Genomic DNA, 140,117 nt, shown 5'->3' with positions numbered 1-140,117 from the left:
GGGTTAGGGTTAGGGTTAGGGTCAGGGTTAGGGTTAGGGTAAGGGTTAGGGTTAGGGTTAGGGTTAGGACTTAGGGTAAGGGTTAGGGTTAGGGTCAGGGTTAGGGTCAATTGTCGGGGTCAATTGTCGGGGGGTCAATTGTCGCCCACCCGAGCTTAGCCAGCAAGGCTATGGATCATGCGATACTGATACAGACGAAGAAGGATCATACATCCCGGAAGGATCTCGCCTCAGTGCTCTAGTACCGATTGAAAGCTGACGCTCATGTGGTCTGTGTATTAGACTGCCATCTGAGATAGAGAACTACTACTGTCGAGAAAGCACGTGTCTCATGGTTTCGATTTTTCTATTAAATATGGGCATTAATGTGCATTAATGGGCATTAATGGGCATTAATGGGCATTAATGGCAGTGGCAGTCTGAGCAAAATTTTAAAATACTGCCATTAATGCCTGTTGGTTCCCCCCCCCCCCACCCTACATCATGGCAAAACCAATCAGAGCACCCCAACATCATGTCACAATCAATCAGAGCACCCCAACATCATGGCACAACCAATCAGAGCACCCAACATCATGGCAAAACCAATCAGAGCACCCCAACATCATGTCACAATCAATCAGAGCACCCCAACATCATGGCACAACCAATCAGAGCACCCCAACATCATGTCACAACCAATCAGAGCACCCCAACATCATGTCACAACCAATCAGAGCACCCCAACATCATGTCACAACCAATCAGAGCACCCCAACATCATGTTACAACCAATCAGAGCACCCAACTTCATGTCACAACCAATCAGAGCACCCCAACATCATGTCACAACCAATCAGAGCACCCCAACATCATGATTCATGTCACAACCAATCAGAGCACCCCAACATCATGTCACAACCAATCAGAGCACCCCAACATCATGTCACAACCAATCAGAGCACCCAACATCATGTCACAACCAATCAGAGCACCCCAACATCATGTCACAACCAATCAGAGCACCCCAACATCATGGCACAACCAATCAGAGCACCCCAACATCATGTCACAACCAATCAGAGCACCCCAACATCATGGCACAACCAATCAGAGCACCCCAACATCATGTCACAACCAATCAGAGCACCCCAACATCATGGCACAACCAATCAGAGCACCCCAACATCATGTCACAACCAATCAGAGCACCCAAACATCATGGCACAACCAATCAGAGCATCCCAACATCATGGCACAACCAATCAACTCATCATTACTAATTATAAAGTGATTATTATCATCCAAACGTAAACATATTTTCAATAATTCGCATATTTTAAACAGCCTTCCAGAGGTAACAGTTTGCAGCTCAGGATACATGATACATATTATATATAAAGGCCGGGTTACACTACTGCAGTAGTACATGATATAATGCTGATTGATAGACGAGCTAAAGTGCGGTTAAAATAAAAAGAGTGCTCCTTGTGTTAAACAACAGCTCACCATAACATTAGACTATTAGACATTAGTGCTCTCTTACATAGTTTAAATGTTTTCAGAGTTTGAATTAGCTGTTGGAATGTTCGAGAACTTGTTGTAAATTGTAGAGTGTCGTTTCAAACTGCAGAATTTTAAAGTTTGAAATCACAATAACGTACTCGACCAGGCGAGACACAGCGAGGCAGAGTTGCATGCAATTACAGGTTGATGCAGATTGTGGTTGAAATTTCTTGGAAGAATTACATAGTCTCCGCTGCTGTTCATGAATGTTCTTATAACCTCAAATGATTATAACAAATGATTATGACACAGAATATGATTCACGTGCCGTAACATTTTTTAAGAATTGATATTTTTAAGTTATATGAGTGCATTCTAAAGTATCCAAGGGTTGCTGTGCAACAATAAGTTATAAAACAGTAAATACAACAGTTGCCATAGGAGGGTAATAAGTTAATCTCATCACCTACCCTAAATTCATCGTTATCGTATTACGATCTGGCACCATTTCAAATTGAGCATTTTAATATTGCAGAGCAAGTATTTAACATTATGGAGCGGCTGACCGTAACGAGGCATTAGACTTTGTACTAAAAGCAATCAGACACCCATTTTTAGTAATGCTCAGAAGAATACGGGTATATGCCTCCCATAATGTACATGTCAATATAAGTTCAAATCATATTCTATCAAAACTGGTAAAACAAATGTCCATGTTGGTCAATTGAAAATCTGAAATCAGTAAATGAAACCCAATAAATTAAACTTTAAACGTCATATTAATGAATAAAACCCGAGAGAGTAAATCAGGTCCGGAATTCAAGCTACCTTCGAAGGTTTAACAGTTAAAAACCTATTACAATTTCAAACTACGCCCCACCCTTTCCCTTCTTTCTTGATCTATTACTATTCTTCTTTTTACTTTTACTCATACTTTTGGCGTCCAGCTTACCCAGCTCAATATCTTTCAACTGTCTCTTCTTCTTCGCTTCTTCTATCTTCCTTTTTAGAGGTAACGGCATAGTCTTCTCCTTCTCCGCCCATCCTCCTAACTCAACTATTTTACTGTACCGGTACTTCTTCTTCTCCTTTGTATTCTGCGCTGTGAATTTCTCAAATTCGAACTTTAACCGTTTTATGCTGGGCTCCTTTTCTGGCTCTGACTTTTTGGAGATTTTACGTTTGTTGGGGTTGGCAGGAAAACTGCGTCCAAATACAGGCTCTTCAAAGACAATAACGGGAACTTCTTCCATGCTGGAATTGTAAATTTGTTAATTATTAACCTCTACAACAGAATTTGCTTTATTTGATTATATTAATTATTAAAAGTCATAATTTGACATTTTAAGAGAATTTAGAAATCAAATTTGTGGAATTTACAATTCTGAAGCTTTAATGAGCAAATATTAAAATCCTTTAAACCTGCAACTGTATCCTAAAGCATGATTTAGAACATTTACTGTAGTTCCAGACTAATTAAGTAATTAGTTAATTAATTAGGTAGTATTTAGACAGATATATGACAGTCTAATATGTGAATCTAATTTCTAGAATTATGTGCGCTATACCAATGACAATGGAGTCTAACTTATCCTTTCATATTATGATATATCCCTCAGATATACCACTATAATACATGCGGAATTGTCTTCGCTAATTAACAAATAACTTATAACAAAGCAAAGTATGCATCTCTTCATATTATGATATTTCTCTGATATGAGCGTCTAAATAGAAGAATTTCCTGAGCTAAACCAGTTGCAATAAAGTCCAACACATCTTTTCATAGCTGAAGACTCTAATTGGTAGGATTCACAGCGCTAAACCAGTGAGAATACCCTTTCATAGCCTGTAACTAATTAAGCGTTTAAGTACTTATGTTCTAAAGTGCCTAAAGTAAACATGACCACAATGTGAGATCTAGACAGTTACACAACAATACAGTTACACTAATTTATACTGACCTGTACTATGAAGATGTGCCCACAATAATACAGAGTATGGTTTTATTTCGCGAAACACACGGAAGTTTTGGAACACTAAGCTTAATATAATGTATATAATATAACACTCTTAATATTGCCTTTATCATCTCACAACACCTGAATAGAACTTTTTGCACTCATAACACTCACAGCACTCATAGCACTTACAGTACTCTTTGCACTCTTAACACTCTTAACATCTTAGCATTCACGTTTACAGCACTTTCAGCAGTCTCCGCATCCACTGCCCACTGTGCACACTGCACACCCCTCTCTGCTACTAGAGTAGCATCCACTGCTCGTTGTAGCGTGTGCAGATGCTGTTTTAACCGACTTTACGTAACATGCTAAGCTCGATCACACTCTATTATCTATCCATCGTGTCACAAAAGGGCCGGCAAGGATCAAAAGAAATAGATTACGTATATTGGAGGTATTAAACAGTTTGCACGCCCTAGGCTGGTGCATTGGAGCCAGACACTTTGCAGGACCAAGTGTGCAGGGTGTGCAGATTACACCCACTATGCAGAGTGTGCACTACTACTACTACTACTACTACTACTACTACTACTACTACTACTACTACTACTGCAGATGACACACACAGCGTGTGCAGATTACACACACTGCTAAAACTTTTAGTGCAATCTTAAATTTTGTTTGATTACCCGATACTTGAAAGCAGGGACCAATATTGTGGTATGAAATGTCCGACCATTTGAATGTAAGTAAGATATTTCATAGATAAGCTGCTTATTTGCTTCTTGCACAGCTGGCAGAATAACAGATAGTTTTGCTAGACTGGAGGGGTGAAATATGCGACATATTACTATATTAATAATTACATATATTATATATTAATAACATACAATATTATGTAGAATGTTAAAACGTCTCGTAAGAAGTTGATACTTTATTAGCATGATAAAGTGATAATATAATTGATTATACATGGTGGGCCAAAAGTCACTGTGCAAACGTTTGGTCTTGTACCTCCGCCGTGTTTTATATTTGAGAGCTGTTGCTTTGCAGACAGCATACTGTACCTTCTTGTTCGAGGATTCTGTCGCCAAAATTTGAAAATTCGAATATTTTAGACCACGCCCATTCAATATTAAAACACCTATAATATTGTTCTTTCTGAACACGCTGGACGCCAAATTTTTTCAGAGACGGTAGATTATTAAATGTTGCCTCTGATCTGAAAAAAATGAGGCAAAACAGATTAGAAATGACGAAGTTATCAAGCATTTTGTGTATCTCGTTTCAACAAAATTGACTGGGTGATTATGTGACACCGTGACACGACACCTTAATTTGGCAACCTTAACGATTCCCGTAATGTTTAACGGGGTCACCTAATCACGTGATTAGGTAAGCCAATCACCTGATCACACGTAATGAATAAACTCATTATGCTTCGTATCTCAGTCATCTGTGATCTGAGAAGCTACAACTCTAATTTTTCAGGACAAACGTAATTCGGATGGCCAAACACAATTCAATAAAATTTAGCTCGATCCGAATATCCAATAAATGCAAAAATGAACCTTCATTTGAAAAAAAATGAACACGAATATTTTTCGATTTGGCAAATTCCTCGAACCAGTGGTGGTAGTAAGTCATACCGCGACCGGAAAAAATTATTTCAATTGGGCACTCAGTGACTGAGTTATTAAGGCCAACGTTTGCACAGTGACTTTTGGCCCACCCTGTACAGTATAATATATATATTATTATATTGCACTGTGCTGTGTTCTAACAATTCGATAGTAAAATAACTTCTTAAAGAGTTAATTAGTCCTGCATGAAGGAAAACTATCTAAAATATTAAAAAGATGTAAAAGTATAAGATGTCAAAGTATAATTGATAATAAAGTTTGCTGATGACTATTGAACTTGCTTGTTTTCAGCGTGTTTTCTATCAGTAAGTTTAGTATTTTTAATAAGTTCAGTATTTTCCCACACTACACGACACTAAACTCTCATTCATAAGCAAAGCTTGCTGAACCTATGTTCAGACCGTATTCACTGCTCAATTCTCACCACAGATCTGCCGATAATCTGACCTACACACGACATTCGCACAGTCTAGAGGTGACCACTTACGTACGAGTGATATGGAGTTGTGGTTTGCGATGAAACACATACGATATAATAATTTTAATGATAATAATTTTTTAATTATAGTAGTGTGGTCTCTACAGTTTATAATAGAATCTTGTGTGTTATAAGTTGTTATGGAAATTAGTTAGAAATTATTTAGAACTTGTACTGAAACTTGCGTTCCCATTTCATAACACGTTATCAGTGAAATGCCAAATTGTATTATAAGATCACAGTTCAAATCAGAATTTGCAATGAATCGACTTGTTTTAACACTCTGTTACTAAAGTAACTTGTTAAGAAAAACTTTGTACATTTCTATATTTATATATACACATTTCATTTCGAACTTAATATTTACATACAATTTCTCATTTAAATATTTACACATCTTTGTACATAAAAGTGATTCGTTTCTCAAAAGAGCTTAGTTATCCATTATTAATACGTTATTAATAATCTATAAATCAAAGTATCAATGAATTTAACACCCGGCGAGCAATGTGCTAGGCTTAAGTAAAGTAAGTAAAGGTTACTTAAGTAAAGTAACCTTACGGCTTTGATACTGAACTCCAGCCTGGAATAAATTAATTTAATCAATTTAAGCAAAATTACCCGAATCATCTTTCAAGTGGCGGTAATGATAATACTAATCTCCTAAATTCCTAGTATACCCCTTGTTTGTAAAATTCATGCAATGAACTGTTGATTCAGAGTTCAATTTAAAAATTTTTCAGAATAACTTATTAATCATATTAGAGAAGAATTATTACATTCAATAAATAAAAAGTGAATAGTATGCAATCTTCTGACTTAAAATTTCTAATAATGCGATGGTGTGATATATAATTAAACTTAAATCTTTGAATAGATCGTAACATATATGATTATATATTATGACAAACTTGTTTGTTATAATACTTGTATACCGTGAAGAACTCAATATTAATTCCGTGAATTTCTTTCAGAACCGATCGAAATACTTTAACACGATTTAATCTCAAATTGGATAACATGGTCGACTCTCTGATTTTCATCAAAATAAAATCGCTTGAACGACAATAAATCTATAATTAACGTTAAACCTAAAATGTAAAAACTAAAGATACCCAACAAACCCTAACTCGAAGTCTGTTCCCCGACGATCTTCAACGACGATCCAGTCTGCTGAATATCTACAACACTTTGAGACATCGTTGACACCTGGCTTAACGAAACTCGAAAGTGTTTCTTGGGCCTCTGGTTTTGGATGGTTAGGTCGGTTTTCTTGGTGACAAGGTTAGGTTTACAGCTGTTCGGAGATCCTGCTTTCAGTAAGTTCAGGATAATACCTGTCTGACTCTTCGTCTCGCAGTGCGGACAGCTCGACATTTTAGAGAGGGACTTGATTTTAGCTACCTTCTTTTTTGACATGGCCATTTTAGTCCGACGTTTTGGTTTCACATCTAACACCGCAACTGAGCCAACATTACCATGCGAATACCTGTTTTGAAGAGCAAGCATATCCAAATGTTTAGGCTTGGCCTGCCTACTGATGATCTGTTGCAACCTGTAAGGGTTTATTTGGTGAGGTATCAACTCGGAGACGACACGACTAGGAGGACCCTTCTTCCTTTTAACGGTCCACTTGTCTTCGTTCTGTAGGGTAGACGAGATGGGACTGATGGACAGGGAGGATAGATGTGGCGAGGATCTCTCCTGTGTGGCGACAATTGTTGGAATGCTAGGCAGAGCTGTGGTGGAGTTAGACGCCTCAACCTGCTTGGTCGGTGAAACGGGCAGGGAGGATGGGACAGATGTTGATGTTTTGAGTTCAGTGGAGGGTGCCTTGCTGAGAGCAAGAGCAGTGGTGTAGAACTCAGTGTCGTATTTCTTAGAGTGTTTGCAAACCAGTGTGTTGTAGTTCATGTTACACTGGGTTTCATCAGCTACCGTGATTCCCACTATCTTGCTGCTTTTCAGCTCTTGTTTCTGAACGTGTGGTTTCCGAGGTGATACAATCACTTCAGGTTGGGGTTTACGCGGAGATTTCACTTTCTTGGCAAGCCGGTCGATGTCAGCTTCAGCTTGTAGTTTCTTTCTTATAGGGGTAGGTTTGGGAACATACTTTCCTTCCAGAGCAAGCTGAACGCCGATGTATGGTGGAACGGTAACCAGAGGTTGTTTGTAGATAATTTCCCATTTTCCTGTTGAAGCTGAGCGGTTTTCTCGCTTGTCAATGATAACTTTGCAACAATCATCAAGAACCTCAGAGCACAGCCGTTCAGTGACTTTAGTAGTGCCTCCCATAGCAGGACTACAGTTTATTTCTATTAGCCACGGGTTATACTCTTCATCTAGCATAAAATCAGCACCATACAGCTCAAAAGAGTTTTTCCTGTCCTCAATTATGTCTTGTATCGTCATCATCACCATTTGTATAGATTTCTTCATCCCTGGATATATAGTATCGTCCCATTTGTGGAGGAGACCTTGTCTATCAAGATACTTTTTGAATGCACTACTTGTCCACATGTTTCCTTGGGCGAAAGAAGTTTCGTTTTTTGTCTGAGAAGATAAGAACTTCTTTTGGATAGAATTATTACAAAGATGTATGCAAGGATCAAAATCGTCAAGAGTGAAAGCACGTGAACCAAAACGGAGATAGCTGTCCTGGTAAAAGTATAAGGTTAGAGGATTCCAATCGGTGACCATAAACCATTGTCTTATATCGAACTTAATACTATGCACGAGAAGAGGTCTCTCAATGTACTTTTGGATCACCCATTTTTCCTCTTTTGAACTGTCTGCAAGTTTGAAAATATCATCTAAGTTGTTTTGGGGCACTACCCCCCTCCCTCTCGATTTAGCTCCTGGTTTCATTATCCAAGTGTTGGTATGCCCATCAATACTGTTTTGAGTTAAGTTCATCACTTCAAACACTTCTATCATTCCTGTAACCAGAGCATGAGTGGATTTATCAAAAGATCCAAATATAAAATCTTTTGATGTCAACGAATACGAGAATCCAAGAAGCTGCTTTCTTTTAAAATGACTCATCTCGTCTTTTGGATCAGGTGGGAAATCTAAAAACTCGTTTTGAACTTTTCTTATAACAAATTTCAGGTGATTTGTAGCTAAAGTGATAGCGGAAAGTGGCACCAAGTTCACAGCATCTACAACAGGGATATCGTCTTTGTCAGATTCAGCCTGACTTGATGATAGTTCTTCCTTTTTAAGGTTCTCCTCATACTGTTTGCAATACGTTTTTAGAATGGATAGTGAGGCACAGATTTCAAAATCTTCAATAAAATCGCCTCTGTCTTCTTCGCTGTAGAGTTGATAACACCTGGAGGAATTTACGATTGTTATTTGATACTGTAGAAAGTGGTTGCTGAGATTCTTTAATCTTGAAAACTTACCTTACATACATTTACTTAAAGAAAAAGTTTCAAAATCATAATATTATCTAATATATAACAGATGCATAACAATCAACATGTACTTATTTTTTTAGAATAAGACTTTAAATTAGTCGACACGAGAATTGCACAAATCCAATCAGTTTTGATATCTATTTGCAACTAATATCAGAATGAAAAGTATGCAATTATATAGTGGAATCATTTAAAATTTGTCATGGTCCTACCCATAATGAAATTAGTTTGTGGAAAACATACCTGGGGAAAAATTCATTGGGATCACTGGCATCAAACCAAGGTAAACTCCTTAGATGTTGACAAAGTCCAATCTTTGTTGTAAAAGAAGACGCTTTGCAGTAATGGTTAACTATTTGCTCTCGGTTAAGGTATTTAAAGTCTATATCATCTCTTTTTATGGTCCATATGAAAGTTGGAGAAATATCTTTCAAAAGTCTTGACACAATACGGTGGAATTCTGGGTCATTTCTTGGGTCACTATCTTCACAATCTGAGCTTGAGTCTTCACTTTCAGAGGAGTTTGGAACTTCAGAAATCTTCTTTTTAACTGAGGCTCTTTTCTTCTTTTTGGCGGGCCTAGGCCGTATCGCTTGTGGAGAACCAAGTATTGGTTGACAACTATGGTCACTAAATTTTTCAACCCATCCCCTTTTTACCAGAGCTCTGCGCAAATAAGGATATGGCCCTAATATAGTGAAAATTCTTTTCAAACGAATAGCATCTAAAGCCGTTTCCTTAGCACATCTGATCTTAAATAAATAGTCAGCATTGTTATACGGCAATGACCTTGGAAGATTGAGCATTTTACGTGGAAGTGGTTTAGGTAACTCCTCTTGCGCAGGGGATAATTCTTTTGGCTTTTCTGTTCTTTTGTCTTCTTGCTCTGGTTCATCTTCTTCATCACTAGATATCTCTCCTTTGCATGATGATAAAACTTCTTGAATGAAATTTTCAGCTTCTTGAGCAACATGAACAGATGCTGTCTCGAATGATGGTTCACGGGATGAAAGATTCATGCTTTCATCGGATGAATGAACAGTGTTGGAAGAATAATCTCCTTGCTCATAGGAAAGCTGAACATTAGATCCTTTGTATTCATTATCTTGATCGTGATCGTCATGCTTGCGTATCCTTGAAATTATTTTTTGACTCTTACTATTCATTGTTGGATGAAAAGTAAATGCTGCATTAGCTTCAGCAACAAGGGCCCTTTCTCGAGATTTCCGTATTTCTGGAGCACGGCTTCTCCACTTGTGAGCTGCTTTTTCTGCTAATTTCAAGCTTGCTTCGTTTAGTTTGGGTGAAAAAGTGAGTTCAGAGTTGTAGACAGAGTCCATACCATCCTCGATTGTAGGAGATGACCTGAAATTTTAAATATTTAAAAACAAATGGCACTTTGGACTCACTATTCATTAATATCTATATTATTGTCAGGGGCCTTTTATATATTATATTTTAGTATAATACATTTTACCTTATAATTAACCATCACTCCCATCTTGGAAGTACTATGTATTTGTGTATGTAATTGTGATCGTATCAGCGCCTTTCATTCTACTCAACGCGTTTCATTTTACTCTTAAGGGGGCCGGGGGGGGTCTTCATCAAAATTCTCTCGAAATTGACTTTGTAGTTGTTTCTGATGGAGGGGAGTGATATCTATCAGCTGTTTTTGGTCCCATGGAAAAATATTGTTCCTAGCCGAAAATATTGCCGGTCAAAGGTCAGCGCTTATGTGTAATTGTATTGCGCGAGCAATTTTCAATCGCGCGCCCTGAAAATCGAGTCTAAAAATCTATCTTCTCCTACATTTTTTGAGCAATCGCCCTGAAACTTTCAGGATATGTTCTAAGGACCATTTAGAAGAGATTGTCGGGCCAGAATTTTGAGATAGGCCTTTGAAAATTTTTTATTCGATTTTGAAAATCTTGGACCTGAAAAAATCGTCAAAATACGAGGTCCAAGATTTTCAAAATCGAATAAAAAATTTTCTAAGGCCTATCTCAAAATTCTGGCCCGACAATCTCTTCTAAATGGTCCTTAGAACATATCCTGAAAGTTTCAGGGTGATTGCTCAAAAAATGTAGGAGGAGATAGATTTTTAGACTCGATTTTCAGGGCGCGCGATTGAAAATCGCTCGCGCAATACAATTACACATAAGCGCTGACCTTTGACCGGCAATATTTTCGGCTAGGAACAATATTTTTCCATGGGACCAAAAACAGCTGATAGATATCACTCCCCTCCATCAGAAACAACTTCAAAGTCAATTTCGAGAGAATTTTGATGAAGACCCCCCCCGGCCCCCTTAACAAGCTTGACATTATATCTGTTGAGTTTTGGTAAAAGCACTATGTTTAGTTAACATTACTTAGAGCACAGTGTAGAAATACATTCTAAAATCTAGCTGCTATAAGTATAGCATGCTTACCTAGGAATAGAAGATTGTGAACAGTGACTGTTTGATGCGTTGTTCTGTATTAAAAGTAGGAGTATGAGATTCCTAAACTCGTTTTAAACCACCCAAGTTCCACATCTAAGAGTCCTATCACTGCAGTCTTCACATGAACATTTAGTGCCTGTTAAGTAAGTGATATGGGATTAACCAGATTTTATACATCAATCTACAATTTTATTCCTACGCAACAACCTGTTCTTTTAATTTATGACATGATGATATTAAGGAAAACAAAATTTTTGAAAAAGAATGACAGAACATATCAAACTCAACAATCAAACATTTAAAATAGGCAAATAAATTAGAACTAAGGAAAACAAAATTTTTGTACATAAACAAGGAAGGAAATGATAAAATATGGAATATTAAAACCTGTTATGACAGAAAGAAAGTTAAGCATAACGAAGTACGAAATAGCTCAAAAGGATACCAGCTATCAGAAGGGACCTCAAATCCTAAGCTCTGATGAAAAATAGGCACATATTATAATAGACATGCTTTTCCAATCAACTTTAAGATCAACATTAAGGTAAATAGGAAGAAGCCGGTTAAGCGTATGTGCTATAACTATAAAAACGTGAACTGGGAGAGGCTAAACCATGAACTCCGGCACACAGACTGGAATGTATTGCTTAATGGCACAGAACCTGAAATTGGGTGGAAAAAATTTAAAGAAAAACTTTTTAATATCACTGACAAATTCATCAAGAAATGCTCAGTTAAGACAGATGGACAAGATCCATGGTTTGACTCAGAGTGCTATGATGCATGGCGCAAGAAAATAAGACTGCATAAAGATAGACATAAAAGCGATAGAGCCCAAATAGCATTCTCCCTTGCCAGGAAAAACTTCAAAAATGTGGTTGCTCAAAAAATGCGAGAAACATTAAATGAATCAGATGATAGCGCTCTTGTAACAAAAAAATTCTGGTCATATGTAAAATCAAAAACAGCTAGTCAAAGAATTCCTGAGTTTGTAAGCTACAAAGGCATTGTCCGCAACTGCCCAGAGGACCAGGCCAACTTATTTAATGGCTTTTTCTTCGAGCAGTTCTCTGAAGCATCATTATACGACATAGATATTGATTATTCAAACGATTGGCGCTTTGATATTGCATTTGACCACCAAAGGGTTCGCAAAATCCTTTCCAATATTAACCCTAACAAAGCTTATGGGCCTGATGGTATTCATGGGAAACTTTTGAAAAACTGTGCTGTTGGGCTTGCATACCCATTATCACTATTATTTCATTCATGTTACAACATTGGGACATTACCTAGGGAGTGGAAACTGGGACACGTTGTACCCATATATAAAAAAGGTGATAAACACGAGGTTTCAAATTATAGGCCAATATCCCTTACATGCTTAATCACCAAAGTTCTTGAACGCATAATTAAAGATGAGTTACTTGCACTTACTAACGGCATGATCAACGATAAACAACACGGTTTTCGAGCTGAAAGATCATGTGCAACTAATCTTGTAGGTCTATGTGACAGCCTAGCTCTCTCACTGAATGAAAATATGAGAACAGATGTAGTCTACTTTGATTTTGCCAAAGCTTTCGACTCAGTTAACCATGATCTTATATTATTTAAGCTAAAGAGCAAATTTGGTATTGATGGGAGGCTACTGAAATTCATCACTGATTATCTAAGAGACAGGCAACAACAGGTCTTGATAAGTGGTAAGTTTTCTTCCATGAGAAACGCCCAATCTGGTGTACCACAAGGGTCAATTTTGGGACCTTTGTTGTTCATTATGTTCATTGATGATATATCAGTGGGGATTTCACCTGGCACACAACTGTCACTGTATGCCGATGATACTAAAATTTGGCGTGAGATTGTTTCGGAGTCTGATATCCTGCGACTGCAGAAGGACATTGATTATCTCCATGACTGGTCACTTTCTAATAAAATGAGATTTCATCCCGACAAATGTAAGGTCCTCACCGTCGCAGGAAGGATATCCGAAACAGTTTCCCTCCTTAGTGTCCTACCACTCTTTAACTTTGTATACTCCATGGGAAGAATCGCACTTGACTATGTCGATCATGAAAAGGATTTGGGTGTTTTTGTGACCAAGAATCTCGACTGGCAAGACCAGTGCTCTAAAGTCCTCTCAAAGGCCAACCAAAAATTAGGCATGGCAAGGAGAAATTGCTATTTTGTTCAAGATGTAAATCGTCGTAATGAAATCGAAAGCACGTTGTTTACAGGAACGTTGCAACTCAATGTTTCTCACCACCATGCCATCTTTCAAATCAATAGTTGTCTTAATTTTGTAGCTGATGAACCTAAACTTAAACACGCACAATATTACGACTATAGCACCTCAAATGTAGACGCCTTTCTCACATCAATTGATAATGAACTACATACCAATCCTCCTGAAAACTTCAGTAGTTTCTGCACTACTTTTCAGAAGCACCTAGACGAGGCATTCAAACTTGACAAACCGAAATTATCTAAACGTAACGCTTTGAACAACCCATGGATTACTAGTGGTATTGTTACCTCAATTCGAACGAAAGACTCGCTCTATGATTTGTGGAAAAAGTCTCAGAAGAAAAAATGTTTATTGCTAACTAATAATAATAATATTAAACGCGAGGAGTGTAATTGCCTCACTTGTATGAATATAGCAAAAAGATACCTTGAATATAAGGATTACAGGAAGCATCTCAAGGTACTTATTGACCGTGTCAAGAAGAATCATTATGCAGGTAAATTAACTGACTGCTCTGGTGATAGTAAGAAAACGTGGGAAATCATAAACACTATTCGTGGAAAATCCAGGCGTGAAATAAAGCCATGTTTTATCCTTAACGATCAAAAAATAATAAATCGTAGGATGATTGCTAATGAATTCAATAAATATTTTCAGTCGATTGCATCCAAACTAAATGAAAATTATTCTGAAGATTATATAACCCTGGATGCAATTCCCTCATTCTCAAACTTCTTACCTAAAACCTGTGAGTCAAGTATATATCTAAGTGATTGTACACAGTATGAAATTATAGATATTATTAATGAGTTCACAAATGGTAAATCTAGTGACATTCCAATTCACGTTATAAAAAAGTCTGCTAGAATAATATCTCCCTTTTTAGCCAAGCACTTTAACCATTGCATGCAACAGGGGATATTCCCAGATGAACTTAAATTAGGAAAGATAAGTCCCATCTATAAAAAAGATAATCAGGAACTATTTGAAAACTATAGGCCAATATCAACCTTACCAGTATTTGGAAAAATTTTAGAGAAACTTATTTATAAACGTATGAACAGCTTCCTAATTGCTAAAAGAATCATTTATGAGAACCAATTTGGATTTAGAAAGGGTCACTCAACAAGCCACGCACTGAACTTATCTGTTAGCCATATCGAATCACACTTAAAAGACAGGAAACACGTTCTTGGCATTTTCATTGATTTAAGTAAGGCTTTCGACACGATATCTCACGAGAAGCTTTTATTCAAATTAAATAATTACGGAATTAGGGGCAACGCACTGAATTTGATAAAAAGTTACCTGTCAAACCGGAGCCAATATGTTCACGTCTTAAATGAAAACTCCGATAAACTTCCTGTTGAGTGGGGAGTTCCCCAAGGCTCTGTTCTTGGTCCCTTACTATTCCTCCTGTATATAAATGACCTATGCAACGTATCTAATAAAGGCAAGTTTATCTTATTTGCTGACGACACTAACCTATTCGTTTCTGCAGACTCGAAAAAAGACGTTTATAATGTAGCTAACGATATTCTTTCGTCTATTTCTAGATACATGAAATGTAATCTACTACATATTAACGCTAAGAAGAGCTGTTATATGTATTTCTCCCCAAACAAACGTGTAAATGAATCGTCTACATGCAGTACACCCGATGATTTAAATCTCTCCATAGACGGCTCCATAATAATACGTGTTAAAACAACTAAGTTTCTAGGTGTGCTGATTGATGATAAACTGAACTGGAAACCTCACATCGAATCACTAAATAAGAAACTAAGAAGTGCTTGTGGACGTATTTACCGCATAAAAAACTGTCTACCTATAAAACTGCACAAGCAGATATACCACACACTATTTGAATCACACCTTACGTTCGCCATCTCAGTATGGGGTGGTGTCTCTAACCAAGTTATCAACCCTGTATTCTTAACACAGAAGAGATGTATTAGAATAATTTTTGGAGATGCAAACTCATACCAAAACAAATTCAAAACATGTGCTCGTTCTAGACCTATTCAATGTAAAATACTGGGTAAATATGAGTCTAATGTTAATAACTCTGTTAATCCACGTATTAAACCATGTGCAAAGTGTGTCCGCTCTAAATCGGTAGTTCATAATAAACTTGTTAGACCCTTATGTTGTCAAAAACTAGGAGCTGAATTCTATTCCAAGGAATCAACCAAACCATTATTTAACAGTCATAAACTCCTTACTGTTCATAATCTTTACAAACTTCGTACTATAACTGAACTTTTTAAAATAGTGAAATATAGGGTACCCATATCTCTCTACTCTTTACTTAACATGTCTGAACTGAGGGATGACCGTCTAATACCACCAAAGCCAAGCCATAACTTTATTTATAAATCTTCTTGGCTTTGGAATCAATTCAAGGACTCCAATCCACAGAATAAACCTGACTTTGTGAACACATCCTGTAACTCAATCAAATCAAGGCTAAACCGATCTCTTCTAGATGCCCAAAGCAGGTTCGATAATGAGTGGCATAATGACAACTTTAACAGTTTTGGACCATGCTAGATTATTGATAAAAACGTGGAATTTATGTAAACAAATACTTAATTACTTAAATATTGCCGTTTCCGTACGGCGCTATACGTAATATATGTTAAAAGCGCGCCGCAGCTACTCCCTACCTCAACATTTGCGCGGGTTTCTTAAGCGCGCACGTACGTTTATTCTTGGCCGTTAATCAGACCCATGACATAACGCTATAGGTGGCAGTGACTGTAATTTTCTTCAACAATTACTGAATTATCCATCCATAAAGTGATTTACAAAATGACACCTAAACCTCGTGTTTCGGTGTTCACTTAAACGGTACTTGGCGGCTGAACTGTGGTGTCTGACGTTTGCAGCTAGATCGGACTCTGCATGATATTGTATTAGCAAATTTGTATAGTGTATAATTGTTTAGTGTTTATAATACTCTGCAACCTGGTAGCACGGCTGACACAAAAACAAAACGTTGGCCTGGCTTGTGCATAACCAAGTAAATAACACGCACTCCGATAAAAGCCGTCTGGAGAAACTCCGCAAAATGTTCATTGTAGTCAACGGGCACAAAGAAGCACTACTAGCAATTGTGTCCTTTACCCTCCTACATAATTTGAACATTTTTGTGGCTAACTCATTGAACAACATCTGAATTAAAATGTGTCTAGTATTAAAAGATTCAGTAAGTAATTTTTTCATGTACGCTGTACACTGTAGTTAGTAAATCAAATCAAACTTTTTCGATCAGCCGCGCGCTGAACCAGTGTTGCACTAGGTAAAAATTGTGTATATTTTGTTCATTTTTGAGTGTAAATTAATTTATTAATTTATCACAAATTATTTTATTATAATATAACCACTTATGTGAAATGGTTATTTTGACTTTAAATATTTGAACTAAATATGAATTGATTGTGGGTATAAAATAAAATTTGTTTTACTAAATTTGTTTTACTGTATCTCACTTTAATGAGAAGTCAATTTGAGCATTGCTCAGTTATATGGAGACCGGTCACAAAATCCCAGATAAGCAAGCTGGAGGGCCTCCAAAAGCGTGCTATTAAGTGGATTCTTCGCGAGGAGTATATGAGTTATCCACCATCCACATACATTCAAAAATGCAGACAGCTTAAGATTATGCCCATAGAAGACCGCTTCGACTTTCTTGACCTTATTTTCTTCTTTAAAATTGTGAAGCAACATATTCCTGTCACTTTACCCTCATATTTGCAACCATATCAAGGCCACTCAAGGTTAAGAAATAGCCACATGGACCCCTTATGTTTTGTAAGCTCGATCTTACCACGAGCAAGCTCTAACGCTTTTGCTAAGAACTTTTACTTTAGGACCCATTCCAAATGGAATCATATTCCTCTAGATATACGTGAGATAGAGACTATTTCTGAGTTCAAAAGCAAATTGACCTCCTACATGTGGGATAAAATTATGCCGGAGGACTTTGATTATGATCTAGATTTTGTTAACCTTGAGTATTTGTACCAGTAACTACACCGTTGTTATATGAAAGGTAGTAATGAATCGTATCAAGTCATACAGTATCAAGTCATACGCTTATATACAGCAAAGCCCTGGGAAATACATAGTTAATGATATAAAGCAACTTAACAATCTTACCCCTTTCAAACAATGAACAAAAGCTTAGGATAAAAATCGAGGTGATAGTAATAATTTAAATAGTCAATATAAAACTTCATTTATAAAGTAAAGGTGAGATGAAACTCTGGGGGTTCATATAAAACAACGAATGAGATCTAACAATAGACCCATAAAAAACACCGGGGGTAAAATCTATCAAATACACGATAAATTAATTATCGAAATCTTAAAACTCCAGTATCCAAAACTTCAAGTATTAAATTTGTCGGTGCCCCAGCTTTGGTGAATACGTTTGCAACTTGCAGTTTATTAGATATCCAATGAACATCAATATTATATCTAATTTAACAGTTTCTTTTAAACATTCTATTTCATGCCTAAGTCTCTTATCCTCATTCAGTTTATTACTAACAATGGAATCACACAAAGTTTGACTATCAACATAACATTCAATTTTAATATCCTCAATGTTGAGTAGCTGTGATGTCATTCTGCGAAGGAAGATGCAGGAGTCAATTGCTTCAAGGAGTGCATAGGTTTCTGCAAACAAGGTGCTTCTTACAATTCGCTTTAACTTCTTTGAGCACCATATCAAAGGAGTGGCAAACTGGCTATCATCCGACTTAATGAACACTACATATCCACCCTGTGAAGCTCCATTGTAGAGGTTTTTGTGTGAGGCATCACTAAAGAGGATAAACTTCAGATTTTTCAGATTCCCAAGTGAGTGATGTTTGATACAGACATGCTTTCTCTTTAGCCTTTCTATGACCTGATTACAGTCATGAAAGTCCTTCACAGTGGCATCTTTGATACCTGTGCTGGTGACACAAACCTGAAATGACACATCAGGCCTAGAGTGGTTGGATACCCAAAGGATCTGGCCCAGCTTAGACTTAAGAGTATTCTTCTCATCACTGGAGAGGTCTCTGGTTTTAAGGGCACCACCTGGTATATCAATGGGACAAAGCTTTTCAATATACTTCTTCTGATCCATCTCAATATATTCCCTCGAGACAGAGATGTGAAGCAGTTTACCTAAAGCTAACAATATGTTCAATGAAACTAATAAATCAATGAAACTAATAAATCAATGTTTTAGCTCATTTTACAAAGTCAAATATTTAAAACAATTAAAATTGTATAGTGCTCAATTTGTAAATGACTAGTTGATCTTTGCTATTGGAAGTTTGTCAAGGACTGGCAGCTAGCGGGGGCAAGGAATGCACGGGCTTAGGGGCTTTTGTGCACACCAGAACACTAGCTCGGTAGATTTTTGGAAACTAGAAGGACTGAAAACTAAAATTGTTTTTGTTCATAAGGAGCTTAAATCCCTGTTGTCTGTATTTCTCATTTCTCATTTTAGTGCATGTCATCACATCATGGATTTCACTTTATTATATGATTTGATTGCTTTTGATATTTTTGTATGTTTCTATTTGAAATTCTATTTAAAATTTAAGATTTTCGTGGGCCCATACTTGTGCAGGAGGTGCATTTTGCTCTCAACATCTGTGTTCTGGTGACCCTCAGGTCCTTTGATTACATACATTTTGTCCTAGAAAATCTGATTTTATCGGAGTCTTATACTTTTGAGAAAATTTAATGTTGTTCATTCATTGTGTAAATTTGTATGTAATTGATCGATTTGAAAGATTTCAATAAAAAATGGTGCAGAATTAAGCCCAGGATCCTAATCTTTGACTTGGAAAATCTCTCTCTACAGCCTAGATAAGCCTAGATAAGAGGCTACAATCTGTAACACAAGGATCAAGAACTTGATATGAAGTAGTGACCGCTGCCTTTCGGAGGCAAATCGTTATGATTAAAATCTTAAAATAGCTGGCTGGAATCTAAGAGGGCATATCAATATAAAAGGTCTTTTGGAAAATATTTAGCTGAAATAAAATAAGTTCGACACTCCAGTGGCATTACATAACAAGGGGCCCTGCAGACTCGGCTATGTTATATATATAGATATTAAGACATTTCAGTAGAAATACTGCGAGCATGAAAATACACTTTACACTGGAATTTCTTGATTCACGATGTCAATCATTCAAAGCTCGGCAAGGTCCAGTTGTGCATCTCGCCGATCTCGTGGTTGCGAGAAGAATTATTTGATGCGCGGCGCGGCCCAGTAGTGCATCGCGGTACATGAATGGAACTTCAACATTACTCTAATAAAGCAAAGATTTTGATAACCACAATCAAAACATATTAAGTTTGAATATTTAAAGTCAATATGACCATTTCACAAAGGTGGTTGTATATAGGAAAACAAATTTTAGGAAAACAAATTTAAATTTTGGTATTTATTAATAACAATCAAAACATATCATATCATAAAAATAAAGCCACGCGTTGGTTGACTGCCTCAGTAAGGTGAATAATTTAAGCTTGAAGTTACCCTGCGCATTTAAGTAAAACAAAATTTAAGTAAAACAAAATTTAAATTTTATTGCCATTACAATGAATAATGATATCATAATAAATATAAATAGACATCCGATAATAAACTTGTTACATCCAGTACAACCCAAGATGTCAGCCGACGCGACTTACAAAAATAAAGAAAGCTAGCATGTTATGTTCATTGTTCATAGTTTTTCTAACGAGCATGCTTAGCACTTAGGCTGTACAGAACCTTATGCGGCAATCGCATATTCATGAGGACCTGTGAGCGCCAATATTAATTTAAAGTTTCTAAAAATCATACATCACTACGAGTTACTCATGCTTTTGGATTATAAGAGTAAGGATTGTCAGGTATTTCATTCATTCATACTTAATCGGTTTAAAGCTGTATATTTAGAACTCACTATTGTTTAAACTACAAAAGCAGAACGTAGATAATGGACAATAAACCAACAACAATACCAAAGACCCGAGTGCCGCATTGACTTTTCCGGAGTCATAATAATAAAACAAAATATTAAATTAATTTATACTCAAAAATTTACAAATTAAGAAAACACAATTTTTGGTCAGCAACACTAGCTACGCATAAAAGTGAAAAGTTTGGTTTAAATTCAAAACTACAGCGCAGCATATATTAAAAGCTAAATCATTTAATAGCTTATTACATAGTTAATTTAATTGACAATGTCAATTCATCGCAGCTCGGTGCGGCACTGTAGCGCATTTTGCCGATCTGTTGTTGCGAGAAGCATGATTTAGTGCTAGTGCGCGGCGCGGCACAGTAACGCATCGCGCTACAAATTTAATTATTGTAGCTATAATTAATAGTTAACGGGCGAAACTTGTATGTTGTAAAATATTTTCAAATATTAGACCGTCGACGAGTCCAAGTGTCCAACTCGGCGCGCGTTTTGGTAGGTTTGGTAGCGCAATGCATTACATGCATTGAAGAATCAAGAAAACAACAATTTCAAGAAAACAACAATTTTATTTAGTATCAGTTAAAGCAGACAAAAACATATTTTATAAATATAACTAGTGCAAACTTTAGACCATATATATTAGGGGACTTGGAGTAGCAAGAGAGTGACCAGAAAGTATATGTATACTTTTACCAAAAATACGTCGAAATGAATCCAGGGTGATACAGGATCTGAGAGTGCAGACCATAAAGTTTACGCACCCACCCTTGCCTCCTGAATTCTTGGTTGGAAAGACAATTATGCAAAATTGGTCGTTTATACTCCAAGTCCCTTTGTTAATAGAAGTAGTATTATTTATGTCTGGTGTTAGCTTCATTCAATAATAACAATATCAATATAATCAATATTAATATCAATATCAGACTAAACTATCAAATAAATAAATTATCAAATATCAATTATTAATTCACTCTGATTAAAAAGTTATAAATATCTAATATTTAAGAATTACAACTACAAGTTGTTAAAAACGCCCAAAATAGATCTGAGATATTTTCAGTCTGTAGTACAATAATGATAGCAATAGTTTAAATTATGTTATGTGCCGCTGCAATTAGATTAAATTACTGTAACTTAAAATTGTTTGGAGTCCAAGTCTCTTTTAAGTCAGCAGCCTGTGATTGTATTAATAGTGCTTTCGTTCTCAATTTTATCAAGTTAATGGAAGTTTCTAGACAATTGCTTGAAGTTAAAATTTTTTTATGAACAGTGTTCCAAAGCTTGGCTGCATTAAACAAAAAGGTATTTGATTTATTTAGAAGAATAACTGTTAGACTCGTTGCACGGTTTGAAATGTTGATAGCCTCATAAAGGGAGTATGGGCAGTGGTACTTGATAATCTTAGAGAATTCTAAAATACAGTGATATTTGTACAAGTTTTGAGCCGTAAGAATTTTTAACCTATTAAAAATGGGTTTCGTATGCTCCTTTTCAAAATGTTTATGGCCTAGTATTTGCATGCCATATGGTCTAGTTCTTGCACATGTTGATTGTTTATCTAGATATGCGTCGAGATCACCAAAAAGGATTCTTATACAGTGCTTCTGTGTGATAAAAAGACTATCATTTGACCGTTCTTTGAGGACAACTCCCCAAACACTTATACCATAACTTAGATGTGATTCAAATAGAGCATTATATATTTTTAAATATAGTTCAGCAGGTATCGAGTGCCGAATTCTACAGATTGCACCAGTCATGGACCTCAGTTTTTTACGGATGTAGTGCATGTGGGCAGACCAGTTTAGCTTACTATCTATAACAACACCTAAAAATTTGGTATCCTTGACTTTAGTGATAACCTTACCATTGATGAATATTGATCTAGATTCATCTAGCAGGGTAGCAAATGGTCTAGTCCGTGCACAAGTGTCATCATATTCAGAGGCAGGTTTAAAATGGATGTAGCAGCATTTTGACATGTTGATATGAAGTAGATTACATTTCATATAAATCGAGACATGTTTAAGCACTAAGTTGGCTTTTTTGTATGTTGTTTCTCTAGACGGTCCTGATATGAAGATATTAGTGTCATCAGCATAAAGTACAAATTTCACTTCACTGTCTGAAAAACAGTTTACTATATCGTTCATATACAGTAGGAAGAGTAATGGCCCTAGAATTGACCCTTGAGGAACCCCGAATTCCACATCCATTGTTTCTGATGGTACATCGTTATACATCACATACTGCTTTCTGTTAGTCAAGTAGCTTTTTAGTAAAGTTAGTGCTGTGCCCCTAATACCATAGGAATTTAGCTTGCTTAGAAGAATATTGTGATCAAGGGTGTCAAAGGCTTTGCTCAAGTCAATGAATATGCCTAGGACATGTTTATTGCTAGCCAGGGACTTTGTAACAGAGTCTATAGATTTGTGTAGAGCATGGGCGGTAGAATGGCCTTTTCTAAATCCAAACTGCGAGTCTGTTAGTACACCTTTAGATGTGAAGAAATTATAGAGCCGTTTGTAAATGACCTTCTCGAAAATTTTTCCAAATAAAGGTAATATTGACACAGGCCGATAATTTTCAATACATTCCTTATTGTCTTTCTTGTAAATAGGAATAACTTTACCAGTTTTAAAAATACTTGGGAATGTTCCACTTTGTATACATATGTTGTAAAGCCTAGCCAAGGTACCAGCGATGAGCTTTGCCGATTTTTTTACAACGATTATAGGAATGTCACTTGCCTTGCCATTTTGAAAATCTCTGATGACCTCGATAATCTCATCTTCATTAGTTTCTTCTAGGTATATGGAGTCAGACACTGAATTAGACATGAATTGAGCAAATGATTCTACTGGTTCCAGAGAAATACTATTGTTCGACAATACATTTCTATTGAGATTGCTTGCAAGAGATGTAAAGTATTCACAAAATTTGTTAGCAATTATTCGTCTGCAAGTAATTCTCTGGCCATCTATGACAAAATCGTCCTTACATCTAGACATATTCTTACCACGGAGTTCATTGATAACTTCCCAGGTCTTTTTTGAGTTCATGCTGTACTTCTCGAATTTTCTAGTATAGCACATAGCTTTTGCCATATTTATTGAGTTTTTGAGAAACTTGTCGAATTCCTTGTAGCAGATGTGCTTGTTTTGATCCCCGTCAGGTAGTTTTAATGTACAAGTCTTCTTCCATTCGAAATACAACCTAGCTTTCTTGTCTATGGAATTAATTAGCCCCTGGGTAATCCAAGGGTTAGTTATGCTGTTGCGTTTAGTGGTTCTAGGAGTAAGAAGTTTGCAAGACAAATCTATCTTTTCTTGAAATAACTGCATGAAAGAGTCAAATGTGTCACAGCTGTGCTGGAACCTATCTATATCGTTTTCTATTTCAAGACAGAGCTTCTCTAGGTTAGCATTACTATAGTCGTAGTGTATGGTAATTTTGTCTGGTGAATCAGGTTTAGGCACAGAGTTAGGGGGAAGCTCAACAAGAGTGAATACAGGGTGATGGTGGGAGATATTATCAGATATCACACCAGAAATAAGGGATTGGTCTACTACATTGGTGTGGATATTGTCAATACAAGTCCTGGAACAGCCAGGCATTTGGTGTGTTGGTACTGATATGGTTGGTGTGAAGCCGTTGTTGAATATTATTTCTTGGAATTTGTCCTCTGATGGAGATGGGTCTTTCAAAATGTTGACATTGAAATCACCAAGAATGTATACTTTTTTGCCATTCAATTTTGAGAGAATACGTTCATATGCTTCGTTGAACAGTTCAAGTGATGCGTTCGGGGGACGGTAGATAACCCCTACAACAGTTGGGTCTTGCAAGCTAGTGATAGATACAAATAGTGATTCTATGTGTTCATTACAGAGAGATAAGCCAGTAATCTTGTTAAAGTTAAGGGAATCGTGCAGGTAAAGACACACTCCTGGCCCTTTACTCTTGAACTGGTTTTTCTTTTGACAAAAGTAACGTGATTGGTAACAGGAGGAGTATCCGTTAAGCTGATACAGGGCTCCATTTTCGGGATTGGTGTTTGTTTCTGCAAGGCCGATAACAGAGAATTTGTGGTCGATACAAGACAGCTCAACTGCAAAGTTGTCAAAGTTGGATGCATTTCCATCAATGTTAAGAAATAATTTGGACAAATATTTAACTGAATTTTTAGGTAGGATGGTGGCATTCAACTCTTTTATGGAGAATGTTTTGCAATTTTCAAGAACCTTTGAGCTATTGTAGATAGATTCTATATAATTGACTGGCTCATCATCAATGAGGCCATTGTTTGCAAAGTGGGGAGCTTGGTAGAAAGGGTTGTACCGAACAATATCATTGGCATCAGTGCATATTTTGCAGTATGTTCCATCTCGAAATTTGACTATGTTATCATCAGTTTTGCATTTCTTGTGCATTATTTTGTCACACATCTGACAAATTATGAATGGATGTCCAGCACGCACAGGTCTATTGCAGCAGCAGCAAATTTCGCATATTAGTTTGACTATCATGACTGAAGTACAGATCTACGGGGACGTGGGGAAAATCTATTTTGGGCCTTGGCAACAGCACTGGACAACCTCCCATCAACGGGGCTACCTAGGATCTTATGGGCAATTGCCCGGGAGAGTTTAAAGATACCGTTTGATCCAAGGTGGATTGGGTCATCCGGCTTCTTGTATCTACAGAACTGCTTGTTCAGTAGACCCTCTTCATCGACAAAACTATCAAAATCTAAAGTTCCTATCCTAGTGTTAGTATTACAGTAACCAAATAATAAACTATTAAATTCCATGGCTCTGTCATTCAGCCAGGAGGACCTAGTTGGTAGGATGGGTGAGACTATAACTTTAGAATATGGACACAAATCACAAATATTCTTGAGCTTCTTCGTCAGCTCATCAGCCCAATGTTTAACATCACCCCCTCCCCTTTTAATATTATTTACACCACAGTGTACTACAACGTTCTTGTATCCTACACAAATAGCAGGGTCTAACTGATCTATTGTGAAACATTCAACTCTTTTTCCAGGCAGTTTGTGACCAAATGTCCCTTTCCCTGCACCAAACCGGAGGAACCGGGTGTTTGAGTCACCAATAATCAATGTTGCATTGGTGCTGTTGCTAACATAACGGAACGTTATACTGAATCTTATGTCCCTCTTCTCAGTGCTCTTATCTATTCTGTGGTCCCAGAGGAACTGGGACTGCTTGCTCATGATATAAAGACTGCGTCCCTCTATCGTCTCAATGACTTCCCCATTTGTTGAGCCTTTCATTGAGAACTTAACCGAGCACTGGCTTCCTAAGGATACTGTGAAAATAGAACTGTCATGCACAAGCGAGTTCTCGTTGTCCGAGTGTTTGGGGAGAAAGCTGCTCTCATCATTGTACCGGTTGATCAAGCATTGATTAATAACTGTACCAGGGCAATGCTTCTTTATTCTTGAGGCAAGTTCAACAAGAACATCGGGGAGGTCTTCTGATTTGGGCTTAGCAGCTTTTGCCCCAGGGTAATCATATGGTTCTCCAAAGCTTATAACTCCATGCCCATTTTCTGAGTTACAGTCAAAAGCATCTTTCTGTTGATCAAGGAAATTTAAGAGCTCAGAGTTCAAGGTGGTATCAATGAATTCTGGTACATAAGACATAATGTGCTTGGACTTAGGTTCGTCTGCACTTGAAGGCTTCTGTGCATCCAGTAGGAGTTGTTCATGGTCTGATTCGCAGGCTGCTGGTGACCCTATGTTAAAAGGAGGTAAGGTCAGGTCAGGAGTGGACACGTTGGAAGACCTACTGTTTTTGAAACAGTTAATATCAAGTTTAAGTTCAGCAAGCTTGGAGTTGATGGAGTCAAGAGTCCTAAGATGGCTATCGTTGTCTTTCAAGCTTTTGATGGATATTTGGATGGCTTCTAAAGACTTGTGTATAGAGCTTCCGTCAGAGATAGTATGACCCATTGGAATGCTGGAGGGAGCTGACAAGTATGACGGGGACTTAACGTCGTGGTCACATTTCTTGCCACTAACGACAGCACAAACATTTTCAGCAAGGCCAAGCAAGGATAGGAGACCCTCTGCCAGGGTGACTTTATTAAGAGAGGAACAACCCTTAACCATAGATGGCGTTATGATTCCAAAGTTGTTCACTTCAACTTTCAAAAGGTTAGAAATGTTAAGCTTGATGATATCTATCTCTGAGCGCAGGCTCTGCGAATGAGTTAACAAAAAGTTGTCGAAGGGGGTAGACCCATTTGAAAAGAAACTAATAAGGCTGCTACAGTTTTTATTTTCCTCTGATTCCTCTGATTCATGAAGTATTTTGTCGACGTCGTTCAGTACTTCATCAATATCGGCAATGATATTTATAGTGGGTGTAGTCTGGTCCTGAACCGTAGCGGGAGTAGTCTGGTCCGGAACAGGTTGTGGACTCTCACACTTTTCTGGGTGAGTGTCGTTGGATGTATCAATCATGGCGTAGAAGCGTTGAGGGTACCAGACAGACCAGGGGGCACCTTCACGTCCAACCAGCACACTCCCTGAAAAGAAAGAAGAGCAGATAGCAGTTTCGAATGTTCTGTATTGGAAGAAAAAATCCAGTTTACAACAATGAAAGTGTAAACGGGATTAGTCAAAATGATTCAAAAGATTGAAAAATTGAACAGACTGACGGACTACGACACATGGGACAAAAGAGTGAGTGAGTATGAAAAATATGAGGTGGTTGGACTGGCAAGCCCTATCATTGAATCAGAATACATTACATATATAATCCATAGGCCACATAATATGTCAGCCTGTTCTTGGAGCACAGCCCCAAAAGTTATCAGAAGTGATGTTCAAGTTTAAAGTTTAAAATTCTTTCAACACTATCTACACATTAATCAGGGTTGTCCAATTGTCCAATTGTGGATTGTGGTGTGAATGGAGTTATACATTGCCAAACAGAAACATTATTCACTACAACTACTTAACTTCTTAACAGGTTAAGAGTGCCAGTCTTCTGTTTCAGCACCCCCTGGACCATCATAGTACCCCCGATGCAGTTGACTTTAGCAAGCCATGGACATATTGGACATCCTCAAATTATTTGTTATATAGTAGTGTTGAAAGTATTAAAACTCAGAGCCTCTCCCAGTTAAACTAGGCGTACCTCAAGGATCCGTTTTGGGCCCCTTGCTTTTTCTTATCTATATAAATGACATCTATAGATGTAGTACATTAGGAAAATTTGTACTATTTGCAGATGACACAAACATCTTTGTAGCTGCTGAAACTAAGGAACAAGCATACAAAATAGCGAATGAAATTCTCGACTCTGTGTGCCAATATATGCGCCATAACCTACTGCACATTAATGTTAAAAAATCTTGTTACATGTACTTCTCGCCTACTAAACGTAAGACCATTGATAATACTGAAAATGACTTGAATCTAGAAATTGATGGGATCCCGATCAAACAGGTTACTGAAACGAAATTTCTAGGTGTAATTATTGATGACAAACTGAGTTGGACACCTCATATCGAGAAACTAACTAAGAAATTAAACAGCATATGTGGCCGTATTTATCGAATAAAAAACTCCCTCCCCAGCCAGCTGTACAAACAGATATACCACACTCTTTTTGAATCTCATCTAGGATACGGTATAACTGTATGGGGTGGTGTATCAATTAATAAGCTTTCACCACTATTCCTTGCACAGAAGAAATGCGTCCGAATCTTATTTGGGGACTCGGAAGCATTTAGCGACAAGTTTAAACTTGTTCTCGTAGCAGGCCAATCCAGTGCAGTATAAACAAGAAAGGTCAAATATCCAATGAATCAACTATACCTCACATTAAACCGTGTTCTATATGTATCAGCTTGAGGAAGACTGGTGATAAACAAGCAAGGCCACATCGCTGCCAAATACTTGGGGCAGAATTCCACTCTAGAGAATCAACAAAACCTATTTTCCAATCTAAGGAACTAATGACAGTACATAACATATATAGATACAGATGCATTACTGAAACAATGAAGATAGTGAAGAGTCATCAGCCCATATCCATGTATTCTCTCTTTAAGAAGTCTGAGCTCAGAGATGACAGATTTGTGACACCACACTCATCTCACAATTTCGCATATAAAGGGGCAAATTTATGGAATAGGTTTCTTGAGCAGTCAAATGCACGTGGTAAAATAGGTTCACTAGGTTCAATTAAATCCCGATTGAAGCTTTCTATCATGAAGGCTCAACACCAACCTGACAATATTAACTGGCAGGACTTAAACTTCAACACTTTCCTATGAAAAGACCCCCATTTATATTTATATATTTTAGATTTTACACCTGTCACTGACATCATATATGCACCACAAAAGAAAAAAGATTCATTCAATCATTACATTATACACTCACTCCACCACACATGCACACAAAACATTAAAGCAGGTTACACGCGGGTGTAACGTTCACTTTATCCGAAGGGAAAAATAATACTTTACGTAACGCGCGACTTACGTCTTGGTAGCTAAATTATTCAAGTGCTATTTGTCAGAGCGACACAAATGCGCGAGCGCTTGCGCGGCTCACCTATCCAACACTCTTGTTTACATCGTATCAGGCAATGGTTCAGTTTAATTATGGTAAGGGCACAGCCTGTCAAAAACCCTTTTCGCATGATCCGTCGACACCGCCTGAAGGTGAATGCATAATAACGGATCATGAACGTACGGAATCAAACGTTAATAAGCTTGCAGCTTCCGATGAAAATGTATTCAACTTTGTGTCATGCTTGAATTGGTTTTGGACCTCTTCAATGCTTTTAATTTATTTATTATTGTTATTTGGTATTATGAGCTGATATGTATATATACATACGGTATCTAAAATTAAGCGTATAGCGAGCATATTTAACAATTTTTAAGCAATAATGTATTGCGAGCAGCTGTAACTTAAATATCGCATAAAAATCATATAATTATAACACAAAACTAAAATTTTATTGGAATCTAGGTTAAACTAAGATAAAATTAATATCAGCCCCTTCGCCACTCTCAGCAGTCAACCAGGGCTCATAAAAGCTTAACAGCGCCTGGGTCCGTTTACCAACTGTGCTAATGTGAGTGGTGGTGTGGTAAAACCCATTTTAACAGCGTGAATATTTATCAAATATAAGCGCGCTAGCTGCTAGCATACTTGTATCATTTAATTTTTAATCAAATTTATTCGGATATATATTTATTGATTATGTATTGAATTGGTGATAAATAATAAAATTGTCTTTTCTCAAAAATTGTCTTTTCTCATATGTAATATTATCACCAAACTAATTTTTTTAAATTCAATTTTTTTAGTTTATTATACTAAGAAAGCGTTTTTATTGGTTGCACGGCCACTTCTGAATTTAGAATCACCGTTTATTTTTTCTGTGAAGTAACCTGTGTTTTAAATGATTGTGGATCGGGTATGTTTGGAATGAGCAAATTTAGTCTTCATCTTCAATCTTGATCTTGTTTTAAGCAACAAATGTTACGCGGCGTTCTTTTTTAAGCTTCCCGAACAGGAGAAAAGCGAGCTAGCAATATAGGTACGTACTAGCGAGCAATAATAAACTAGCAATCTAGGTAACAACAAATATAGGAAGAGTGTAACCAAGATTAAGATTTATTATTTATTTTTACTGGAGGAAACTCCCTTATGAAGTCAAACATCCAAAAAATTTACAGTTTAGAGTTTGAAAATTAAGCTGGAGAAGTTTAAGAAAAATTGTAATTTTAGTTATTTCTGGGAAGTATGAATCGAGAGGTTATTCTTATTAAAGCAAGCTTCTAAATTCGGGATAGCCTGTGGCAGGCAAGCCCGATTCTAATGCTTCTACAGACCTACACAAGTGCAAGTAAGTAGGTAAATATTTCATGCTAGGCATGTGGCACCCATTACGGTAACCATCCATTGAGGTTATTCTTAAAAATGAAGAAAGTGATTGCATTGAAAATAGAAAGGATCATCGATTATCTTTCCTTTCATCATTATGTGTTAAAGAAGTATTTATTTTAATTTAAAAAATAGTATTATATAACATTTCTAAATTATCCCTACACATTTGTAAATAATTAGAATTGTGTAACTTAAATTATTTCAGAATTACAACTATTGTGTACTCAATAAAGTAATTATCACCTTTATATCCTTGTATCCTTGTATCCTTGTATCCTTGTATCCTTGTATCCTTGTATCCTTGCATCCTTGCATCCTTGTATCCTTGTATCCTTGTATCCTTGTATCCTTGTATCCTTGTATCCTTGTATCCTTGTATCCTATAGTAATGTTTATATTTTTTAGAGAAGTGTGATGATGTAATGTCATACATCTTACTTAACTTAATTTTTATCACTAATCACTAGATATAATGTCAGTGCAGGTTGCAAGAATGTCTGGGATGAAAGAACTTGTCAAGGCAATAAATTTTGCATGTGTAAAGCACACTGATCAAAGGCGCAAAGATGCTGCTAAAACTCCATACATTAACCACCCTGTTGGTGTGATGCACATTCTGTGTGAGGAAGCAGGGATTACTGATATTCCCACACTCATGGCAGCCGTTCTACATGACACAGTTGAAGATACTGACACATCAACACAAGAAATACTGGAAGCATTTGGAGAGGAAGTAGCTGGTATAGTGAAGGAGGTGACTGATGACAAGAATCTACCTAAAGCAGAGCGGAAGAGGTTACAAGTAGTCAATGCTCCCCATAAGAGTGAGAAAGCTAAGCTGGTCAAGCTCGCTGATAAATTGTACAACCTGAGAGACCTCAGCAAGGAAACACCTCAAGGGTGGACTGAGGAACGAGTTAAGGATTATCGACTCTGGGCAAGCAAAGTTTGTACAGGTCTGGTGGGGACTAATTCAATGTTGGAGGGTAATTTACAGGCAGAATTGGCTTCCCATGGAGTCAAATTTCCATGTGCTGAAAAGTAGAGCAGTTTGAGCACAATTTGAGGTGTTTTTTCTTCTCATTACCATTTTCATTTCGTCACATGCATTGGTAAAGCTATTCACTGACATTTTATTTGATGTTATGCTATTTTACATGTCGTCACCGTCATTTTAAAAGGACATAAGTCATGTTACGTCCTTTTTGAGTTAGCACCAAAAATGAGTTCCCCTCACCTAGGGGCATGTATTGGTACAGGTTTTTAAGCAAAACACTGATGTTTAATGATTTATAAAAATAAAATAAAATTTTTAAAAGGAGGTAACAAATGTTGCTTCTGTTTCAAAATTTGCTTCTGTAAATGTCATCATACTAAAAGGGCGTAATAAATCTTGCTACTTTTTCAAAGTTTTCTTCTGTAAATGTCATCATACTGAAAGGACGTAATAAATCTTGCTACCTTTTCAAAATTTTCGTCTGTAAATTTCATCATACTAAAAGGACGTAATAAATCTTGCTACATTTTCAAAATTTGGTTATGCGAAATTTTATCAAATGTAACAAATGTTGCTACCTTTTCAGCCACTAAGTTGTCACAAAATATCTGAAAATTGTACGAAATTAGAAAATTCAGACGAATTTTTTGGAAAGATTCGATTTACATTGAGTCAATAAAATGTGTAGTACAACAGTGCCCAAGTTATTGTTTGGTTGATTATCGGTTTGTGTAATGTGTATGCCACTGATGAAAAGACATGGGCAATAGCCCCGACCCATGATATTATTATGTAATATTGATCCTTAAGTTATAATTATTAAGAGTGTAGTAGCAGTAGTTCTGACATTTCAATAAAATTAAAAGCATCTATCCTAATAATAACAGAATGTGTGTTTGTGTGTTTGTGTGCGGGAAATTTCCAAGCAGCTAAATCAAGAAAACGGTAAGAGTTACGGGACTGGTTTTTTCGGTAAAGTGCAGAGATAACTCTGACGAAGCTAAATGGTAAAGGTTTTTTAAATCGGCCGGTGGTTAGTGGTTTAACTGATGGTTTTGTACCACAAAAGTGACATAAAATGAGCAGAGATCCCCCTTGCTCTCTCTCTCCCATTACTGCATAGTACTGCCATAGCGTTGGCAACATAATTAGTTTTAGCCCCCAGTAAGAGGCAGTATGTTTGAACTGTAGAGAGAGAGAGAGAGAGAGAGAGAGAGAGAGAGAGAGAGAGAGAGAGAGAGAGAGAGAGAGAGAGAGAGAGAGAGAGAGAGAGAGAGGGGGGGGTCATGTTTTTTGTCCGTTTTTGTCCGTTTGGCAGCTATATTTTCAAAACGGACAAAAAATAAAACGGACAAAACGGACAAAAAATAACAAAAATTGAAATAACATTTAGATACTTCCTCCTCCTCCTCCTCCTCCTCCTCCTCCTCCTCCTCCTCCTCCTCCTCCTCCTCCTCCTCCTCCTCCTCCTCCTCCTCCTCCTCCTCCTCCTCCTCCTCCTCCTCCTCCTCCTCCTCCTCCTCCTCCTCCTCCTCCTCCTCCTCCTCCTCCTCCTCCTCCTCCTCCTCCTCCTCCTCCTCCTCCTCCTCCTCCTCCTCCTCCTCCTCCTCCTCCTCCTCCTCCTCCTCCTCCTCCTCCTCCTCCTCCTCCTCCTCCTCCTCCTCCTCCTCCTCCTCCTCCTCCTCCTCATCCTCCTCCTCCTCCTCCTCCTCCTCCTCCTCCTCCTCCTCCTCCTCCTCCTCCTCCTCCTCCTCCTCCTCCTCCTCCTCCTCCTCCTCCTCCTCCTCTTCCACCTCCTCAGTCATCCTCCTCAGTCCTCCTCCTCCTCCTGAGTCCTCCTCCTGGGTCCTCCTCCTGAGTCCTCCTCCTCCTCCTCTTCATCCTCCTCCTCTTCATCCTCCTCCTCTTCCTCCTCAGTCCTCAGTCCTTCTCCTCAGTCCTCCTCCTCAGTCCTCCCCCAGTCCCCCTCCTCCTCCTTCTATTCAGTCCTCCTCCTCATCCTCCTCAGTTCTCCTCAGTCCTCCTCCTTCTCAGTCCTCCTGAGTCCTCCTCCTGAGTCCTCCTCCTGAGTCCTCCTCCTGAGTCCTCCTCCTCCTCCCCCCCTCCCTCTCAGTCATCCTCCTCAGCCATCCTCCTCAGACATCCTCCTCAGTCCTCCTCAGTCCTCCTCCTCTGCAGTCCTCATCATCCTCCTCAGTCCTCCTCCTCCTGGGTCCTCCTCCTCCTCTTCATCCTCCTCCTCTTCCTCCTCAGTCCTTCTCCTCAGTCCTCCTCCTCATCCTTCTCCTCAGTCCTCCTCCTCCTCAGTCCTCCCCCAGTCCCCCTCCTCCTCCTATTCAGTCCTCCTCCTCCTCCTCCTCAGTTCTCCTCCTTCTCATTCCTCCTTCTGAGTCCTCCTCATTCCTCCTTCTGAGTCCTCCTCATTCCTCCTTCTGAGTCCTCCTCCTCCTCTTTCTCCTGAGTCCTCCTCCTGGGTCCTCTTTCTCCTCCTCCTCCTCAGTCCTCCTCCTACTCCCTCTCAGTCATCCTCCTCAGTCATCTTCCTCAGCCATCCTCCTCAGCCATCCTCCTCAGCGATCCTCCTCAGCGATCCTCCTCAGTACTCCTCAGTCCTCCTCCTTCTCAGTCCTCCTCAGTCCTCCTCCTCAGTCATCCTTCTCCTCCTCCTCCTCCTCCTCCTCCTCAGTCTTCCTCAGTCATCCTCCTCCTCCTCCTGTGTCCTCCTCCTGGGTCCTCCTCCTGGGACCTCCTCCTCTTGGGTCCACCTCCTCTTCATCCCCCTCCTCTTCCTCCTCAGTCCTCAGTCCTCCTCCTCAGCTCAGTCCTCCTTCTCAGTCCTCCTCCTCATCCTTTTCCTCAGTCCTCCTCCTCCTCAGTCCTGCCCAGTCCCCCTCCTCCTCCTCCTCCTCCTCCTCCTCCTCCTCCTCCTCCTCCTCCTCCTCCTCCTCCTCAGTCCTCCTCCTCCTCAGTCCTCCTCCTTCTCAGTCCTCCTCCTCCTCCTCAGTCCTCAGTCATCCTCCTCAATCCTCCTCCTCCTCCTCCTCCTGGGTCCTCCTCCTGGGTCCTCCTCCTCCTGGGTCTTCCTGATCCTCCTCAGTCCTCTTCCTCTTCCCCTCCTCAGTCCTTCTTTTACTCCTCCTCGTCCTCAACAGTCCTCCTTCTCCCCAGTCCTCCTCCTCCTCCTCCTGGGGCCTTTTCCTGGGTCCTCCTCCTGGGTCCTCATCCTCCTGCTTCTCCTCCTCAGTCCTTCTCCTCCTCAGTCCTTCTCCTCCTCAGTCCTTCTCCTCTTCCTCCTCCTCCTCAGTCTTCCCCATATTCCTCAGTCCTCCCCCAGTCACCCTCCTCCTCAGTCCTCCCCCCAGTCACCCTCCTCCTCATCCTCATCCTCCTCATCAGTCCTCCTTCGCCTTCTCAGTCCTCCTCTTCAGTCCTCCTCCTCCTCCTTTTCCTGGTTCCTCCTCCTCAGTCCGCATTCTCCTCCTCGGTCCTTCTCAGTCCTTTCCCCAGTCATCCTCCTCCTCATCCTCCTCATCAGTCCTCCTTCTCCTTAGTCCTCCTCCTCAGTCCTCCTCCTGGGTTCTCCTCCTGGATCCTCCTTCTCCTCCTCAGTCCTCCTCCTCTTCCTCCTCTTCGTGGGTCCTCCTGATCCTCCTCAGTCTTCTTCCTCCTTCTACTCCTCAGTCCTCCTCCTCCTCAATCCTCCTCTTCCTCCTAAGTCCTCCCCTCCTCAGTCCTCCTAAGTCCTCCCCTTCTCAGTCCTCCTCCTCATCAGTCCTCTTCACCAGTCCTCCTCCTCAGTCCTCCTTATCCTCATCCTCCTCCTCCTCCTCCTCCTCCTCCTCCTCCTCAGTCCTCCTCCTCCTCAGTCCTCCTCCTTCTCAGTCCTCCTCCTCCTCCTCAGTCCTCAGTCATCCTCCTCAATCCTCCTCCTCCTCCTCCTCCTGGGTCCTCCTCCTGGGTCCTCCTCCTCCTGGGTCTTCCTGATCCTCCTCAGTCCTCTTCCTCTTCCCCTCCTCAGTCCTTCTTTTACTCCTCCTCGTCCTCAACAGTCCTCCTTCTCCCCAGTCCTCCTCCTCCTCCTCCTGGGGCCTTTTCCTGGGTCCTCCTCCTGGGTCCTCATCCTCCTGCTTCTCCTCCTCAGTCCTTCTCCTCCTCAGTCCTTCTCCTCCTCAGTCCTTCTCCTCTTCCTCCTCCTCCTCAGTCTTCCTCATATTCCTCAGTCATCCCCCAGTCACCCTCCTCCTCAGTCCTCCCCCCAGTCACCCTCCTCCTCATCCTCATCCTCCTCATCAGTCCTCCTTCGCCTTCTCAGTCCTCCTCTTCAGTCCTCCTCCTCCTCCTTTTCCTGGTTCCTCCTCCTCAGTCCGCATTCTCCTCCTCGGTCCTTCTCAGTCCTTTCCCCAGTCATCCTCCTCCTCATCCTCCTCATCAGTCCTCCTTCTCCTTAGTCCTCCTCCTCAGTCCTCCTCCTGGGTTCTCCTCCTGGATCCTCCTTCTCCTCCTCAGTCCTCCTCCTCTTCCTCCTCTTCGTGGGTCCTCCTGATCCTCCTCAGTCTTCTTCCTCCTTCTACTCCTCAGTCCTCCTCCTCCTCAATCCTCCTCTTCCTCCTAAGTCCTCCCCTCCTCAGTCCTCCTAAGTCCTCCCCTTCTCAGTCCTCCTCCTCATCAGTCCTCTTCACCAGTCCTCCTCCTCAGTCCTCCTTATCCTCATCCTCCTCCTCCTCCTCCTCCTCCTCCTCCTCCTCAGTCCTCCTCCTCCTCAGTCCTCCTCCTTCTCAGTCCTCCTCCTCCTCAGTCATCCTCCTCAGTCCTCCTCCTCCTCCTCCTCCTGGGTCCTCCTCCTGGGTCCTCCTCCTCCTGGGTCTTCCTGATCCTCCTCAGTCCTCTTCCTCTTCCCCTCCTCAGTCCTTATTTTACTCCTCCTCGTCCTCAACAGTCCTCCTCCTCCCCAGTCCTCCTCCTCCTCCTCCTGGGGCCTTTTCCTGGGTCCTCCTCCTGGGTCCTCATCCTCCTGCTTCTCCTCCTCAGTCCTTCTCCTCCTCAGTCCTTCTCCTCCTCAGTCCTTCTCCTCTTCCTCCTCCTCCTCAGTCTTCCTCATATTCCTCAGTCATCCCCCAGTCACCCTCCTCCTCAGTCCTCCCCCCAGTCACCCTCCTCCTCATCCTCATCCTCCTCATCAGTCCTCCTTCGCCTTCTCAGTCCTCCTCTTCAGTCCTCCTCCTCCTCCTTTTCCTGGTTCCTCCTCCTCAGTCCGCATTCTCCTCCTCGGTCCTTCTCAGTCCTTTCCCCAGTCACCCTCCTCCTCATCCTCCTCATCAGTCCTCCTTCTCCTTAGTCCTCCTCCTCAGTCCTCCTCCTGGGTTCTCCTCCTGGATCCTCCTTCTCCTCCTCTTCCTCCTCTTCCTGGGTCCTCCTGATCCTCCTCAGTCTTCTTCCTCCTTCTACTCCTCAGTCCTCCTCCTCCTCAATCCTCCTCTTCCTCCTAAGTCCTCCCCTCCTCAGTCCTCCTAAGTCCTCCCCTTCTCAGTCCTCCTCCTCATCAGTCCTCTTCACCAGTCCTCCTCCTCAGTCCTCCTTATCCTCATCCTTCATCTCCTTTCTTCTCCTCATCCTCCTCATACACCTCCTTCTCCTCATCAGTCCTCCTCCTCACTCCTCAGTCCTTCTCCTCCTCGTCCTTAGTCCTCTTTATCAGTCCTCATCAGTCCTCATCGGTCCTCCTCCTCCCCAGTCCTCCTCATGGGGCCTTTTCCTGGGTCCTCCTCCTGGGTCCTCCTCCTCTTGGGTCCTCCTCCTCTTGAATCCTTCTTCTTCTCCTCCTCCTATTCATTCCTCCTCCTCAGTTCTCCTTCTCAGTCTCACTCCTCCTCAGCCCCCTCCTCTCCCTCCTCAGTCCCCCTCCTCAGTCCCCCCTCCTCCTTTTCCTCTCTTTCATCTCTCAATAATTTGTTCAATTTATAATTATTGTTGGTGTTATTGTTAACGGTACCGCGACAATTGACCCCCCGACAATTGACCCCCCGACAATTGACCCCCCGACAATTGACCGCCCGACAATTGACCCCCCGACAATTGACCCCCCGACAATTGACCCCTATGTAATTACACTGGGGTCAATTGTCGCGAAATCTAGGGTTTAGTACGGCAATTGACCCCCCGACAATTGACCCCCCATGTAATTACACTGGGGTCAATTGATCGGGTTAGGGTCAGGATCCTGGGTCAGGGTTAGGGTTAGGGTCCTGGGTCAGGGTAAGGGTTAGGGTTAGGGTTAGGGTTAAGGTTAGGGTTAGGGTTAGGGTTAGGGTTAGGGTTAGGGTTAGGGTCAGGGTTAGGGTCAGGGTCAGGGTCAGGGTCAGGGTCAGGGTCAGGGTCAGGGTCAGGGTCAGGGTCAGGGTCAGGGTCAGGGTCAGGGTCAGGGTCAGGGTCAGGGTCAGGGTCAGGGTCAGGGTCAGGGTCAATTGTATTAAATCATATTGTCGGGGGGGTCAATTGTCGGGGGGTCAATTGTCGGGGTGTCAATTGTCGGGGGGTCAATTGTCGGGGGGTCAATTGTCGCCCACCCGTTTGCTAACCGTCTAGTTTTATTTATTCCTTAGGTTATTCTCGGTAGTTGATTTGTTGTGTGCCTGATCTTGTCGGAGGCAGGTTGGTGCGTTTGTCTTACATATTCTCTGTTTCCCCTAATTACTATTATATACGTGAGTGGTACTCTAACTTTAATGCGGTCAGTTTCCAACAGGTACGGAAAGATTTACAGGCCCTCAAGGGGTGCTTGAATTTGCCCACTCTCCTAGCAAGTGTCAGAAATTTGTTTGTTTAATAAGTTTCGCTGTTTGCTTCGCTTGGAATTATCTTCGCTACTTGATAAGTTTTTGCAGGCTTATTATGCCTTATTATTTTCCGTTGTCAGGAAAAGGCTCCAGGAGGATGACCTAGGAGGAGAAGGACTGATGAGGACTGATGAGGAGGACTGAGGAGGAGGAGGACTGAGGAGTAGGAGTAGGAGGAGGACTGAAGAGGGGATGAGGAAGAGGACTGAGGAGGATCAGGATGACCCAGGATGACCTAGGAGGAGGAGAAAGACCCAGAAGGAGGACCCAGGAGGAGAAGGACTGATGAGGACTGATGAGGAGGACTGATGGGGAGGAGGAGGAGGAGGACTGAGGAGGGGAGGAGGAAGAGGACTGAGGAGGATCAGGATGACCCAGGAGGACCCAGGAGGAGGAGGAGGACCCAGAAGGAGGACCCAGGAGGAGGACCCAGGAGAAGGAGGAGGAGGACTGAGGAGGATGGCTGAGGAGGGGGAGGAGGAGGAGGAGGAGGAGGAAGACTGAGAAGGAGGAGGACTGAGGAGAACTGAATAGGAGGAGGAGGAAGGGGACTGAGGGAGGACTGAGGAGGAGGACTAAGGAGAAGGATGAGGAGGAGGATTGAGGAGGAGGACTGAGGACTGAGGAGGACTGAGGAGGATGACTAAGAGGGAGGAGAAGGAGGAGGAGGATGACTGAGGAGAAGGAGGAGGAGAAGGACTGACCCAGGAGGAGGACCCAGGAGGAGGAGGACCCAGGAGGAGGAGGACCCAGGAAGAGGACACAGGAGGAGGAGGAGGAGGACTGGGGAGGATGACTGAGGAGGAGGAGGAGGAGGAGGAGGAGGAGGAGGAGGAGGAGGAGGAGGAGGAGGAGGAGGAGGAGGAGGAGGAGGAGGAGGACTGAGAAGGAGGAGGACTGAGGAGAACTGAATAGGAGGAGGAGGAAGGGGACTGGGGGAGGACTGAGGAGGAGGACTAAGGAGAAGGATGAGGACTGAGAAGGAGGACTGAGGACTGAGGAGGACTGAGGAGGATGGCTGAGGAGGATGACTAAGAGGGAGGAGGAGGAGGAGGAGGACGATGACTGAGGAGGAGAAGGAGAAGGACTGAGGAGGAGAAGGAGAAGGACCTAGGAGGAGGACCCAGGAGGAGGACTGAGGGGGAGAAAGAGGACTGAGGAGGAGGACTGAGGACGACTTAGAAGGAGGAGGACTAAGGAGAACTGGGGAGGAGGAGGACTGAATAGGAGGAGGAGGGGGACTGGGGGAGGACTGAGGAGGACTGAGGAGGACTGAGGAGGACTGAGGAGGAGGAGAACTAAGGAGAAGGATGAGGAAGAGGACTGAGGAGGAGGACTGAGGACTGAGGAGGAAGAGGAGGAAGAGGAAGAGGAGGAGGATGAAGAGGAGGAGGACTGAGGAGGGGAGGAGGGGAGGCGGACTGAGGAGGAGGGGGAGGAGACTGAGGAGGACTGAGGAGGAGGACTGAGGAGGACTGAGGAGGATGGCTGAGGAGGATGACTGAGGAGGAGGAGGAGGAGGAGGAGAAAAAAGAGGACTGAGGAGAAGGAGGAGGAGAAGGACTGAGGAAGAGAAGGAGGAAGAGGAGGAGGAGGACCCAGGAGGAGGAGGACCAGGGAGGAGGACCCAGGAGGAGGAGGACCAGGGAGGAGGACCCAGGAGGAGGACTCAGGAGGAGGAGGAGGACACGTTTTTGTCCGCTCTATTTTTGTGTCTACAGTCTGAGTTAACATAATATTATTATGTTAACTCTTCTATTTGTCTCCATCCCTCCACTATTGTTTGTTAACTCAATCTTCATCAGGATGACATAATGTCGTAGCAGTGCCGTAGTTGGTGTCGGTGACTAGCTCAGTGAGTCGGTAACAGACAGGAGTCCAGTTGAGAGACGTTTGTGTACCAGTTGTCAGTTGAGACGTTCGTTGTTAACGTACCAAGGAGAGGTTTTCCTGGATCAGCTTAATCAAGATCTATCCAGTTGAGTGAAGTTATTATTGGTTACAGTGCTTCATCTAAGAAGAACAAGTTATTCATCACAAGAACAACTTATCACCAGAAGAAACAAGTTATCTCCAGCAGAAGAACCAGCTATTGAACATCAGAAGAACCCATCTGACAAAGATAATTCTGTGTTTTGTGGATCTGTGTTGGTATTATAGTATTATTGCTGATCAATTATCTCTACATTTATTTTATTAATACTAGTCTTGTAGTTTCATTTGTGTCAAGAAGTGAATTCAACAGTAAAGACTCGTACTTTTAAAACCAAAGGTCTATAATTACACATGTATATAATATCTCCTCTAGCCTTACCACTTAATGTTATTTCATAAGAACACAAGTTGGGAACTGTCGAGTGTCTGCCTGGTAGGTATTTGGTTAACACAGTGCCAACTTAGTACCCATACAGGCCGTTATTAAGCTAGCAAACTGGCATAATATCATCTGACCAGGATCAGAATAGTATTAACTGAATAGTGTGGTTAATCTACAGTAATTGGTTGCTCCACCATGAAGTTATTATACAAATATTTTCCAATAATTATATTTAAATCCAGTCCGACGAGTTTAAAAGGTCGTAATACAATATTTTTATTGTACATATTGTAATATTGAAAATATTACAAGGCCATAACAAAACATATAATCATATTATTTGGGTTTAAAAATTATCAAAAAAAGGGTGTAAATCATGTTACAGCATTTTCATTTTAATAATCAATTATATGCATGAAAGTTTGAAAAAGTTGTAACACGATATACAGCCCTGTCACTTGTCATTTTTTTGATATCTGACAATTGAAAAAGTTGTGAATCATGATACAACCTTTTCATCATCTGTTAAATCATATGTATCCACATTTGAAAAAGTTGTAATAAAACATACTACCTTTTAGCTTGACATTTTTGAAACTTTTATAATTGAAAAGGGTATAAATCATGATACAACCTTTTCATCATATGTTAAATCATACTACGGACATTTGAAAAAGTTGTAACAGAAGATACAACCTTTTAGCTTGACACTTTTTAAAATTTTATAATTGAAAAGGTTGTATCTAAATGCATATATGCATTTATAGGCACAATATGGCAGATATGATGATAAATCTTGGAAGTACTTTCATTTGCTGCAAAATGAAGCTGTAGAAGCTTATTTCAATTCAATATAACTATAACTATTTGAGAAAAACGGTTTTTACTGATTTACTCAAAACTATGTTTTTTGACTTACGTCCTTTTAAAATGACGGTGACGATGTTACTCTATTCTATAAATCAGATATCACATTGTATTTATGGACATTTTATAGTGTATTATATTAACAGTATTAAGCGTTTATTTGTATTTATAATACATATTATTATTATTCCTATGTACATGCTATCGCCTATAATATCTTGATTCATAACCTATAACTCTGATCTCAGTCATAATCTTATTTCAAAATCTCCTTACATTATCTCAAAATGAAAATTGTCTAACCAACTATTACTGTGCACTAGGCAAGGACCCATTACAATAACTTACCATGAAGCTCGGTGAAATCTTCCCTAATGAGTCTGTCAGCACCACTCAGGGTAAGCTTTTTAAGTTTATCTGATAAAATTCTCAGTTTCAGATGAAAATTATTTATCGAATTGTTTCTTTATTTAGTTAGCTTTTGACAATATTAAACCGAATTATGATGACTTAATGAAATAAATAATAAAATGTAAAATCACACTTCCTCATGTCAGGTGATCTGAAAATCCACGATTATTTTGGTGATGGATGGGGAATATTCTTCACTCACCCAGCTGATTACACCCCTGTGTGCACCACTGAGCTCAGCATGGTCCAGAAGATGGTTCCAGAGTTTACTAAGAGAAGTTAGTTTGTTAACTATGGTAACTGTTACTATGGTAACCACACTGTGTAGTAGTGTAGAAACTATAGTAGTATAGTTGTAGGGATTATCTGCAGTAGGGTCACTTCTTTTTAACTTGGTATTTTTAACTTATTTATTTACACATTATTGTGTCTAATGCATTGTTGCCAAACTTGCAGCAGAAAATTGTCCTTTTTCCCAAAACAACTGAAAGGAGTGAGCGTGAACACATTAATTAGATGTTCATGTACATTGTCCCATATATCTACAGAGTAGTGTAGTAGTGTAGTATGTCCCATATTATATTATCTACATTCCCCAGAGGTAAAGATGATTGCGTTATCCTGCAACTCAGTGTCGGACCACGGAGGCTGGTGTGAGGATATCAAGGCTCACGGTAATCTTGAGGAGGTTTCCTTCCCTATCATTGAGGACCCTAGCAGAGACCTTGCTGTTAAATTCGGTACGTTGATATTACTTGAAGATATTACTTAAATTATATTACTTGAAGATATTGATGGAATTACCTTCCGGATTCTGTTGTAGTGTAATTACGTGATATCGGGAGTATGTGATTTGTACTTTACTACTTTATGTGGGCACCATTACTTACAAACAGCACTATAAAAGCACTAGCCCACTCCTAACCAAGTAACCATAGTAACCAAGCCTAAATAGCTTGAAAAATCTTGTGTAGCGATAAACCATCTAAACCATACTGTGCCTTATAAATAAGAGAGAGTAGACGAAGTAAAGAAGATTATATAATACATGTAACACATACGAAAATGAATCACTTTCACATGCAAAATACAGATGTTCGTAGATATTTGGACGTATTGCTGTGCTGCCAGAGTTTGGTTATGTAACATCATAGCAATGAGTAATGAGATTTTATAAACTGATCAAATATTAAAACTGTGACCAGTGTGACTCATACGCAGTGTCAGGGGTGTGGGAATACGCAGTGTAGATTTATAACCTGGTGATTACAAACGTCTAGACAGTGAGTTACACACTGTATAGTGTAACTGTGTTAAATACATATACCTGCTAGTGAGGCTATGTAATGTTAAATACATGTATACACTATACCGTACCTGCTAGTAAGGTTGTGTAATATCCGGATCGGAACATTATTTATTAGTAAGACGATAGAATGAACTATAGTGGATAAATAACATACTCCGTAATCTAGTTGGAATTGGTCATTGCAAATGTCATTTGTTCATTTTTCTGGAATGTCGTAATTATAATAACATTACCTCGAATTGAGCGGGTTTGAAAACTCTTATGTTTTCTTTGAAAAAGAACATAGGCTCGTCGTGCTTCTCAGTTTTCAAACTTAGCTAAAAGGAACTGACAACCATATCTTCAATTAAAGAACTGTTTCTCGTGTCTTATCTTCTGTGGAATGTTCTGGAATGAAGTACTGCAAAAATGCGGGGGGGGGGGGGGGGCTGGGGGGATCATTCCAGAGGATTTTTTTCACTGGGGCCGGGGGGATCATTCCAGAGGATTTATTTCACTGGGACCGGGGGGATCATTCCAGAGGATTTATTTCACTAGGGCCGGGGGGATCATTCCAGAGGATTTATTTCACTGGGGCCGGGGGGATCATTCCAGAGGATTTATTTCACTGGGGCCGGGGGGATCATTCCAGAGGATTTATTTCACTGACCGTTGTTAGATGACCAATTAATACATGTATTGTCGTATATACAAAACCTGTAAAACAAAATGCTTTATTACATAATAGAATAACTTTAAATCCATATTAAACCAATTCCAAATAAATACCTAATAAATAACCATTATAAATACCGATTGGACGGTAGTCTGCTGCCACTGGACCGCAACTCCCCGCTCCAATCGGTTAACCCTGTGTGCTTGCCATTGCTAGAAAGGGTAAACCCGGTTAAATGTTTTCTGTCACAAAAAGGAAATAAAGATCAGAACTAACAACTCTTCTCTCTAGCTGCTAGCTCTTATTGTTTAAAAATAACAACTCTTCTCTCTAGCTGCTAGCTCTTATTGTTTATTAACTAACAACTCTTCTCTCTAGCTGCTAGCTCTTATTGTTTATTAACTAACAACTCTTCTCTCTAGCTGCTAGCTCTTATTGTTTAAAAACTAACAACTCTTCTCTCTAGCTGCTAGCTCTTATTGTTTAAAAATAACAACTCTTCTCTCTAGCTGCTAGCTCTTATTGTTTAAAAATAACAACTCTTCTCTCTAGCTGCTAGCTCTTATTGTTTAAGAACTAACAACTCTTCTCTCTAGCTGCTAGCTCTTATTGTTTAAAAACTAACAACTCTTCTCTCTAGCTGCTAGCTCTTATTGTTTATTAACTAACAACTCTTCTCTCTAGCTGCTAGCTCTTATTGTTTAAGAACTAACAACTCTTCTCTCTAGCTGTAGCTCTTATTGTTTAAGAACTAACAACTCTTCTCTCTAGCTGCTAGCTCTTATTGTTTAAGAACTAACAACTCTTCTCTCTAGCTGCTAGCTCTTATTGTTTAAGAACTAACAACTCTTCTCTCTAGCTGCTAGCTCTTATTGTTTAAAAACTAACAACTCTTCTCTCTAGCTGCTAGCTCTTATTGTTTATTAACTAACAACTCTTCTCTCTAGCTGCTAGCTCTTATTGTTTAAGAACTAACAACTCTTCTCTCTAGCTGTAGCTCTTATTGTTTATTAACTAACAACTCTTCTCTCTAGCTGCTAGCTCTTATTGTTTAAGAACTAACAACTCTTCTCTCTAGCTGTAGCTCTTATTGTTTAAGAACTAACAACTCTTCTCTCTAGCTGCTAGCTCTTATTGTTTAAAAACTAACAACTCTTCTCTCTAGCTGCTAGCTCTTATTGTTTATTAACTAACAACTCTTCTCTCTAGCTGCTAGCTCTTATTGTTTAAAACTCTTCTCTCTAGCTGCTAGCTCTTATTGTTTAAGAACTAACAACTCTTCTCTCTAGCTGCTAGCTCTTATTGTTTAAGAACTAACAACTCTTCTCTCTAGCTGCTAGCTCTTATTGTTTAAAAACTAACAACTCTTCTCTCTAGCTGCTAGCTCTTATTGTTTAAAAACTAACAACTCTTCTCTCTAGCTGCTAGCTCTTATTGTTTAAGAACTAACAACTCTTCTCTCTAGCTGCTAGCTCTTATTGTTTAAGAACTAACAACTCTTCTCTCTAGCTGCTAGCTCTTATTGTTTAAGAACTAACAACTCTTCTCTCTAGCTGCTAGCTCTTATTGTTTAAAAACTAACAACTCTTCTCTCTAGCTGCTAGATCTTATTGTTTAAGAACTAACAACTCTTCTCTCTAGCTGCTAGCTCTTATTGTTTAAAAACTAACAACTCTTCTCTCTAGCTGCTAGCTCTTATTGTTTAAGAACTAACAACTCTTCTCTCTAGCTGCTAGCTCTTATTGTTTAAAAACTAACAACTCTTCTCTCTAGCTGCTAGCTCTTATTGTTTAAAAATAACAACTCTTCTCTCTAGCTGCTAGCTCTTATTGTTTAAAAATAACAACTCTTCTCTCTAGCTGCTAGCTCTTATTGTTTAAAAACTAACAACTCTTCTCTCTAGCTGCTAGCTCTTATTGTTTAAGAACTAACAACTCTTCTCTCTAGCTGCTAGCTCTTATTGTTTAAAAACTAACAACTCTTCTCTCTAGCTGCTAGCTCTTATTGTTTAAAAACTAACAACTCTTCTCTCTAGCTGCTAGCTCTTATTGTTTAAGAACTAACAACTCTTCTCTCTAGCTGCTAGCTCTTATTGTTTAAGAACTAACAACTCTTCTCTCTAGCTGCTAGCTCTTATTGTTTAAGAACTAACAACTCTTCTCTCTAGCTGCTAGCTCTTATTGTTTAAAAACTAACAACTCTTCTCTCTAGCTGCTAGATCTTATTGTTTAAGAACTAACAACTCTTCTCTCTAGCTGCTAGCTCTTATTGTTTAAAAACTAACAACTCTTCTCTCTAGCTGCTAGCTCTTATTGTTTAAGAACTAACAACTCTTCTCTCTAGCTGCTAGCTCTTATTGTTTAAAAACTAACAACTCTTCTCTCTAGCTGCTAGCTCTTATTGTTTATAACTAACAACTCTTCTCTCTAGCTGCTAGCTCTTATTGTTTAAAAATAACAACTCTTCTCTCTAGCTGCTAGCTCTTATTGTTTAAGAACTAACAACTCTTCTCTCTAGCTGCTAGCTCTTATTGTTTAAAAACTAACAACTCTTCTCTCTAGCTGCTAGCTCTTATTGTTTAAGAACTAACAACTCTTCTCTCTAGCTGCTAGCTCTTATTGTTTAAAAACTAACAACTCTTCTCTCTAGCTGCTAGCTCTTATTGTTTAAAAACTAACAACTCTTCTCTCTAGCTGCTAGCTCTTATTGTTTAAGAACTAACAACTCTTCTCTCTAGCTGCTAGCTCTTATTGTTTAAGAACTAACAACTCTTCTCTCTAGCTGCTAGCTCTTATTGTTTAAGAACTAACAACTCTTCTCTCTAGCTGCTAGCTCTTATTGTTTAAGAACTAACAACTCTTCTCTCTAGCTGCTAGCTCTTATTGTTTAAGAACTAACAACTCTTCTCTCTAGCTGCTAGCTCTTATTGTTTAAGAACTAACAACTCTTCTCTCTAGCTGCTAGCTCTTATTGTTTAAGAACTAACAACTCTTCTCTCTAGCTGCTAGCTCTTATTGTTTATTAACTAACAACTCTTCTCTCTAGCTGCTAGCTCTTATTGTTTATTAACTAACAACTCTTCTCTCTAGCTGCTAGCTCTTATTGTTTAAGAACTAACAACTCTTCTCTCTAGCTGCTAGCTCTTATTGTTTAAGAACTAACAACTCTTCTCTCTAGCTGCTAGCTCTTATTGTTTAAAAACTCTTCTCTCTAGCTGCTAGCTCTTATTGTTTAAGAACTAACAACTCTTCTCTCTAGCTGCTAGCTCTTATTGTTTAAAAAACTAACAACTCTTCTCTCTAGCTGCTAGCTCTTATTGTTTAAGAACTAACAACTCTTCTCTCTAGCTGCTAGCTCTTATTGTTTAAGAACTAACAACTCTTCTCTCTAGCTGCTAGCTCTTATTGTTTAAAACTCTTCTCTCTAGCTGCTAGCTCTTATTGTTTAAGAACTAACAACTCTTCTCTCTAGCTGCTAGCTCTTATTGTTTAAGAACTAACAACTCTTCTCTCTAGCTGCTAGATCTTATTGTTTATTAACTAACAACTCTTCTCTCTAGCTGCTAGCTCTTATTGTTTAAGAACTAACAACTCTTCTCTCTAGCTGCTAGCTCTTATTGTTTATTAACTAACAACTCTTCTCTCTAGCTGCTAGCTCTTATTGTTTATTAACTAACAACTCTTCTCTCTAGCTGCTAGCTCTTATTGTTTAAGAACTAACAACTCTTCTCTCCAGCTGCTAGCTCTTATTGTTTAAGAACTAACAACTCTTCTCTCTAGCTGCTAGCTCTTATTGTTTAAAAACTAACAACTCTTCTCTCTAGCTGCTAGCTCTTATTGTTTAAAAATAACAACTCTTCTCTCTAGCTGCTAGCTCTTATTGTTTAAGAACTAACAACTCTTCTCTCTAGCTGCTAGCTCTTATTGTTTAAAAATAACAACTCTTCTCTCTAGCTGCTAGCTCTTATTGTTTAAGAACTAACAACTCTTCTCTCTAGCTGCTAGCTCTTATTGTTTAAAAATAACAACTCTTCTCTCTAGCTGCTAGCTCTTATTGTTTAAGAACTAACAACTCTTCTCTCTAGCTGCTAGCTCTTATTGTTTAAGAACTAACAACTCTTCTCTCTAGCTGTAGCTCTTATTGTTTAAAAATAACAACTCTTCTCTCTAGCTGCTAGCTCTTATTGTTTAAGAACTAACAACTCTTCTCTCTAGCTGCTAGCTCTTATTGTTTAAAAATAACAACTCTTCTCTCTAGCTGCTAGCTCTTATTGTTTAAAAATAACAACTCTTCTCTCTAGCTGCTAGCTCTTATTGTTTAAGAACTAACAACTCTTCTCTCTAGCTGCTAGCTCTTATTGTTTAAAAATAACAACTCTTCTCTCTAGCTGCTAGCTCTTATTGTTTAAGAACTAACAACTCTTCTCTCTAGCTGCTAGCTCTTATTGTTTAAGAACTAACAACTCTTCTCTCTAGCTGCTAGCTCTTATTGTTTATTAACTAACAACTCTTCTCTCCAGCTGCTAGCTCTTATTGTTTAAGAACTAACAACTCTTCTCTCTAGCTGTAGCTCTTATTGTTTAAAAATAACAACTCTTCTCTCTAGCTGCTAGCTCTTATTGTTTATTAACTAACAACTCTTCTCTCTAGCTGCTAGCTCTTATTGTTTAAGAACTAACAACTCTTCTCTCTAGCTGTAGCTCTTATTGTTTAAAAATAACAACTCTTCTCTCTAGCTGCTAGCTCTTATTGTTTAAGAACTAACAACTCTTCTCTCTAGCTGCTAGCTCTTATTGTTTAAAAATAACAACTCTTCTCTCTAGCTGCTAGCTCTTATTGTTTAAGAACTAACAACTCTTCTCTCTAGCTGTAGCTCTTATTGTTTAAAAATAACAACTCTTCTCTCTAGCTGCTAGCTCTTATTGTTTAAGAACTAACAACTCTTCTCTCTAGCTGCTAGCTCTTATTGTTTAAGAACTAACAACTCTTCTCTCTAGCTGCTAGCTCTTATTGTTTATTAACTAACAACTCTTCTCTCCAGCTGCTAGCTCTTATTGTTTAAGAACTAACAACTCTTCTCTCTAGCTGTAGCTCTTATTGTTTAAAAATAACAACTCTTCTCTCTAGCTGCTAGCTCTTATTGTTTATTAACTAACAACTCTTCTCTCTAGCTGCTAGCTCTTATTGTTTAAGAACTAACAACTCTTCTCTCTAGCTGTAGCTCTTATTGTTTAAAAATAACAACTCTTCTCTCTAGCTGCTAGCTCTTATTGTTTAAGAACTAACAACTCTTCTCTCTAGCTGCTAGCTCTTATTGTTTAAGAACTAACAACTCTTCTCTCTAGCTGCTAGCTCTTATTGTTTATTAACTAACAACTCTTCTCTCTAGCTGCTAGCTCTTATTGTTTAAGAACTAACAACTCTTCTCTCCAGCTGCTAGCTCTTATTGTTTATTAACTAACAACTCTTCTCTCTAGCTGCTAGCTCTTATTGTTTAAGAACTAACAACTCTTCTCTCTAGCTGCTAGCTCTTATTGTTTAAAAATAACAACTCTTCTCTCTAGCTGCTAGCTCTTATTGTTTAAGAACTAACAACTCTTCTCTCTAGCTGCTAGCTCTTATTGTTTATTAACTAACAACTCTTCTCTCTAGCTGCTAGCTCTTATTGTTTAAAAACTAACAACTCTTCTCTCTAGCTGCTAGCTCTTATTGTTTAAAAACTAACAACTCTTCTCTCTGCTAGCTCTTATTGTTTAAAAACTAACAACTCTTCTCTCTAGCTGCTAGCTCTTATTGTTTAAAAATAACAACTCTTCTCTCTAGCTGCTAGCTCTTATTGTTTAAAAACTAACAACTCTTCTCTCTAGCTGCTAGCTCTTATTGTCAGAACTAACAACTCTTCTCTCTAGCTGCTAGCTCTTATTGTTTATTAACTAACAACTCTTCTCTCTAGCTGCTAGCTCTTATTGTTTATTAACTAACAACTCTTCTCTCTAGCTGCTAGCTCTTATTGTTTAAGAACTAACAACTCTTCTCTCTAGCTGCTAGCTCTTATTGTTTATTAACTAACAACTCTTCTCTCTAGCTGCTAGCTCTTATTGTTTAAAAACTAACAACTCTTCTCTCTAGCTGCTAGCTCTTATTGTTTAAAAACTAACAACTCTTCTCTCTAGCTGCTAGCTCTTATTGTTTAAAAACTAACAACTCTTCTCTCTAGCTGCTAGCTCTTATTGTTTAAGAACTAACAACTCTTCTCTCTAGCTGCTAGCTCTTATTGTTTATTAACTAACAACTCTTCTCTCTAGCTGCTAGCTCTTATTGTTTAAAAATAACAACTCTTCTCTCTAGCTGCTAGCTCTTATTGTTTATTAACTAACAACTCTTCTCTCTAGCTGCTAGCTCTTATTGTTTATTAACTAACAACTCTTCTCTCTAGCTGCTAGCTCTTATTGTTTATTAACTAACAACTCTTCTCTCTAGCTGCTAGCTCTTATTGTTTATTAACTAACAACTCTTCTCTCTAGCTGCTAGCTCTTATTGTTTAAAAATAACAACTCTTCTCTCTAGCTGCTAGCTCTTATTGTTTATTAACTAACAACTCTTCTCTCTAGCTGCTAGCTCTTATTGTTTATTAACTAACAACTCTTCTCTCTAGCTGCTAGCTCTTATTGTTTAAGAACTAACAACTCTTCTCTCTAGCTGCTAGCTCTTATTGTTTAAAAACTAACAACTCTTCTCTCTAGCTGCTAGCTCTTATTGTTTAAGAACTAACAACTCTTCTCTCTAGCTGCTAGCTCTTATTGTTTAAGAACTAACAACTCTTCTCTCTAGCTGCTAGATCTTATTGTTTATTAACTAACAACTCTTCTCTCCAGCTGCTAGCTCTTATTGTTTATTAACTAACAACTCTTCTCTCTAGCTGCTAGCTCTTATTGTTTATTAACTAACAACTCTTCTCTCTAGCTGCTAGCTCTTATTGTTTATTAACTAACAACTCTTCTCTCTAGCTGCTAGCTCTTATTGTTTAAAAACTAACAACTCTTCTCTCTAGCTGCTAGCTCTTATTGTTTAAGAACTAACAACTCTTCTCTCTAGCTGCTAGCTCTTATTGTTTAAGAACTAACAACTCTTCTCTCTAGCTGCTAGCTCTTATTGTTTATTAACTAACAACTCTTCTCTCCAGCTGCTAGCTCTTATTGTTTATTAACTAACAACTCTTCTCTCTAGCTGTAGCTCTTATTGTTTAAAAACTAACAACTCTTCTCTCCAGCTGCTAGCTCTTATTGTTTATTAACTAACAACTCTTCTCTCTAGCTGCTAGCTCTTATTGTTTATTAACTAACAACTCTTCTCTCTAGCTGCTAGCTCTTATTGTTTATTAACTAACAACTCTTCTCTCTAGCTGCTAGCTCTTATTGTTTAAAAACTAACAACTCTTCTCTCTAGCTGCTAGCTCTTATTGTTTAAGAACTAACAACTCTTCTCTCTAGCTGCTAGCTCTTATTGTTTAAGAACTAACAACTCTTCTCTCTAGCTGCTAGCTCTTATTGTTTATTAACTAACAACTCTTCTCTCCAGCTGCTAGCTCTTATTGTTTATTAACTAACAACTCTTCTCTCTAGCTGCTAGCTCTTATTGTTTATTAACTAACAACTCTTCTCTCTAGCTGCTAGCTCTTATTGTTTATTAACTAACAACTCTTCTCTCTAGCTGCTAGCTCTTATTGTTTAAAAATAACAACTCTTCTCTCTAGCTGCTAGCTCTTATTGTTTAAAAAAAGATCATTCCAAATAAAGAAATGTCGAATGAGAATTATCGGTTCTTCGAAAAAAACTTGGTTTCTCTCACAATCTTTGTTTTCTCACAATCTTTGTTTTCTAAATGAAAAGCTCAATGCGCTTGTAGTGGCGCTCTGTTGTAGTGGCGCTCTTGCTCCTCTCTGTTGTCAAACTCAAAGTGCACCTCCAATAGTGTGACGATACAGTGACGTTGGTTCATTGTGCTCTTATTTTGCCAGAAAATCAACTATAACTTGTGCCGAACCGCTCCTTAAAATGAGCGAGTAAGCTAAAGCTCACGTCTTGGCGTATACTCGAGATCAAACAACAACAACACAACAACAAGCTCGATATTTATATTTAGCTCGATCTTGCCTTAAAGTCTCGTAATTCGTATGAAACAGTTGTCTGAAAAGAGAGAGAGAGAGAGAGAGAGAGAGAGAGAGAGAGAGAGAGAGAGAGAGAGAGAGAGAGAGAGAGAGAGAGAGAGAGAGAGAGAGAAACAGTTGTCTGAAAGAACTGTCTTCTATAGCTGAAGGAGGTGTTACTTTGCACCTCTCCTGTTACTTTGAAACCACCGTTTCTTTGTCATAAAGTAAAGTGTAGTAGTGTAGCTCTCCTACCTTGAAACCGTCTCTTTGTCATAAAGTAAAGTATAGTAGTGTAGTAGTGTAGTAGTGTAGTAGTGTAGTAGTGCTCCATTGGTGAAGCACTTTACTTTACTTTTCCATTGTTGAAATTATTTTCTTGAGCTAGACGTTTGCTTTTATGATAGTTTATTGAACTTTTCAATCAGACTTAAATTCAGCTTATATTAAATTCAGCTCTAGTTGGAATTGCATACTTCTGTTATCTTATCATTCTTATCGCAGACATTATTAGTTACCATAGTTACCATCATTAGTTACCATAGTTACCATCATTAGTTACCATAGTTACCATCATTAGTTACCATAGTTACAATCATTAGTTACCATAGTTACCATCATTAGTTACCATTGTTACCATCATTAGTTACCATAGTTACCATCATTAGTTACCATAGTTACCATCATTAGTTACCATAGTTACCATCATTAGTTACCATAGTTACCATCATTAGTTACCATAGTTACCATCATTAGTTACCATAGTTACCATCATTAGTTGTGATTTTAATTTAGATGCTCACTGCACTTATTTAAGTCTAGAATAAGACTGTTTTATTCTAAATTTTCACAGTAATTCCATAAAAATTCAAAACTTCCAGTAAATTACAAACTTAATCGCTTTAATTCTAAACAATTACACACATTTGCAGCAAAGTCCATCTAGAGAGAATATGCTGGTAATTATAGTAATTTTGATGATTTCTGCCGTTAATGGAAAGTCAAATGTTACCCATTCCTTTGACACGGAGTTTGCGGAGCTCACAAACCCCAGGTCAATAGGGGCCACAAACCATACATTCAACACTTTCTCCCTCCCCACCAAATACTCTGAGATATGCTATGATGTTGCTAAATGTGGGGCCCGGTCTTGTACTTTTGACCCGGAACAAGGAATTGCCAATTTTTCTGTAAAGAGCGCAGCTGCTTGCAAGATGTACTGTTGGTTCCACAAAAGCTGCCTTTCATTTGCTTTCCACCCTCAAGCATTAAATTGCAGCCTTCACTCCGGCTTCCCGACTTTGGATTCTCCATCCGGGGAAATTCGCTCCCCTCCCTATTCCATAGGGGATACCACTTGTTTAAAGAATTACGAGCAAAGTCCCTCTGTGCCGTGTAGAACAGTTGAACATGTCATAAAAACAAGTCACAACACAGAGGGGGTGTTGATCAAGGACGTGGGGAGCGGACTGTGTCTTGGATTCGGGACTAAGATAGACTTAAAATGGAAGGACTGCACACTTTCTATCCTGTGGAAATTTGAGAAACAATCCAATAAAACTGGAAGATATACATCTGTCAAAGTTCTCCAAGCCGATTCTCTGAACCACTGCGTTACCTCGAAGGTTCACGACTCCTCGCAAATAATTATGTCTGTAGTTCCCTGTGAAGACGACAATGAAGATCAGATCTTCCAAATTACCAGTGGAACACTTCACGACCTTTCGTACATGAAAGATCCTGTTGGAAATGACAACACTTGCTTTTTCTCAATAACAAAAGCCGGAATATCCATCTACCTTGAATTATCAACAGTAAATCTGGCTCTTTTGAGAGTTTTGAAGCCAGATGAGCATCTTGCTTTATGTAGGAAAACCATGTTCAAGGCAGCTCATGGAGAAGTGGTAAGTGACATGTGTTACCATGGTAACACAGTGGTAGGTGACATGTGTTACCATGGTAACGATGTGTTGCTAGGTGACGCACCCTTCTACTTACCTGGTGAACAGGTACCTGTCACATGCAAGCCGGGGTATGGCTTCAAAAGGTCGAAGAGCCAATCCATTGTGAATGTCACCTGCCGAAATGAGAAGAGTCGAGCTGAAAAGTGCGTAAAGAGAACGGTAGCTGTGTCCGAGGGAGAAGTGCCTCTGTTCACTATGTCAGTCTGTGCTAATATTGGACAAGTTATCCTCATCATATTCTTAATTGCTTGTGTTTTGGTGTTGTTGTCAAAGCTGCGTGCATTGAAGGCTGGCCGAGGTTTTGCTAAGGAAGACAAAACTGTTCCTGAGTTGCAAATGTAGAACTGTTAGGTCCGGATCCTAATATTGCTTTTGTTAGGTCCGGATCCTAATATTGCTTTTGTTAGGTCCGGATCCTAATATTGCTTTTGTTAGGTCCGGATCCTAATATTGCTTTTGTTAGGTCCGGACCCTAATATTGCTTTTGTTAGGTCCGGATCCTAATATTGCTTTTGTTAGGTCCGGATCCTAATATTGCTTTTGTTAGGTCCGGATCCTAATATTGCTTTTGTTAGGTCCGGACCCTAATATTGCTTTTGTTAGGTCCGGATCCTAATATTGCTTTTGTTAGGTCCGGATCCTAATATTGCTTTTGTTAGGTCCGGACCCTAATATTGCTTTTGTTAGGTCCGGACCCTAATATTGCTTTTGTTAGGTCCGGACCCTAATATTGCTTTTGTTAGGTCCGGATCCTAATATTGCTTTTGTTAGGTCCGGACCCTAATATTGCTTCTGTTAGGTCCCGACCCTAATATTGCTTTTGTTAGGTCCGGACCCTAATATTGCTTTTGTTAGGTCCGGACCCTAATATTGCTTTTGTTAGGTCCGGACCCTAATATTGCTTTTGTTAGGTCCGGACCCTAATATTGCTTTTGTTAGGTCCGGACCCTAATATTGCTTTTGTTAGGTCCGGACCCTAATATTGCTTTTGTAAGGTCCGGACCCTAATATTGCTTCTGTTAGGTCCCGACCCTAATATTGCTTTTGTTAGGTCCGGACCCTAATATTGCTTTTGTTAGGTCCGGACCCTAATATTGCTTTTGTTAGGTCCGGACCCTAATATTGCTTTTGTTAGGTCCGGACCCTAATATTGCTTTTGTTAGGTCCGGACCCTAATATTGCTTTTGTAAGGTCCGGACCCTAATATTGCTTTTGTTAGGTCCGGACCCTAATATTGCTTTTGTTAGGTCCCGACCCTAATATTGCTTTTGTTAGGTCCGGATCCTAATATTGCTTTTGTTAGGTCCGGACCCTAATATTGCTTCTGTTAGGTCCCGACCCTAATATTGCTTTTGTTAGGTCCGGACCCTAATATTGCTTTTGTTAGGTCCGGACCCTAATATTGCTTTTGTTAGGTCCGGACCCTAATATTGCTTTTGTTAGGTCCAGGCCCTAATATTGCTTTTGTTAGGTCCGGACCCTAATATTGCTTTTGTTAGGTCCGGACCCTAATATTGCTTTTGTTAGGTCCGGACCCTAATATTGCTTTTGTTAGGTCCGGACCCTAAGAGCCTAAGAGCCATCGGTGCTAATTGTTGTAGAGTAGCTCTTAATTAAATACTCAATTATAGCGAATTGTAGGGAGCAAAGCAATGTTCAACGTTTGAAGAGGGTTGCCCGTAGAAAGTACCGTTTTACGGGCAGCAACATTTCTCTTGCAGAGTAATTATTCCTTATTATTCCTGCTGATGTTTATTGAACTACTCACAACTGACCAGTGTTATGCTGGGATGTTATGTTATGTTATGCTGGGATGTTATGCTGGAGATATGTATCAAGTTTTACACATTAACTACAGGTCTACAGGTGTAATATACAGGTGTAATATATATTATTCGATGTAATGTATAATTGGAAATATTAAATTACTGATCATGTTATCAGTAACCTGACGAAAATAGCTTCTGTTCATTGTTCTATAAAACTTCTATAAAACTACTATAAAACTGTTTCTCGTGTCTCTTGAACGAAGTATGGTTTAAAAAAGAGGTGTAGTGCAATGTGCACATGTAGTGCAATGTGCACAGTGCAGTATAGATGTAGTGCAATGTGCACAGTATAGATCATTCCAGCCATTTTATTTCACTGACCGTTACGTTTGTGCTAGCATGGCACCGCCCTATTAAAAAGTGAAACGAGTAGTTTTTAAGTAGTTCTCGGAAATGGTCGCCCATCTTAGCGGTAACATCATAATAGTCACGTGACATCATTATATAAAGGGTGGCAAGTCATTGCAGTCTGTTTCACTGCTCACATATAATATTGCTGCAGAACTACTCATTTTACTTTTTAGTAGGAAGGTTCCATGCTGACACAGACATTCAGTGAAATAGCTTCTTCCGTTCTTCATCATTAGCTTATATTATTTACTTTGAAAGTTTCCAGTACAAACGAGGGATAATGATATAATATATTTAACTTATTTAACGCAAATATCCGGTGTGGTTACTTCTAAATGTACTCATTAACCTGGATAATGATAATAGCAGACATAATGTACTGCTTATTTTAGTATTTATTATATATATTATTACATTTTATTACTTACTTCTACTTTAGTTAAGACAGAGAGATGTAAAGAAAATGGAACTGCAATAATCATATTATGTTGTTAACACCTTTCATGAGAATTGTTAAATAAATATTAAATTTTAATTGCTGTAACTTAACCTTGTAATATGACATTCAGTTCTATTTGGTGCTATGTGGTGAAATATCATATTCAACACATTGACCTAATGTAACATACTTGTTGTTACCATGGTAACACTTGTGATATATTAAAAATATTAGATTGTTATAGTCAGCAGAAATATTAGACTCCAGAAAATAATAAACTATTCTAGAAGTTTAGTTATCTTAGTAGTATAGAAGAACAATCTGACCATTCGTCATCTAAACTCTGTGAGAGCTAAACTTTGCAATGTAGTATAAACTGAGATTTAAGATATTTTACACTTGTTGGCACTTCAAACTCACCACTGGAGTTTGGGAATTCTAGAACTTTCTGTAAATAATATGGTGACCCAGTTATATAAGATATTTAGTCGTAGTTTGGTGTTATGAAATACCTCTGAAGATTATTAATTGATTAAACCTTGTCTGTTCTCTGTTAATATATAAATACTTTATTATCTTCTTGTGTCTCATTTTCCGTTTAAAATTCTGGAAAGGAGTAGTACGGTTCTAGAATAATGTCTACCTCACACCGAGGGGAGGGGGGGGAGGGGAGGGGGGGGTCATACACTTAGTATCATTATTCATTACGGTTTTAGAATAATGTCTACCTCACACCGAGGGGGGGGGGGGGGAGGGGAGGGGGGTGGGGATACACTTAGTATCATTATTCATTAGCTACATGTCACCCCCTCCTACATAGATCATTCCAGTGTTTTATCTATTTCCATTTTCCAAGGAACGATAATCCATGACGTTCGTCCCAGCACGGCACACCCCTGCTGAAGATGAGTAGTTCTGCAGCAATATATCACGTCACGTGACTAATGCATTATCACGTGATGTGTTTATCAGGCTGTTATTGGTTGTCTGGGTTACCTGCACGTGCTCTTGGACAAGGAACTACATTTTCTGCACATCATGAAAGATAACATTCCAATGTACTCATACACTGGCTGTTTAAATTATAGTTTATTTTAACGGTATCACGAAATTGTACTTCCTCTTTTTATGATGCATTCTTTAGAACATTCCAAGAAGAAATCATGAACTTTGTTCGATCACTGCAGTAATAGCAAACATCGTTAAATAACCGCGATTTTTTCCCGATATATGACTCAAAGTGCCGAGTCAAGGACATGGGTTAGCGAACGAGGTTTTTTTGTATATGGTAGCCTGCGACCGTGCGTGCGTGCGTGCGTGCGTGCCTGCGAGCGAGCGAGCGTACGTCTTGGGCATCTTGGGTTATTGGAGTATTCAAAGACAGGACAACACCTGTTATGCTCCAGCTCTACAAATCCCTGATAAGGTCCAGAGTGGAGTACTGCTGCCCGCTTTGGAATCCAAACAAGATCTATGATATCCAGTCTATCGAGAGCATACAACGCCAGTTCACTAGACGGATTCTAGGGCTCAGAGACACCGATTATTGGAATAGACTGAAGGAACTGAAACTTACATCACTGCAAAGACGCCGAGAACGCTACACCACATCTGTGGAAAGTTCTCCAGGGTATATGTCCAACTGACCTAGATGTACAGTTCAGAGAGAATGCCAGACTGGGAGTTAAAGTTATACTCCCTTCTCTCACCAAACAAGCATCAGCTGCTGCACGCTCCACCTATGACCACTCATTCGCAGTAAGAGCTGGAAGACTCTGGAATGTTCTCCCCAAAATTGTCAATACTCAAAAGACTTAGGCAAGCTTCAAGACATCTCTTGGAAACTTCCTAGACACCCTTCCAGACAAGCCCCCTACTCCTGGATACAGTGCAGAAAACTCTAACTCGATAATAGACTGGTGCAGTCAAGGAGGTGGTCCGCAGATGATTTGATTTGATTTGAAACTTTTACAAAATAGCAAGTATACAAATGTACAGCAATTCGAACAAACATATAAAATGGGCCGAAATGTATAAATGCTAAAAAGCGTGGGTCAGTGAAACAAGTACAGAGGACAACTTTCAAAACAGGAGTTTTTTGGCCGCCCAAAGTCTCAATAACATCACCTCCACCTAGTGATAAAATTATGAAATATGAAAAGTGTGAAACAATCAAATAATAATGTATTTATATAATATAATTGTCTCTCAAATACAGATAACGTCCGTAAACTCTTAAAATATTCCTACAAGTACATATTATACTGATCGGTGTCCGAGAAACATGAATTACGTCATCATGGTGCCTTCTTAACCCGGCTACAGACCTTCCCGTTACGGATGTAGTGGTCGAGATGAGTCTGTTCAGCCCTCTTCTTCTTCAGGTCAGTTACCACGTTCTTCCTTGCTGCACGCTCTTCACTGGATCTATCAGGACAGATCCATACATCTTTGTGTGCATCAGCCATCCTCAGTCTCCCTGTTTTCATCAGAATCTGATGAACTGCTGTTGAGCTAGGGACGGTGATCTTGACTGGTCGGATAGCCGTGATACCTGGCCTCTTCCAGCCGACTCTAGTCGCTTCGAAATGAGGTTTCTCCCCGATCTCCTCCAATACTGCGGTTACCAGAGCTGGAAGCTGTTCTCCATCCTCTTCTTTCAGTCCAAACACTATCAGATTCTTGCTCCTGTCCTCCTCTGCAGCCACACTCTTTATTACATTCTTCAGAATTTTACTGTTGCAGACCGCGCCATTTGTGCTGTTCTTTTGTACAGCGGCACTGTAGCTCTTAATCCCTGTCTCCACCGTTGTTTGTACTGTCTCTTCAACTGACGTCTTAAACAACTGTAGTTGTTCGTCCTTCTGCACTAGCAACTGGTCCTGCAACCTGACCATCTTTTCCTTGTCTGCTATTGCTTCCGTCTTGAGGCACTCAACGATTTCCATCATAGCGCTCATCTGACTACTCTGCCGTCGAACGAGGTCTGCTGCTTCCATAACCCATTCTGCCATATACCTTTTATAGATAGACGGAGACATGAGTATTTCTTTGTCCATATCTCCACGAATTTCGAAGTTTTCTACTTTCAGTTCTCTTGCCATCGAGGTGAACCATCTATCAGCACATCCCTCTACATCTTCCTTTTCTTCATAGTTGAAATCCTTGAGTTTCTTCTGAGATCGGGTCAAATGTAAATCATCCTCCGTGGTGTACATTGTATAGTAATGTACAAGTATACACACGCAAAGGCTTACTACGCGGTAGCAGCAAACTGAATTTATCGCAAAGTTACAAAAGATAACAGAGCTCGATAATTGCAACGTAAGCTACACACACTACACACACTACACACACTATACAGATTGCGTGATGGCCGTGAAGATGCCTACTTCTAAACCTATCAATAGGTTCAATAGGTAGGTACGTGCCCTATTAGTTATAACTTTGCGGAGTTTGTCACTCCGGAAAGTTATTTTGCGCAATATTCTGAAATCTGAATTAAATTGGTATTGGCGCGCGACGCTGAACCGATCAAGTAAATCGTTAATTTCACCATGTACGTATTATCCATTATCCAACTAGCTAGGCACTAATTGATAGCATGTTATTTCGAGTTAGTGGGTGGCGCTCGGCCTATCACTCCGCCATATCTGCATGCTTATAAAGTATAAACAGTAAAGCCTGGGGTCCCCAGGTTGTATGGAATATGATAAATACGCCATCATGATCACGGATCGGGAAATTGAGCGGCCATCCACAAAAGAAAAGCGGCCGCATTTCTTGTTGCTGGAAGGCGCGCAGTACTTTTAGGTACACACTCATGGTAATGCGCGCAAATATGACCACGAAGCGAAAGTACTGAGTTCTTACTTTTGGATTCCATCCAGAGCGGTGACGGGTATACGACTGCTAACCTTGTCACTAACAGGTTCTAATCACATTACTGTGGCTTTCTGTATTGTACCCTTTCCTCACCTTCCCCGAACATAACTCAAAAGTTCCTACTTTTGCCTGCTCTCGGCCAATCATATAGCTCCAAAATAACACGTGGTAGATTAATTCTCCGTTATGTGAGTTGTGGGCCTTCAGCTGGCTACCATATAATCGAATTCCTGCTGTGAGTGATAATCTGCTCAACCCTCACGTATCCCTTCCAAATAGAATATTCTGTTAGAATATTCTACACCTCTCGTCATTCTGTGAAATATTCTAACATTATTACTATAACAGATTTGTGCAGCTTATGCGGTTAGGCAGAGTTGAGAGTTGGTGTTATTATGTTGTAAAGAAATACTCACAATAAACCCATTACCCCCCCCCCTCTCCCTCCTTTTACCACCCCATTACACCCCCTCCCCCTCCTTTTACCACCCCCATTACCCCCTCCCCCTCCTTTTACCACCCCCATTACCCCCTCCTTTTACCACCCCCATAACACCCCTCCCTCCCTTTACAACCCCCATTACCCCCTCCTTTTACCACCCCCATTACATCCCTCCTTTTACCACCCCCATTACCCCCTCCTTTTACCACCCCCATTACCCCCTCCTTTTACACCCCATTACACCCCCCCTCCTTTTACCACCCCCATTACACCCCTCATTTACCACCCCCATTACCCCTCCTTTTACCACCCCCATTACCCCCTCCTTTTACCCCCCCCCCCCATTAAACCTCCCTCCCTCCTTTTACCACCCCATTACCCCCTCCTTTTACCACCCCCATTACCCCCTCCTTTTACCACCCCCATTACCCCCTCCTTTTACCACCCCCATTACCCCCTCCTTTTACCACCCCCATTACCCCCTCCTTTTACCACCCCCATTACCCCCTCCTTTTACCACCCCCATTACCCCCTCCTTTTACCACCCCCATTACCCCCTCCTTTTACCACCCCCATTACCCCCTCCTTTTACCACCCCCATTACCCCCTCCTTTTACCACCCCCATTACCCCCTCCTTTTACCACCCCTATTACCCCCTCCTTTTACCACCCCTATTACCCCCTCCTTTTACCACCCCCATTTCCCCCTCCTTTTACCACCCCCATTACCCCAGGTATGTTGGACCCGGACGAGAAAGACGCAGCCGGTCTCCCACTCACTGCTAGAGCTGTGTTTATTGTAGGACCCGACAAGAAACTGAAGCTATCCATCTTATACCCGGCTACTACCGGCAGGAACTTTGATGAGCTCCTGAGAGTTATTGATAGTCTGCAGCTTACTGCTTACAAGAAGGTATGATCACGTGGTATTAACAAGTCACGTGGTATTAACAAGTCACGTGGTATTAACAAGTCACGTGGTATTAACAAGTCGCGTGGTATTAACAAGTCGCGTGGTAAGAGAACATGATAACTTGATTTAAGAATAGCTGTATTTTGATTCTGAAAGTGTAACCTGAAAATTCCAATCGTATTATTGCAAACACATCTAAGCCACTAGTTTAGTTCAGTGGTTTTAGTATAATTTAGATTGTGTTATTTCATGTAATACACTATACAACCGATGATGATATTGGTATCTAAAGTTACTTTATTTCTTAAAATCTATAATTCTTGCTAACGGACCCCTCCCCCCAGGTAGCGACCCCTGCTAATTGGCAGGCAGGAGGGGACTGTATGGTCCTACCCTCGGTTAAAGGGGAGGAAGCTACCAAACTCTTCCCTAAAATGAGAGTTGAGGACGTACCTTCTGGCAAGCAGTACATGAGATTCACCCCCCAGCCTGAGTAACTCCGCAAGCAGTACATGAGATTCACCCCCAGCCCGAATAACTCCGCTGACGTTTTGTAATGACTGCTTTGTACTGTCTCTTAATGTTAATTGTTTACTATCTTATATTGTTTTAAATGTATTGGTAGTTGGTTTTAAAATTTATTGGTTATAAATATGATTTTTCCTTACTTAACTGTTTGGTTATACGGTTAAGAGTTTTTGGCTATGTTTTATTATTGAATGAGCTATCATTTATAGTCATATATTGAGCATACTTTTTGACAATATCCATTTCATTATTGCGTTTAAAATATTTTGTCTGAAACCGATAGATGTTTCAGTTGCTCTAACTCATAACTAGGGGTCGTCCACACTTCACAGTACTGGTACATAAAGTATGTTATTACTGATAGGGGTTTTAAAATGAAAACGCGCGCGTAATTTTATTTTTAAAACAATATTTATACGTCAAACTGATTACGGAGCTACTAGGGGGGTGGGGGGACTGCAGCTAACACTAACAGCCTGACTCCTGAGGATCCCAGGCACAAGCTTTAACAGTCATTACTCGTTAGTATGTAAAATGTAATTGGCGCATTAATACAACATGTTAGATACAGGATCGAAATAATATAATGTATAATTTTTGGTTTGCTATAATCATGATCAGTCGATCTTCGAGATATTTCTAAAAGGACCACATACGTCAGACAGTTGAAATCAACTTGAATAATTTGAAATAGGATTAAAATGCACCCCTGGCGAAAAACTGTCTCGATCACGTGATATGACCGTATAAATAAGTTGGTCTAAAAATAAAGTTGGTCTAATTTCTAATTAAGGGTTCGTTGGGGTTTCGAAAATTCGTCCAGGGCCATATTAACCCAATCCTTAACAAAAGCATATGCTCTAACCCTAACGAGAAATTAGACTAACTTCATTATACGGCCATATCACGTGATCGGAACAGTTTTTCGCCAATATCTCGTCAGGCGTCCGAAAATACATCGATTGAAGTTGGTTCCAACTGTCGGGGGGCCCTTTTAGAACTTGTATCACGTCGCAACACCCATTGTCGTTTCACTATAATAGTGTAGAGGTTTACGATACAGGGGGAGCCGCGGCGGGTCATACAAGTATAACAACGTATGACAATTTAGAACAATCTCGAAAATCGATTGTAAAGTGATTTAGCACACTCTACGCGAAACATATATATACTCGGCGCGCGTCTTGGTAAATTTGAAATTATAAACGTACAAGTGTGCCTGGTGCCAGATAATTTAAAGGTAAAATTATAATTTAATTAAATTGCAGGTGATGAGTTTGACGGATGTTACTCGTCTAAATTTCTTCGAAGTAGCGCGTGCCGCTTTCTTCTCGATGGCAAGTGCTACGAAGTAGCGCCCGCCGGGCCAGATCATGATTATTAACAATGGTCAAGTGCTGAGTGTCAATTTGTCATTGTATCACGTGGTGACCCCCACGGTCGCTTCACTATAGCTTCACTGTAGCGTCTTCGACGCTACAGGGGGAGCCGCGCACGAGTGCGTTGTATCACGCTGCGACCAGCGACCCCCACGTTTCACGACCGTGGGGGTCGCAACGTGATACAACGCACTCGTGCGCGGCGGGTCATACAACGTATGACAACGATCAGTGCGCGGCTCCGGCCCCCTGTATCGTAGAAATTCATATAGCCATGTGTCTACGCGTACTGCTTGACCAGTGACGCGCGCTACTGCAAGCGAGAGGGCTCTGGTTATAGAGCAATCGTAAAAACTCTACAGTGAACTCTATAGTGAAACGACGATGGGGGTCACGACGTGATACAAGTGTCAATTAAAAACTTCATTGCCGTGTTATTTTTAAGCCAATGCAATCTGGCTCTGTGCGCCAATTAATATTTGATAATTCATTCGATAGAGAAACAAATTTTAAATTTTATCCTTTATTTTACAAATTACAATCATAAGGGGTCGTTCACATATTACGTAATCAATATTTTAGCAATTTTTACCCCCCCTTCCGTAATCAACCGTAATCAAGACCCAACCTTGTAGCGCGATGCACTACTGGGTCGCGCCGCGCATCAAGTTATTCTTCTCGCAACCCACAACCACATTCGGTAGATCGGCGAAATGCACCACTGTGCCTCACCGAGCTGCGAAGGATTGACATCGTGAATCAAGACCCAACCCCTCTCCTGACAGCAATATTACGTAATGATGGCCTTGACTTTTATTCCTAGAAAATACTTTTCCCTACGTTTCATGCTAGGCTATCATGATGCGCTCCTACTAAATCGCTCGCCCAAATTTTAAGAAAATTCTTGTGAAAAGGCCCTTTAGGCATGAAAGTGATTTAGATCGGTGTATTTTTGGACGCTGATTCCGAATCACCCCCCATGACGTAGGGTTAAAATGCGTCCCTGGAGAGTTATGGGCAAAAAACCGTTTTGGTCACGTGACAGGCTAGTAAAACGTGAATTCGATTATTTAGGGCTCGGGTTAGGGTTAGGGTTGTGGTTAAGATTATGGATAGCTTCGGGGTTATGGTTAGGGTTAGGGTTGGGATTAGGGTTTATGTAAAACCGTTTTGTACGGCTGCAAAACCAAAAAAACCAAAGTCACGTGAAATTTTTGGGCGAGCGATTTAGTAAGAGCCATCACGATGAGCCAAAATCATTGATACATGTTTCGTATCCCAATATCAGAGAAAAGTGGCATGCAACGCATGTCAACTTGTCATACGTTGTATGATCCGCCGCGCACGAAGTGCGCGGCTCCCCCTGTAGCGTCGAAGACGCTATAGTGAAGCGACCGTGGGGGTCACCACGTGATACAAATGTCAACGAAATCATTGTTATTGGTTATGATATACGGCCAAGCACCTTCTAAACTATTTTCTATTATAGCCGGATATTCGATCAATTTCTAAATTTTATCACTATCAGAGTGAAATTGAGTGCAATTTTACTTATATTAAAATATTGTCCAATTTTTATTATTCTAGAGAGTTTAAAAAATGTTTAATTACGTGATCAACGACCAAAACCCTTGACGGATGTTACTCGTCTAAATTTCTACGAAGTAGCGCGCGCCGCTTTCTTCTCGAAATGGCCCGATGGCACGAGCTACGAAGAAGCGCGCGCCGGGCCAGATCATTAACAATAGTCAAACAATGGTCAACCTTGACGGATGTTACTCGTCTAAATTTCTTCGAAGTAGCGCGCGCCGCTTTCTTCTCGAAATGGAGGGGGTTTACAAATGCTTACGGTCGATTACAGGGGGGTTTCGGTTGACCATTGACCATTGTTAATGATCTGGCCCGCGGCGCGCGCTACTTCGAAGAAATTTAGACGAGTAACATCCGTCAATAAACGCTTAAGTTTGCATACATTTTGTAGCGTGATGCGTTACTGTGCCGCGCCGCGCACTCAATTATGCTTCTCGCAACCACATCCTCGCTAGATCAGCGAACGCGAAATGCGCTACTCACTAACTGCGCTACTTACTAACTGGGCCTCGCCGAGCTGCGATGAATTGACATCGTCAATTAACATAAAAGTCTATTCAACCAAGAATTAACAGGATGCAAGGTGGGTGCGTAAACTTTACGGGTGTGTAAACTTTACGGTCTGCACTTTCCGATCCTGTATCACCCTGGCCCTGGATTCTTTTCGACATATTTTTGTTAAAGGTATATATGTACCTTCTAGTCACTTTCTTGCTATTCCAAGTCCCCTAAGATATTTGGTCTAAAGTTCGTGCTAGTTATTTATATATAATAATATATTTTATTCTGCTTTAATTGATACTAAATAAAATTATTGTTTTCTTGAAATTGTTGTTTTCTTGAAAAATGTGTTATTAGTTGCTTTTAATAGAGACTGAAGTGCGAGGTTACAAAGAAGGCATGTACTGCCCCCATATCGAACGTGTCCTTCAACCTGATCTTCAAGGAGAAGAGCTTAGAGGGATATAGATTACGTGTTCAGCATTTATGATTGTGCTCTGCCAATAACATCGGTTGATTTAATTTACTGTATATGTATTGTTGGAATGACCCTTTCTATGAAATGTGAGGTTACAACCTCTAAAACAGATCTCTTCCATCTTTTGCCACCCCCTGGCCCTGGAGCTTTTTGTATGCTCTAATCTTTTTTTGCTATAAGGATGAACTAAGTGAAACGATTTTATTCACAGTGATTCAAAGTCACAGGTAAAAGGGATAACAGTTTGTAACATTTTGTAACATTAGTTAATATCAAAACATATAGTAAAATGATATAATAAGAATCATTACAATCTCCACAAGATCTAGTAACTTACTCTGTACAAGTCGTTTTACAACGTCGTTTATCCTAACAGTGCAGTATCATTTGTCGCAGATCAGAATAATCAAAAACTATTTGGAACTCCCAAAAACTGTCTATTGTTATAATGCGACTAATAAATAATGTTCCAGTCCGTAATCTTTGTAACCTTACTCTTTCTCGGGAGAACTTTGGAACTGCCAAAACTTTCATTGCTACAGCAGAAAAACTCAAAATTTCAGAACAGAAGTTGAATTTTTTCAAACGCTGTAAACGACAGCAAGTTTTTCCTGTATTTATGTTGAACAGTACTACGTTTAATCAGTCATCATTGTTTCCGATGAGGCAGAATTCTGGCAGTGTAACACGTTATCAGCACAGAATAAGAACATTATCATTGCAACAGCACATATCATATCAGTATCAGTTTATTGCATACAGAAAACGTGATTTATTACAGTTGAAGGACAGTTTATTTCATAAAGTGGACCATTCTACTCATCAGTATTGCTACTATTTGCGAGGAACACCAACGTTATGTTAAGCAGCATTATAAGGACCGTTTACAGAAGAAGTTTTCTTGGTTGTTGGAGAAATACTACCCTCCTACTCCTCCTCCTCCTCCATCTACTACTCAACCTGCTGACGACAGAGTCACTACTCTCAACATCGACAGTGTCTCCGAGCAGCAGAAGTCAGTTTTAGCTCTCGGACCTAACTTCGCCGTGTCTCCGCGAATTGACCAGTCATTCAAGGATAAAGTTGCCGTTGATATCGCTCAGTGTGTGTTTAAGATCAGACACAAACACGCTATCACTCAACGTGCCAACTCAGACACTAGTGCGGAAGCTAGTGCCCCGATTGAGCCCACCGAGGAGTCGAGTTCCAGCAAAGTGAGGAGATTGTGTCCCTTTCCCTCACCATTCACCAGTACACCTGACCCCACTCACCCGGTTTTAGAGGACAAGCTGGCACAGTTTAACCGCTTTGTACAGGACCTCGTGACTAACACCAACCCACAGGATAACCTCACTCGTTTTCAGAAAGATGGTTTACGCTCCCTTCTGACAGACAGGACGTTACACGTGTCGGTATCAGACAAGTGCGGTGAGTTTGTGGTGACAACTAAGGACACACATCGACATCTCACAGAGAATCACCTCCAGGAGACAGCTGTGTACCAGCGTGTGCTTCCCACGAGAAAAATCAACGGTAAAACTGTCTCAGTAGCGGAACCCACCTCTCAACAGCTCACACAGCTCATCAAGAAGAAGACGGAGAACCTGGTGAAGGAGTCGAATAACCTGTGGAAGAAGATCTCATCACAGCGGAACCTTGACGACGACTACAAGCGACGGATCAGAGTTCCTGACCATGTCAGCCTCCCAGTCATGTACGTCCAAATCAAGACCCACAAGAACCCTCCGGAGAGCTTCCGCTCGACGATCCCTCTTGAGCAGGTTAAGGTTAGACCCATCATCAGCTGCGTGGACTCACCTACAGAGAGACTCAGTTGGCTAGTGACGACCATTCTTAAACCTCTCCTTAATGAGGTGCCTAGTCACCTGAGTAATTTAATCCAGCACATAGAGATGCTCCGCCAGATCTCTCAGGAACAGCTTGCCAGGAGAAAGTTCTTTGCCGCGGATATTTCAGCTTTATACACTAACATAAACGTACAGGGCTGTATAGACGATGTCATTGAGCTAGCTACAGAGCACCGAGACAGTTTGGACCTGATGGGACTCAGCCTGACAGACATTCATGAGATCCTACTACACATCCTTACCAACTCTTTCTTTGTGTATAACAGGACTCTCTGGCTACAGCAGGATGGTCTGTTCATGGGTTTGAGGCCAGGGCCCTTCTGTGCCATCATTAGAGTGAGAAGAACTCTATCTACACCGATCAACACTACCTATCGGTATACTTATCGAACTTCTACAAACGCTACATAGATGATGCTGCCAGTACTGCAGAGACGAAAGAAGAAGCCCTTGCTCTGGTTCAACAGATTGCAGACCAAGATCCGGACAAAAAGTTGAAGTGGGAGGTCGACTTTCCAGAACAACAGGACGATTTTATCCCCTTCCTGAACACTGAGGTCCGGATCGAGCCAAACGGTAAATTAACCAGCAGATTGTACCGCAAGCCGCAACAAAAGGATATTACCCTGCACAACAACTCTTGCCATCCTGAGTCTGTTAAGATTAATACAGTGAAGAACCTATATAGCGAGGCTTGCCGTATCTCATCTGGCCCAGCGGAAAAGGAGCACTCTCTCAGACTCCTTGATGATCTATTACAGAAAAACGGTTACCAGAACCCAAGACGTTATTGTAACAGTAGTAATTCTAACAGGCGTCAGAGTGTTGAGGATGATTCCAGGACAGTTCTTAATTTAGATTTTATTTCGGACAGTACTAGCAATAAGATTAGAAATTATGTAAAGCAGAACAATTTACCTATTAAAGTAAACTTTAAACCTACTTCGAAATTGAGAAATATTTTATGTAGTAACAGACTGTATGATAAACGTGTGTGCAGTATTAATTCATGTAAAATTTGTCCTTTGATAGTTTGTAATAAATATTGTGAAGTGAAGAATGTTGTATATAAGATTAAGTGTAAATTATGTGACCAGCTGTACGTTGGAGAAACCAGTAGGAAAGTACATGCTCGTGTAGGAGAACACTTACGTTACGCTACCTACCCTGCTACCCCTTCTAATGTTAGTCAAGCTTTTGCCATACATTATTCGAGCTGTCATGAGGGGTTAAATCCCAGTTTACAAGTAGATGTTTTAAGAATTGAGCCCAATACTGTCAGAAGAAAGATTTTCGAAGCGATGTTTATTATTAATCTGAACCGTACAATTAACAAGAGAGAAGAACTGGATACTATTAACCCATTAGGGACGATAGGGTCGTTTACGACCCACCTTTTCTAGAGGCTATAGAGGACAAACCATAATACTAAACGCAACGAATCTTTCGCACATATGCTCAAAATTTATTGGGCTACATTATTGAATTTCCAGTCGAGACCCAATTAATTACTAACGACTAAATAATTAGGCTAATTAGTCGTCATAATTGGAAAATATTTCACTTTACTTCTTGCCTTGATTGGGACATTAAAACTTTATGTAGGCTTATTTTGTTGAGGACAAAATAGTTGCGGGCAACGATTTCCTTGAGACATATGAAAAGCCTGTGATAATCAGATGTTCACAAACAGAGCTAGACGCTGTTTACTAACTGCGGTCGCATACGACCCACTCGTCCGGGTCGCAAACGACCCATCACGGTTTTTCGGCTTTAACTTCTGAAACAAAGACGTTAGGATAAAATAAAAACTGTAGCATAAGTTAAAAACATATGGTCAATACTGTGTAACTCTAACCTTTTAAAAATAAAGAATTTGGGTCATTAACGACCCACTCGGCTCACTTGCTTATTACTACATATGTCCATGTAACTTCTTGAATTCAGCCTAAAGCATGACATCATAAGTTCAAAATCGCCTCTCAGCAAGTGATAATCATCATAAACTGCGAAAAATCGGTTAAATGGGTCATTAGCGACCCACTAGGACCACAAAATTGATTAATTAAATATAATGTTGTCAAACTTTTACAAATATTAGTATAAAAACATGTTATATCTTGGTCATTACTCCTGTACGTTGATTTAACTTTTAAAATCGATCAACTGGGTCAATAACGACCCACTCGGAAGTTGAACCACCTCATCAATTATTATCAGTATCATGCTGTTCCACCATCAAGAAAGACACTCGTAGGTCTTAATTCCACGCAAACCACGGGTGGCTGACTACTAGCCCTTCTGAGATCCAGGGCCAAGGCCAACTGAAGGGCCGTCATCACTCATCAAAGAGCTGCGAGAATAACACTACTGCATATGCCTGGAGTTGCGTCCTGACTATAATACTATGGTGCGTGGAAATCTGTACCGAAAGGACCGTGGCCGTGCCGCAAAAGAAAAGGAATCGGCCCTCGTTCCTAACTTGCTAGGTAATAGCCATGCTGTTGTTGTTGCTTATTAGATTCTGTTACCTTTTTCGTCAATTTCGAATCTTGGTAAACGACCTGCTACAACCCACCGCTTGAGACCCAGGGTCCCACGGTGATCAGATCATGTCACTCAAGAAAAATCCCCTGAACGAAGTATACGAGATATCATGTAACCTTGGGTAAATACTGAAAGACGAGTGGTCAGATTGCATATTCTAATCCAACATGCCAATATGTTTTTTTCATTCCTAGAAAGTACGAGAATAACTAAACAACTGCTGCATTCAGATGGCTACATCTACAGCTCTGTGAAGAAGGACAAGGAAAAAGCCCCCCCCCCCCCCCCCCCCATTTGGCTGGCGTTGCTGCAACCTGCAATCTTTCAGACAACTACCTCGTTTTGGGTAACAAACCCCGCAACAACGAGGCAGCTTTCAAAACGAAAACAAGTTTTACGTAATCGGCCGAGAGGGAGGGGAGTTTCCAAATGATTGAGCTTGTGTAATTTTGACATAATAGCTATGTGGTGGGGGGGGGGGGCGTAAAAATTGTCCAATAAGTCATTACGTAATATATGAACGGCCCCTAAGAAGTAAAGAAAGGGAGCTGCGAAGAGAGTAGATGCAGCCATCTGAAATCTGAATCCAGCAGTTGTATAGTTCTTCTTGGACGTTCTAGGAATCGGGAAAAGATAGGCATGTTGTTTGCTGTCTCACGACATTACGGTCGTGTACTAACAGCTGATAAACTCACCTACCTATCAATCCAATTCTGCCCATTATTCGTCAGTCATTGGGTGACGTGATCTGCAGATTACCGTGAGACTCCAGATCTCAGAAGGGCTAGTAGTCAGCCACCCGTTGACCCGTGGTTTGCGTGGAATTAAGACCTACGAGTGTCTTTCTTGATGGTAGAACAACATGATACTGATAATTAATGTCGTGGTTCAACTTCCGAGTGGGTCGTTATTGACGCAGTTGATCGATTTTAAAATTTAAATCAATGTACAGGTGTAATGACCAAGATATAACATGTTTTTATACTAATATTTGTAAAAGTTTGACAACATTATATTTAATTAATCAATTTTGTGGTCCTAGTGGGTCGCTAATGACCCATTTAACCGATTTTTCGCAGTTTATGATGATTATCACTTGCTGAGAGGCGATTTTGAACTTATGATGTCATGCTTTAGGCTGAATTCAAGAAGTTACATGGACATATGTAGTAATAAGCAAGTGAGCCGAGTGGGTCGTTAATGACCCAAATTCTTTATTTTTAAAAAGTTAGAGTCACACAGTATTGACCATATGTTTTTAGCTCATGCTTTTTATTTTATTTTATCCTAAAGTCTTTGTTTCAGAAGTTAAAGCCGAAAAACCGTGATGGGTCGTTTGCGACCCGGACGAGTGGGTCGTATGCGACCATAGCTGTATCTTTTAAAGTAAACGAGATACAGATTAGCTTTTTTGGATATCTCATTTTTGCTGTAAAGTGACCTAGTGTGTTAAACGGCATCAAAATCGGCAAACTTTAAAACTCGTCGTCCCTAATGGGTTAAACGTTTTATCATAGCTAGTACTGAAGAATTTTAGATATTTTAGTTTCATTCCCTTTTTATTGCATACAGTTTCAGTTTTCTAGTAGTAGTAAGTTTTTATGTTTTTTCACATCTCGCTCACAATCAGTAACCACTCACTATAATTTCACTCACATTGTGTATACACCATCTCACATGTATTGTATCTTTTACCTTATCATCTGTTATCACTGTACATGTCATTCCATCACACGATCACAATCACGTACTTGCTGTTTAGTGGATGTTTTAAGTTTATTGAATAGCAGATCGAGTAGTGGTGTATATATATAGATTTTGATTCTAATTTTAGTCTAGTATTTGAACAATTTGTTGTCGTTTAGCCATTTTTGATTAATAAATTTTATGAGACAGTTTTCTCACATATTTACCAATTTTGTCAGCATGAATAAGAAGTTGTTACTTTGAAACGTCGTTTATCCTAACAGTGCAGTATCATTTGTCGCAGATCAGAATAATCAAAAACTATTTGGAACTCCCAAAAACTGTCTATCTGTACAAGTACTTAGCATTAGAAGAGTGACTTAGTACTAAATATATTACGATAAGACGTTCAACTGCTCATACCTTTAAACATGATATCCTGGTGGCAACGAGAGAGTATTATACTACAGATTTCTTCAGAATTTATTGCCATACAAAATACGAAATTGGAAATTTTAGCAGGCAAGAAATCATTTTTTATTAAGATTGTTGGGAATTTTTCAATTTCTTTTATTTTTAACAGATTTACACCCATTCACACGGACGGATCAATGCGAATAAATTTTAACTTTAAGGGGTTGTTCACATATTATTTTATCAGCTGAGAGGGTGGTGGGTTTCCAAATGATTACGCTAGTGTAATTTTGACACAATAGCTATGTGTAAAACTTCTTTAATGTTTTTACTGGAAAAACTTGTTACTTAGTGTATCAAGTCCTGAAAGTTTTGCATCTAAATGTGGCCGTCGGATTCTTGTGTCCTGAATTGTTTTCTTTGTAAAAGATTAAATCATTTTCATTATTAAAATATTTGTTACTAAGTTTAGCTGCTTCATATATCTTGATCGTACTGAGTTCACTGAATGTTTCACTCTACATATATATACATCTGGGACTAGACTTTGTTTCTACCCTGACTCATTCATTATCACAATTTAAAGATTTATTTCCCACATTTAGTGTCGACTATAACTGCATAAACTCATTTTGTATTACAAGGTAAGCCAAGTCAAGTATGACTACAGAAACCAGTTCTCAGGATATCAACAGTGTGACTCTCGGACCTGATTGGTAAGGGCTTACCTACTTTATTATTGCTGATTGTTGGTGGTTGTATGATGGTTAATCATATTGAAATAGTTACACTGTGGAATGTTTTTAATCGTCAGCCTTTGATCATCAGCCTGTTTCTGAGGCAGATAAAAAAATCTTGTCTAATCATGGAACATCAAATGTTGGAGTAGATCGCTGTTTATTAGTCTCATGATGAAATACTGATAGTATACATATCACAACAATTCACGACTGCAAATCAAAATGTTTAATATACAAGGTCACATGTAAATTATGTATTTATGTAACCTTATACTTTCTAGGTTGCGCAGCAAACCAGTGGCCGTTTTCTCCAAGAACAGGTATGGTCAGGAAGAAATACTCAATCTGTGGACAGCAGCACAGTGTCCACAATCCATATTGTCCATACCAGATCTTGCAGCACCGGAACCTGTCAAACCAGCCTGTTTATCTGGCCATCCGGAAGAGAGCCAGGTTACATTCCCTTCCGTAAGTAAACTTACAATTTTGGAAAATTGAAAACATTGTGAATGATTTTTATTCTTTGAAGGTATTGTCACAGAGATATTGTGATCGTTCAATCATACCGTATCAATATTTATTTATTCAGTTTATTTTCTGACTTTCGCAGGTGTAGTGCGTCATTGTCATACTAATCTAATAAACTTTGTAAAGTCATTAAAGTAATTCTTCAGGATTCCTACCACAGCCGAGGTTTGAGCAGTGACCGAGGGCGTGGCAGACCGTCCACTAGAAGTAGAGGTGGGGGAGTGGGGAGGGGCGGAACAAGGCGTGAATTTTCAGGCGGTTCCTCCCGGTACTTCGAAACACCAAGAAGTGCAGACTCTGACAACTGGCGGCGCAGAGATCCCAGTCCGGACTCCCTCCCTCCCTCCCTCCCTCAACCTGATGGCCCTGTACCTGTCCTAGTAAACACGGCCGAACAGCCCCCATCTTACCCCCCCTACCCTCCTAAATCCATCTCTCCCACACGCATCGGTGAGAGATATATCTCTATATATAGCATAGTGAGAGATATTCAGAAATATTGTATTGTCAGTGGAAAAGGTAATTTGTGAGTCCATTGAGATTAGTTTTAGTACTGACTTTAAACCAAGATACTTCCACAGACAACAGAGAAACAAACAGCTGGAAAAGGACAGAAGCATTTTCGCCTCCGCAAGCAATCTCGCCTCCACAGGCAATGGAACCGCCGTCTCCTGCACGAACCGCAGCCCTGCAGTTCAACCCACTAGAGGAGCAGCAGCACTTCAAGCCTGTGGAGGACTCGCCCGAGACCATGTTGAGGAGCATCAGCCAGTCTCTGTACAATGTGGAACCCACCTCTAACTCAAGCACTGAGGCTTTCAACTCTCACGTCCTTTTTTCAAACTTCAGCGATTCGCAAGGTTTGTGCTTTTCAAGATAATAATTATTTATGGGTAAGTCACGTTAAACCTCAGAATATTGTATCATTGAATATTATACATAAAGTATATAGTGCACCTCAACTATGCCCTGCTACATATAACATAAAGTATATAGTATTACATAATATAGGGAATATATTGTCCACAAATTATGAATGTCTGTTTTAAATAACTGACTGATTTACCGATAATGTGCTGTATAAAATTTGACTTTATTTATTTATTAATTTATTAATTATGCTTTGATAAGAGGTGTTAGAAACGTGACTACAATAAGTTTGTGTCTGCAACGGTGGGTATCATTGACGACATAAATAAGATGAGTAGACGAAAATTAACCACTGGGCAATGGTTTCATCACGTGTTGTCACGTGTGTTTTATTACGTTTTTACCTTCTTGTCACGTGTTACCATAGTAACGCACGTGTTTCATCACCAGGTGGTGGTGGTGGTGGAATGTTCGGGAGTGTTTCCTCTCCGTCTGTGGACATCCCAGGATCTTTACCATCGCAACTGTCAGTGGACATCCCACCAGGGCCCCTGCCATCACAACTCTCTAAGTATGTGGCATAATCCAAGGGATAGGAATTGATATTTACAGGTCTTTTTCGTAAATTCATTATTAATCCATGAATTTAAAGAAAAATCCACGTTTTATTTCAAGTCTCGACCTATAAGAGATATGTTGGCTTCCAAATTTCTGATTACATAGGGTTAATCATATACAATCATTTCTCCCCGACATTTTGGAGCATTCTCTGTGATGAGAGAATACACTTTTCGTAGGAACGTAAAAAATGTTTTATGAAAGCAACTTACTTTATCTCTTGAATATTATACCATGAAAATGACATTTCTTAGCAGTTTGCAATGAGATTTGCTTAATTCATTTAGCTAAACCTAAAGATTAGGTACATTAGGTGGATATCTGTAAAATTGAACTTAGAGTAGCTTTTCAGTGAGATAAAAACACGTATTATACATATAATTATTATTATGCATATATAATACGAGACATGGACCCTTAGTGTTCCATATAACTTGCTGTATTTATACGTTATTCGTATTTCGTTGTTGAGGTAGGACATTCAAGCTAAATTCTTTGGAATTCGTATAACCACAAGATGTTGTTATCTATTCTAGATGTGATATATTATCTCACATAAACGCAGTGTTAGATAACCTCACACAACCTCAGTTTTACCGAAATTCAATGTGATTTAACCTCCCCAAACCTCAGTGCTTCAACATCCGGAACGACTCCAACGTCTCCCCTCGACATGCCTCAGCTCTTCAACCGTGACACAATCTCGCCCCAAGTCACATTCCCCTCCTCCTCCTCCTCACTTACCCCCACCCACCACACCACCTCCCCCAAACCCTTCTCCGGGGGGTCTCCTCCATTTCCTTCTCTTGCGGAAATAGGGAAATCCATCAACAATCAAGTATGTTGAATGTTGATATTATATTAAGTATGTTGATATTATTATATTAATGATTAATAATTTTGCTCATTTAAGAGAGATTGTGAGATGATATTTTGTAAGCAGTTTAGGTATTTTCAAATATGTGTTTTGAGACTGCAGGATATATAGCTAAATTATTTTAGCAGGTATTCTAAAATACCAGCTAAATTATTTTAGCAGGTATTCTAAAATACACATTGGTTCATTGCATCAGTCAGCTGTTTGTGGATAATTAATCTGTTCACTGCGCGCGATGCACTAAGTGCGCGGTGTGCATTGCACTTCTTTATTTTACAAAGGGGGGATTTTAGTGCATATTTAAGGTATAATATATCGAATATTCCAAAAATATCTTTAAATACATTAATATGCTTATATAATATTAAAGTACCATATATGGGCTAATATATTATGAGCTGAGCATGGTCAGGTGAACCAAGCCCCAGATAAACACACTTTATATAACATGTATTATATTGTAAGATTTAACACTTGCATTTTGATGGGTTGGTTAATGGATTAAAAGCAAGATAAACAGTCACGATGTTTAGTATTAAATAATGTAGTTCACGTAATATAATAGGATTAAACATGAAATTACAACAAGTAACTGTGAACTGTGAAGGGCCTAACTTCTCAACTTCTCTAATTTAGTGTAGTAATTTTAATAATAGTAATAATTGTAACAGGTCTCTAGTAACCATAGTAACCCCCAGTAACCAATAGTAACCACTAGTAACCACAGGTTGGAGGTGAGATGATAAGAGGACCAGGTTTTATCCCACCACCACAACCTCTAGTAACCATAGTAACCCCCAGTAACCAATAGTAACCACTAGTAACCACAGGTTGGAGGTGAGATGATAAGAGGACCAGGTTTTATCCCACCACCACAACCTCTAGTAACCATAGTAACCCCCAGTAACCAATAGTAACCACTAGTAACCACAGGTTGGAGGTGAGATGCTAAGAGGACCAGGTTTTATCCCACCACCACAACCTCAACTTCCTCCTCAACCGCAACAGTCTCTAGTAAACATAGTAACGCAACAGTCTGCCTACCGAGCCGACGAAATGTGGTTTTACCTTGATCCAAAGGTACGTGACTTTTTGTATAAATTTGTGGAGTAATTAATTATGGCAATTGTTTTTTTAGATTAGAAATATTATGGTCTAATGAAATAAGTGGTTAAATAAAGATAATATGGTGATGTAACCATGACAACACAGAATATGTAGTATAACAGTAAGATACATATCTTTTGTTTGGAAGTTTGAACCTCAAGATTTTGTCACATCATTTAATTGATCTACAAGCTACATTCATTACCGTATATTGGGTAACTACCGTATATTCATTACCGTATATTGGGTAACTAATCTTATCTTGATACAATATGTCGTACTATATATATTACCGTACTATACGTGTACTTTAAATATCTAATATGTACAGCTCTTAAAGAACTTACATATTATATTTAAATAACTTAATTTACATAACTTAATAAAATATTTCAGGGTAACACTCAAGGACCGTTTACATAACTTAATAAAATATTTCAGGGTAACACTCAAGGACCGTTTACATAACTTAATAAAATATTTCAGGGTAACACTCAAGGACCGTTTACATAACTTAATAAAATATTTCAGGGTAACACTCAAGGACCGTTTACATAACTTAATAAAATATTTCAGGGTAATACTCAAGGACCGTTTACATAACTTAATAAAATATTTCAGGGTAACACTCAAGGACCGTTTACATAACTTAATAAAATATTTTAGGGTAACACTCAAGGAACGTTTACATAACTTAATAAAATATTTTAGGGTAATACTCAAGGACCGTTTACATAACTTAATAAAATATTTCAGGGTAACACTCAAGGACCGTTTACATAACTTAATAAAATATTTCAGGGTAATACTCAAGGACCGTTTACATAACTTAATAAAATATTTTAGGGTAACACTCAAGGACCGTTTACATAACTTAATAAAATATTTCAGGGTAACACTCAAGGACCGTTTACATAACTTAATAAAATATTTTAGGGTAACACTCAAGGACCGTTTACATAACTTAATAAAATATTTCAGGGTAACACTCAAGGACCGTTTACATAACTTAATAAAATATTTCAGGGTAACACTCAAGGACCGTTTACATAACTTAATAAAATATTTCAGGGTAACACTCAAGACCGTTTACATAACTTAATAAAATATTTCGGGGTAACACTCAAGGACCGTTTACATAACTTAATAAAATATTTCAGGGTAACACTCAAGGACCGTTTACATAACTTAATAAAATATTTCAGGGTAACACTCAAGGACCGTTTACATAACTTAATAAAATATTTCAGGGTAACACTCAAGGACCGTTTACATAACTTAATAAAATATTTTAGGGTAATACTCAAGGACTGTTTCCATAACTTAATAAAATATTTCAGGGTAACACTCAAGGACCGTTTACATAACTTAATAAAATATTTCAGGGTAACACTCAAGGACCGTTTACATAACTTAATAAAATATTTCAGGGTAACACTCAAGGACCGTTTACATAACTTAATAAAATATTTCGGGGTAACACTCAAGGACCGTTTACATAACTTAATAAAATATTTCGGGGTAACACTCAAGGACCGTTTACATAACTTAATAAAATATTTCAGGGTAACACTCAAGGACCGTTTACATAACTTAATAAAATATTTCAGGGTAACACTCAAGGACCGTTCGACTCTGTCAAAATGTTTGGTTGGTTTAAAGAGGGTTACTTCGGGATGGATCTTAAGATTAGACGTTCTGCTGACACGCAGTTTACTAAATTAGGTAAATACCTCTAGTAACCATTGCATAGTAACCATAGTAACCATAGTAACCAATAGTAACCACTAGTAACCACTAGTAACCACAGATTAGACGTTCTGCTGACACACAGTTTACTAAATTAGGTAAATACCTCTAGTAACCATTGCATAGTAACCATAGTAACCACAGTAACCATAGTAACCAATAGTAACCAATAGTAATCACTAGTAACCACTAGTAACCACTAGTAACCACAGATTAGACGTTCTGCTGACACGCAGTTTACGAAATTAGGTAAATACCCCTAGTAACCATTGCATAGTAACCATAGTAACCCCCAGTAACCAATAGTAACCACTATACTAGTAACCACTAGTAACCACAGATTAGACGTTCTGCTGACACACAGTTTACTAAATTAGGTAAATACCTCTAGTAACCATTGCATAGTAACCATAGTAACCCCCAGTAACCAATAGTAACCAATAGTAACCACTAGTAACCACTAGTAACCACAGATTAGACTTTCTGCTGGTTCTTTTGCGATAGTCAAAACGCGACAACTAGCGCTGGATGGCGACAACTAGCGCTATCCAGCGCTAGTTGTCGCCATCCAGCGCTAGTTGTCGCTATCCAGCGCTGGATAACGCTGGCCAGCGCAAAATATATATGTTCGATAACTGTCGCTATCCAGCGCTGGTTGTCGCCATCCAGCGCTAGTTGTCGCCATCTAGCGCTAGTTGTCACTATCCAGCGCTAGTTGTCGCTGGCTATGCGACACTGTCGCACGCGATAGTTTGCGATGGCCAGCGCAAATGGCCATCGCAGAAAACAGTTCGATAACTAGCGCTGGATGGCGACAACTAGCGCTGGATAGCGACAACTAGCGCTGGCCAGCGCTGGCCAGCGCTGGCCATCGATATCCAGCGCAAAATTTTTGCGCTATTACTCGTCAGCTAGCGCTAACCAGCGCTAGCCAGCGCTAGCCAGCGCTAGCCAGCGCTAGCCAGCGCTAACCAGCGCTAGCCAGCGCTAACCAGCGCTAACCAGCGCTAGCCAGCGCTAACCAGCGCTAACCAGCGCTAGCCAGCGCTAACCAGCGCTAACCAGCGCTAGCCAGCGCAATGTATCAAAATCATATGCTTGCGATATTACTCGGATGATGATTAATCACTTTACACTCGACTGTCACGTGACTTTTTAACCCATTCTCTGACTCTAGCTGGTTCTGAACGACTTTTTGAAACCCTAACCCTCTATAAATCTGATCCCAACCCTAACCCTAACCCAATCCTTAACAAAAACATATGCTGAAACCCTAGCCCTAACGAGAAATTAGACTAACTTCCTTATACGGTCATATCACGTGATCGATACAGTTTTTCGCCAATATCTCGTCAGGAGAGCATTTTAACCCTATGTCATGGGGGTTGATTCGGAATTAGCGTCCGAAAATACATTGCATCGATTGAAGTTGGTTACACTTACAACCATCGGGGGCCCTTTTAGAACAATCTCGAAGATCGACTGTAAAGTGATTTAGCACGCTCGATATTAGTATTACTCGTCAGCCAGCGCTGGCCAGCGCAATATAGTTGCGATATTATTCGTCAGCTAGCGCTGGCTAGCGCTGGCTAGCGCTGGTTAGCGCTGGCTAGCGCTGGCTAGCGCTGGCTAGCGCTAGCTGACGAGTAATAGCGCAAAAATTTTGCGCTGGATATCGATGGCCAGCGCTGGCCAGCGCTGGCCAGCGCTAGTTGTCGCTATCCAGCGCTAGTTGTCGCTATCCAGCGCTAGTTATCGAACTGTTTTCTGCGATGGCCAGTTGCGCTGGCCATCGCAAACTATCGCGTGCGACAGTGTCGCATAGCCAGCGACAACTAGCGCTGGATAGCGACAACTAGCGCTGGATGGCGACAACTAGCGCTGGATGGCGACAACTAGCGCTGGATAGCGACAATTATCGAACATATATATTTTGCGCTGGCCAGCGTTATCCAGCGCTGGATAGCGACAACTAGCGCTGGATGGCGACAACTAGCGCTGGATAGCGCTAGTTGTCGCCATCCAGCGCTAGTTGTCGCGTTTTGACTATCGCAAAAGAACCGTTCTGCTGACAAACAGTTTACTAAATTAGGTAGATAATATGTTGGAGTATCGGCAATTATAAAACACATCATCTTATCTTGATTTGTTTTTATGGCCTATGGTATAATATATTTTGAAGAGTTTGAGAAATTCAATTATATTTAAAAGTTATTCTTGTAATCGGCGTTTTACTCCAAACGCACTAGTAGATATCTCTAGCATATAATATATATATATACCAAACTCTTAAATATTTTGCATGTTTTGTAATTTCTCCAACAAAATAAACATTCCACCAATTTCCACAGAGATAATGATTCAGCAGTGTGGCCGCATACCATTCCAGCCTGAAGACAAGCAGTCGCCGCCCCCTCCGCAAACATCCCAACTAGGACACATCACTCAGCCCCCTGGTAAGTCGCCACCCCCTCCGCAAACATCTCAACTAGGACACATCACTCAGTCCCCTGGTAAGTCGCCACCCCCTCCGCAAACATCCCAACTAGGACACATCACTCAGTCCCCTGGTAAGTCGCCACCCCCTCCGCAAACATCCCAACTAGGACACATCACTCAGTCCCCTGGTAAGTCGCCCCCTCCGCAAACATCCCAACTAGGACACATCACTCAGTCCCCTGGTAAGTCGCAGCCCCCTCCGCAAACATCCCAACTAGGACACATCACTCAGCCCCCTGGTAAGTCGCCGCCCCCTCCGCAAACATCCCAACTAGGACACATCACTCAGTCCCCTGGTAAGTCGCCCCCTCCGCAAACATCCCAACTAGGACACATCACTCAGCCCCCTGGTAAGTCGCCGCCCCCTCCGCAAACATCTCAACTAGGACACATCACTCAGTCCCCTGGTAAGTCGCCGCCCCCTCCGCAAACATCCCAACTAGAACACATCACTCAGTCCCCTGGTAAGTCGTCGCCCCCTCCGCAAACATCCCAACTAGGACACATCACTCAGTCCCCTGGTAAGTCGCCACCCCCTCCGCAAACATCTCAACTAGGACACATCACTCAGCCCCCTGGTAAGTCGCCGCCCCCTCCGCAAACATCCCAACTAGGACACATCACTCAGTCCCCTGGTAAGTCGCCCCCTCCGCAAACATCCCAACTAGGACACATCACTCAGTCCCCTGGTATGTCGCCGCCCCCTCCGCAAACATCCCAACTAGGACACATCACTCAGTCCCCTGGTAAGTCGCCGCCCCCTCCGCAAACATCCCAACTAGGACATATCACTCAGCCCCCTGGTAAGTCGCCGCCCCCTCCGCAAACATCTCAACTAGGACACATCACTCAGTCCCCTGGTAAGTCGCCGCCCCCTCCGCAAACATCCCAACTAGGACACATCACTCAGTCCCCTGGTAAGTCGCCACCCCCTCCGCAAACATCCCAACTAGGACACATCACTCAGTCCCCTGGTATGTCGCCGCCCCCTCCGCAAACATCCCAACTAGGACACATCACTCAGTCCCCTGGTAAGTCGCCGCCCCCTCCGCAAACATCCCAACTAGGACACATCACTCAGTCCCCTGGTAAGTCGCCGCCCCCTCCGCAAACATCCCAACTAGGACACATCACTCAGTCCCCTGGTAAGTCGCCACCCCCTCCGCAAACATCCCAACTAGGACACATCACTCAGTCCCCTGGTAAGTCGCCCCCTGTTATTATGGTATGACGTCATCCAATAATGACGTCATCCAATAATGACGTCATCCAACGTGTTCTATGGCATGTGGTACAATTAGTGAGATTGGACAGAACATAGAGGGAACGTGTTTCTCAGTCTTCTGAATGGCAGTTCTTCTTTTTTAGTTTTTTCAAACATATTATGTAAATACAATAAAGTATAAACCCACTTACTCACTTAGTGTCAACCAATGATAACCTTTGTGATACTCGTAATTAAATAAAGTTAATAACTTTCAAAAAATGTGAGATTATAGCATGTGATCAACATAATATTCTAATACAATTTGATCTTTGTAATGTGGGCATTAGAATTGCAAATGTCATACGAAAATACCGGACTTAAATTGCTTTACATTTCAATACTAGTACATTAGAATTCTGAAGCATGTTTCTGTTCAGGACTACATTAAAGAGCACAGTTTATGTTACTTAAACACTTCACTCTGTATATTACTCTATCTACTTCACTCTATATATTACTCTATCTACTTTACTTAAACACTTCACTCTACATATTACTCTATCTACTTTACTTACAGACTTCACTCTATATATTTCAGTAAAACTAAAGATCTATAACTTATAGTATTGTAAACAAAGTAAATCATGTAACGTTGCACTTTAGTATCATATTGCATATTGATGTGAGTGGTTTTCCTTCATATTGTGTATATTTTATACATCTTACCAAATGTCTACACTCTAAATTACAAATGCAATGCTGTACGTGTCAGTATAATTTACCTAAACCGGGGTTTCTAGACGAACTTAAAACACAATCTTGTTAAAAACTCATCCACAAACTATAATCTGAAAACTTCTAGAAATATAAGCCGCATGCTCCTAACATACCCAATAATGCAGCAGCTCCACGCAATAATAATAAGCATTTAAAGAGGCTAAGAGCAGCGAGGACCTTATACATTAAATACATTATTATACATTATACATCTCTGTACTGAGTCATGAGTGTTAGTTGTTACACCCCGCCTGTTATGTGTATTATACGTGTGAAGCTGGTTACGAGTTCTTATTGTATTCAGTGTGAACAGTGGTAGTGGAGTTAACGGGGAGGTTAAGAGGTTATTTCAGTTGAGCTTCATCATTTAATTAGATTTAATTAAATAATTGAATCACTTGAGCAGCTTAATTACATAATTGAATCGTTTAATGTCTTTAGCTACATTAACGTTAATTTACTTAGTTGAAGATCAATTTTTAACATGTGCTTGAGATAATTTTAATATTTTTAGGATGAACAACTTTTAATGACCTTCTAGACCGTAGAAATAAAAACGTGGAAATAAAAACGTTGATTAGCTTTTAATGTCAACAAAAATGAAACCTCGACTGAAAGAATTCACACATAAAAATCTAGCAGTTTAACGGTTCCATCTATATATAAGTACGTATATGTAAATAATAATAATAATAAATAGTTGTTGGTTTCCCAAAGAGAGTGCTCGACTGCATTTAAGCAGGAGCATTATAATTCGAACAATTGAACCAAATCAAATTGGCGGGCAAACGATCCGTTTCCCCATTCAGCGCAAATGTTTCAACCAACATCGGAAGAAAGTTCTTCGCTCTCATTGATAAGCACTTCCCGAAAAATCTGCTGTTACACAAAATAATCAATAGGAATACCGTGAAAATAAGCTATTGCTGCATGCCCAGTTTGGAAAGGATACTCAAAGGACACAACAAATCAGTCCTGGAGAAACAATCTGAAAAGAGAAAAGCTCCAGAAAAATAGTGTAATTGCAGAGACGCCTCAAAGTGCCCCCTAAAAGGACAATGTCTGGCCAAATGTATAGTCTACGAAGCAGCCGTTAAAACTGCATTAAACAAGGACTCGACATATATTGGATTGACAGAAAACAGCTTTAAGACACGATGGTACAATCATCGACAAAGCTTCAAAAATCCTAAGCACAGACTGAGTACCGAGCTATCAAAAGTGATATGGGACCTCAAGGATAAAAACCCCCACTAACTAACATACCCCCTCAGCAGCAGCTGTACCCGCCTGGACGACCAGTGCTAGTGGCAGTATCTGGGGGAGCACGGTGGAAACCTCCAGCAGCTATAACGGTCTCACTAACACCTTCAACGTGGTAAGTGCAAATAACCAGCAGCTATAACGGTCTTATAAACTAGAAATTTAGATTTCAGGGCCAATTTTGGTGTTTTTGGTTTGATCATTGAAGTGACCTTTTTTACTTGTGTGTAACGTAGTTGTTAGGCGTTACTAACGCGTTGCTTTCACATTATGTAACGCAGCTGTGTGTAACGCGGCTATGTGTAACGCAGCTGTGTGTAACGTGGCTGTGTGTAACGTGGCTGTGTGTAACGCGTTGCTTTCACTTTATGTAACGCAGCTGTGTGTAACGCAGCTATGTGTAACGCAGCTGTGTGTAACGTGGCTATGTGTAACGCAGCTATGTGTAACGTGGCTGTGTGTAACGTGGCTGTGTGTAACGCGTTGCTTTCACTTTATGTAACGCAGCTGTGTGTAACGCAGCTATGTGTAACGCAGCTATGTGTAACGTGGCTATGTGTAACGTGGCTATGTGTAACGTGGCTATGTGTAACGTGGCTATGTGTAACGTGGCTGTGTGTAACGCAGCTGTGTGTAACGCAGCTGTGTGTAACGCGGCTGTGTGTTACGTGGCTGTGTGTAACGTGGCTGTGTGTAACGCAGCTGTGTGTAACGTGGCTGTGTGTAACGCAGTTATGTGTAACGTGGCTGTGTGTAACGAGGCTGTGTGTAACGCTATAAAACCCGCAGGATAGTGAGCAGGTAAGGAGAGCGGAGGAGATTAAAAAGGAGATAGACAGGGCGGTGAAACTGGAACAACAACGCAAACTTGTCAAAGAAGAGGTGAAATATACTTATTAATTAATAAATTATTAGAATAAATTAATAAATTATTGCTTAAATACACTGTGGAGAAAACTACAGTGACAAGGGAAAGGTTTATTTTTCTTAAACACTACTCACTAACAAATAAATTGGGTTGTTTGTTTACTGTGTTAATGATGTCATTGTAAGACTTGATCCTGTTTTTACTCGAGTCTGTTCAGAAATATATATATATACCATATACAGGGTGTTTCAAAAATAATGTCCTGATTTTAAAAAACAATAATTTTTTTTATAAAGGAGCAAAATGCCCATTATCGGTTGCCATTAGTTCATAAAGCTTACAAATTTAATTTATTAAGCTCATTTGTTCCAGCGATTCAACTTTGTTAATTTTTTTGGCTCCGTTCCAAAACGTCGAATTTTGAGAAAAATACCATGATACCCGATCCCCATCCAAGCTCTGACTTTCTCTCTAGTGATAGGCGACTCAACTGTTGCATAGGGGTTCTCATCTGCCCAAAACCTACAATTTTGGCGATTGACATGACCGCTCAGATGAAAATGAGCCTCATCTGAAAAAAATATCTGTTTCAAGAATTCTGAGTCAGATTCGATGCGATCAGCCATCATGCTGCCAAATTCGGTCCTTTGTTCTCTATTTTTTGGAGTTTGTGTCTGTTTGATTTTAATTTTTTAGGCAAACTTCTTCAGCTCTTTCCTCAAAATTCTCCAAACTGAAGTTGTCGATAACTTAAGCTCCCTACCAAGTGTTCTGGTTGACCTCCTTGGACTGTTCTCTAATTTTCTTTGCACCCTTTTGATATTCTTCTCAGAAAGAGCAGATTTCGGCCTACCCGTACGCATGTTCTTTATCAGGGTACAATCAGTTTCTAGCTTCTTTACAAGACGTCGTATTGTCCTTTCATCATTGCTGAATTTAGACTTGTCCTTTTTCTGTAGCAAACGCCTAGCACTTGTCACACTGCTTCCACAAATCCAATAAGTCTTCACAATATCGAGTTTTGTTTCTTTTGTGAACCCCATTTTTCTCAAAATTCGACTTTTTGGAACAGAGCCAAAAAAATTAACAAAGTTGAATCGCTGGAACAAATGAGCTTAACAAATTAAATTTGTAAGCTTTATGAACTAATGGCAACCAATAATGGGCATTTTGCTCCTTTATAAAAAAATGTATTGTTTTTAAAAATCAGGACATTATTCTTGAAATACCCTGTATATATATATATATACCATAGAAAAGCAACTTACAATCTTCCCTTGATTCACTAATAGCTGCTAGTAACCATAGTAACCCCCAGTAACCAATAGTAACCACTAATATCTGCTAGGCTAACATACCCAAATCTTTTGAGATTTAGAAAGAGTTTATCTCAGCCCTAACAATCTAATATTGCTAATTAAAAATCCAAAATAATTAAAACCTTTTTAAATTTCAGGAGGAAATACAGCACTTGGCCCAGCTGGAAAACGACAAATACCTCTTAGCACAGCGACAAATCATGGAAGCAAAACTGGCTGAAGAACAACAACAACAGGTACAGGTCTAGCGTAATTAGTAATTAGACAACAGGTACAGGTCTAGCGTAATTAGTAATTAGTAATTAGACAACAGGTACAGGTCTAGCGTAATTAGTAATTAATAATTAGACAACAGGTACAGGTCTAGCGTAATTAGTAATTAGTAATTAGACAACAGGTACAGGTCTAGCGTAATTAATAATTAATAATTAGACAACAGGTACAGGTCTAGCGTTATTAGTAATTAGTAATTAGACAACAGGTACAGGTCTAGCGTAATTAGTAATTAGACAACAGGTACAGGTCTAGCGTAATTAGTAATTAGTAATTAGACAACAGGTACAGGTCTAGCGAGGGATTATTTGTAATTTTTTATTTTGAATGATAATTTAATTTGTAATTAGCAATTTGCTATTCGCTACAAGTTATAGCTTTTTAATCGCGAACATCTCTCACAAGTTAATCTGTAAAGGTCTGATACAATACAATACAATACAATACAATACAATACAATACAATACAATACAATACAATACAATACAATACAATACAATACAATACAATACAATACAATACAATACAATACAATACAATACAATACAATACAATACAATACAATACAATACAATACAATACAATACAATACAATACAATACAATACAATACAATACAATACAATAATCTGTAATTCCAGGAGGAACAGATGAGGAAGATAAGAGAGGAGGAAATATTAAAGAGCAAATTATTCGAGGAAGAAGCTGAAAAGATAAGAAAGGAAAAAGAGAGGTATGTACTAACTAGGTACTAACTAAGTACTAACTTAGTACTAACTAAGTACTAACTAAGTACTAACTAAGTACTAACTAAGTAGTAACTAAGTACTAACTAAGTACTAACTTAGTACTAACTAAGTACTAACTAAGTACTAACTAAGTATTAATTAAGTAGTAACTAAGTATTAATTAAGTACTAACTAAGTACTAACTAAGTACTAACGAAGTACTAACTAAGTACTTAATAGTTATTATTAATTAAAATTCTTCGCTAACTTCAATTTTTCATCGATTCTGAAATCATGTTTTTGTAACTTAATTAATTAATTAGCAGGTCACTGCTCTCAACAAACTTATCTTGTACTTGATGGACTGCATACTATATTATATATAATAATATTTGGTTTGGTTTGGTTTGGTTTCAAGAGCTGATACTTGCCACGTATGTCCAGGTTCATTATAATAATGTGGGACTTCTAGGCAATGAGCTTGGTTGTGGGACACACTCAACTAGGGAAGTTGAGAGGCCTCAATCAAGTCTCATTAAAGAGATATCAACAGAGTGTGAACCACTGCCAGACTTACCTTTGATTAGAGTTTGCCAGGCTCTATAAGTGTGGCAGATAGTGTCTTCTTTGTCCTATCCTATATAATAATATACTAGGCTACTGGAAATTTGGGCTATATATAGGTTTTATCCTTTTATATCTGGGTTTATTTAGAAGCATGCAATTCTGTATAATTATGTATTGTTTGAAAATATTTAGATAAGTTACTCATAATAGATAGATGTGGATTGTAGCGGGGAGTGCCGGGAGTGAGGCATTTTGTTTTGACACGTGACAGTGACTCAGGGATTTGATTGGTGTTTGATTAACTGTCAGGTATCAAAACTATATGCCTCCCACCGGTACCAGAATCCATAATTAATATAATTTAAATTATCTGCTATCAAGAGCTGACTCAGTATTGTAACTGTGTAAAACCCTCAATTATTTGTAAATGATTTCACTTTCACTAATTCACTTTCACCAGACTGGAACTAGAGCGAATAAGACAAGCAGAAAAGGTGAGACACGAGCTGGAGCAGGCTGAGAAAGCTAGATACGCACTGGAACAGGAGAGGATAAAACTTGAGAAGTAAGTTACTAGGGTTACTAGGGTTACTAGAGTTACTAGGGTTACTAGGGTTATTAGGGTTACCAGGGTTACTAAGGTGAGACACGAGCTGGAGCAGGCTGAGAAAGCTAGATACGCACTGGAACAGGAGAGGATAAAACTTGAGAAGTAAGTTAATAGGGTTACTAGGGTTACTAGGGTTACTAGGGTTACTAGGGTTACTAGGGTTACTAGAGTTACCAGGGTTACTAAGGTGAGACACGAGCTGGAGCAGGCTGAGAAAGCTAGATACGCACTGGAACAGGAGAGGATAAAACTTGAGAAGTAAGTTACTAGGGTTACTAGGGTTACTAGAGTTACTAGGGTTACTAGGGTTACTAGGGTTACTATGGTTACTATGGTGAGACACGAGCTGGAGCAGGCTGAGAAAGCTAGATACGCACTGGAACAGGAGAGGATAAAACTTGAGAAGTAAGTTTTATTTTGAAATACTTTGAGAAAGCTAGAAAGTGGAGAGGTTGTTGGTATTTTAGATTTTAAGGTGTTCTTCGTCAACTCTGTAATTTGCCGTATAAATTATGGTTTTATCTTTAAAAATATGCCGGTATACTTGACATGACATCATGGCAACCCTCGTACAAACTGTAATATAATTTGATGGCAAATTGAACTGTCAAGTCCTGATATTTGTAGATTGCTTTGTACTGTACAACTAGTAACCATAGTAACCACAGTAACCCTGGTAACCCTAGTAATCCTAGTAACCATAGTAACCCTAGTAACCATAGTAACCATAGTAACCCTGGTAATCCTAGTAACCCTAGTAACCCTAGTAACCATAGTAGCCCTAGTAACCCTAGTAACCCTAGTAACCATAGTAGCCCTAGTAACCATAGTAGCCCTAGTAACCCTAGTAACCCTAGTAACCCTAGTAACCATAGTAGCCCTAGTAACCATAGTAGCCCTAGTAACCATAGTATCCCTAGTAACCATAGTAGCCCTAGTAACCATAGTAACCCTAGTAACCAATCTGTCCACTGACCGTCTCAATCAGATAAACACGTTCTGATAAATGTGTGTCCTGCTGGCTGCTTCCTTCAGATTCCCTGCATGTTAAGAATGTATTGTTAATCAGCTCACATTTCAAATGGAATGAGCGAGTAACGTCTTCTATCAAAATGTTCTGAGAGTCATTTGCCATGTATAATTCTGATGTGTTTCATGTGTGATACCTCTCAATTCATTTAGTGTTCATGTGTGATACCTCTCAATTCATTTAGTGGCTGTCAAACTACTAACTAGGGGGGGGGGGGGGGGGGGGCCGGGGGGGGGGGGGGGGGGGGGGGGCGGGGGGCGGGGGCATGGGCTTAAAAGCAGCTTAATTAAATGTGAGTTGTGGTGAAAACCAAACATCGTGTTCGCTGATCTTTAGTTGCGAGGTAGAGTTATATTTCAGCTCAATGAATAATGCATAATGTGTTAGACATATTTATTTTTGATTTTTTGATTTTGACCTGAAAATAATGAAAATTATGCCCATTTTGCCCATATCTCAAAATTTTGGCTGAAAATTGACAATCATTTGACACTTTCTTTGATGAAATGTCATCCATGACAGAAAATGTATATTATTTTAAACGGGAGCATTTAAGCGCTGCATACTTCAAACACTTCCCGAATCATTTAATATTGTCAATGGATCTAGAGTGCTCTAGAATCTCAAAAATAAGGCGCTTTGTATCATACAGTAATTAGCAGGTCCGGGGGTAACCATAGTAACCCTAGTAACCCTAGTAACCATAGTAACAGTAATTAGCAGGTTCGGGGGTAACCATAGTAACCATAGTAACCCTAGTAACCATAGTAACAGTAATTAGCAGGTCCGGGGGTAACCATAGTAACCCTAGTAACCATAGTAACAGTAATTAGCAGGTCCGGGGGTAACCATAGTAACCATAGTAACCATAGTAACCCTAGTAACCATAGTAACAGTAATTAGCAGGTCCGGGGGTAACCATAGTAACCATAGTAACCCTAGTAACCATAGTAACAGTAATTAGCAGGTCCGGGGGTAACCATAGTAACCATAGTAACCTTAGTAACCATAGTAACAGTAATTAGCAGGTCCGGGGGTAACCATAGTAACCATAGTAACCCTAGTAACCATAGTAACAGTAATTAGCAGGTCCGGGGGTAACCATAGTAACCATAGTAACCCTAGTAACCATAGTAACAGTAATTAGCAGGTCCGCCCCCCCCCCCCAAATTGTTTACAAACAATTTGTTTACCAAACAAACTCCACTTTTGAACAAAACGTGATTTTTGTATGGGTATAGAAGTTTCACTTTATTACATTATTGGTTCTAACATGAGATATCAATCATCAGAAGTATATTAGAATTTAGCTTAATTTTTTAACAGCTTAATACATAACCTGATTATATCATAGTGTTACTAGTAACCCTAGTAACCAGGCTATATCATAGTGTTACTAGTAACCCTAGTAACCAGGCTATATCATAGTGTTGTACTAGTAACCCTAGTAACCAGGCTATATCATAGTGTTACTAGTAACCCTAGTAACCCTAGTAACCCTAGTAACCACACTATATCATAGTGTTATCGAGATAACTCAAATTGAGATTCACGTACTATAGTTTAACATCAAAACCAGTATTTAAGTGCAGCTAAATCTGTTGCCGTTGGCCGCACACAACGAACTTTTAGCTGTTTACCGCACACATTCACTCTAACAATCGTTTTCCACACTTTTCCGCACAAATCTAAAATTCTTGCACAATTTTAGATAAAGAACCAATGACCCACCTAATTTTGGGAGATTTTGAGGCTAGTTAGAGATACCATATACACCGTGATATTGTGGTTACTAGGGTTACTAGTAACACTATGATAGTCTGGTTACTAGGGTTACTAGGGTTACCATATTCACCGTAATTGGATCTGCCTATTAATTATTCGACTGCTTTTGGACGGTTATAGTTGGGTTAGCAAGTTAGAATAAGATTTCGGCCCCCCTATTGTTAATGATATGGTTTAATTATATAGCTGTGGTCAGTTTACTACCGCCCTCATCAGATAAACATTTCACGTGTGGCAGTGCAATTGTTTCATATTCTAGCTCAAACTTGGCTCTCCTTCAGGACATGTTCAAACCTGGTTGGTGGTTTTGTTTCACTGCCAAAATGGGCGATTTTCTCATTTTTACAATAACTCCATTAATAATTACTCGATGGTCTTGAAACTTTCAGAGATGATTATAATTGTGATAACAAATAGTCTCAGGTCATCGGCTATGAATAATATTGTAAAATGGCCCAGTTATGTTGAAAAATGTAACATTTGGTTACACTTTTCAATGGCTCAGCCAATTATTAAATTTTAAAGATTCTTGCTTCACAAAAATGTACTTTAGGTATTTGCTTAGCTGTGGAATGAAAAAAGGCCCACTTTTGATTTCATAAAAAGGCCCAAAATGGACATTTTGTAACATCTTGTTTTCATGAATCTATCTTTATAGTTTGTTACAACCACAGCTAGTGTACGATATGTATTTAACTCTCAAACCAGGTTATTAGTGCAGCAATTCTTGTATAAAGGCATTACCACAATCTTGGTATATGGTTCATAATCAATAAAAGGCCCATTTCTTTGAATAACGTAACATGGTTACAAATGAGTATGTTTATATACAGAGTTGTTTGATCTAGTATTGGTTTTAAGTTGGTTGATGCATTAAAATAAAGACATGAAACAACTTAACAAATTAAAAAAATTATAATTGGGACCAAATTATTGAATTTTGTAACAATTTAAATGTAATGTAATTTAAATTGACAATCCGCGACAGAACGCGGTATATTTAATCAAATGAATATAGCTAATTAGATTAAAGGTTGGATATTTAAAAACTTTTAATTTATATATCAAATTGTATAGAAAATAGAAATTGGGCCCTATATATTGAAATTTGTAACAATAAAATGCCAGGTCACGAGTTTATCCACTGAAATGGCAGAGTTCCATGTCCATCTGTGGACTTACAAAATTCAATGTTTTGGGCCCAAGTACAAAATATGGTCAATAATATGGTTGATGGAACCCTCATGACCTAGGCAAACTGGTCTGAACTTCAAAAACTATAATATAGCTTGCCGAACACCCCTCACACTAGGATACATACTATATATACTATACTCTATACATTTACTTTCTATTGTTACATTATTCAAGTTCCGCAGCCATTTTATCAAATTATACGAATAAGGATTGCTTTACAATTCTGTATGAGAATCTAAAAACCATGTTACCAGTACAAGAATATATTGAACATTACAGATATGAGCTTTGTAGTCAAAACATAAATATGTTACAAAATTCAATGTTTTGGGCCCAAGTACAAAATTTTGTCAAGAATATGGTTGATGGAATCCTTTGTGACCTGGAAAAACTGGTCTGAACTTCAAAAACTATAATATAGCTTACCTAACACCCCTCACACTAGGATACATACCCTATACACTTACTTTCTAATGTTACATAATTCAAGTTCCGCAGCCATTTTATCAAATTGTATGAATAAGGATCGCTTCAGAATTTTGTATGAGAATCTAAAAACCATGTTACCAATACAAAAATATATTGAATATTCCAGATATGACCTTGGCAGTGAAAACATAAATATGTTACAGAATTCAATGTTTTGGGCCCAAGTACAAAATTTAGTCAAGAATATGGTTGATGGAACCCTTTGTGACCTAGAAAAACTGGTCTGAACTTGAAAAACTATCAAAAAGCTTCTCTAAAAACCCATTGAAAAAGTGTAACATAGAAATGTGTTACAAAATTCAATATCCAGGGCCCCCAACTAAACTGCTATATCTCAGGACCTGAATATGTTACAAAAATTCTGATTCAGGGGTGCCCTCAGTCAAAGGGTCTAGTTTTTGTCAGTAGTTTCAGTTTTTCTTAAAATGTTACAGATTTCAATCTGGGGGCCCAGAAGTAATGAGTGGGAAAAATGAAACAAAACCACCAACCAGGTTTGAACACGTCCTTCAAAGTTTTATCAGTTTTCAAGAAAACAACAATTTCAAGGTTTGGCACCGGTTGTCTCTTAATAAGTCTTTGTGTTTTTGTGTTTTCAGTCAAGACTTTCCCTCATCGCATCATGACTAATATGCACGGAGTACTATTATACTGGGGGTGGAGTTTGTTGACATACCACTACTATAATTGTGCACCAAAGAAATATATCCATTATATTGGTTCCGATGTAATAATGAGGGACAGTCTAAACTTGAAAGTTTGAGAGCTGGAAGATTAAACAATTGGTTAGGTCGTCAAATTTAGCCCTCGGTGCAAGACCGACGATAATGAAACTTCTAGATAATTGAACAATGTAGTTGAGATTTGAATCTAAAGGATTGAGACATTCAGGGCAAAACGAGTGAGGACTATTGTTATGCAGCTGTTACGTACCGACTCAAAAACGGCTGAATCCCCGCCTAGAAAGAAAACTCACAGTTTACTTAGTCATAAATTACTTCGACTTGGCGATTCAAATTTGTTTACTCCTATCAACTTAACCCTCTCGAGCAATGAAACATTTCTGCGCATCTGTAGTTTTGCTAACACTTTTAGTGTTAATCGTTACTTCGTACGAGTGTCCATTGAAGAAGAAGAAGCTCAACAAGAAAATCAAGCAGTACAACAGGAAGTGCCTACAGAAAGGTTTCCAGTCGTCTCTGGGCTGTGAATCCAGCGATGGTCAGTTAAAGAAAAAGGCTTCGAGGAAATGCGGTAAACTTGAACAAGTCCTGAAAAAGTGTGGCCACACTTGCCCAACTGATGGAAACTGGAGCGATTTCGGGGATTGGTCAGACTGCTCGGCTGCTTGCGGAGGAGGATCCCAGAAGAGAACGAGAAGCTGCTCCGACCCAGCCCCTGCTAACGGTGGATCTAACTGTGTAGGAGATGCTGAGGAGACACAAGAATGCAACGATCAGCCTTGCATAATCGATGGGAAGTGGAGTGATTTCGGGGATTGGTCAGACTGCTCGGCTGCTTGCGGAGGAGGATCCCAGAAGAGAAGGAGAAGCTGCTCCGACCCAGCCCCTGCTAACGGTGGATCTAACTGTGTAGGAGATGCTGAGGAGACACAAGAATGCAACGATCAGCCTTGCATAATCGATGGGAAGTGGAGTGATTTCGGGGATTGGTCAGACTGCTCGGCTGCTTGCGGAGGAGGATCCCAGAAGAGAACGAGAAGCTGCTCCGACCCAGCCCCTGCTAACGGTGGATCTAACTGTGTAGGAGATGCTGAGGAGACACAAGAATGCAACGACCAGCCTTGCGAATACTCGTTAAAGGTATTCTGTGACGATCATACAACAGTTTATATAGATGGAGTTCAGAAGTACACAGACACAAACTGGCAGGCACTAGCGTCACTCAGTGTTCCATCACCCACCCGGGTCATAGCAGTTAAATGTTACAATGGTGGTGGTGGCTATGGTATCGTAGCAGGCATGAAGGATGCGGAAGGAAACGATTTCATGGTCTCGGACAATTCCTGGAGATGTGCTGGAGTGGAGGAGAGTGGCTGGGAAAAACCTGACTTTATTGAAGGAGAAAACTGGAAGCAACCCCAAGACCGGGGTGATGGCCATTTCATGATAAGGGCAGGGAGTCCTTGGAACCAGATTAACTCTGCCGACAGAAGATCAATCTGGTCAAGCGGAGGTGGAAATGATAAAACAGCATACTGCCGGAAGATACTAATCTAAAACCCTCTACAGCTGCATACCCCTCTTTAACTGCTTCTGAGAGTAAGATGAGGGGTCATGGACATTGGAATTAAACCTTAAACTGGTCTTAAACGACCTTGTTACCATGGTTAGTTGGTTACCATGGTTACCTTGTTACCATGGTTACCTTGTTACCATGGTTACCTTGTTACCATGGTTACCTTGTTACCATGGTTACCTTGTTACCATGGTTAGTTGGTTACCATGGTTACCTTGTTACCATGGTTACCTTGTTACCATGGTTACCTTGTTACCATGGTTACCTTGTTACCATGGTTACCTTGTTACCATGGTTACCTTGTTACCATGGTTACCTTGTTACCATGGTTACCTTGTTACCATGGTTACCTTGTTACCACGGTTACCTTGTTACCATGGTTACCTTGCATGATTCCGGATGATTTATCTCTTAGTGTGAACTACATCGTAAAATTAGAACTTCGAGTGCACTTAAATTTCTAATTTTCATACAAATTTATTCGGAACCGAAAAGGAGGCTGCTACCTTCTTTTTTAACATAACCATTAACCATGTGTTCGACGTTGGTTTTGCAAATCAAGGGGAAGGGGACACCTACCGTTTCAAATATATAAGAAAAGCAACTACAAGAATGTGGTTTTCAAAACTGAAAATTGCCTTAATATGTTATGAAAAGGAAACTATGTTATGAAAAGGAAACCTGATATTAACCTTCGAAATTTGAATTGCACTGGAATGTTTAATTTTACGATGGGTTCTTAAAACTTTAAAACAAAGCAGTGATTTGGATGGTTTTTTTAGTGGACAATGAAAGATCTTGTTTTAAAAAGCGCATATAATTGTTGTTTTTAAGAAAAAAAATAGAAAAATAACCTTTTTTATCTTTGTCCGCCTTTTTTCCATCCAGTTGCTGCCCTAAAAAACAGTTAATACCGCTATATCTACACTTTATCTACACTCCTTTTCACTGTTTTCTTGTATTCATTTATTAATTATTTTACGAAGATTTGTGCTCAATTTGTGCTGTCTTACTTTATGTCAATGACAAAATTAGGCGGAATTGTGGAAGCCACGTGGAAAGTGGTCCGACATCACTCACTCATTTCCAGGAAGGGGAGCATTTCATTAGTAACCATTAGTAAGTTAGTAACCATTAGTAACCATTAGTAACCACTAGTCACTCATTTCCAGGAAGGGGAGCATTTCATTCCACTTTTTAGTTTAGTTGTAGTATTGATGAAGGAGCACACAAGTAGTAGTATTTGTGAAGGAGCACACAATTATTAGTAGTTCCAGTAAAAGTTTACTAAGATATTACTAGAGTAGTTGATATCTAGAATATCTAGAATCAGTTGCTAAATTTTACAGTAATTCATAATCTTCTGAATTTGGTTTTGAATTAATGTGGTCATTTTTGAATTACAGTTAAAGATTAAATGTATGCTTATTGTAGAACTAAAAACAAAAAAACCAACCAAAAAACCAAAAGAAACCTGAAAAACAAATCCCTTAGAGAAAAAAAATCGTCAGTACAGATTGGATTGAATTTTTTGGGTTTTTGGGTTACAAACATTTAGTTGGAGCAAATTTGTAACTTTCGGGGATCTTAAGTCTACAATGTGTTAGAATATCTGGATGTTGTGTATAGTAATAATATTTTGGTGTTAAAAGATATCGAGTACTAAAAGAGTAGCCAAAGAAATAGTTTTTATAGAAAAGCATCCTTGTTACCATGATTTGATTTAAAACTTTTACAAAATAGCAAGTATACAAATGTACAGCAATTCGAACAAACATATAAAATGGGCCGAAATGTATAAATGCTAAAAAGCGTGGGTCAGTGAAACAAGTACAAAAGACAACTTTCAGAACAGGAGTTTTTTGGCCGCCCAAATCCTCAATAAGTCAATAACATCACCTCCACCTAGTAATAAAATTATGAAATGTGAAAAGTGTGAAACAATCAAATAATAATGAATGTAAATAATATAATTGTCTCTCAAATACAGATAACGTCCGTTAACTCTTAAAATACCCCTACAAGTACATATTATACTGATCGGTGTCCGAGAAACATAAATTACGTCATCATGGTGTCTTCTTAACCCGGCTAGTTGTAAACCATGGTTACCCTTGTTCCAACAAATAACTGGTAATTGAACCGATTGAACACCAAAACTCTTCGGAAAGACATTCTGTGTAGCTTTGTCAGGTGTATAATAGTATAATGCACATAATATTAGCATCTAGTCACTAGATGAGTATGTCTAGTTAACCTTCCTTTCATTTATATATTATGATATTGCTAATATTATGGGTACCTTGTTGAGCAGGTAATACTCCTGATAAAGGTAATCTTTATTTGATCAACATAATCTCATCCCTAATTTTGGATACAACATTCCTGATGATTCCATATAATTACTATAATTAATATTAGCATCTAGTCACTAGTGTCATATAATTACGGTATCTGAAAAGAACCTGGATGTATTTACCCATGGGTTTCTGCAGAATGTGCAGTTAGAAAATGTTTTAAAATATACCGCAAATATTAAAAGTTAAACTTGCTAGAAGTGGTACTGTATGAATCAGGTCAAATTTCATACTTCTCACATTTTCATGCTCAAAAACAAATTAGAATGTCATTCGATAAAATACATGACATAACGGGAAATACTGTACAGGGACACAATGAATTATGGCGTACATGGTGTTGCAGGACCAATAAACACGATAAAAGGGTTGTCTATAAATAGTTTAGAATATTGACCAGGTGAACTCAATCGTTGCCAAAAATGGACTAATTTAGTGCGATGGTGACAGTGTAGTGCGATAGCATCATCTTTATTCAGCGTTAGATAATGTCTCAATACCTTGCTTCTACATTAATCATGTACCTTATTGGTGGATTTTAAATCAGTGTCTGCGTTACGTTGCTCTGAGTATTATTGCGAGAGAGAAAAGTTTGTTGCTTGTGATTCCCAGACTAATTGCTGTAAGATTTATATCTTGTATCCCGACACAAATGCTACCCTTGCGTAATTTGTACTTTGAGTAAGCCGTAGTAGATCATCATGAAGTTTCAACATAAATTTGGGGCAAAATGCCAAGATACGACGTTCAAGGTTAGTATGCGTAACGCGCGAAAACATTTTTACGGCGAAAGTTAGTCCCTATTTTTGTTCGCAATCGTCATTTACCGCGCGGGCGCCGCGCAATTAACTATCCAGGTCAGCCGCGCAGGCCGGGGCTAAATCCGTTCGTAGACTGTTCCGTGTATTTTGGGAACCTTATATTATATTATTCATGTCGAGAAACTGACAACTGACAGCCAAACAAATGTGCATGTCTTAAAAACGGTCAGTTATTTAACGTAAATCTCAAATGTGTTAAGTAAAGTAGTAAAGTAAAGTAAAATTTATGACATCACATCATCACACATGTCTACAAAACATCATCGCATTATGTGAAAAATATATAATGGATATTTCCCACCAACATTAATTATTTATCAAATACACTATTTAAAAAAAACATTATCCTATTTTTTAAACTTCCCAGTGGAATAAAGATTTATAAAACGCTTCTTTGCCACATAAGGATGGAACAAAAGATAATTGTTACATCATGCGACTCTCTTCAGTGCACTCTTATTTAATCTAATGCCCACCTTCTAATTATTTCTTGTACATGTAACACCTAACTTTACGTCCATCAACCCAGTACATACCCTAACCTGTGAAATTTTCCAGAGAACGACATCTTGTGAAACTGAAGGAGGAAGAACTGCGTCGAAGAGATGAAGAAGAAAGGCAAAGGCGGGATGATGAAGTCAGGGTAGCTGAAGAGAGACGAGCCGCGCAGCAGGCAGCTGCTGAAGCCAAGGCCCTCGCAAAGGCCCAGGAGGAAGCCACCGTGAGTTTCAAGTGACCTTTTTCTATTACTCGACAGTGCAATTTAAATCATTTTATCCACAGTAATCGGGACTCTGGTTAACTGATAAGCTGATTGTCCTCGCTTGCTCCCAAAATCGAAATATATCATTACTGAATTCAGAAGCAATCTTGTGACTCTGAAGTCTGAACACCTCTCATCTTGTGACTCTGAGCACCTCTCAATCTTGTGACTCTGAGCACCTCTCATCTTGTGACTCTGAACACCTCTCAATCTTGTGACTCTGAGCACCTCTCAATCTTGTGACTATGAACACCTCTCAATCTTGTGACTCTGAGCACCTCTCAATCTTGTGACTCTGAGCACCTCTCGATCTTGTGACTCTGACACCTCTCTAGACACCTCTAGCTCTCAGTTACCAGGGTTACTCTCTCAGGCATCAGCCATCAAAGAAGCTCGTCGTCAAGCTGACGCGAAGGCCAAACGTGATGAGCAATTACGCCGTGAAGAACAATCGAGAAGGGAAGAACAGGCACGGCATGCTGCCGCTGAACAAGCTGCTGCTGTAAAGAGACGAGAACAGGAAAATGTTTGGGCAACAAAGGTGTCTAAATCACCTCCAGCGCAGGAGAACACGAATCCTTGGGCTAACATGGTTAGTGGAACAACTGAGGGAGGGGGCCGGGGGGGGGACAATTTAGGGAGGGGGCAGGGGGGGGGGACAACTTGGGGAGGGGGCAGGGGGGGGGGGGGCAACTTGTTGTTGGTTTTCTTCAGTCGACATTCAAGTTTAGTCCTGTGCGGCTAGCTTTACAAAAGGAAAAATTAAGGGATTCGTACAGATTTACATAGATTAGAAGCATGACTACTTACTGCCTGAGCTGCCAGTGTTTGTTTTGGTGAAGATGGTGGAAGATGCTTGCTTAGCAAGGCGCCAGCAACCTCTCTCACAAGCTGTTAAACAATCTACACATTTTGTTACACTACCACTGTTTCAGCCTAAAACGAACGTTACCAAATCTGCTACACGAACTCATCAACCCACCACGAAAACGTGGGGTAAACCTGATGCTGTGTCAATACCGCTCTCTCAAATTCAGCAAGATGAGGCCAAGATGAAGAAATCCGCCCCTGTAAGAACCTTTTATATGTTTCAGAACAACTTAAAATTTGCCAGAATTGGGTCATAGCAAAGTATCTCAAATTAGAAATTTATTCAAAGATGATTTTATGATTAGCTTTAATAAACAAATGTCCTCATTGTCCTCACTGTCCTCAGAGAACGCAAGCGCATCCTGAGCCAGTAGTATCTAGAGCTACAACATGGGCCACACAGAAGCAGCCCTCAAAGACCAGATCTCTGGCGGAGATTCAGCGCGAGGAGGAGAGAAGGACCACCCAGGAACAGAATCTTAACTACGTGAGTAACCATAGTAACCTCCAGGTAACCCAGCAACAGAATCTTAACTACGTAAGTGGGGGAGGGCGTGGTAACTTTTGCTGGCGTTGATTCGTAAGGTGGACTGATGTTTTGCGTGTTGTTTAATGAATGATCTGTATTGAAGGGAACGAATTTTAGGTTTCAAATATTTTGGAAACTTTGCGATTGTTCTGACATGGGGATATAATGTTTCACATTCAGCCAGCTTCGCATTTTCTGTAAAACTTCTAAAAGTATCTTGAACTGACCCAACCTTGAACACAGGCCCAAAACAACGACTGGAACCCAGTAGCGGGAATGTTAGAAGATGATCCCAGACCTTCTCCAAAGAAACAGACCAAACCTCCGCCGAAGAAACCGCAACAGCAACAGCAGCAGCAACCTAAAGCTCCCTCTAAGTAAGTTATCCTGCCTCTTGAAGTAGCTCTCAACTTTCATGTGCTTCTTCGGACAGGATCAACATTTATTATTGGTTTTGGTGATTTGCAATTTCTGATAAAGTGCTAACGTTAGCCAAGGAATATGGATACCACTTACTTTGTGTCCACAAATTGTTTTCGACACCCTGAATCTACTTTTGAAAGCTTCAATTATAGTGACCTTGAACAACCGCTTCTTTCCCCCGACTGCCCTGTTGGTGATCCCATGGTGACCAGTCAGTGACCGCTTATAACCGGATGTTGCCCACAGGAAGAAGAACAACCAGGCACCATTACTAGACATGTTCGCCAACTCTACCCCAAAGGACGAGTTTACAATCTGGTGTGAATCTCAAGTGTCCGGTTTCAAGAACCAGCACATAGACGGTAACTAACTAGGTGGTAACCATGGTAACTGTAGTAACCATGGTAACTGCAGTAACTAGGTGGTAACCATAGTAACTGTAGTAACCATGGTAACTGCAGTAACTAAGTGGTAACCATGGTAACTGTAGTAACCATTGTAACTGCAGTAACCATGGTAACTGCAGTAACTAGGTGGTAACCATGGTAACTGTAGTAACCATGGTAACTGCAGTAACTAGGTGGTAACCATGGTAACTGTAGTAACCATGGTAACTGCAGTAACTAGGTGGTAACCATGGTAACTGTAGGAACCATGGTATCTGCAGTAACTAAGTGGTAACCATGGTAACTGTAGTAACCATGGTAACTGCAGTAACTAGGTGGTAACCATGGTAACTGTAGTAATCATGGTAACTGCAGTAACTAGGTGGTTATCATGGTAACTGTAGTAACCATGGTAACTGCAGTAACTAGGTGGTAACCATGGTAACTGTAGTAACCATGGTAACTGCAGTAACTAGGTGGTAACCATGGTAACTGCAGTAACTAAGTGGTAACCATGGTAACTGTAGTAACCATGGTAACTGCAGTAACTAGGCGGTAACCATGGTAACTGTAGTAACCATGGTAACTGCAGTAACTAGGTGGTAACCATGTTAACTGTAGTAACCATGGTAACTGCAGTAACTAGGTGGTAACCATGGTAACTGCAGTAACCATGGTAACTGCAGTAATTATTTAATCTTACCCTAAAACGTGCATATTACTATCATTCTTGTGTGTTTTATTTCACTTATTTCACTTTTACGCTTCTGTGGAAATCCTGAGCAAAAGTTTAATGTCCGAACTTTTGATCACTTTTCTTCGTACCTGTTCGCTGGTATTTTGATCTAAAACATAAAAAACAGACAAATTCGATTAAATATTTGATTGACTAATTTATATATTTGATAAATTAAATTGAACAATCAATAACTCAGTTCCGACGTTTATCTCGTTTCTCCGTGATGTTGAGTCTCCGAGAGAGGTTCGAGAATACGTTGTCAGCTACCTGGGGGACACGCTTTCAACTGACAAGTTCATACAGGTCAGATATTTTGATATCATTTTTACTTTTTTTACAATTAAACTTTCGTTTTCTTGCTTACGTTATAGTTGGTCTTTTAAAAGTACGTGTATAATACGGACGCAGTGGGGACCACTTGCACAGTGGGGATCACTTGCACAGTGGGGATCACTTGCACAGTGGGGAACACTTGCACAGTGGGGACCACTTGCACAGTGGGGACCACTTGCACAGTGGGGATCACTTGCACAGTGGGGATCACTTGCACAGTGGGGACCACTTGCACAGTGGGGACCACTTGCACAGTGGGGACCACTTGCACAGTGGGGACCACTTGCACAGTGGGGACCACTTGCACAGTGGGGATCACTTGCACAGTGGGGATCACTTGCACAGTGGGGAACACTTGCACAGTGGGGACCACTTGCACAGTGGGGAACACTTGCACAGTGGGGATCACTTGCACAGTGGGGATCACTTGCACAGTGGGGAATACTTGCACAGTGGGGACCGGTTCACGTACTGTAGTGCGACATGTACCCTAGTGCGAAACCTCCAAGATCGACCATGTCGCAGTTGAGTACGTTACCTGGATCGTAGTGCGACACGTACCCTAGTGCGACAGAGAATGTTCAAGGCCGACACTGTCGCACTACAGTGCGCTACCTGGACTGTAGTGCGACACGAACTAAAGTGCGACAAAGCACTTTACACATTCACTAGGTCATGTTGCTGCATCTTCCTTCTCCAGCCGTCAGGATAGAGTCAGTGGATAGTCACCAGCTGCGTGAACAAGTTAGTCGAGGTGCTGTAGGTACCATCGATGACAAGATGAGGGGCCTCAGCTAAACAATCCATATTTTGCCGAACAGGAAAGATCTTCTTCTCTCTGCTGAAAAGGTAGAATCCGAAAGAAGGAAGGTTTCACCACCGTTCGTTCGGATGTAGTCAGGAGTTAGGAGCTGTGCGTGCCATCTTAGCGAGGGATTCCTGCTGACAGTTGAGTTTTGACATGGCTTCGAAGGAGAGGGGTCCAACAGCGTCAGCAATTAGGTGTTTCGTAGGGAGGTCAGTATCGGAGGCTTTCCGTTTCATGTTCTGCTTTGCTGTGTAGACAGAGTTTGCTGCAGGAGTAGGAGGGTGGGAATGGGTCTTCTTACTGGTCACAGTAGTGTCGTTCATCAAACTGAGAAGTCCGGAGCAGATCTTCTCAGTGCATCGCCAGTAGGTCATGTCGTCGCGCTTCTAGGAATGAAGACATGTTGATGTTGTTCGATGCTTTGGTAGAATCATCGTGACCTTTATATATATGGCCCAAGCATATGAACTTGTTATCCCAATCGGAGATATACCTTCATACGATGCGTGATAGGAATGAGGATCATATGCTGCTTACGAGTTACCCGGTGGATCACACACTGCATACGTGGCTTGAACTGACCCGAAGGGTTGTGATCAGTGGATCACTTCGAAACACGTGATGTGAACCGACGAATCGTATTCTCAAGATCACTTCGAAATAAGTGACGTGAACCGACCCGACGAATCACTTAATGGTCCATAAGAAGGATAGGATGTGACCTGAACTTGAAAATAAGTCAGGATATTTTGTCGCACTAGAGTACGCTACCTGGATCGTAGTGCGACACGTACTGTAGTGCGACAGAGGGTGTTTTTGTCGGACTTCGCACTAGAGTACGTGTCGCACTAGAGTACGTGTCGCATTACAGTACGATTACCGTGGGGACCACTTGCACAGTGGGGATCACTTGCACAGTGGGGATCACTTGCACAGTGGGGATCACTTGCACAGTGGGGATCACTTGCACAGTGGGGAACACTTGCACAGTGGGGATCACTTGCACAGTGGGGATCACTTGCACAGTGGGGATCACTTGCACAGTGGGGAATACTTGCACAGTGGGGAATACTTGCACAGTGGGGATCACTTGCACAGTGGGGACCACTTGCACAGTGGGGACCACTTGCACAGTGGGGATCACTTGCACAGTGGGGACCACTTGCACAGTGGGGACCACTTGCACAGTGGGGACCACTTGCACAGTGGGGAACACTTGCACAGTGGGGATCGACCACTTGCACAGTGGGGACCACTTGCACAGTGGGGACCACTTGCACAGTGGGAACCACTTGCACAGTGGGGACCACTTGCACAGTGGGGACCACTTGCACAGTGGGGACCACTTGCACAGTGGGGACCACTTGCACAGTGGGGATCACTTGCACAGTGGGGACCACTTGCACAGTGGGGACCACTTGCACAGTGGGGACCACTTGCACAGTGGGGACCACTGCACAGTGGGGATCACTTTTACAGTGGGGATCACTTGCACAGTGGGGATCACTTGCACAGTGGGGATCACTTGCAATTTTTACGTGCTTATAGAGTTAGTGGATATTTTCGTTTTTGGCTTAAATTTTGATTAATAAATTTATGGATCATCAGAATATCCCAGAGCGAGTTTTGGCAAACATTGTATGAGTTGGGAAATTAATGTCTGGTACTGTAAATCAGTAAAGTGTTTTAGCATCTAGTCAATTCACAACGTTTATAACGATGGTAACGTGAAATTTGAACAAAATATTAATCTGTACACAGAATAAGTTAACCTCGACAGTTTTAAAACACTTATTAAAACTGCAGCTAAGTTTGACAATGGAGAAGATGGGTGTTTTTGTTGGATGATTCCTATCATGTCCGGAGCCAATCAATAGAACCCCGCAGAGATTTCAACTCTCAATTCGGACTCCAGCTATAACAAACTTAGATTCCTGTTACACATTTTGTACTGTGCTGGTTCGAATCTTGTAAAAATTGAGTTTGAATGAAGCTATCAGCCACTTTCTCTGCACCAAAGATGGATGCTTGCAAGTTTACTTTTGGTAACCACAAAACTGCCACTCATTAACGTTCAATGTTCAATCATGCCGCTTGCAGCCTTTACGACGGCTTACATTGTATTAGGAGTGTCACTCGCATGGAAATAACTCCGCTTCCCTTGTGATCGGAGATATTGGATTGCTTCAAAACGCTAGTTTCCACTCTTGCAGAATTTGGCCGCTATTGTACTTGTAGGATCCACGAAAAATTCATATTAGAGGATAAGCATTAAGTTATAAACCAACGGACAAATTTTTAAGAATGTTACCGTGTACACCATATTAGCCCTGGGCTTTATTTGAACTAGCAGAAACCCGTATGGTGTCAAGACTCAAGAGACTAACATAATTATTACCTATTTAATTCTCCGCTGTCTTTATATAGAAGGTCTCTATAGAAAGCCATGCTGCCTAGGAGTAGGATCAAGAAGGACGTTTGTCAAAGAAAGAAACTTAAACCAATTAATAGCTGAACGAAGCTTACTAACATGATCAAAGTCAATTTTAAAACCAGCATCATTGACATAGGAGTTAGGACTAGGAGATGACAAAGCAAATTATTATCTCGTGCACTATACAATAAAATATTGTGTAATTTACGTGTTTTCAAATCCTACAAAGAAACAGCTTACCCCACAAAACCTAAAATTCTCATTTTTATTCACAAAATGGGCTACTCAAATCGTACAAAAAACTACTCACCCGCAAAACCTGGACAATTTCCCATAGAATTGTATTCTGCAATTGTATCTTGACAATAATTTTGATAATTCACCTACAAAATATGCACTATTAGTTCCAATTTGTATTATATTAGAGGTGGCCTAGTGACCCAATTGTTACGTCATAATCAAGTCCCTTCATATCTGAATAGCAGCTGTAGGATAGTCAAATGTATCCGCATAATTCGGTATCCTTTATATTATTGGATCTCCAGACAGAATCTTTTATCAAGGCGAAATTGGGTGATTTCCATATAATATGAGCAATGAAACGAACTTCTTTGTAAAAACTGGTCATATTTATTATTTTATTGAACACTAAAATCTGAGAAAATCAATAGTTAGGAATTCACAATATTTTAATTATAGAAGATGGGAAATCAAGTCAGGACTCAGATAACGGGTCTTCGATGATCAAATATTTATCAATACTTAAAATTCACACAGATAGACCAAGATTACTTATTATGTATGAACATTCGCATAAATTTTCTGTGAGCTATTATAGGAAATCATCTTGAAAGATATTAAATAAAAACACAAATAGGAATAATAATGATACAAGATTAATTAACACATTGAAATTAAAATGACATTATTGAGATCAAATGTTACCCCAACTAAAATCTGTCATTGTTAAATTGTCCTCACTTTAGAAGTGGAACACAATCATAATTTAAATTTTCTTTGGCTAACAGTAACTCTAAGATTTTCTGATTTGTGATAAATCTTACAGTTAATTTCAACTTAATAATAGTCAGAAGTATAATTCACAGTCTAACTGAAAGTCTGATTCCGAAAATCAGTTCTATCCTACAATCACTCAACCGGGCAAGGATACATATTTGTCACTTAATTACTCACAAAATCTAACAAAATTTCCTGGAAACGTACCTCCGAATTCCCGTGAGAAATAAATCGTACGGGTATATGCCTAAGTGTTTATGACATCGAACTGGAGAACAACTCTCTCCTAACAATCTTCCTAGACACTTACCAGCATATGAACATCAGCTTGCCTAGCGAAGGGATTCATCCAAAGGGCAAAGGAGATTTTAGTATTATCATAACACCTTGCTTTGTCAAAACAGAGAACACTCTGGATCTTGCGATTGAAAAGCAACAAACCGAAGTCCTCAATTGTTCAGTAGAACACACCGAAATTGTCCCAAATTCGTCTACCCCTGAAGAGACTGTTTCAAATTCCTCCTCTACCCCTGAGAAGACGACACCTACTGATCCTAATGAGGCAGAACAAACTAAGACTGTCTCGAATTCTTGTGTCCCTGTGGAGACGTCAGCAAATGACCCCATAGAAGTAGAGCACGCTATGACTGTCCAAAATACTTCTACCCCTGAGAAGACAACAGACACTGATCCCGCAGAAGCAGAAAAAACTAAAAGTGTCTCAAATACTTCTACCCCTGAGAAGACGACAGCAAATGACCCCGTAGAGAAGGCGACAGTTCCTGACTCCAATAAAGCAGAACAAACTAAGACCGCCTCAAATACTTCTACCCCTGAGAAGACGACAGCAATTGAGTCCGCAGAAGCAGATCACGCTATGACTGTCATAAATTCGTCTACCCCTGAGAAGGCGACAGTTACTGACTCCAATAAAGCAGAACAAACTATAAAGACTGCCTCAAATACTTCTCATCCTGAGGAGACGACAGCTCCTGCCCCACCGAGTGTGGAGACACAGAGCACCATCGACCCCTCGAAAGAGTCGGCACCGGACGCGGCATTCATTGATACCAAAACTCTTAAACTGTTTCTGAGTAAAGAAACATTGGTGCAACTTGCTGACCGAAACTCGAAATCTAAAATCATCGAGCTGGTGAAGCTGTGCCACATGAGAGTAGCGCATACTTCAGAACAAAACAGGAAGATGGTTCTTGACCACCTGTTGGATGCTTCGCAAGGAAAAGTGAAACTCCAGCCGAGTCTAATCGATAAACTTGTCAAGAGACTTAATGATGAAGCAGTCACTGCCGAACTGATGAACATGGGTCTTGAGGTGCCTCAAAGTGCTAGAATGCGTAAAAACGCCCTTGAAACCTACCTCAATAATGAATTCAGTACTCTTAACTCAAGTGACTTCAATGAAACCTGTCGCTTGGAAAAAAGTAGAATCGGAAGCCCTAAGACAAAAAAACAAAACCCAAAGGGAAAGAAAAACGAGAGCAACAAAAAGACTAGGGCAACCAAGAAAACTAACGACAATGCAGCTAACACTACCGCAGAAACGAGAAATTGTGCTAATGTCACTTCGGATACATGCCACTCAGCAGAACGGAGAGGATGATAAAATCACTGAAAACACCGATGAACCGTCTGCACAAGACTCAAAGACTGCTAGGTGTTTTCCTACCACACCAGAAGAATCTGCTGAACCACATGAACTTGTCCCCAAGAAAGGCAAACCAAAAATCGGAAGAACAGAGGAAAAAAAAACCAGACCCAACAAATCAAGCTACTGGAAGCCTTGGAATGAGCAATCCAGCATTTGAAAAACCCCTCAAAATACTTGAGAATAGTATTCTCAAGCTCCAAGAAACAACGAGCAATCAACAAGCTCAGCTGGAACTTTTCAAGAAAGACCAAATAGCCAAAAGCGTCGACGCAGAGTTGTCAGACCTGAAAAGCAAAGTGCTATCTCTCTTAGAGATGATAAAGATTCAGCAAAGCACCCTTGACAACCTTGTTAATCAAAGATCGACTCAAGAGCAACAAGTTGGGACTTCCAAAGCTCTACTTACAAATCCACCCAAACAAATGATGAACAGAGAAACCCAAACTACAAACCCCCATGATCACAAAATAAATGACAGAGGGACTCATACCGAAACATCATGTCAAACAGATCAACCAGCTTATAATACATCACCATCTCTGATTGAAAGCAAAGAAACCCAGACCATCCTTATGATCAGAGAAGCGCCCTCGCCAAACCAGAGATCTACCACTTGTAGGGCTACAGCTAACAAGATTGAACGACAGCCGGAAAACAAAGAAACTCCTCCCAGCGGAGCTGACCAAACTGAAGAAAAACCCCAAATCAGTACTCCATCACAAGCGAACAAAGTTCTTTTACCTACACCATTCGTCGCTAAGAAAGCTCACGACCAACATGCTGGAAAAAAGACTGCCAAGCAAGACGGCTCCAAAAAAGATAACCAGTATGATAAAAACTACAGCCACCGTGATGGTTCTATTAGTAGTCACCAGGAGAAAAATAAAGAGACGACACCACCACGTAGCACAAATGACACTAATAAAAAGCCACGATGCCTTCTTGTTTTTGACGACCAGCTGAACGAATTCGAAAGTGATAAATTCAGTAAACAGTTTGATATCAACACATACAAGGTGTTTTCTGTAAATGATATCCTGTCAAGAGGCGGCCTGGTAACAAAAATAAAGAATGTCTCATACGACACAGTCTTTCTCCATGTGGGACTTCAAGATCTACACTGGCTTAAGACAACCCCTGAAGATCTACACAATAAGTACAAACAGCTTATTTATAAACTCCTAGAAACAACTAATACCAGAATCTGTGTTTCTCAAATCATCCCCATCAAGGGATATCCGTACCTGAACGAAAGGATACAACAAGTCAATGAAATGATGTCCTCCCTGATAAGCTCGATCAGGCTTACTTATGAGTACAAAAAACGTATCTTCACTTCCTGCAATGACAATTTAGCTAACCTTATCACAAGGACTGTTGGAAGTCATGGAATTGAACTAACCCTATCGCCTGAGGGTAAAAGGAAAATCTGGCTGCTAGTTAAGGATTCCTTGCAAAGAACCCTTGGACTTAATAGAGATAGAGTAAGAAAACTCAATATCTCAAGATACACAAATAAGGACAGAGACAATGACTAGCACAATCGAGTCTTGCTCTTCCGTTCTTAAAATATCGCAGCCCAATGTTAGACTGGAAACCAAAATCCTCTCGGAACTCCCGATCTTATCTTGGAACATCCACGACACCGTGATGAGCGAAGAGGGCCTTAAAACAAATGACAGTGATTTTGTGGAAATACTGCAGCAAAGCTTGATTTTCTGTCTCCAAGAAACCAAACAAAACTTCTCGCTTCCCAATTACGAGTGTTTCAATAGCTTAAGAGCTGACTCTCGCTCTGGTGGCATATGTATTGGTGTACACCGTTCCCTCACTTCGAACGTCAAGCTGTTAAGAACGGGATGTTCGGATTTCCAGGCCATCACTGTATTCCCCCAAGATGATAGTCGGAAATTCACTATTATAAATGTGTATGACTCCCCTGAACAATCCTCTTACAAAGCACGACGAAAAGGATTGTCAGAACCGAGTACATTAGATCTCTTATTGGAATTTAGGGCCAAAACCCCCAATTTAGGAGAAACACTCCTGGTAGGTGATCTGAATGCAAGAACTGCCGGTAAAAACACCACACCAGAAGAGCTCAGTGATGAACATGAACCGGAAGTAAATTACCCTATAAGTTTTCCTGAGTCGGTCGAGAGAATTAGTAAGGACCAAATACACAACTCAAGGGGAGCGCTTTTTCTAGACTTCTTAGCATGCAACAATCTACCAATCCTAAATGGGTGTACACTTGGAGATATATTCGGAGATTTCACCTCGGTTAACTACAACGGAAGCAGTGTAGTTGATTATTTTGCTGCTACCCCTAATACCTGCGAGAGAGTATCTTCATTCCAAATCCTAGAACTCACCAAGTTCTCTGACCACAAACCGTGTTTCTGCAAACTAAAATGTAAAATCTAGGTAAACTATAGGTAAAAATATAATATTAATCATAAGCTAAAATGTACTAATCTTTGTATTCTAAATGGGGAAAAAGAAGAAACATTGTCAGTCAGTCGAGAAAATTGTCAGTCAGGCTATATGGCAGCTTTGTAGATGTTGTGACTATGCTAGTAGTGGTCCCAGGCTTGCGACTGGAATTGCGGTGTTAAATCGATTTAATGGTACCAACGATCCACCTCCCACTTGTTGTTTGGTACTTAGCATTAATAGTGTTAGCTGTAGCCATTTATAGCAAGAATCTTAAAACTAAAGGGGATGACAAGGAAAAGAGGAAGGAAAAAGAATAACGGGACAAACAATTAATTAAAGTATTTATAGGAGTATTAGATATTGTAATTACAAGCTTCAATAATAAATCACTGACTAAAACTTCTAATTAAAATGATACTTGGTACGCTCGCCCATTTTCACTGGTCAGTCTGAACTTCGGTTTAGCACGTTGTACACTTATTCACCTAAGTTTCAGAATTTGTTCAGTTTAGCAGAGTTAGTACCCGTGTTTCAATAAATCAAAAGATATCAGGGGAGTTCTTTAATAATGTTACGGTCATCTAGAATACCGAACTTCCTGAAAACGTTATCATATTTCCTCAGACAACGTTTAATGCCTTTAATCAGTCTATCACGGCTATATCCTCTATCAATTAGAATTTTGAATATTTTGTGAAGATGGGAGGTAAAGATATCCAATCTAGTGCAAACATTACCATATCTAAGAACTTGACTTGAAAAAACGTTGTAGCCAACCTCGGTTGGGATGTTACTGTGAGGAAATGTAAGGGATACAACATGAAAATTAAAATCATCAGTTTTGTTATACACTGATATTTCAAGTCCTTCTGTGGAAATATTAATATTTAAATCAAGGTAGTTAATGATTTTATTATTGGAACCAGCTCGCTCCATCTCCAATGAATTAGGATAAATATCTTTAATCAATTTATGAAAGTAAAGGTAGTTAATAATAGATAAATCGTCAACATATCGTTTATTATTGGATAATATCTTTGCTAATCCCATTTTCTTTTCCTGAAGTAAACGTTTCATATAATTAAATTCCTTTTTGCCAACAGTGAGATCAGCTATAGGGGAACTTGAATTTCCACCCATAGGAATACCCTTGGTTTGTATGAATACAATCCCACCGAAGACGACATAAGTGTTATAAATAATAAATTTAACAGCCTCTTTTAGGTCATCTTGACTAAAGCAGGCATGAGAATTATAGGTTTTATTGGAAAAGAAACATGTATTACTGTCTCTTTTAGAAATACAAATATATCTATTACGGTCTGAAAATATTAAATCAACAACTTCATTAATCATATTCTCTACTTCAATCAAGTCTAATCTGGTATAAAGAGTAGTAAAATCATATACTTGTATATTATAAACATCGCTATTTTTGATAGCTTCAAGGAATTCACTTGAGGAATCTATGCTCCAAAACATGTTTATACCGCTGTTGTTGTAGATTGCCTCGCAGTATTTCTTGAAGTATTTCCTCAAAAGTTTCAGACAACAGTTAACTTGGACGTTAAGTTGTTTCGTAACGCAAAAACGGGCACCTGCAATGAACCTCGCCTTGTAAGGGTTCTTATGAAGCTTAGGGTTCCAGAAGATGCGTGCTAGTCGCAAGTTTTTATCTTCAACTTGTACATTAAATCTCTCCTTTAGGCTCTCAGATGAAGTGTTATCTCCGACGCGGAAGCGCTAACAGAAACCCTGGAAGATGCACCCCCCATAAATGGAACGGGGCTGAAAATGAAGCGAACCGGTATCGCTATATTGCAGTACAAAATACCCCTCAGTTTGCAGACCAAATTGAAAGTATAATAGGAACTGAATGTTATAACAAAGAAGACGTGATACGTTTAAGTCAAGTTATTGTTAAGATTCTAAATGATGTTGCCGACAAAATGACTCCTAATAATAATACAAAACAAAATAGGAAAAAGCGCCAAAAATACCGAGGAAAAAAGGCTCGAATGAAACCCAAAGCACCCTGGTTTGATGCTGCGTGCATCAATAGCAAGCGAGAACTGAATCGTCTCGCCAAGTCATACGGAAAAAAACCCGGCAAGCCAATACCTTAGAAACAGCTACTATGAGAAACGTCGTCTTCACAGAAAACTCATCAAACTTAAGAAGTCATCCTTCTTTAAAGAACTGTGTAGTGATATTGAATCAGGTGACAATATTAATTGGGCAAGATTCAAGAAACTTAAAGAACTGAAGACAGAAGGTAGCAAACTTGACGTCTTTGACATGCTAAACTTCTGCAAATTCTTTAAAGATCTATATGGCAAACCTTCAATCGATGAAACTAGAATCGAGCAACTGCAGAACGGGATGACTAGGAGTAATTTGCAGTCGGAACTCTCTGAATCTCTCGATCAAAACATAACACACGAAGAACTCCTTAGATGCATCAACTCCCTTAAAAGAGGCAAAGCAGTTTCCGAGGATTGTGTCCTGAACGAATTTCTTAAATCTTCGAACATGAACATGCAGACCGCTATCTTACACTTGTTCAATCAGTGCCTCTCTTTTGGTGTCTACCCCTGGAGCACCTCAGTCGTAACCCCGCTGCACAAAAAAGGTACTCGACTTGTTGATGTTCATTACTTACTTACAAGTTGAGTTATCTAATCTAGATTGGGTAATAAATTCACGGCGTTTTTCGTCGCCTGTTTCAATCTATCCGTTATTAATATTTCCACCTAATAATAACGTGCCATGTTTCCCTTCAGGGGGAACTAGCATGATGACGTCACGTGGTGGTATGATGACGTCACAGGCAAGTCCTCTTAACCAGTCAGAGAAAAGATTCGTTGACAGCACCACCTCTCCCATTCACCCCCAGTATTTGGAAAACAAAGAGAACTTCAACCCTTCCCCTCAGACAAGATTCCAGCCAGATCAGAGTTGTCAATATAGTTCACCTCCAGTACCTAATCAAGGTGAGTTGCATTTTTCAGCTGAAGAACAGTTTTAAATGAGAATACTAGGAGTTGGTTTTGTTGTGGTTAGGGATCGTTCACATATTACGTAAGCTAAACTTTTGTAATTTTTCTATTTTAGACCCCTTTTCCGTATGCCACTTTACTCACAGCTATTGTGTAGAAATAACACTAGAGTAAGCTTTCCAAACATTCCTCCTCCAAAACTTCCTGCTTACGTAATTAATGTGAACAATCTCTTTGACAGTATCGAATTCTGTACTTGAGTTGATAAAATTCAAAATGTTAACATTTCCTGAGAAACTAAATAGCTTCCCTCTCGCAGGTATGGATGTAAAACCCCAGAGATTACACTTCAACTTCCCTAGCCCAGGTCCCGTGGGCACTGGTCACGTGGGCCCAGCGCCTGACCAGACCGGACTACCGCCCCCACAGACTCCCAACCCCGCCACACCCATCATGGGGCCCTCCCTCGATCAGTCAGCTGCTGTTCTCGGACCTAGCCCTGGGTATTACAACAGAACAGATAGCGGCACTTCTGCGGGGTATCCCAGAACAAACTTACCAGAAAGTGCTAGATTACCGCTTCCGGAACATTCTAGAATACCACAACATTCCAAACTTTCAGTTCCTCAGTCAGAAAGTTCTAGACTGCCTGGTTCAGACCACGTGATAGAACGAGGAGAATCCCTGTCATCAATCCGACCAACCCTCCAACACGAACACCATGCCAAGGCTCAAGAAGTCCAGGATCAGAGATCACCTCACAGTCCCACACCCAGAGTTCCCACTCAGTTCAGAGACAGTTCCGAGAAGAACTATCAAGACACTTGCCCACGTGACCAGGGCCCACGTGATCAGGGCCCACGTGATCAGACACCTGATGGCCCACGTGACCTGGACCGAGCCGCGCGACCAGCAGAGCTACACAAGGCGCCTCACCCGGCCCACAGACCACCTCACTTAGGAGGGAGACCTCCTAACCTACCCTCCCATCTGTTCCCTAACGATACGAGACCTCTCCAATTCCACACCCCACCCCCTACCAGAGGGTTCCAGCCCCCACTACCGTCAGGGCCCAGATCAGCTAACCTACCTCTACACAACGTTAGAGGAGACTTTCTTCAAACCATGAGACCCAAACAAGAGCCCATGCCTCAACTTGATATGGGGTATTTTGACGCCGCGCGGGGTCTAGGAGAGGGAGGGCTGTCCCGAAATACCGTCAACATGCCCCTGGACAAAGAGAGAGGAGAGGTGTACCTTGGTAACCCTGGTAACAAAGCAGTACCAGACAACTTAGCTGCAGGGTATTTACCATACCCTGATACGATGAGTAAACCTTATATCCCCGGAGGGGAATTCTTTACGAATAGCTCTGCTAAAGAGCGATTTAACTTCAGTTTCAAAGAAACTATTGGCAAGATGTTGTCGAAGAAGAAAAATACAGCAGCTTCAGACGTTAATCCGGCGGGGAAAAGGACCAAGTTTTCCAACGAACAGATCAGAGTTCTGGAGCACTATTATCAGAACGTTAATAAATATGTAACCGGGACAAACAAAGGAACTTTGTGTCAGGTTACTGGACTGGAGCTCAGTACTGTGTTGATGTGGTTTCAGAACAAGCGTGCCAGGGAGAAGAAGCAGAAGACTAATGTGTAAAGACTTTCAATTCTTCAGATACTTTAACATTTTTTATTTATGTGAATGCTTGGTGAGTTCTTAGTTGATTTAGATTTTCTTGAGTCAGATTTATTTTATCGTTACTGTTTTTATATTACTCTGCAGGTTGCTTTAATAGATTTAATTTAATTTTAAACCGAACTAATTTATTTTTATAACTTGTTACTTAAGTGCATGAAAACATTTTTAGGACACATAATTTTATAATATTTACTAATGCAATATGCGTTTACGTAAAACTTCTCAAATGGTCTGGATTGCGACAAATAGTTATGTTTATGTCAAGGTACTGTATTCTGCCGACTGTCCAGTAAAAGTGTCGCAACATGTTCAGGGATTATTTCTATTTGTTTAATTTTACTGACAATCCTTGAATTTCTTGAACCAATAAATGATTAAAAATTGATATTTTATCAAATAATAGAAGTTACTTTTTATACCAAGCCAGTTTTAAAGCTTTATTCAGATTTCTGTCGATCGAAATAATTAAAACTGCTTCGAAGGGAACTTAATCTACCAAATTATAAGATTATCTAATTACATTTTAATTTGCGAAATGGTTTGATTAAAAAAGCTGAATAACAGATTAAAATATATTTACAGTTGTGGGAGATGAATTGATGTAAATAGTAAATTTATTTCATTGCAAAGCTTTAACTTGGAGTGGTTATTGTCTTTATAAAATAAACATTCCGCTACATCATATTTACTTTTAGCATCTTGGAAGTTTTGGAAATGTATGAGCATTTGAGTAGTGAAACGAACTTCTTTGTCAAAGTTGTCAAATTTAATATTTATTGAACACGAACATAATCTACGAAAATCAAAAGATTCATAATATTTTATTAATCCTAGAAGATGAGAAATCAAGATCAGATACCGGGTTCAATAATTAAATATCATAATTATCGCTACTTAAAATTTGCACAAATAGGCACAGATGAAATATTAGGATTCACATTAGCATTAACTTTCTGTGCACAAATAGGAAATCATAATGAAAAATAAAAACATAGAAGGTGATGAATACAAGAGTTAACGAACTGAAATTAAAATGTAATTATTAAACTTAAAGTCAAGGGATACCCCTTCGAAATTACAGTAAAGAGTATTCAAACTGAAAGTCTGATCACAAAAATCGATTCTATCCTTGATCCTTTAATCACTCAACCAGACAAGGATGAATATTTGCCACTCAATTTATCTCAAAAAATCCAACACAAATTTATGGATGCGTTCTCCGAATAACCGTTAGAAATAAATGTTCTAGTTTCTAGTAAATGCCACATTTAGCTATCGGCGTGGCCGGAGGAGTTTAAGTTCATATTTAACTTATTCTCTTGAGTTTCCTTATCAACGTACGAACATGCTTCAAACTGAGGTTTCGTTAGATGGCGCCTTCTCATCAGGTATTATTCCTCCGCTGTCTTTATCTACAGGGAATAAGTTATAAAATTAAATATAACATGTCATTTTATTATCAATATTATCTATCCATGACTCATTCAACAGGCGTTTTATCAGTATCATATTAGATTTTTAGAAGATACTGTCTGTATTGTATTGTAAATATATAACCAAACTTAAATTAATAAAAACGGTAATTTAAAAAACCTGTAATGTGCCGGGAGTTCTGTAGTGAGATCATCTGGTTAGGCGGTGAATTTTTCTTGTCAGTTGGTTTTATTTCTTGGTTGTCACCTGCTGGAAATATATTTGATCAGGATTCCTCACTGTGAGTACTGGGTCCATTGCTTGAAAATTGATAAAATAGTGATAAATAATTAGTTGAGTAATTTTTAGTTAGTCAAGTAACTGTAACAGTGATAGTTGGTTGAATAATTGTTAGTTTAGTAACTGTAACTTACCTGCTGTGGATCTTATGTTCGAGGTTTGTAACGAGACTAGTAGCGAAACAACTGAACGAGTTTTGGAAAGGAGGAATTGTCGGAAACTTCTGATCGTCAGAACGTATATGTAAAAGTTTGCCACAACATTTATCATCGTCAAGAAATAGAAAAATTTATAGAATTGGACAAGAAATAACTCGGAGGGATCTTTCATGCACTTGATGGCGATTTCGTTAACAACGTAAGGTAAGGTGGAGATGCAGTAGATGACAGCAGTGAGGACCACAGTGAGGGCTCCTTGCCATGGAACACTTCCACCAACTCGTCTTGCAGATTTCCCTGCATCAGCTAGGTACTTCAGTATAGGAACTGTAGTGGTGACGATGATTACGTTTGGAACTATACCGAATAAAAATCCAAATATCGGTAATAATGTCTTCCAGGCATCAGAGCTATAACCGTAGTGACAGCTGTAGACTCGGTAGTCAAAGTGAACATCATCCTTGTCGACAGCGAGGACGAGTATCGGTAAGATAAGGCCATAAGCCCAAATGAAGCTGCAAACTTGATGAGCTCTTTTTGTTGACCAACTTGCAGCTCGGAGAGGATATTTGAGTATCAGGAACTTGCTTGTAGTGAGAACTGCGATGAGGGACATCCCAGCTGGGAAAGTGAAATAGCCGACATATACCTTAACATAGCAAAGTGTTTTTCCTAAGACCCACGAGTTGGCTAGCAAGGAGATAGCAGCAGGAGCAAGGGTAGAGATAGTATAAATTAAATCAAAAACTGCGATGTGCTGGATTATTGTGACTAAGATTTTTTTAATTTTAAAGGCGTCCTTCTGGAACGATGCAATCAAGATCAGAGTATCTCCAATAAGGGATGACAGGACGCCAAATAAATGGTAAGACGCCCAAAAGTATCTCTCTGCATTGTTGTGCATCCCGAATTCGATGTCCGAGTAGTTGTTTGAAGTGGTCATAACTCCAAAAAATCTTTAGAGGTGGCTATATATGGTATATATTCAATTCATGCTAAAATTCAATTAATTATTATAATTATATTTTACCAAAACCCATAATCATGGGTAGAGTGGACCGCTGCCAGTGTCTCTCTTTCCCAAACAAAAGGAAATGATATTAATTTGATTGACCGTTCTCAAATGCAAAATGATACCAAGAATGAAATCGGTCGCTCGCTTTTCCCATTCATTCACGGCTTACGAATTGTATAAATAAGTTTCGATTGATTACATCAATCAGATGCTGTAAAAATCTCTTTGGGTTGCGTTCGGGTCGATACCTAGTATTTTGGGGTAAGGGACAAGGGTGGTAGTTATAACTTATTGAATAAGCTGAAGTTTATTGAATCTTTATTGCCGAGTACAGCTGCCTTTGGGCAGTTCTTCTTAATCTATTACAATTGTAAATGAATGGGAAAAGCGAGCGACCGATTTCATTCTCGGTATCATTTTGCATTTGAGAACGGTCAATCAAATTAATATCATTTCCTTTTGTTTGGGAAAGAGAGACACTGGCAGCGGTCCACTCTACCCATGATTATGGGTTTTGGTAAAATATCATCTCTTTTTGATTATAATGTCAGGGTACTTTATAAAGTCGAAATATAAACTGATATCTTCATTAATAAGGAGGAAGTTTCAACGATTTCGAAATTTTTCCTTTAAAAACATTTCCTTGTGTTTAGGGAAGCATATCGGTCGATCACTGACTGAATATGCCACTTAATACTCATTCAAGTTGGCATTAAATTCATATATAATGAGCTTTTAACCAACTCAACAACATTTGGAAGAATAAGAACATAAGCATTAACAACAAAGTGCGAATCTACATCGCAGCTGTTCTTACCATTCTGACCTATGGATGTGAGATATGGAACACGACTCAAGTGCAGACAAGAAGATTGGAGTCTTTCCATCAGTACTGCTTAAGAAGAATCCTGAGAGTGAGGTGGTTCCATCGAGTAAATAATGAGGATGTTTTAAGAAGGGCATCAATAACTGCCCTTGCTGACATAATAACAACAAAACGGCTGCGTTGGTTTGGACATGTCAGTAGAATGCCTGAAGATCGGTTACCCAACTATTTACTTGAATGGAAACCCAAGCATGGGAAGAGATCAAGAGGCAGGCCTAGGAAGAGCTTAAATGATGTATTCATTGAGGATGCTGAGCAGAGATTGGATCGTAATGGACTCACGATTGATTGTATGAGAAGATTAGCTGCAGACCGAAAGGGATGGAGAAATGTTACCCGCCGAAGTTGTATAATACAAAGTAATGACGCAGTCGACGCAGACTAATCCTTTTGGATGGAGATCTCGCCATGTAACATGTATGTATAATGACATTAAACTGTCGTGGCAAAGCAGAATTTGTTGGAAATCACGAATGAGCAAAATTCTCACCTTTCGCACGTGCAAACTTTGAGCGGACGTTGCGTGCGCATCCAATATTGAATCGCCGTAAATTTTTGCATGTAATTGTTTTATATATAGTTTGATAAGCATGCAAAGTTTCAAAGTATTTCAAGAAGAACTGTAATCACAACGGCACTCTAAAGTTGACAGAAAATGACGAAAACAGCAATTTTCAGTGATTTTAGCAATTTTCTATCAATTTGGGCGTGTCCCCACGTGTGCAACTTTTCGATTTTCAACTTTAAAACTAGCCTAATGCACAATTTATACCTATAAGAAGCAGAACTGAGCTCCACAACCCAAGGCATGGCCCAACACCAGAGAATACTAAATCGCAAAATTGACGTTTTTATAAAATAATTCTTCAAAAAAGCACAAACTTCAATGACGAATATCTTTATGAAGGAGCAAGCTAGAAAAACTTTCCGGTAAATTTTCAGAATGCTTGAACAATTATCTAAGGTGAAAATTTCCTCAGATTTTGAATCAAATTACTCCTTAATGGTGTAAAATTAATTTTAAAAGTTATTACTTTGTCAAAAATCAAGTTTTAAAAACGGTTAACTTGATGACGTCATCAAGGGGTGTTTATGACGTCAAATAATTTTTTTATACAATGTAAACTAAAGTGTAAACAATTATTTGCAAGACCTGTGGTCGGAAATGGCTGTATCTTTTATACTTTTGAATCTATGGTCACTTAAATACAGGTTACAATTGACTGGCAAAGCGTCTATCCCTGAATATGTATGTATATATCACGACAATCTATCGTAAAACAGGGCTTCTAGAAAACCCATTTCCCGATGCTCCTGAAACCTGAAACTTTTTTGCAGTCGATTTGGTCAACGTCTAGACGCCCTGAAAAATTTCAGATCTCTAACTCAATTTTAACATGGTTTTTAAGGCACCTGAATATGGCGATTTTGGGTTTTTTACCGAATTTCGTATAACAGTGCTGGCGAGTATTTTATGCAAATTTCTTAAAAATCTCAACATAACTATTTTTTATTCCTGTCATCTTTGACATCAAATTAGAATGTTTTGAACTAAAAATAAATCTGCTGAACGACTTCCGATGAGTGTTAATGCCTGGAAAACTCCTGCCGCCTTCGGCCGGAGTGCACGCTTCGCGTGCACAAAAGAGGCTTGTAACGTGTACCAAAGGGGGTATAATAGTAAATGGGTTATAATAGTAAAGGGGGTATAATATCAAAGGGGTACAATAGTAAAGGGGGTACATAGTATACCCCCAATAAAGACACCGCTCGTGCTTGCCAGCACTGTGATAATATATGAACATATATTATCATTTATAAGATCTTAAGCTCAATATGAAGGAGGATATCGTGATTTATAGAATCGAAGGCCTTAGCAAAATCAAAATACACAACATGATTTGTAATGTTTTCATTCAGAGACAATGCCAAGCTATCACAAAAATCAACCACATTGGTTGTTCATGACTTGTGCTCTATGGAAAGCCATGCTGCCTAGGATCAAGAAGGACGTTTGTCAAAGAAAGAATTTTACTTTTAATGTTCATGACTTAACAAGTAAGAGATATTGGTTTTAGTTTTCAACCTCACTCTTTTTATCTTTCTTAAAAATGGGACAACATTGGAAAGTTTCCACTCTTGCAGAATTCGGCTGCTGTTATATTATTATATTGTACTATCACCAAGATGCAGTTAAGTCTAAGTCTAACTGGTTAGACCTTACGCAGAGTTATAAGCCTAAATTAGTCCTAACTCCTAACTCTGCGTTAGGTCTAACTGGTTAGGCCTAACTGGTTAGGTCTAATTGGTTAGGTCTAACTGGGGCTAAGACCTAACTCAGAGTTAAGCTTAAATTAGGCCTAAATTAGGCGTTATGCCTAACAGTAACTGTAATACCAAGATGCAGTTAGGCCTAACGCCTAATTTAGGCCTAATTTAGGTCTAATTTAGTCCTAACTCTGTCTAACTGGTTTGACCTAACTGCATCTTGGTGACAGGTAGGATCCACAAAAAGTGCATGTTAGAGGATTTAAAGCTATATAGTGTAAAATAAGGTTGGCACCAGAACAGTCCTCCCGGGGCGTACCAATGGTCAACATTGCCTGCTCACAAAGGTACGGTAACGAAGTGGCGTACAAGGGTAATTAAAATGTACAAGGGTACGATAGAGAAGTGTCGTACACAGTACTTAAGAAATACACGGGCACGATATTGAAGTATCGCACACGGTACTTAAAGAAATATACGGGTACGATATCGAAGTCTCGTACACGAATACCTGCAAATCTCTAGCTCTCAAGCTCTGCAATTTCACTTTAGCTCTTACTGGCTACTGAGTGCCGTATGACTTTAAATATGATCGAATGACTTGATCGAGTCCTAAGTTAGGTAAGAACAAAGGAAACAGGGTATTCGAACAATAAGTCACGAAGGGCAATAAATTACTATATGATCAATAAACCAAGACTAGCGACTCGAAGGCCACGCTACACTGTTCTTGGAAGCGGTAACTTTCACAACCTTACCGTTCAATCCTCCTCTAAGAACTGCCGCTAACGGGGCAAGCAAAACCTACCAGCACTGGGTCACGTGACATCACATGGCGAACCACGTGACACCGCGCGGCCCAGTCTGTCCTGTGTTTGTAGGAGTAGAGTAGAGTGTAGAGTGGGAGTCACCTTTAAATCCGGTAGAGCATCGCTCCTGATGCCTAGATTTGCCTTTAGTTGACTTTTAATATTCTTGTGCCGATAAGGTTTAGTCTAGATGTTTTTTATAATTTCATATTTTTATGGTTATGTCAAGTTGAGGTGACTTCATTTTTATTTTTTCGCACTCTTACCTACGTATTTTGAGTAGAGGTTACATGGCGTAGCATTTATAATCCAGTAGAGATTCACTCTTGATGCCTTTTTGGGCGAGACGTGATGAGAGTTTTATTCCTTTGCCGTGTCTCACCCGGGAGATGTATAGTTTTGTACGCTGTGTCTGATCACGTACTACTACGTCATGTAATTTTGATACTAATTGCAACTTTGTCTGTAATTTCGTTACAAATTGCAACTTTGTCTGTAATTTTTGTTAATTGCAGCTTTGTCTGTAACTTTTCTCTAATACTTATACGATTCAGAATGACATACAGATGTTTCATCTGCAAGGAAACCAAAGATGAAGAGGGGCAGCTGCTGGACGAGGAGCTCTGCAGAAGATGCCAGCTGGAGGAAAAAGCCCAGAGAAGAGAATTGAAATTGGCAGCAGAGATAGAGAAGGTAAAACAGAAGAACAAGAGGAGGTTGAAATCTCAAGGAGAAGTGGAGGGAGAGAAAGAATGGAGGAAAGATGAGCACCCGAGGAAATGGAGCTTGAGCGAGGAGTTTGATGAGGCTATAGTTAACGAGAGTGAGGAGATGAGAATAAGACAGGGAGTTAAGAGAAACCTAGGAGGGGGGAAAGCTCCGGAACCTTGCAATATTCAGAGATATTGAGGGGCGGGAACGAAGTAAAGACCAAGGAGGAAAAGCTAAAGAAGCAAAAGAAAGAAGTGGAAGAGCTGGAGAAGCTACAGAAGAGTTCTAGAGAGGAGCTGGAGAAGCTGGAAAAGACAGAGGAAAGACGGAAGAGATTAGAGGAGCTGGAAAGAGAGAAGAAAGAGCAGGAGGATCTGAAGAAGAGGGAGTTGGAGACAAAGCGGCTAAAGTTTGAACAGCTGATTAAGGAAAATGAGGAAGAAGTCAGAGGAATTCTGAAGATAAAGAAGAGAGCTAGTGAAGCAGAACCGATGGTGGTAGAGGCCCCTGAAGAGACGGATATGTTGGTTGAGATCCAAGAAGAAGTGAAGTTGAGCCCTGTAAAAGAAGAAAGGAAAGAAGGAGAACAGCAGAAACATAAGGCAGTGAGACCGAGGAGCGGGGAGAAAAGAAAGGAGTTGGAAAGAAAAGACAAGGAGCAACCACCACTGAGACAGCCGAGGCTGGCCCCTGAGATCGAGAGGGAAAGGCCTGCTCCTCCTCCACCCACCTATTTTTACAACGTTAGGCAAATAGAGAAGTTCCGGAAAGATGGATATGATTTAAAGCTCTCGAAAGAAGAAAGAGAAGCCAACCCCAGCATCCGAGTGGAGATATTCAGAGAGGAAGAGGTGATGAAGCACGGGAAGGAGTTAATGGCGGTGTCCAGAGTAAGAATGAAGATGATGATGAGAGATGACAGATCGAAGAAAGACGTGGTGGCAATTATGAAGTTCATCCAGACTCAGATGGAAGGCCAGCGTTGTTACCTGACAGAGAGAGTGAGAGGGAAGCTTGTGAAGTTGGTGAGTGAGGGAAAGATGTTGGAGGGTAAGGGTCACGGACACTATAGGTCAGATTTGAGAGGAAACGTTAAGTTCCTGGGGTGGTACATGAAGGAGATTAGAGAGTTAGTAGAGACGGCGGAGAAGGCAGAGAGAGTTCCACCAGAGATGTTACTGTCGGGAATGCTGGGGTTGACGAGGCTGTGTACGTTACACGCTCGTTTTTAGGTTAAGTAAGAGTAGTGGATAAGTATGTTCGTACCTATCACGTACTGAACATTTTAGATAAGTATGTTCGTACCTATCACGTACTGAACATTTTAGATAAGTAATGTTCGTACCTATCACGTACTGAACATTTTAGTTAAGTGTGTTCGTACCTATCACGTACTGAACATTTTAGATAAGTAATGTTCGTACCTATCACGTACTGAACATTTTAGATAAGTGTGTTCGTACCTATCACGTACTGAACATTTTAGTTAAGTATGTTCGTACCTATCACGTACTGAACAGAGTAGATAAGTGTGTTCGTACCTATCACGTACTGAACATTTTAGTTAAGTGTGTTCGTACCTATCACGTACTGAACATTTTAGATAAGTGTGTTCGTACCTATCACGTACTGAACATTTTAGATAAGTATGTTCGTACCTATCACGTACTGAACATTTTAGATAAGTATGTTCGTACCTATCACGTACTGAACATTTTAGATAAGTATGTTCGTACCTATCACGTACTGAACATTTTAGATAAGTATGTTCGTACCTATCACGTACTGAACATTTTAGATAAGTATGTTCGTACCTATCACGTACTGAACATTTTAGATAAGTATGTTCGTACCTATCACGTACTGAACATTTTAGTTAAGTGTGTTCGTACCTATCACGTACTGAACATTTTAGATAAGTGTGTTCGTACCTATCACGTACTGAACATTTTTGTTAAGTATGTTCGTACCTATCACGTACTGAACAGAGTAGATAAGTGTGTTCGTACCTATCACGTACTGAACAGAGTAGATAAGTGTGTTCGTACCCATCACGTACTGAACATTTTAGTTAAGTATGTTCGTACCTATCACGTACTGAACATTTTAGATAAGTGTGTTCGTACCTATCACGTACTGAACATTTTAGTTAAGTATGTTCGTACCCATCACGTACTGAACATTTTAGTTAAGTATGTTCGTACCTATCACGTACTGAACATTTTAGATAAGTGTGTTCGTACCTATCACGTACTGAACATTTTAGTTAAGTATGTTCGTACCCATCACGTACTGAACATTTTAGTTAAGTATGTTCGTACCCATCACGTACTGAACATTTTAGTTAAGTATGTTCGTACCCATCACGTACTGAACATTTTAGATAAGTGTGTTCGTACCTATCACGTACTGAACAGAGTAGATAAGTGTGTTCGTACCCATCACGTACTGAACATTTTAGATAAGTATGTTCGTACCCATCACGTACTGAACATTTTAGTTAAGTATGTTCGTACCCATCACGTACTGAACATTTTAGATAAGTGTGTTCGTACCTATCACGTACTGAACATTTTAGTTAAGTGTGTTCGTACCTATCACGTACTGAACATTTTAGTTAAGTATGTTCGTACCCATCACGTACTGAACATTTTAGTTAAGTATGTTCGTACCTATCACGTACTGAACATTTTAGATAAGTATGTTCGTACCTATCACGTACTGAACATTTTAGATAAGTGTGTTCGTACCTATCACGTACTGAACATTTTAGATAAGTATGTTCGTACCTATCACGTACTGAACATTTTAGATAAGTATGTTAGATTGTTAGTACCTATCACGTACTGAGCATTTTAGATAAGTTAGTAGTAGTGGAGTGGTGGGCTGATACTTAGAGGAGTACCTAGTAGAGAATTGGTGGAGATGGAACAACAGAGAGTGGGGAGGGGAGGAGACAACATCATCTTCGTCGATCAGCTCAGTTTTTAACATCAGAAAGGAGAGACAGTTACAGGAGAGACTTATTAGGAGAGGGTGGCAAGTGACTTTTTAAAAATATTTATAAGTTATTATTGTATGACATATGGTGTTACACGTGGATTCATTTATAGTACGTGATGTTATTGTTATCACGGGGTTTGTGTAATTTATTTGTTGGTTACGAGCTTTTTTATGCACGTAATTGTTTTAAAAATTGTTTTTAATATTGATGTAACACGTAGAGATATTTGATTGTTATTAGAATTACGTGATGGAATCACGGGTTTTCTGAAATTTAATTGTTTATTACGAGCATTTTTTTTCATGCGCGTATTTGTATTTGTAGTTGATAGTATTGCACGTGTAGTGTATATATTTTTCAGTTTGTGTATGGAGTTGGAGACGTGAGGTTAGCACGTGGGATTTTTAGAGTTAGTGTTAGTCACGTGAGGGTTTATACGTGCATTTTTTTTTAAATATTTTTTTAGTGGTGTAGGATTTAGTATTTTAGTAGGTAGGGGGGATTTAGTCGAATTTGTCAATACCTCCTGGAGATATTGACGAAATCGATTAAATTTTCCCGGGGGATATAGTGTAATATGTAGGCTGGTTGCAGCAGTTTTAACGTAGTCATATTTTAGATCTTTTAGAATATTCTAGTATTAATGTTAAGTAACCGTAAGGATTAGTATAAGATTGGATTAGATTAGTGGAATAGATTATGGATGGTTTTGCGGAGGAAGGCACGTGTTAGTCAGGTTAGCTAGTTAAGTTAGGTTATTGGACAGACTGGGCCGCGCGGTGTCACGTGGTTCGCCATGTGATGTCACGTGACCCAGTGCTGGTAGGTTTTGCTTGCCCCGTTAGCTGGTTTATTGATCATATAGTAATTTATTGCCCTTCGAGACTTATTGTTCGAATACCCTGTTTCCTTTGTTCTTACCTAACTTAGGACTCGATCAAGTCATTCGATCATATTTAAAGTCATACGGCACTCAGTAGCCAGTAAGAGCTAAAGTGAAATTGCAGAGCTTGAGAGCTAGAGATTTGCAGGTATTCGTGTACGAGACTTCGATATCGTACCCGTATATTTCTTTAAGTACCGTGTGCGATACTTCAATATCGTGCCCGTGTATTTCTTAAGTACTGTGTACGACACTTCTCTATCGTACCCTTGTACATTTTAATTACCCGTGTACGCCACTTCGTTACCGTACCTTTGTGAGCAGGCAATGTTGACCATTGGTACGCCCCGGGAGGACTGTTCTGGTGCCAACCTTATTTTACACTATATAAACCAACGGAAATTCTTTTAAAAATGTTACCGTGTATACCAAATCAATATGGGACCTGGGCTTTATTTTATAAAGCCTATTGGCTAGTTTCTCACTTTCCACTCTTGCAGAATTTGGCCGCTATAATTGTAGGATCCACGAATAATTCATGTTTAAAAATTCATAAGCCTTAAGCTATAAACCAACGGAAAAGGAATGTTACCGTGTATACCATATTGGCGCTTTATTTGAATTAATAGCTGAAAGAAGCTTACGAACATTGCATGATTAAAGTCAATTTTAAATTCAGCATCATTGAAATAGGACCAGGAGATAACGAAGCGAATTATCTCGTGCAGTTTATAATATGCAATAAAATATTGTGTAAAATCTGGTCAAGTTTTTATGTTTTAAGCTACTTTCAATTTCATTTTATATCCTCCCATCAGTTACTTCGCAAGAATTGCTCCCTAATCTTAACTTTAAGAAGAAAAATTCATGATAATGCAGTAGAATTTAATATTGCTTCTGGTAGCTAAAGGGCCAATCAAATAGTTGCAAGCTGAGCTGGTGCTAAGGGATCATTCTCTGGAACTGAGAATTTAATTAATTCTAATAATAAGATTGAGCTACTCAACAAAAAACTTAGCTGCCAGCTTGGACCAAATATCATTCTAAGGAATTGAAAATTTGAGCAATGGAATTATGCTATGGACTGACCCGGCAAGCGCTACTTTGTACTTCGCAAAGCTTTACTGGGCCTTGACGGATGATACTCGCATGCGAGCTTCCTTATCGAAATATTTCCTTTCTACCACTATCAGAAACAAGCACTAAAAGTAAAAAGTCTATGTCGAGAAAATGTTCTTGAAGGCCTCCCCCTGCCTGGCCGCCTTAAGTCCGTTTTGACTCATTTTAACACAAAATAGAGGATGATGCGATCTTAGTTGGTCTAATTTCTCGTCAGGGTTAGGGTTTCAGCATATGCTTTTGTTAGAGATTGGGTTAGGGTTAGGGTTTCGAATAGTCGCTTAGGGCCAGCTAGAGAACCTGTAGAAAAACTCACGTGACAGTTGAGTGTAGTGATAGTCATCATCTACTCAGATCTGGTTTTGAAGTAAGGCACTCAGCCAGGGGTGATTTTCAGAATTTTACTAATAATAAATTTTACTATAAATTTTAATTTTCCTTTCCTTATATTCATTTATAGTCACATCATCAAGTACAGTCAGGAAATTATATTTTATCAACTATGTAAGAGCATACTTATCACTCAATTTTCCAGATCGGAATCATTTGAAGCCGGTTCATAGACAATGACACCTTTCATAACCAAAATTAGTAAACTCGTATTTTAATTAAACTTTGAATTCACCGATCGAAGCCAAATGATTTGATAAAAACCTACGAAAAGGTAAACAGTAAACAACAAATCTCATTCCATTAAAGTATATTTACAATTAATTTATATAGTTATACTATATATACTGTTTTTGTGAACAGATACATTGTGGTTGCAGGGATGGATTAGTGTACATCGCAAACCTTAATCTAGTAGCAGGGCATAGTTGAGTGTGCACTTCGATGTACACGATTTCTGACGACACAGGGTCCTTTGTAATAGGTCATTTTGACCCAAAATCGTTAAGGTACGCAATTTGTTTCGCTAGAGACAACCCTACAGGGCACATTTTCTAAATTACCCTCAGTCGCGTATATGGGATTTTTGTATTTTGGCTCCTGAAGGTCATAGAGACTTCACTTTTAGCTTAAAACAACTGCAAAAGTCACATTTATATACAAGTTATGAAGAAACATAAGGTCTCCAGTACTCCGTTTTAAAGATATTGACAAAAAAATGTTTTTTGGCTCAGCGACCCAAAGATACTAAAGTATTTAACTTCGAGTGGTTATTATTTAGTAATCTTTATTTTCAAAAAAAGTCTTTCTGCTTCTTTAAATTTACTTAACTCACATTAGCAGTCAACATCAATAATGGTAAAATGTTATACTTCTAGGATTAATTCTTTAAGAAAATGAAAACCTTATCAAGCTATTTAATTGTGTAAAACATTTAGTGGGCTCTACTCAGGGCATACGAAGCTTTATTAGTATATAATTATAATTAGCGACTTATTTTAGCAGGATACAGCCCCAGTGTTATCGGTAAGTTGATAGAAAAACATCTTTTTTGCAGGCAGCTCGGCCTCAATTGTGGGCACCACTGTTTCTTGAGAATACACAATCTTTAGTCAGATGATATGGTCTCAGCAAATCACATACAAAGCAGCCATTTACACAACATACACTTCCGTCTTGTTGTTCGTCAGATCGGAACACGAGTAGTGCAGTGTTACCATGGTAACACTACTAGTTACCATAGTAACACTACAGAGTAGTGCAGTGTGCACAGTAACCATGGTAACGAGTAGTGCAGTGTGCACAGTAACCATGGTAACGAGTAGTGCAGTGTGCACAGTAACCATGGTAACGAGTAGTGCAGTGTGCACAGTAACCATGGTAACGAGTAGTGCAGTGTGCACAGTAACCATGGTAACGAGTAGTGCAGTGTGCATAGTACACACCACAGAGGGAGGGAGGGAGGACATGTTTACCACAAATCTGTAGTGTTAAACTATCCCCGGTTTAATTTTATAGGATCCTATGGAAATCCCTCCAAGTTGACTCATTCTACAGTATCACGTAGAAACAGAATCCTATACTTGTTACAGTATCCCATGGTTACGGGGTCACGTGGTTACAGTATCCCATGGTTACGGTGTCACGTGGTTAATGCTCACCTCCGACGACTGCTTGTATATCTGGCACAAACTGGGTATATTCGATCCAAGCGGGAAATAATACTGCGTCCTGGCATGATTTGACATGTGGTTTGATAATTATTTAATTGAATAATTGGTCCATCAATTAACTCCTTAACGACTGCCTCTTTTCGTTCATTTCCCGTTTGAATTGGACGCCGTGTTGTGGGGTGTTGGAGGATATCACGAGGGACAGCTCTGTTCGTGGGATGTCCTTGTTAGCAAACATCTGAAATATTACTAATATTACTGGAAATATTACTAATATTACTGGAAATATTACTAATATTACTAGAAATCTTACAAATATGCAGTATTAGTAAAATATGAAACATATTACCAGACTGATCGTTTTTTAAGAGATTGAGGATAAACACCTACTAATGAGTGTTTAACAAGTTAGGCAGGATAAACTGTTTAACAAGTCTAAGATGTAAAGTTATAATTCGATATTCTGTGAGCTTGTCTTAGCATACAATGACAAGTTACATGAAGTATAATTAACTGTTAACATACTAATTGCTCATAATTAATGATATACTTTTGTGTACGTGTTTCAGCTGAAATTTGATTTATTTTAAAATGGAGCCCAAAAATATTCACACTTAATACTTTCAAAACTACTATATAACAAATAATATGAGAATATGAGTATGACGTAAAAATTTCGATACGTTATTCAGATATTTATTTCCATTAGAATCTGTCTTCACTGAGTCTATTCAGAAACAATCAGAAATTTGAATGAAAGAACTATCAAATCATGAGACTCAATAACACGAATCCAACACAATATTCACACTGTTTAACTTATCCAAAAATTCACAAATTGTTCCAGAAACATTGTGTTGCGATACATCTTCTGTTTTTTACATGATCCATCAATTATTTCTCAAAGATATTTTGTAAATCAAATGTTCGGAGAATTGTCCAGAGTAAAGAGTTAAATAACTGAAAGGTAAAATGTTATGGAACTGGAAAACTACTATTTTACTGTTGGCAAAATGCCAGGCTGGTTGATGTCTGGTAAGCCAAAGTGTTTAGAAAAGTATTTAAGTAGTCATGTTTACTGGACAGCGCCAGTAACTAGTGATAACAAGTGGTAACTAGTGGTAACTATTGGTAACAGGTAGCAGCAAGTGGTAGCTAGTGGTAACTATTGGTTACCACTTGTTACCAATAGTAATAAACATTAAAGCCTGAGTTCCCATGTAATGCCAGGTTGACTCGTCACATAAAGTCTCCAAGTTTAGAGTTTGTATGGTTCCAAGTCATGTCGTCATGGTTTTGATAAAAGTGGGTATAGTATCGGCACGGTTACGAAATGTCGTCATGGTTATTGGTTATGAAGTGTTGTCATGGTTACGAAGTGTCGTCATGGTTATTGGTTATGAAGTGTTGTCATGGTTACGAAGTGTCGTCATGGTTATTGGTTATGAAGTGTTGTCATGGTTACGAAGTGTCGTCATGGTTATTTGTTATGAAGTGTTGTCATGGTTACGAAGTCTCGTCGTGTCCGTCACGTGCCAACGCTTCGTACACGCACTTTGTCGTCAAGAACAGGGATATCTTGTCCCTTGGAAGCTTGTTAGCATGTCCAAACATCTGAAGATAATTATAATAGTTTACCCACTATTATACATTATAATTTATAATATAATATATAATTATAATAGTTTTATATTCCCACTGTTTAACTGTGTAAAGAAAGTTCAGTCATATGTCTAAACAGTGTAATATCCGGGTTGGAACACAATCTATTGGTCGCATTGTTGGAATGTTTCTGGGGAAAAATTTATAGTGTTCTCTATTATTATTGCGACTAGGAAAACAACCTGTATAAACAGTATTTGAATCTTTGAATGTACGAACTTGCAGTTTTCACTACTTTGTCGGATATAAAATATTTTGTAAACTTCACCTGGAAGTATTTAGTGTTCATTTATGGTTGAGTTTGTAATATCTGTGAAGTGTTGTCATGGTTACGAAGTGTCTGTGATCGTTTAACACATAGTTGACAGTTGTCAGAATTTCATGGTGTTATAAGTATAATGGGTATCCCCAATGTTGTCAAAATGTTTGAGTCAATTGTTGACGGGTCACATTTACGAAGTATAGTGCATGAGTGAATAAAAATCTAAAAATAGAATTTGGGTAGAATGTGATTAACAAAACCGGCCATTTATTCCTGACACTTTCAAATTACTCAAAATATCATTATTAACTTCAATCATTCTCAGATCTATAAATGTTGATTCCGGTGGGGGTGGGGGGAGGGGGGGGGAGGGGGGGGGTGGTGGGGGTGGGGGGTGGGAGGGGTGGGGTGGTGGGGGTGGGGGGTGGGGGGGGGGGGTGGAGTGGTGGGGGTGGGGTGGTGGGGGGGGGGGGGGGTGGAGTGGTGGGGGTGGGGTGGTGGGGGGTGGGTTTATAATGTTCTGACAGCAATAAACCACCCAGCTTCCACTATTAAATACACAGTTTAATCACTGACCTGAATTGGTTATTGGTTATGAAGTGGTTATTGGTTATGAAGTGTTGTCATGGTTACGAACCTGTATCAATCTGCCGCTTATTTCAGCGACCTGCTTATCGTTGAGGTTAGTTTTACTAATCTTAGACAGGTCTGAAATCATTTTAGGGAGCTGTTTAGCTGTCACCATTCCTGATTTGTTGGTGTCGTACTGGTCAAATAATCTGAAAGATTTGATATTAATGGTAACTAGTGGTAACTAGTGGTAACTAATGGTAACTAGTGGTAACTAATGGTTAAATGTTGGGTCACCTAACCATATCTGCCGACATTTGATTGATAAATCGTATCGTTAAACTATCGTAAATAATCTTATGGCAGTGGTTGTCAAAATAAATGTATAATATTAACGTTGAATAACTCATTGTAAATACTAATTCTCTCACTTTGATTTATAGGTTTATTTGAATGACAAATTCTTCACAAGGTTGAGAATTAATGAATTATTTTGTCAAGCATGCTCCCAATAAATAATACTGAATATCCCAAATAGATATCTTGCATATTTAGCGTGCGAGAGCCATTGTGATTTGTGATATATACCGCAACTAGCGGTGACTAGTGGTAACTAGTGGTGACAAGTAGTAACTAGTGGTGACAAGTGGTAACTAGTGGTGACAAGTGGTAACTAGTGGTAACTAGTGGTTACAAGTGGTAACTGGTGGTAACTGGTGGTAACTAACCTATCAAATTCCTCCTTAGTAAATCTTTTCCTCTCTTTCAGAGCATTCGTAAACCTCTCTTCTACCGGGAAGATAGCTGCCATCTCATCAATTTCAATAACACCTGGATAACATTAACAATTACATAATTACATAATTACATAATTACACAATTACATAATTAAATAATTACATAATTACATGATTAAATAATTACATAATAATATAATTGCATAATTACATAATTACATAATTAAATAATTACATAATTAAATAATTACATAATTACATTATTACATAATTACACAATTACATAATTACATAATTAATGATAACATTGCACAAGAATTTTGACATTTCTGGCTGGGATTTTGATAAGATCATATCAAAATGTTACAAATACAAGTACTTATGAGACTGATGACGTTTGGAACAATTTCTCTTTTGAAATTACAGGGAAGAAGTGTTATCAGGAGCAATTAAAACCATTAATTAATTAATGGCTTAATTACTTAATTATAGTAATTAAGTAATTAAGTAATTTCAAGTGACTTGCTCCACCAGCTGCTCAGTTTGCAGCACTAAATACTTGAATAGCTGGGATAATGTCATGCTACAAATTTGTTCTTATATCCTTATATGTGTTAGGGTCGAGGATAATATTCCTGATATTTCTTGGTACCCATATTATCAAGATTATACCTACATATTGCACGGTGTGACCCGCCCAACGTGTGGATGATAACAATAGTTGTGATAACTCTGGCCCATAATCCATGTCATTAGGCTGATTTATTGTTCGCAAGGTCGGACACACTCGACCCAAACACATATATGGTAACTGGTGGTATCTGATTTGGAGTGATGGTGTAAGAATAGCTAGGTTATGGTTTGCTGGTTTGGGACAAAGTTCACGTTTCTACCATTATCATCAGTGTCAAATGTTTTGAAGAAAGTGTCCAGGTAGGTAACTAGTGGTAACTAGTGGTATCTAGTGGTAACTAGTGGTAACTAGTGGTTTCTCTTACCGTTATCATCAGTATCAAATGTTTTGAAGAACGTGTCCAGGTAGGTAACTAGTGGTAACTAGTGGTAACTAGTGGTAACTAGTGGTAACTAGTGGTAACTAGTGGTAACTAGTGGTAACTAGTGGTTTCTCTTACCGTTATCATCAGTATCAAATGTTTTGAAGAAAGTGTCCAGGTAGGTAACGTTATTCAGGTCAACTTTCACACTGTTCACTTTCAGCATGTCCTTCATGAAGTCCTTCGCCTCTGCGGGTCAATATAACTCATGATAATTTTGAATTTTTATTCAAGTTTTGAAGAACAAGACTTAATTTAACACGTAAATAAATTAAAGGCGACATTTTCGGTGATCTACGACATCAATTCAATTTTGATTTGACACCGCTTTTTAATGATTATTAAGTAATATAATGATTATATCAATAATGATTACTCAGTATTACCTGTAAAATCCAGATACCCACTACAATCCTTGTCATAATGGCACCAGATCTCTAAGAAGTCCTGACTGGAGAGCTGGGCCCCCAGGTTCTGGGATTGTATGCTGTACGCTAGCAGGAAGTTCTCTTCTGTCGGGATTATCTTGGACTGGGGGAGAAGGATATATAGCATAGGCATAGGACTAACCCCCTTCAACAGGACTAACCCCCCTTCAACAGGACTAAACCCCCTTCAACAGGACTAACCCCCCTTCAACAGGACTAACCCCACTTCAACAGGACTAACCCCCCTTCAACAGGACTAACCCCCCTTCAACAGGACTAACCCCCCTTCAACAGGACTAACCCCCCTTCAACAGGACTAACCCCCCTTCAACAGGACTAACCCCCCTTCAACAGGACTAACCCCCTTTCAACAGGACTAACCCCCCTTCAACAGGACTAACCCCCTTCAACAGGACTAACCCCCCTTCAACAGGACTAACCCCCCTTCAACAGGACTAACTCCCCTTCAACAGGACTGGGGGGTAAGAAAGTGCCTTGGCATACAGATAAGGAGATAAGACCCTCAGACCATCCCAACTCTGGGGGTGACATACCTTGCTGTGATATAAGCACTTTTCTATCAAATGTGGATTTAGCTGCTACTCCCATAACATGTGTTATATTAAACATATTTTAAGAGCTTCACATGCGAACAAAAGACCCATTTCAGTGATGTGATCCATGGATTGAATATAATTGACCTAGAAATGGGCTAGATCTGGGGTAGAGTTCATTTGAGTTGGGTATGTCGTGTAGAAAGAACAAACCCCCCCTTTAGCAAGAGCTCCCGTCCCTTATGTGATCTACGAGTCGAGCGTCAGATCATGTTTACTTCTTAATGTACAGCTATGGTTTACAGAATTGACATGTGAACTCTACCCCAGATCTAGCACATTTCTATGTCAATTAAATTCAATCCATGGATCACATCACTAATTATACGTCACTAATTAGTGACGTGATCTGACCCCTCTTTGGGGGCCGGATCAGTTTCCGGTCCCAAAGTCTCCCAGTGAGCTGAAGTAGAAGTTTACAAAATGGATCGAAACTAATTAAGTTTATCTAGATCAGCTAACCAGTTCTTTAGCTTCTAACTTTCCGTTCTCGTTGTCATCTATCATTCCCATAATCTTGGTTTTGAACTTCTCATATTCTGCTTCGTCAACGTCTTCTCCAAGAGTTACCTCTGTGAGATCCCTGAGCAAATTATTAGCAAGTCTTTACACTATACTACAAGTCTTTACTTAGTCTCTTGTTGAAATCAAAGACAGATTTCATTAGGTTACATTCTTACCAGTCCTTATTTAGAGGTAATCAAGCCAGATTAAAAAAGGCTATTTGATTTTTAGGGGCGAAATTTAATACTTAAATTTTTTGGATTTTACCCGAATCATTGTACAACGCAAACGTAGGATGGAAACAATTACAGGGCCTATTCTTTGTTAAACGATTTAAAGTTTCAGTTTTACAATTACCTTAGGAACCTTTCAAGTTCGGAGTACTCCAAAAAACCACTACCGTCTTTATCATAGAAGTCCCCTGAAATTAGATATAATAATAATGTATATATATAATGTATTAACCCATAATATATCCAGAAAAGGAGAATAATCAGTAATTAACATGTGTTTTCATCAGTCGATCAAAAGGTTTAATAAGTACAAGTTATGGATTTTATCTCTCGATATAGCGTTGTCTTACAGAGTATACCTTTTTACTCGTATTTAAATTATTATATTCGATTTTTTTCTCTGAAATTGTAACGCGGTTAATTTTCAAGATTTTATTTTTATAGCTCTCTCTCGATTTTTAGAGTTCTGATCGTCTTTATGAATTGCTGTATTACCAAGACGAGTTCGTTAGTGTTCTCCTTGGTCATTTCATGTTTAATTCCTGCTTAAAGTTTAATTCCTGTTTAATAACAATACCTAAACGAATAGGTAACTAGGTAGGTTACTAATAGGTAACTGTTGCTATGGTAACTAGGTAGGTAACTAATAGCAGAGCTAACAAACATATTCCTTGCATTAAACCATGTTCTGTATATTTTTATCGTTTCTTCGACCGAATTTTCGACCAATCGTTCAACCGACCGATGGAATCTTCATGCGTCACAACTAAAATTGTGGGTGATCTGAGGGCGCAGTCTAAACTAAAATAGAATCTGTAATTTTTGGACGGTATTTTCTAATATGACGTCATAACCACGGTAATACGTCACAGCATCCAATACCTCCGCATAAATTCCTCCACTACAATCTACAGTGCACGTCAGGTAATACGTCACAGCATCCAATACCTCCGCATAAATTCCTCCACTACAATCTACTGTGCACGTCAGGTAATACGTCACAGCATCCAATACCTCCGCATAAATTCCTCCACTACAATCTACTGTGCACGTCAGGTAATACGTCACAGCATCCAATACCTCCGCATAAATTCCTCCACTATAATCTACTGTGCACGTCAGGTAATACGTCACAGCATCCAATACCTCCGCATAAATTCCTCCACTACAATATACTGTGCACGTCAGGTAATACAACACAGCATCCAATACCTCCGCATAAATTCCTCCACTACAATCTACAGTGCACGTCAGGTAATACGTCACAGCATCCAATACCTCCGCATAAATTCCTCCACTACAATCTACTGTGCACGTCAGGAAAGGAAAAACTGAAAGAACTGGTATCCCACATCTCAGAGCAGGATATCCTGTTGACACTGGTAGACAAGGGAGTTCAAGGACAATTCTTAACATGGGAAAACACCATGCAGCTAGACCTAGGTTGGAACAACCTTATTTACAACTACAAGATGAGCCCTGCTCTTCTTAAGTTCCACCTCAATGCAACCCATGACGTTGCAAATACTCCTGCAAACATGAGCCTGTGGAACTATGCTGACACAGGACACTGTCCACTTTGCGGATGGAGACACTGCAACATTAAGCACATTTTGGTAGCTTGCAACTTCTCGCTGAACAACAAACGATACAATTGGAGGCATGACAACGTGCTGCGGGTCATTGCGAAATCCCTACTGGATCAAATCGAGAAGTTCAACAACAAAGATTTTAAACTTGAAGTTCAGGACTGGACAGGCTTCAAGTCATCTAGCAGCTGTTACCAAAAACCGAAGACGAAGATGAAAAGAGAGAGCCCTTTTGAGAAAGACCAAGATTGGCAGATTATCTGGGACGAAGATGACCTCCCAGCACAGTTCCCCCAGCACATCTACGGAACTGCAGAACGTCCCGATATTGTAGTCTGGTCTGATAAAGGAAAGGTGGTCATATTAGTAGAGTTGACAGTTGGTGACGAGAGTAACTTTAGTGACCAAGTAGAACGTAAACAAGCACGTTACAACAGAGAGCTTATTCCTGGGCTGCATGGCAGTGGGTGGAAAGCTCAGCTTTTTACGGTAGAGGTTGGGTGTAGAGGCTTCTGGCATCATACCTTACCAGCGCTACTAAACTACTTTGGTGTTACAAAGAGAGTAAAGAAAGCAGTGTTCCAAGAGGCGGCTTTGGTTGCTCTCAGATGTTCCTATGCAATCTGGTTAGCAAGAGAAAACAAGAAGTGGAGTCCCTGCTACAACATCGCACAAAGACCCACTGTTCTACCATCAACTGAGTGAGCTGAGTGTTGGGCCCTTAAAACATTGTTTAAAGCCACACCTGGAATCTCAAGTACCAGGATCAGTGATGGAAGCTAAGCAGATACATAGATGGAGTTGCTATCGAAAGATATAGAACTCAGGTATCCAACATCGTACCTTGATTATATTGTAGTATTTTCTCATACGTCACAGCATCCAATACCTCCGCATAAATTCCTCCACTACAATATACTGTGCACGTCAGGTAATACGTCACAGCATCCAATACCTCCGCATAAATTCCTCCACTACAATCTACAGTGCACGTCAGGTAATACGTCACAGCATCCAATACCTCCGCATAAATTCCTCCACTACAATCTACTGTGCACGTCAGGTAATACGTCACAGCATCCAATACCTCCGCATAAATTCCTCCACTACAATCTACTGTGCACGTCAGGTAATACGTCACAGCATCCAATACCTCCGCATAAATTCCTCCACTACAATCTACTGTGCACGTCAGGTAATACGTCACAGCATCCAAT

General features: G+C 39.6%; 8 protein-coding genes across 11 annotated transcripts in view; 6 read left to right on the top strand and 2 right to left on the bottom strand.

Annotated features, from left to right (window-relative positions):
- Positions 1-5,794: 5,794 nt before the first annotated feature.
- LOC134814075 (tubulin monoglycylase TTLL3-like) lies at positions 5,795-11,577 on the bottom strand. Its single transcript, XM_063822079.1, has 3 exons — positions 11,428-11,577; positions 9,236-10,357; positions 5,795-8,904 (listed from the first exon to the last, which is right to left on the bottom strand). The coding sequence occupies exons 2-3, from the start codon at positions 10,330-10,332 to the stop codon at positions 6,696-6,698; spliced, it is 3,306 nt and encodes a 1,101-aa protein (XP_063678149.1). The 5' UTR covers positions 10,333-10,357; positions 11,428-11,577; the 3' UTR covers positions 5,795-6,695.
- A 13,256-nt stretch (positions 11,578-24,833) lies between these two features.
- On the top strand, positions 24,834-62,786 carry LOC134814153 (peroxiredoxin-6-like). Its single transcript, XM_063822191.1, has 6 exons — positions 24,834-24,843; positions 41,961-42,037; positions 42,197-42,328; positions 42,650-42,790; positions 61,804-61,982; positions 62,327-62,786. Exons 2-6 carry the CDS (start codon positions 41,989-41,991, stop codon positions 62,477-62,479), a joined length of 654 nt encoding a protein of 217 aa, XP_063678261.1. The 5' UTR covers positions 24,834-24,843; positions 41,961-41,988; the 3' UTR covers positions 62,480-62,786.
- Positions 31,097-31,778, top strand: LOC134814090 (guanosine-3',5'-bis(diphosphate) 3'-pyrophosphohydrolase MESH1-like). Its single transcript, XM_063822109.1, has one exon. The coding sequence runs from the start codon at positions 31,098-31,100 to the stop codon at positions 31,668-31,670; it is 573 nt and encodes a 190-aa protein (XP_063678179.1). The 5' UTR covers position 31,097; the 3' UTR covers positions 31,671-31,778.
- Positions 62,787-66,055: 3,269 nt separating the features above from the next.
- On the top strand, positions 66,056-69,184 carry LOC134813847 (uncharacterized). Its single transcript, XM_063821725.1, has 4 exons — positions 66,056-66,066; positions 67,285-68,615; positions 68,738-68,902; positions 69,141-69,184. Exons 1-4 carry the CDS (start codon positions 66,056-66,058, stop codon positions 69,182-69,184), a joined length of 1,551 nt encoding a protein of 516 aa, XP_063677795.1.
- A 4,437-nt stretch (positions 69,185-73,621) lies between these two features.
- On the top strand, positions 73,622-104,351 carry LOC134813846 (GRB10-interacting GYF protein 2-like). The gene is made up of 22 exons (XM_063821724.1): positions 73,622-73,689; positions 73,995-74,181; positions 74,388-74,691; positions 74,823-75,101; positions 75,562-75,682; positions 76,363-76,567; positions 77,540-77,686; positions 79,324-79,438; positions 81,814-81,918; positions 85,220-85,323; positions 85,998-86,090; positions 87,533-87,631; positions 88,309-88,400; positions 89,423-89,527; positions 100,069-100,231; positions 100,647-100,865; positions 101,209-101,343; positions 101,490-101,630; positions 101,916-102,049; positions 102,342-102,457; positions 103,417-103,523; positions 104,226-104,351. Exons 1-22 carry the CDS (start codon positions 73,634-73,636, stop codon positions 104,349-104,351), a joined length of 3,153 nt encoding a protein of 1,050 aa, XP_063677794.1. The 5' UTR covers positions 73,622-73,633.
- A 3,777-nt stretch (positions 104,352-108,128) lies between these two features.
- On the top strand, positions 108,129-109,433 carry LOC134813845 (mucin-2-like). Its single transcript, XM_063821723.1, has one exon. The coding sequence runs from the start codon at positions 108,129-108,131 to the stop codon at positions 109,431-109,433; it is 1,305 nt and encodes a 434-aa protein (XP_063677793.1).
- Positions 109,434-114,709: 5,276 nt separating this feature from the next.
- LOC134814253 (uncharacterized) lies at positions 114,710-117,251 on the top strand. Its single transcript, XM_063822335.1, has 2 exons — positions 114,710-114,913; positions 115,239-117,251. The coding sequence occupies exons 1-2, from the start codon at positions 114,715-114,717 to the stop codon at positions 116,573-116,575; spliced, it is 1,536 nt and encodes a 511-aa protein (XP_063678405.1). The 5' UTR covers positions 114,710-114,714; the 3' UTR covers positions 116,576-117,251.
- A 13,724-nt stretch (positions 117,252-130,975) lies between these two features.
- LOC134814255 (calretinin-like) overlaps positions 130,976-140,117 on the bottom strand; it is a 22,646-nt gene continuing 13,504 nt past the window's right edge. For 3 of the 4 annotated variants that reach the window (XM_063822338.1, XM_063822339.1, XM_063822340.1), the window contains exons 3-9: positions 137,436-137,499; positions 137,037-137,157; positions 135,919-136,063; positions 135,611-135,721; positions 134,469-134,571; positions 133,808-133,949; positions 130,976-131,484 (exon numbers count right to left, since the gene is read on the bottom strand). In XM_063822338.1, coding sequence (XP_063678408.1) covers positions 131,362-131,484; positions 133,808-133,949; positions 134,469-134,571; positions 135,611-135,721; positions 135,919-136,063; positions 137,037-137,157; positions 137,436-137,499 — 809 coding nt within the window. In that variant the 3' untranslated portion in view covers positions 130,976-131,361. The remainder of the gene's footprint in view (positions 131,485-133,807; positions 133,950-134,468; positions 134,572-135,610; positions 135,722-135,918; positions 136,064-137,036; positions 137,158-137,435; positions 137,500-140,117) is intronic. The other variant, XR_010160132.1, reaches the window with a different exon arrangement.

This window comes from Bolinopsis microptera, chromosome 4 (genome assembly GCF_026151205.1).
Source record: "Bolinopsis microptera isolate Bmic1 chromosome 4, MBARI_Bmic_1.0, whole genome shotgun sequence".
Taxonomy (NCBI): domain Eukaryota; kingdom Metazoa; phylum Ctenophora; class Tentaculata; order Lobata; family Bolinopsidae; genus Bolinopsis; species Bolinopsis microptera.
The sequence above is the reverse complement of the archived record's forward strand: the minus strand, read 5'-3'. Positions and strand labels throughout refer to the sequence as shown.

What these genes read in the sequence shown, in the direction of transcription:
- LOC134813846 (XM_063821724.1), top strand. Translation starts at nt 73,634, where the DNA reads ATGACTACAGAAACCAGTTCTCAGGATATCAACAGTGTGACTCTCGGA. An exon ending in GTGACTCTCGGACCTGATTG is followed by an intron (nt 73,690 to 73,994) that starts GTAAGGGCTTAC and finishes TATACTTTCTAG; the next exon opens with GTTGCGCAGCAAACCAGTGG. An exon ending in CAAGAACCAGCACATAGACG is followed by an intron (nt 102,458 to 103,416) that starts GTAACTAACTAG and finishes TCAATAACTCAG; the next exon opens with TTCCGACGTTTATCTCGTTT.
- LOC134814075 (XM_063822079.1), bottom strand. Translation starts at nt 10,332, where the DNA reads ATGGACTCTGTCTACAACTCTGAACTCACTTTTTCACCCAAACTAAAC. An exon ending in CCCAATGAATTTTTCCCCAG is followed by an intron (nt 8,905 to 9,235) that starts GTATGTTTTCCA and finishes AAATTCCTCCAG; the next exon opens with GTGTTATCAACTCTACAGCG.
- LOC134814153 (XM_063822191.1), top strand. Translation starts at nt 41,989, where the DNA reads ATGAAGCTCGGTGAAATCTTCCCTAATGAGTCTGTCAGCACCACTCAG. An exon ending in AGACCTTGCTGTTAAATTCG is followed by an intron (nt 42,791 to 61,803) that starts GTACGTTGATAT and finishes CCATTACCCCAG; the next exon opens with GTATGTTGGACCCGGACGAG. An exon ending in AGCTTACTGCTTACAAGAAG is followed by an intron (nt 61,983 to 62,326) that starts GTATGATCACGT and finishes CCCTCCCCCCAG; the next exon opens with GTAGCGACCCCTGCTAATTG.
- LOC134813847 (XM_063821725.1), top strand. An exon ending in TCTCTGGCTACAGCAGGATG is followed by an intron (nt 68,616 to 68,737) that starts GTCTGTTCATGG and finishes AACGCTACATAG; the next exon opens with ATGATGCTGCCAGTACTGCA. An exon ending in GGTCCGGATCGAGCCAAACG is followed by an intron (nt 68,903 to 69,140) that starts GTAAATTAACCA and finishes TAATTCTAACAG; the next exon opens with GCGTCAGAGTGTTGAGGATG.
- LOC134814253 (XM_063822335.1), top strand. Translation starts at nt 114,715, where the DNA reads ATGATGACGTCACGTGGTGGTATGATGACGTCACAGGCAAGTCCTCTT. An exon ending in ACCTCCAGTACCTAATCAAG is followed by an intron (nt 114,914 to 115,238) that starts GTGAGTTGCATT and finishes TCCCTCTCGCAG; the next exon opens with GTATGGATGTAAAACCCCAG.
- LOC134814090 (XM_063822109.1), top strand. Translation starts at nt 31,098, where the DNA reads ATGTCAGTGCAGGTTGCAAGAATGTCTGGGATGAAAGAACTTGTCAAG.
- LOC134813845 (XM_063821723.1), top strand. Translation starts at nt 108,129, where the DNA reads ATGAACATCAGCTTGCCTAGCGAAGGGATTCATCCAAAGGGCAAAGGA.